Source organism: Delphinus delphis, chromosome 2 (genome assembly GCF_949987515.2).
Source record: "Delphinus delphis chromosome 2, mDelDel1.2, whole genome shotgun sequence".
Classification (NCBI taxonomy): domain Eukaryota; kingdom Metazoa; phylum Chordata; class Mammalia; order Artiodactyla; family Delphinidae; genus Delphinus; species Delphinus delphis.
Genome location: NC_082684.1, coordinates 171,969,865 through 172,114,043, shown reverse-complemented (window position 1 = coordinate 172,114,043; position 144,179 = coordinate 171,969,865). Strand labels below are relative to the sequence as shown.

At 37.7% G+C, this 144,179-nt stretch overlaps 1 protein-coding gene across 3 annotated transcripts; it reads left to right on the top strand.

The window, feature by feature from the left end:
• The first annotated feature begins 37,661 nt into the window (after positions 1 to 37,661).
• Positions 37,662 to 132,476, top strand: MINDY3 (MINDY lysine 48 deubiquitinase 3). Of its 3 annotated transcripts, XM_060006298.1 has the most exons (15): positions 37,662 to 37,960; positions 49,340 to 49,419; positions 53,246 to 53,306; positions 54,988 to 55,161; positions 58,409 to 58,460; positions 59,341 to 59,455; positions 62,031 to 62,104; positions 63,002 to 63,081; positions 74,495 to 74,565; positions 79,681 to 79,761; positions 107,682 to 107,754; positions 122,534 to 122,606; positions 125,230 to 125,317; positions 127,901 to 127,972; positions 131,521 to 132,476. In XM_060006298.1, exons 1-15 carry the CDS (start codon positions 37,867 to 37,869, stop codon positions 131,668 to 131,670), a joined length of 1,338 nt encoding a protein of 445 aa, XP_059862281.1. In that variant the 5' UTR covers positions 37,662 to 37,866; the 3' UTR covers positions 131,671 to 132,476. The 3 variants fall into 3 exon arrangements, with proteins under 3 accessions (XP_059862281.1, XP_059862282.1, XP_059862283.1); XM_060006299.1 differs by lacking the exon at positions 79,681 to 79,761; XM_060006300.1 differs by lacking the exon at positions 49,340 to 49,419 and having other exon boundaries at positions 37,906 to 37,960.
• Positions 132,477 to 144,179: the final 11,703 nt, after the last annotated feature.

The following is a 144,179-nucleotide window of genomic DNA, read 5'->3' as shown; positions in this document are numbered from 1 at the left end:
TCTCCTTTGGAAGTATGTTGACAAAATCGGGAAGGGGATGCTTTTTCATTTAACATATGAATGAAGTTTACGTTGTGTATTGCCAGCTAACAAACAAAGGGCGGAAAAGGATAGAAAGATGTGAGATTTAAATGCAGTGCTCTTTGAAATCACATGTGAACGGTCCGCTGTGCGCTGCTGGAAGACATCCCTATGAAGTTCAAAGAGCTGAGTGTTCTAGCACCTGTTTCTGAGCTATAACCTGTTTACACGTTTCATAATAAGATGAAACCCAGTGTTTTCAGAAAGCCAGTACATGAGAGTTCTAAACATATCCTGTTGGAATTAAATCTTTGGTCCTAAAAATAAAGCTTGCAGTGCTCAGATGAAAGAAAATTAAAACGCTTTATTTAAAAAAACATGACACTGAAAATCATAATCCAAAGGAACTGTACCAGTGTTAATAGGAACATCTTTTCTACCTACAGGAGGCATATACTACAGTCAAGATCAGATTTAAATTTACAGGTTATAGAGACGCTTTGGCTCAAAAAGTATTAGTAACAGATTTTTGTCATATATAAAGAGACTGGATTCCAGAGAAAACTAATAATAAGACCATATGCTCATCATTTTATAACTTGACATTGAATCTGCCTTAAATAACAAAGGCGACCCACAGAAGTCCACTAGGTGACATGTCTAATGGCTCATTCTGTATCTCTTACTCTGATCAAAACATGGAGAATAAGCATCACATTTACTGCCACTGCAACAGAAAAGCACTGTTGCATGACATGTTTTCACCAGGTTACAAGTTCTTACAAATCAGAATTCTGCTTTGTTGTCATTGAAAGGGAAAATCATAAGAGGAGGAATGGAAACACTTAGAATAGGATCTAGTCAGTAATGAGATGGGAAACCTATCTTTTCCCCAGACATAGTAACCTCATCTAGTCAACAAATACATAGTGAGCTTTAACCACTTGCCACACACTGTGTTAGAAGCTGAGAATACAAAGAATAAAAGGAACATGGTACTTCTCAAAGGCCATATATTGTAGTGGAAATTGACCAGCAAAAGCTACGTAGGTGGGGCAAAATATATCCCAAAGCTACACAGAGATAGATCAAGAAGTCAAGGTTTTAATATTAGTACTTTTCTTTAGAGGTACAGGGTCATCAGTTACATAATCTGTTAATTCTATGGTCTGAATGTTTATGTGCCCTCCCTCCAAAATTCATATGTTGAAATCCTAACCCCCAAAGGTGATGGTATCAGGTAGGACTTTTGGGGACGTGATTAGGTCCTTCACTGGACAATATCAGTGACTCGATATCAACCTCTGACTTAAAGGACTCTCCTTCATTTTTTATTGAGCATCTACTGTATATCCGGCACACTGCTAAGCTGTGGAGATGCAAAAGTTGATAAGAAACAGTCCCCACCTCTAAGGAGCTCAGATGCGTAAGCCGTGTGGCAAATATGATGATAAGTAAGAGAGAAAGAATTATAAAAACTCAGCCTAGGATACAAGTGAAAGCTTCCTGCAGGAAGAGGGATTTTTTTGTTTTTTGAACATGGAAGAAATTGAACTCTTTTATGGCCTGGAAGAAAGGAGCAACAATCCTGGAGGAAACGTCAGAGTGCTGAATTAAAAGTAAGAAAGAAATTAAGAGTAAGAAAAAAAATAAGGTGTCATAAGCTAATTACATAGCTTTTTAAAAAAAAAAAGAAATACTTAAGAGATACCTTTTGTTTACTTGGATGATGAAGAGTACTCTGAATTATTAAAGTCAGTTCAAGTGCTGCAATCCAGAAGGACTGTATCTCAGCCTGAGGATTTATTATCACTCAGCCATCTGCGACCAATAGTCCCTACAGAACTGTTCCAAATTTATTCTCCAAAGTTAAATGTATGATAGAAAACAAAAAACTGGCACTCTTTCAGTAGGTGAACATCTGGATTCATTTTGAACAGGTAAGAACCAGATACCTGATATTTTAAATTTTTAATGACCGTAAGGAACAATGTGGAAATAAATTATTCTATTGCAACAGCAGAAAAAAATTAATTAAATACATTGGAAGAATGCTGAAAGTGGTTGGAATACCAAAAGGTCTACAAAATTGCTGAATACAATTTGGAAGATTTATTTGTAAAACAGCAGGCTGGGAGCGGGGGGCAGAAATTGTTCAATTTAGGATTCCCAGTCCCCAATTTTAAATTGAAAGACTAGTAATTTTAAAGTTTCTCATGAAAATGCATTTCAAATTTTTCAAATTTATTTATTTGTTTTTGACTGCGTTGGGTCTCCATTGCTATGCTCAGGCTTTCTCTAGTTGCGGCGAGCAGGCTTTGTTGCGGTGCGCAGGCTTCTCACTACAGTGGCTTCTCTTCTTGCGGAGCTCGGGCTCTAGGCGTGCAGGCTTCAGTAGTTGTGGCTTGCAGGCTCTAGAGCACAGGCTCAGTAGTTGTGGCGCATGGGCATAGTTGCTCCGCAGCACGTGGTATCTTCCCGGACCAGGGCTCGAACCTGTGTCTCCTTCATTGGCAAGTGGATTCTTAACCACTGCATCACCAGGGAAGCCCGCATTTCAAATTTGAATGTCTACAAATTACACAGTATGCATATGATATGGTTGACAAAGGGGTGGAGTGGACCTTATTCTCAGAGAAAAATATAATTATGGAAAAGACTTCAATTACAGCCTCCCTTAGATCAGGGAACTAGGAGTGTAAGAATTGTCAGAGGCACCGAGTTGAATCTACTGCCATCCGTCCTGAACACTGGGAAAATCTACCCGGATGTCCACTTTTCCACAAGCCCTTTGTGCTTCCTCCAGTCCACTGTAGGGGTCAGTACAGATGGACATGTAGTTCCTAATCTTGACACCTCCAGTCTGTCTCAGTTGTCACCCTGAAAAGGGATGGAGGAAAGCATCCCTCTGCCCAGGCCACAAGAATAGAAGCAAAGTCGGCCTCTATGCCACTCCCTCCCCAGTGCACTAGAGACTGAATATTGGTGTCCACCCAGAAGTCACATGTTGAAACCTAATCCTCAATGTGATGGCATTTGGAGGCAGGGCATTTGGGAGGTGATTAGGTCATGAAGGTGGAACCCACATGAATAGGATCATGCCCTTTTAAGAAGAGATTCCATAGAGACTTCCCTAGAGGTCCAGTGGTTAAGACTCCGCACTTCTACTGCAGGGGGCGCAAGTTCAGTCCCTGGTCAGGGAACTAAGATCCCACACGAGACACGCCCCCCCCCCCCCCCCCCCGTCCCCCAGAAAAGAAGAGTCTCTAGACTTCATGGATCTCCCTCACCCATTCTACCATGTGAGGACACAGTGAGAAGATGTCATCTACGAAAAAGAGGGCCCTCACCAGACACAGAATCTGCAGGTGCCTTGGCCTCAGCCTTACAGCCTCCAGAACTGTGGAAAATAAGTGTGTCTTGTTTATAGCCACCCAGGAGTGCTATGACCCCCATAATGTCATCCACACAGGAGGGCTGAGGATTAAGATACAAGGGAAGGGGGGCAGGGGGAGTAGATCTCAATGGGAGGCAACAGCAGGGGCCGGAAATGAAGAATCCCATGTGAAAAGGCATACCTTGGTCCCATATTGCCTGTTGACCAAGAGCAGAAGAGGCCAGTAAGGGGGCTCCGAGAGTGACTTCCGGCCCCGTCATCAAGAACCGTGAACACCCCTTCCTTCCTCAAAACGTAATGGGATTATCTGCACATTGGCCTTTGTATGATTTTCTGTATACCTTCTTAGCAAGAATTTATAAAGGGCTCTTACTAGGTAAAGTGTAGAATTTTTTAAGGTCTGTAATATACAAGTAATATACAAGTAATATACAATATACAAGTATGTATATATACAAGTAATATACAAGTAAATATTGTAATATTTTTAAGGTCTGTAATATACAAGTAATATACAAGTAATATACAATATACAAGTATGTATGTATACAAGTAATATACAAGTAAATATTGTAATATTTTTAAGGTCTGTAATATACAAGTAATATACAAGTAATATACAATATATAAGTGTATATATATATATATATATATATATATATATATACACAAGTAATATACAAGTAATATACTGTAATAACCAAGATCCTTCCTAGAGAGAGTGTACCAGTTCTCACACCCACCAACAGTCTATAAGTATTGCCAATAGTGAGCAGTATCTTTTTTTTTTCATTGTAGCTAATAGGTGAAGAATTTTATCACATTGTTATTATAAATTATATTTGTTACTAATGAGATTTAAATTGTTTTCACCTTTCTGTCGCTTGTGAGTGTGTGTGTGTGTCTGTGTGTGTGTGTGAATCAATTGTTTTAGACTACTATGCTTTTAAATTGGCTGTATCAGTATAATTTCATCTCTCTACATACTAATGTCATTTCACACTGAGTATAATGGAACTTGGTCATAAGATTTTCCAACATATGCCTTTCAACTGTTTAAAGGAGGTTTTAAAAACTATACAGTGTTTACATTTTGATAGAGAAAAATTATGAATGTTTGCTCTATCTTTTCTAGGTTAGTAAGTCAAAAAGCTTAAGAAATTGGTAGAGAAATACCCTAGGTTTGGTTTAAGGCAACCAGTCTTATAGATATTTAAGATTAAGTACACAGAATTTCTTTCTTTAAACAAAGTAGTTCTTATACAACACTTTTTCTGTCCTTTTCAAAGGCAAAGTACAATGAGTAGCATAGGTACCGTCTTTGTATAACTTATTTCTTGATTCAACACAGTGCATCTTTTGCAATACACTTTTTTTCCTTGAAAGAAATCCATAATCATTCTGCAAGAGAAGTTTCTTAACCACATAATGTTTCTTAACCACTGAAAGAGTTATTTTAAGACACTTGAATATCTTTCAAATGTTCCCTCCAATTTTCATTTTTAAATCCTTAAGTTTCTAATTAGCACAGAGTTCTTTCTTACAACTATTTTCTTTTTTGGAATGACTAAAAATTCACTGTCAACCCATTAGTGCAATACTGATGTAGATAATTTATTACTGTGTTTAAAAGTAGTAATCCTTTGTATTGTAATAATTTAACCACATATTACATTTTGACCATTTCATTGATTTAACAACCACTATGAGTTGACAAGGCAAAAACTCTGCAATCAAAGTGCTTATGATTCAGGTTTCGAGATACCGTGTAATACAAGTTGAGAGGTGGGAGATCAGAGAAGGATTCATTAAAGAGTTGTTTCTGAATTAGGTCTCAAGCAAACAAGTCAAATTTAGACAAATGATAACCATTTCTGTTCCAGAAAAGGGGGAAAGCCTACATAAATGTGGATGGGAAAGAAAGGGCCAAAAATATTCTGGTAATGTAGTCCATTTTGACTAGCAAAGGAGTTCATACTGGGAGATACGTAAAAAGGAACATAAACAATGTATGTACAAGACCCAAGTTATAAATTATGAAGGATATACCACATTTCACTTCTAGGATATTTATTATAAATTCTAGGGTATAATAGTTCAGTAATATACTATAGGTTGGTGTTGGTATTTCTGCCTGGAAAAAAAGATGACTATTTATAGCAAGAGTTATAGCTCTCTCTACTGGTCAAAACTAGAAAATCCTCAGTTGATTTCAGAAATAAATGTAATGGGTTAGAACAAAGACTGGACATTTCATTATAAACTGCCTGGTAATGATAGCAATATCTTGGAATATATTCTTTTAAGCTAAACATACGTTTTCTTTTTTTCTGTATACCACAATTCAGAAACTTGTTAGTAAGAGAAAAGACTCAAAAAGTCAGGGGAAGCATTTAAAGCCATTAATTGGAAAATGTCAAAGTGGTTAAATGAAGCTCACCAAAGTTCTTTCTTCCACACCACCCTTGCCTTTTCTGCCTAATCCCACAGAAAGTCACAGCAAACACTAAATCTGTTACTAGATTCATTTTCTAACTACCTAGAAGAGAGTTATGTATAAACGACTCACTCTGAGAGCTTATAAAAACCCTGTTTTTATCTCAAATCCACTAAAACACCAGCACTAGAAGAGGGACTTGCCAATGTGCGCTTTTCACAATTGTCCCCGAGGGATTCTTCTCAGACCAGTTTGGGAAACACTTCTCCAGTGCAAATCTTCTTTAATAAACTAAAACTCTTCAGCTACTCACTTGCTGCTAAAGCAAGCGGCTCCCTATTGTCTATTAGATCAACTCTAAAACCTCCCCCCGGCAGGAATTCAGGCTCTCCACCAGCTGGTCTCATCACATTTGCTCACATCCCCATCCAAAGCCCCGATGCCAGCTGGGCTTCTCTTTCATTGGTCCCCACTCTGCCATGCATCTCCCCGCAGAACAATTACCCCTGCAGGAAAATGTTACTTCTCCACTTCTTCTGATGTCTACCTCAAGTCTCAACACCTCCTGTACTGACTTTTATGACTTACCACGGTCTTAACTCTCTGAATCCTGTATGTTCTTCATGTTTCAGTCTTGTTCCCAAATGCCGTAGAGTATTTACTGGTTTCTTATCAATTTATGGGCCAACGTGTATGCGCGCACCCCTGGCAGGCTAACGATTTGGCAGCCTTCTAAATCATACTAGTTAAAAATTAGTTCAACCATTTTGTAAAGGAGAGACTGATGTGTTACAGGGGAAGAATACAGGAGGACCACAGAGCCCAGCCACTGTTCTACTCTTCCCAAAACTGTCCTACTCCGCTCCCCAAAACACAAGCCCTGCAGTATGGCATGCCCTCTAGGGATCTCACTCCTGTTCTCACCATCAAGGAGTTACTCAAAAATATTTATTCCAACCACACACAGTGCATATTCTTAGAAAAGTCGTTGTAATAAGATCTTCTCAGTCTTAGAAATTTTCTGCTGCTGCTCAGCACACCCTACAGATGTAAGAGTGCAGTTGTAGGGCCAGCCTACCTCATGGCCAGTGCTATGTGTGTTAGAGGTAGGTCTTGGCTACCCAGCTGAAATGTCCAGGTATTTTAGCTTCTGTGTACACCATGGGACCTATCATGATTTAGTGTACTCTAAATCTCTGTGATAAATACTGGAGGAGTTTACCACAGTCACGAGTGATCATCATCTGTTGCCTACTATTTCTAGTCCAAAGATATTAAAGGGACTATAAATTCAGCATTTTGATAATATCATATGAGTGTTTTCAGGCTGCTAGGGTACAGTGCATATATATATATGGCTTCAATAGAAGCATACTTTACTTAACTTAACATAAAGTCACTTCTTCACCAATTCTAAACCTAAAGAATTCATTAATACTTTCATTCCTAGCTATACAACTAACCAGTTAACCTGAAAATACCAACACTAAAGCATTATAAGTGCTATGTAAAAATTAGTAAATATCCTTTTGGATGTATCAAAGACAGCATTTTAAAAAATAACCTCCCATGTACCCATCACTTAGTCCAGCAATCATCAACCTATAGCCAACCCATGGCCTTATCCAAACTGCCATCCACTTCCCTCCAGCCAGTATTATTTGAAAGCAAATCCCTTATATCATCTATATGTATTTACATATGAATTTCTAAAAGGAATGACTTTTAACAAAACCAAATACAATATTACATCTAAAACATTCCTTAATATTATTAAATATCCAGTATTCGAATTTCCAATTATCTCATAATCGTCATAAATGGAGTTTTTTTGTTTGTTTTTTTAGTATTAGAAACATTTAGGTCTATTTCTTAAAAATAAGAGAAGATATTTTCCAAAAATTTTAAATGTCGGGCGTATTTGACACAGAACCGAACAGAACTTCAGTAATTATAAAACAAATGTACTTGCTACAGCAGAAGCCCCCTGAATATTCAAACGTAAAGGCTATCGTGTTGACTTCGACATCAAATGTTTGTCTGCAGTGATGTCCCTGCTATTGTGAGCTAGAACACCAAGCTGTTCTGACTCGGAACATTATACTCAGAACTGAATTTCAGCCAGAACCCCACCTAGTGCATGAAATGTGGAGTATATTTGGTAACAGTTTGTTACTTTATTTTGAATGACCAAACTGCCTTGGACTAAGCATTGTTACCTAGTTAACCAGTATAAACTGGATGTGGGTACACCTATTTTCCATTAATTAAATTAATAAACCAAAACAGAGGAGAATATATGTATCTAATTTGTCTGATGAGGTTGCACACTAGCTCTACTCGTTTTCTGTTGCTGCAAAGCAAATTACTACAAACTTACTGGCTTTCGACAGTACCCATTGTTTATCTCCTGGTTGGGTAGGTCAGAAGTCTGGAACGACGTGACTGGATTGTGTACTTAGGTTCTCACAAGGCTGAAATCCAGGTATCAGCGGGCTGGTCCATTATCTGAAGGATCGAGGAGAATCCACTTCCCCGTTCATTCAGGTTGTTGGCAGAATCCAGTTCCTTTGTGGGTGTAAGACTGAGGTCCCCGTTTCCTGGCTGGCTGTCAGCTGGGAGCCACCATTAGCTCCCCAAGGTCACCAGCATTCCTTGGCATGGGGTCCCCTCCATCTTCAAAACCAATAATGATGCATCCAATGTCCCTCAAACTTGGGATCTCTGACTTCCTTTTCTCCCACCAGTCAGTTGACACTCTGCTTTTAAAGAGCTTGTGAAATTAGATTAGGCCCAACCAGATCATCTCCCTTCTGCCATGTAACATAATCATGATAATATAATCATGGGAGTGGTATCTCATGACATGCAGAGGTGTGACCACATTTAAAGGGGAGGGGAGTACACAAAGGTGAGGATTACTAGGGTCCTTCTTAGAGTCTGCCTACCTCATATGTCAAATTATGCTTTTTTTTTTAAAGACTGAGAATAAATTTATTAACTCAACAAACATTTATGACACTCCAACTCTGTTCTGGGTGCTGTTGATACAAAGATTAGTAAACCATAGCTCCTTCCCTCAGGGAGATTAACTTCTGAATAAGTATTTACTGTGATGAATGCAGTAACAGCGACTCTAAAGGTACAACAGTGGAATAAAGAAGGGAGACATGGATCTGAATCTTGATGTAGGAGCTGGGTGAGTAGTAGAATGAGGTGATAAGATCTAAGCAACATACCAGACCCCAGGGGGCTTTGCATGTCAATGCTTCAGAATTTTTATTCTGTAGCTGAAACAGAGTCATTGGTAGTTACTAAACAAAAGAATGATATGAGATTTTTCCAAACACTTGACACCCAGTTTATGAAATTATCACTAGCAATAAATAGTATAACACCAGCTACACCATACGCGAACTGACTATTATCATTGCTGCATTTGGGAGAAGTGAATTCTAATAACCTAGGGACCAAAAATGTTAGTGCAGTTTTAAAAGGAGCCTAATTTATAACCAGATCATTGCCCAAGCACTGGGAAAATCTGACTCAGCCTGGCATCTACTCCATCAGTATTCTTTGACAAATTTCTAATTTGCCATAATCTACCATGTGATACTTCCAAAATTCCATGACTTTCCGCCCCACCCTCTGCCAGGCTTTCAACTACCCACCAGAAAATGTTTTCTTTTATAGACTGGAATTAAAGCTTTACACACATTAAAAAAAAAAATCTGCACATTTTATACCTGCTGTTGCTTCCTGAGAAAAGGTTACAGGAACCTCAAGTAAATTTTAATGAGTGAGATTCTTAGGTCTTAGAACTGATTTATGTGAGGAAGTGTTTGAGAGTTTGTAGTAAGGGCATGGTTGACATGAATTATTGTGTAGGTGTACACCATTCCACATACATCGTCCTTTTATTTTAAAGAGTAGCCAAGTTACAGAAACAGAATCATTTTTAAATGTCACCATTGGATCTCTGCTAACTATAAAGAACTAAGTATTTAAAAAATCAAATTCCTGCTTCCTGAAATTGACTCATCATTAAGTTTCTTCTTGTCGGTGAAATATATTGTTCAAAAACATAAAAGTGGGGAAGGAACAACTACCTCCTGATTAAGAGGAGAAGAAAATAAAGTAAGCAACTCCCTCCCCATTATCTTCTGTACTGGTACATCTCTCCTTGTCTCCCTCCTGTTAGCAGACATGTGTATGACTCATGAGATTCTATTTGAAGTTTAAGCTCAACTATTCTTTCCCCAGAATGGAGTTTATCGTCAAAATCCATGAGGTAGAGAAATAAAGGAGCCTGAGCATTCAAGCTTCCTGACTTACAAAAAGATAGGTGAACATTTTTAAATAGGAAAGATCAAAAATCAAAGTATTAGTAAAAATTTAAAGAAGCATAATGTCATCTTCCCTGTAGATATAATTTCAGAAATTCATATTGCTATAAGGTAATGGGAAAATTTAGAGCTTCTAAAAATTACCTTCTGAAATATCTAAATTTCTCAAAAAAAATTTTATTTTATTCAACCAAAAATATTTTCTGAGGACCTACTGTGTGACAGTATTATACTAGGCATGGGAAATACAATAGAGAACAAGCCACCTTGTCAGATTCTGTTTTGGAATAGAGTGTTAGGAGTTCTAGTCAACCTTCAGATGCCAGCCCACCATGGGAAGCTTTTTAAAAATATATTTTTTTGCTTTTTCATTTTGTTTCAGCTTTATTGAGACATAGCTGGCATACAGTATTGTGTAAATGTAAAGTGTACAACGTGTTGATGTGATACACTTACATATTGCAAAATGATTACCACCATGGTGTTAGGTAACACCTCCATCACATCACATAATTGTTTTGTTTTATGGTGAAAACATTTAAGATTTATTCTCTTACCAACTTTCACACATATAAAAAATTATTATTAACTATAGTCACCATGCTGTACTTTAGACCCCCAGAACTTATTCATCTTATAACTGGAAGTTTGTATTCTTTAACCAACATGTCCCATTTCCCACACCCCCAGCCCCTAGTAACCACCATTCTACTCTCTCTTCCTATGATTTCAGCTTTTTTTTTTTTTTTTTGCTGTACGCGGGCCTCTCACTGCTGTGGCCTCCCCCGTCGCGGAGCACAGGCTCCGGACGCGCAGGCCCAGCAGCCATGGCCCACGGGCCCAGCCGCTCCGCGGCACGCGGGATCCCCCCGGACCGGGGCACGAACCCGCGCCCCCTGCATCGGCAGGCGGACTCCCAACCACTGCGCCACCAGGGAAGCCCGATTTCAGCTTTTTTATTGAAATCATACAATATTTGTCCTGCTCTGTCTGACTTATTTCACTTAGTATAATACCTCCAAGGTCCACCCATGTAGTTGAAAGTATTTCCTTCTTTCTCACGGCTAAATAATTTTCCATTGTGTACATGTTTATACCACATCTTCTTTATCTTCGTCGGTTGAGGTTGTTTCCATATCTTGGCTCTTGTGAATGAAACGATCTTCCCAACCACATACTATATCTTCCTCTTCTGAAGAATCTGATTGATTTTTGCCTTTCTTAGAGCGCTTAGCCCCTTCTTTTTTGTATTCAAATTATTTATGTAATTGTCCTTTTAATCACCAACACAGTTCAGGACACCCTTCCCCTCTTCAAGAGTAAAATTCAATTCATTTAAGCTACCAACAAGGTCCAAATTCACAAAAGTTTAGTGCAGACTAGAACACCTATCTTTTAGTTGGAGGTCTGCTGTCTGGCAGATAGCTTCTACTCTTGCTACCAAGAGCAATGGAAGATGGTTTATGAGTGATTTTCTTGGTGTTGAGTGCCTAATCTTACATTTTGCATGCAATATAGACATATTGAAAATAATGATATCATGCCTATACTGAGTCGGTTCTACCGTTCTAAGATCCACTCCTTGAAATCAGATAGAAGCCTTGTTCTATCAGCAAATGTTTTAAGAATGTCCTCTTTTAACTGAATTCCCTTAATATTAATCATTATTCATATTTTGGAAGAAACTATGCCAGAACACTCTTAGCCTAAGCCTTTGTTCATCAATGCCTGGCAAGAGGAGGCTTCCAAGAGGTGTCTTCTCTTGGAAAGAAGGGCAGGATGTTTTACAAGGATCTAGGGGGAGAACATCACCAAAGTCAGCTAGTGCTGGGAGTGAAGGAATTGTTCCTGCATGTTAGCAGCCATTGTTCACACAGCTTGATTCTATCAGGAGGAATGGAGAGGAATAGTTACTGGTTAAAGTCAAATAAAACAGAAGGGGGAGGGACAGCTGCCAGGGACAAAGACAGGTGGATGCCCCAGTGGAAAATTCCCAAGTCTCAAATCCATTTTGGGTTGATTTTTGCATATGGTGTAAGATAAGGGTCCAGCTTCATTCCAAGATTTCTCACAATGTTAAAAAGTATATTGAAAGTAAAGTCCTAAAACAAACTACAAAACTCAATTTTTAACAACATGTAACAACAGAACTTCACAGTAAGTGGATAGCTTCTAGCTTGGTACATTATATTATTTCTAATAGTGGATTTTGTTAAACTCTTATCCAACTCCAGCTGAGTATAGGATAATAATTTTTGACAACATTTTGCAAAATGATGGGGTTACTTCTTGGTAGAAATCAATTTTATATAAGGGTTACATTAGGTCTTTTTGTGACTTAAAGCAATGTTAGCCCTGGTTACATGATTTCTATAGGTATTTCTGTTTTGACTGCCATGTAAACTATAGGATTAAGTTTTATTTTATGCATTTGTGTATTTACTTGTTCATTTTTAAAATGATTATTTATTAAACCACTCTTATAAGTAAGGAGTTTTGCTAGGTATTTGATTTGAACACTTTGATCTGCTTGGGATAAAATAGAGATGAAATTAAAATAGGTTAGCAATATTAATGAGAATCATTGGCACAAGATAAGTATCTATGTTTATTTTCCATACATGGATTTTAATTTATTTTACAACTAATGCATACTTATCATTTTAAGAAAGTAGAAAAACAGATAAGAAAAATAAAATGCATTTTTTAATTATCCATAATTTCACATTCTAGTGATAAACAGTAGTAAGGCTTTATTTTATATCTTTCCATTTTTTCCCCTACATATGTGGCAGGGAAAAAATAAAACATCAGTAGTTTTGTGCTGGCTCAGAATGTGTCAGAGGAACTCCTTGGTGCAGGGTACAGTCGTAGGAGACAGGAGACGTGAAGGAAGCAAGATGGTAATATCACTTACCTCTTGTCTCCTTTTATTTCTTGTGCTTTTGGTATCATATTCAAAAAATCATTGCCTTAGACCAATATCACGAAGCTTTTCCCCTATGTTTTTTTCCAGGAGTTTTATAGATTCAGGTCATACATTTAATCTTTAAACCATTTTGAATTGTTTCTGTATATGGTGTAAGGGCCCAGTTTCATTCTTTTGCAAGTGGATGTTCAGTTTCCCCAACATTATTTGTTCAGGAGACTCTCCTTTTCCAATTGTATTCTTGGTACCTTGTGGAAAATCAGTTGACAGTATATGCATTCTATTCTATTGGCTGATAAGTCTATTTTTATTCCAGTACCATACTGTTTTAGTTACTGTATCTTTCTAATGTATTTTGAAATCAGGAAATATGATCCCTCCAGGTTTGTTCTTTTTCAAGATTGTTTTGTGTATTCAGTGCCTTTTGTGGTTCCATATAAATTTTAGAATTTTGCTGGGTTTTTTTTTCTGTTTCTGTAAAAAATGCCATTGAGATTTTGATAGTGATTGTATTGAATCTATAGATCTCTCTGGTTAGTATGGACATTTTAACAATATTAAGTGTTCTAATCCACAACCATGGGATATCTTTCCATTTATTAGCCAGTCACAGAAGGAGAAATATTGCATGATTCCACTTACATGAGGTATCTGAAATAGTCAAACTCAGTAACAAAGAGTAGAATGGCGGTAGCCAGGGGCTGCAGGGAAAAGATAATGAGGTGTTGCCGTTTAATGGGTATAAAATTTCAGTTGCACAAGATGAATAAGTTCTAGAGATCTGCTGTACAACACCATACCCATAATGAACAATACTACATTGTGCACCTAAACATTTGAGGTGTTGAGAGTAGATCTAGTGTCGTGTTCTTACCACAATTTTTTTAAAAAAGAAGCAAGACTGATTTGAATGCTTTACATCAGAAAGGGCATTGAAAGAGAATGAAATAGATCTGGGATATGGAAGGAAAAGAAAAAGAAGATTGTATATAGAGAGAATTTAGATGGTCTGGAAAGAGGAAGGATAAAGTTTTTAGTATCAGGTGTGGGGTGTATGTATGGTGGGGGTAACTTTAAGAAACGTGTGCTGAGTATGTCACTATAAACTTTAAAATGTATTTTCAAATTGTTGGAGAATTTTATACTGCCATTTATTTGAATGAAGACCAATAGGTGATTCAGCTTTTTATTAATAATACATCTACATATTTTATGATACCTCCCGTGGGTTTTCTGCCCACCCATAATCATTCCCCTTTTTCAAGTGATGACATCAACTTTCTAAACCTAGTGGGTTCCTGGCAGCCACATTTGTCTGACACAATTTTATTCCTCTGGCCATACTTAATACACTAAGGAATGCCATCATATATTCATGTATTCTTAGACCAAAATCTCTCTAGGAATTTGGAGCTGGAATTTACAGAACACCAGGCAGTTTCTAGGTATAGCTGGACATTAATATATAAAATAGGGAGTTCTAGGATAAACAAATTCATCACATGGATCATGGAGTAAGCACATAGGTATAGAGAAACAGAGATGAGAGATGAAGAATGTTTGTAAGTTTTTAATATGTGGTTTAGCCTTTTCCTAAGAAGTTTCTCCTAAAAATTAGCTTTGTTATCTTGGAGACATCTCTTTATTTATGATAAATTCCCTTTCTTTTGCTTTAGCTAGCTCAACTTGGTTTCTTCCCTATGCAGATATATGTACACACACATATGCACACACACATTTAATAACCTACCCTTTATCTTTCAGTAATACCAAGAATATCTTTATATTAATAAATATACTTTTACTTCATCTACATTAGTTACTGTATAGTTTTGTGTTAATAAATGCTCCATAATTTATTCAACCAATTCCTATTTTTGTACAGTTTTTGCCCTCAAAAAATCCTCACATATATATTTTTGCACACTAGATAATTATCAATTATTTTATAATTTCCTTAGGATAATTTATAGTAGCACACATGCTGGATCAAAACGTAGGTACTTCTTGTAAGACTTTTGAGGCATGTTGACAAATTGTCCAAAGAAATGTGTAACAGTTCATCAAAATAGCTATAAAGATTTAAAATTATTGCCAGTAGGAAGGAAGACAGTATCTTATTTTATGGTGTAGTCCTTTGATCTCTAGAGCAGTAGAGTATTTGTTCACATGAGGGTCATTTTATTCCTTCCTTAGTTACTAAGTTTTTCAGTGCCTTCCCAAGATCTGTCCCACCTCCTCTCAGGTGTCCAGGCCTATAACAAGGATAAGTCACAATATAACACAGTCAGGAACGTGCTGGGTCTGATAAAGGAAGAAAAGGCCTGTGCTTTGAATGAGCTGCAAGATACAGCTTGAATCTACTAGAAAGATCCAGGCCTATTTGGAGATGGGGCCTCTTAGGAGGTAGCTGTTCCTGGGACTTCCCTGGTGGTGCAGTGGTTAAGAATCCACCTGCCAATGCAGGAGACACAGGTTTGAGCCCTGAAGATCCCACATGCCGTGGAGTAAATAAGCCCGCGCTTATTTACTCCACAACTACTGAGCCTGCGCTCTAGAGCCCTCGAGCCACAACTACTGAACCCACATGCCACAACTACTGAAGCCTGTGCGCCTAGAGCCCGTGCTCTGCAACAAGAGATGCCACCGCAACGAGAAGCCCGCGCACCGCAACAAAGAGTAGCGCCCGCTCATCGCAACGAGAGAAAGCCCACACGCAGCAACAAAGACCCAACATAGCCAAAAATAAATAAATAAATAAATTTATTTAAAAAAAAAGAAGAGCTAGCTGTTCCTGAAATCACTGAAGAGAATCACAAGGAACCTCAAAGTAATCTCTCTGTCAGTGAGTCCCAACGCCTTATTACCACCTTCTGTGATCATGCTGTGACTTTGACAAGCACCCTTGAGGAAATAACTTTGCCAGTTTACATAGTGAACCAAAGGCAGAACACGGAAAGGGATAAAGCCTTTCATTCTCTTTATGCCAGTGCATATGGGGTTGACCATTCCATTCCAAGCTGACCCTGCATGACTTGCTGCAACATGAAGGAATCTTCCCAGTGGTGTTATTTCTGGGAACACTTAACTAGAAACAGATCTTTTGACAGAGCTGTGACCAATGTAATATTTGAAAGCATCATTAAAAAAACATACACACACAAATAGGCATTGGGTATTGACTTGCTTTTCTCAGTATAAAAAAAATGAAGAGTTTTTTGTTACAAATACAAAGGAGTATTTTAAATATTATAAAATTATCTGTGACTTTGTCATATATGGCCTTTTATGTTGAAATATGTTCCTTCTATGCCTAATTTAAGAGTTTTTATCATGAATCGATGTTGAATTTTGTCACATGCTTTTTCTGTGCCTATTGAGATGATCATATGATTCTTTTTTTTTATTCTATTAATGTGATGGATCACATTGATTGATTTGTGTATGTTGAACCATCCTTGCATCCCAGGGATAAATCTCACTTGCTCACGGTGAATGATTCTTTTAATGTGCTTCTGAATTCTGTTGGCTAGTATTTTATTGAGTGTTTTTACATCTATATTCATCAGGGATATTGGCCTGTAGTTTTCTTTATAAAATGAGAACTTGTGATAATCTAAAATTAGAAAGCATTCATTGGTCCTGTAGATATCAGAATGCATAGCTATTATTTTTGGTTATTAATTGCTTTGTAAACAAAATAACACACATACGTCCTGTAATTTCTAGAAGTATAATATATATTAGAAGAATCCAGCCAAGATTATTCCACAAGATAATTTTAACAATATAAATTTTTTTTAAAGAAACCATAAAATCAAAGTTCTTAAGGTACAAAAGCAATGACAGAAGCCTCTAGAAAAGGGGAGATACTCATAGGTGCAACTAATCCAAAAGGGTTTCCCCCGCCCCCCCCCCACAAAATTCAAACTATAGTACAGTGGCACCACCTGTTGGTGGAATGGCAGAATTGAAATCCTAAAATTACAAACAACGCAATATCAACTATTTATTGGACGTAAAAATCAAGTTATAGAACGTACATCACTGATCAGTGATTAGATGACATCTATCAGTGAGAGGGTTAGGTGGCAACTGATTTGCTTACATCAATTGTTCTTTGACTTTCTGGCATTCTGTGATATGGCACAGCATTTCTTCAAGAGCTGATCATTTCTTGATCATAAGACAATATATAACTACCAAATGTAAAATAGATAGCGAGTGGGAAGCAGCCGCATAGCACAGGGAGATCAGCTCGGTGCTTTGTGACCACCTAGAGGGATGGGACAGGGAGGGTGGGAGGGAGGCTCAAGAGGGAGGAGATATGGGGAATGTATGTATATGTATAACTGATTCACTTTGTTATAAAGCAGAAACTAACACACCATTGTAAAACAATTATACTCCAATAAAGATGTTAAAAATAAATTAATTTAATTTAAAAAAGAAAATATATAATTAAAATCAGTTTTCAATATTTTTAAACTGAAGTATAGTTGATTCACAATGTTGTGTTAAGTTCTGTTTTATAGCAAAGTAATTCAGTTATACATACACATATATATATTCTTTTTAATATATTATTTTGCATTATGGTTTATCATGGGATATTGAATATAGTTCTCTATGCCATACAGTAGGACCTTGTTGTTTATCCATCCTATATATACAAGTTTACATCTGCTCACCCCAACCTCCCACTCCATCCTTCCCCCAACCCCCTCCCCCTTGGCAACCACCAGTCTGTTATTATGTTTTTGTTTCATAGGTAGGTTCATTGTGTCATATCTAAGTGATATCATATGATATTTGTCTTTCTCATTCTGACTTACTTCACTTAGTATGATAATCTCTAGTTGCATCCATGTTGCTGCAAATGGCTGTATTTCATATTTTATGGCTGAGTAGTATTCCATTGTATATATGTACCACATCTTCTTTATCCATTCATCTGCTGATGGACATTTAGGTTGTTTCCATGTCTTGGCTATTGTGAGTAGTGCTGCTATGAACATAGGGGTGCATGTATCTTTTTGAGTCATAGTTTTGTCTGGATATATGTCCAGGAGTAGGGTTGCTGGATCATATGGTAATTCTAGTTTAGTTTTCAGAGGAACCTCCATACTGTTTCTCAGAATGTAAGTTGTTACACCAACTTACATTCCCACCAACAGCGTAGGAGGGTTCCCTTTTTGCCACACCCTCTCCAGAGTTTGTTATTTGTAGACTTTTTAATGATAGCCCTTCTGACCGGTATGAGGTGGTACCATGCTGTAACTTTAATTTGCATTTCTCTTATAATTAGCGATGTTGAGCATCGTTTCATGTGTCTGTTGGCCATGTGTATTTCTTCCTTGGAGAAATGTCTATTTAGGTCTTCTGCCCATTTTTTGATTAGGTTGTTTATTTTTTTGTTGTTGAGTTGTATGAGCTGTTCATCTATTTTGGAAATTAAGCCCTTGTCAGTTGCATCATTTGCAAATATTTTTTCCCATTCTGTAGGTTGGCTTTTTGTTTTGTTTATGGTTTCCTTTGCTGTGCAAAAGCTTATAAGTTTGATTGGGTCTCATTTGTTTATTTTTGTTTTTATTTGTATTGCCTTGGGAAACTGACCTAAGAAAACATTGGTACGATTTATGTCAGAGAATGTTTTGCCTACGATCTCTTCTAGGAGTTTTATGGTTTCATGTCTTATGTTTAGGTCTTTAAGCCATATTGAGTTTATTTTTGAGTATGGTGAGAGGGTGTGTTCTAACTTCATTGATTTACATACAGCTGTCCAACTTTCCCAACACCACTTGCTGAAGGGACTGCCTATTTCCCATGGTATATTCTGTTGCCTCCTGTGTTGAAGATTAATTGGCCATAGGTGTGTGTGTGTGTATTTATGGACTCTCATTCTGTTCCATTGATTTGTATGTCTGTTTTTGTGCCAGCACCATGCTGTTTTGATTACTGTAGCTTTGCAGTATTGTCTGAAGTCTGGTAGAGTTATGCCTCCTGACTTGTTCTTTTTCTTCAGGATTTCTTTGGCAATTCTCAGTCTTTTATGGTTCCACATGGATTTTAGGATTATTTGTTCTAGTTCTGTGAAAAATGTCTTAGGTAATTTGATAAGGATTGCGTTAAATCTGTAGATGACTTTGGGTAGTATGGCCATTTTAACAGTATTAATTCTTACAATGCAAGAGCATGGAATATCTTTCCATTTCTTTGAATCATCTTCCAATTCCTTTATTAATGTTTTATAATTGTCAGTGTATAAGTTTTTCACCTCCTTGGTCAGGTTTATTCCTAAGTATTTTATTTCTGGGGGTGCAATTTTAAAAGGTATTGTTTTTTTACATTCCATTTCTGATATTTCATTTTTGGTGTAAAAAAATGCAACCAATTTCTGTATGCTAATCTTGTATCCTGCTAACTTGCTGAAATCATTTATCAGTTCTAGTAGTTTTTGTGTGGAGTCTTTAGGGCTTTCTATATATAGTATCATATCATTTGCATATAATGAAAATTTTACTTCTTCCTTTCCAATTTGGATACCATTTATTTCTTTTTCTTGTCTGATTGCTGTGGCTAGGACTTCCAATACTATGTTGAATAGAAGAGGTGAGAGTGGGCATCCTCATCTTGTTGCAGATTTTAGTGGGAAGGCCTTCAGCTTTTCACCACTGAGTATTATATTGGATGTGGGTTTGTCATAAATAGCTTTTATTATATTGAGATATGTTCCTTCTACATCCACTTTGGTAAGAATTTTTAATCATGAATTGGTGTTCAATTTTGTCAGATGCTTTTTCTGCATTTATTGAAATGATCATGTAGTTTTTATCTTTTCTTTTGTTTATGTGGTGCATCACATTGATTCATGTGCATATGTTGAAGCAACCTTGTGAACCTGGGATAAATCCTACTTTGTTGTGATGTAAGATTAGTTTTCTATTCTTTTTTATAGATCTTTATTGGAGTATAATTGCTTCACAATACTGTGTTAGTTTCTGTTGTACAACAAAGTAAATCAGCCATATGCATACATCTATTCCCATATCCCCTCCCTCTTGCATCTCCCTCCCACCCTCCCTACCCCACCCCTCTAGGTTGTCACAAAACATCGAATTGATTTCCCTGTGCTATGCTGCTGCTTCACACTAGCTAACTGTTTTACATTTGGTAGTGTCTATTTGTCGCTTCTACTCTCACTTCGCCCCAGCTTCCACCTCCCCCACCCCACGTCCTCAATCCATTCTCTATGTCTACGTCTTTATTCCTGCCCTGCCAGTAGGTTCATCAGTACCATTTTTTTTTTTTTTTTTAGATTCCATATATATGTGTTAGCATATGGTATTTGTTTTTTTCTTTCTGACTTCACTCTGTATGACAGAGTCTAGGTGCATCAACGTCACTACAAATAACTCAAGATTAGTTTCCTTACATAAATTTTAAAGCAAATTTTAGAAGAAAAATACTGTAAGGTTGATTTTTTTATATAACACATAGTGACATTGGATTGAACATTCGGAATCTGCAGAATGTTTAAAAATAACTTTATAAAACATACTCTCAGCAGCACACTAGTACTTGCAAGAAAATAAGAGATAACCCCATGGACCAAACCTAAAGAAGAGCTCCGAAAAAAGACCAATAATCCAATGAGTTGGATATTCTCCAGCTGTCCTGGAAGAAGACATGTGTGTGTTAGGGGTTGGGGTTTGCTTTCAAAATTCTTGGGTTTTCATAATTCAGAAAGAGTCATGTACCACAGTGTTCATTGCCGCACTATTTACAATAGCCAGGTCATGGAAGCAACCTAAGTGTCCATCGACAGATGTGGCACATATATACAATGGAATATTACTCGGCCATAAAAGGAACAAAACTGAATTATTTGTAATGAGGTGGATGGACCTAGAGTCTGTCATACAGAGTGAAGTAAGTCAGAAAGAGAAAAACAAATACAGTATGCTAACACACATATATGGAATCTTAAAAAACGGTACTGATGAACCTGGTGGCAGGGCAGGAATAAAGACACAGACATAGAGAACGGACTTGAAAACACGGTGGGAAGGGGAAGCAGGGACGAAGTGAAAGAGTAGCATGGACATATATACACTACCAAATGTAAAATGGATGGCTAGTGGGAAGCTGCTGCATAGCACAGGGAAATCAGTTCGATGCTTTGTGACGACCTTGTGGGGTGGGATAGGGAGGGTGGGAGGGAGGCTCAAGAGCGAGGGGATACAGGGGATACAGTATACATATAGCTGATTTGCTTTGTTGTACAGCAGAAACTAACACAGCATTGTAAAGTAATTATACTCCAATAAAGATATAAAAACAAAATTCTTGGGTTTTTAAGGCATCAAATCAAAAGGTGATAAGTTGGACTTGTGTGATGTCACTAATTGAAACTGAGACTTTCAAATGGCTGTACCTTTAGTGAAAGCATAGAATAAAAAGAAAATATGCCCAACGCTCAAAAAACAAATAAGTAAGCTTGTCTGTCTTGACACAGAATCTAGATGGATCAATAAAAAGTCAGATTTGAGAATTTGTGATAAGAGGTTTTCCTCACATAGGATGAAGTTCTTATTTCCACTATCTATGTTGTCCAGGAATATTTCAGCTCAGAAAGTAACTTAAAATTGGTCTATGGCTGCACAATACTCCAAATTCAAAATCTCTTTGGGGGACAAATACTCGATCTAGATAATACAGCCATACAAGGTTCCCACAAATAAAACTTAATTGAAAATAAGCTTGGGAGTTCCCTGGTGGCCTAGTGGTTAGGATTCTGGGCTTTCACTGCTGTGGCCTGGGGTCAATACCTGGTCAAGGACCTGAGATACCATAAGCCACACAGCGTGGTCAAAAGAAAAAGTCCTCATAATCCAAATCATAAAACTAACAAGAAAACATTTCCTCATAAGTGAATCAGAAAATACTATTATAAAAGTTCTGGAAGATCTGGAAAACAATCAAAGGTTTTGATTTGTATAAATAAAAATAAAATAATTGATTTAAAATTCAATTAAGCTGGCTAAAAGCAGGAAAGACAGAGGTAAGCAGAGATTAATAAATAGAAGACTTTATTTCACAAAATTATATATAATTTTGTGAGAAAAATAAACAGTAAATACAGAAGACAAGTTGAGACATAGAAGATGGAATGACTAAACCCAACGTATGTCTCTTCAGATTTCCAGAGAGGGACAATAATGACTGAGAGAGGGACTTGCCTGGTGGCGCAGTGGTTAAGAATCCACCTGCCAATGCAGGGGACACGGGTTTGATCCCCGGTCCGGGAAGATCCCACATGCTGCGGAGCAACTAAGCCTATGCGCCACAACTACTGAGCCCACGTGCCCCAACTACTGAAGCTCACATGCCTACAGCCCTTGCTCTGCAACAAGCCGCCGCAACGAAGAGTAGTCCCCGCTCGCCACTACTAGAGAAAGCCCGTGCGCAGCAACAAAGACCCAACACAGCCAAAAATAAATAAATTTTTAAAATAAATAAATAAATAATGACTGAGAGAAAATATTAAAAATTAAATGGCTGGAACCTTTCCCAAATTGATGAAAGACCTGAATTTCCCATTTGAAAATGTACAACACCAAGCAGGATAAATAGAAGTGAACCATGCTGAGATAACACAATAGAAAACCAAAGATAAAGACGTGTTCTCAAATGCAAACAGAGAGACAAGACAGATTTCCTAAAAATAAATGACCATTAGATAAACTAAAGACTTCTCAAAAGTAACAATAAACTACAGACAACTGTAGAATGTTATCTTTAAGGAGTAAGAGAAAACAACTCCCACCTTATTCACTCTTTAGGACCTTACAAATGTTAACCCATTTAACGGACATAATTTAAGCCTCATAAGCCCATAATGTAGGTACAATTTTAAACTGTCATTTCACTGATAAGAAAATTGAGGAACATCGAAGTAAAGTAGTATTCTCAAAGTCATATAGCAAGGAAGAACCTGAACTTGTATTTTGTACCTAATGAAATTATCACTGAAAAAGAAGACATTTTTACAAACAAATATATAGTGACTACAAAAAGCTTCTCATTAAAAGAATTCAGAAAATATATGCTTTAGGAAGTAAGAAGTTAAATCCTAAAGGAAGGGATGGTAAACAAAAATAAACCTTAAGTATAAAAAAGAGAAACATAATTTATAGATGACTTAAACAAGGGAAAACTAAGTATTGGACACCACCACTACTTATTCAGTTCATTGCTTACAGATAAAAGGATAATTTTCCAGATAGACATAACAATTCCAGATGTGTAAACACCTAATATATAATATAGGAATATATATAAAGCAATGCTTGGTATAAGAAAAAATACTGAGAAATCTATATTAACCATGGGAGAGCTAACATTCTCCTCCCCAGATGACTAATGAACTAGATTTTTTTTAAGTTTTAAGGCTGTGGATGTATAAAACAATGAACTGACATTTTAATTTACTAGTAATACACAGAAGCTTGTACCAAAAAATCAGAGAGCAGATATTCTTCTCAATCATGCACAAAACTTTTATAAAAATTCACCATGAACTAAGCCTGAAAGCAAGTCTCACCAAATACCAGAGTATCAGGATCACAGAAATGTGTGTCTGCTGAACAGAATATAATTAAACTAGAAATTAATAATAAATAGATTCCTCTAAGAAATATTTGAAGATTTAAAATTTACTTGGAAATAACGAGTTAAGAAAGAAAAATCATGGGAATCATTAAATATTTGAACTGAATGATAATTATGAACATGCTATATATCAAAACCTGTATAATTCTTAGATAGTAATTTTGTAGCACTAAATGCTACATTAAAAAGATTGAAAAATAATGAACTAACCATTCATCTCAAGAAGTTAGGAAAAAGAACAACAAAAAACCAGAACATGATCATTTTGCAACTCCTAATGAATTAATTGACTCACGCAAGGATTTCAGTGGATGCTTAACCATTAGATAAAAGGTTGACAGAAAATTGAATGGACACAGAGCTAAAGTAAAGACTACAGATTACCCACTGGTGACACCTTACTCAAGTGATCAATTTTAACAACAATAATTAGACACCCATTCCTTTGATGTGATACAATGAGAAATACATAGCTTTATTCTTAAAGTATTCTTACAAAGAAGTGTTTTGCCATCGAATTAATTTATTCAAATTAATCAACTAAAATTTTTACCCCTAAACTTTCAATTTACAGGAAGTACCAAAATGTATAGTAAGGTACAAGTCAAATAATCCCCACAAGGAAACAATCATACACATTTAAAAAAAATCAGATATTCTAAAGTAAAATTGATCCAGTCTCTTCAAAACATTAATGTAATGGAAAAAGGAGAGAGAAGAGGAATATTCTATATTAACATATTCTTTAGAGAAATGCCATATATTGTCATTGATTGAACCATGGTCCGAAGCAACTAGTTTTAAAGAGCATTGTATGAACTAATGGAGACATGTGAGTAATGTGAAATAATATTATTTTAGGGAACTATTATTAATTTTGTTAGGAGTGATGATGCTGTTATGATTATGTAGAAAAGTATCTTAAATTTAGAGATGCATACTGAAATAATTACAGGTATCTTGTTACGATGTCTGTAATTTATATTCAAAAATTTACCAAAAATAGATGAAACAAATGACTTCATTGTTAAATCTAGGAGAGAGATATTTATAATCCTCTTCTTTTTTTTTTTTTTTTGTATGTTTAAAATTTTTTTTATAGTAACAAGTTTCACAAGTGAAAACCAAAGGAAATAGAAGCAGCCTTGGGGCTCTACTGTTGTTCGCTTTAGAAGGGGTTAATGTGAACCAGACCTCTGTCTGTCTAGACTCCAGTCTCACCTATGGCTGCCTCCCAATGTTGCAGAACGTGTAGCACCAAATGATTCAGGAGAAGACGTCGTTCATCCTTCAGCGAGTGTGGCATTCTGCCTGAGCAGAAGCCCTGCTCGTCATCCTGACACTAAATGAACCAGAGAGTTGATGATCATACACCTTTTCCTCCTCTGGTTTTGTACACAGCATTCCAATGTCAACTCTGAGTCAAGCAGACTTGGTCAGCTCCCACTGAAGATATCCAGAAAAACTGCAGAGACAGTCCAGGATAAAATTAAAAGCAGCTTCAACTTAGGGAACCAATCTTCCTATCCAGTTTTACCACTGCTGACTTCATTTAAAACCAGTAGCATGTTCTTTTCTGGCTGTCCCGTTCCATCCAGTTTCTGAGCTTTACCCAACAGAAATTACCATTCTTCTTCCAGAATATAGATGAAGAATTAGATATTAGACTGGCAAAAATTAAGCAGCTCAATTCCATATTCATTTATTACAGTCTCAACCTGCCCAAAGGGGATTCAGTAAATGCTGTGAGGAACTCAGACAAGCCCTAGAAGAAATTACTAGTAACAGCAAGAAAGAAAGGTCTTGAGCATTAAAGGCAAACTGTGCTATAGAACTCCAGAAAAAAGCGCTATCTGTAGAATAAAACATGAGGCAGGCTATGAATAACGATAGTTTTGTTTCCACTTTATCAATCCTTTCATTTCTTTTTCTTGCCTTGCTGACTAGGACCTCCTTTTTGCGTTGAACGAAAGTGATGATAGTAGGCACCTGTAATTTGTTGCCAGTCTGAAAGGGGAAATGTTCTAGTTCCTCCACTAAGTATGATGTTGCCAAAGGCTTTTTTGTTTTTGGTACCTGTAACGGATGCTATTAGACCCTACCTAGGTTCCTTTCATTGAACCGGTCAGTGTAGTCATTCCCCAGCTACTGGAAATTATTGTCAGTTAAAGTTGACAGTTGCCCCTTTCTACAAAGAATTACCCTTGACCCAACTGGAACCCCTGGGGCAACCAGTGTCGAATGACTGACACACACGGGATTGCAAAGACTGAACACTTTGTAAATACCAATGAGACACTGAAGAACATGTAGGCTCATGTCCATTAATCAGCAATCTAAGACAAAGTATGCGACTCAAAAATTCTCCTAGGCAGCATTTAAAAAAAAAAACCCAAAAACTCATTTTCTGCAATGAGGGAACAAACAAACCTGAAGGCCAGATATACAATTTATTTGTGAGAGTAGCTGAACTTCAGAGAAGGCCAAATTCTCCTTGCCCAAGTCAGGGCCCTGATCATAAAAAAGTGGGATTCAGAGATTTGGGAAGGACGTATCTAGCCTCAGTTCCTCAATATGTGTGCCTGTTCACAGACAGCTTGAGTATCCTCACATCATGGCAGTTGGCTTCCCACAAAGTGGACTGTCTAAGAGGTCAGGCAGAACTGCAGTACCTTTCATGACTGAGTTTTAGAAATCACGTATCATTACTTCCACAATACTGTGTGGGTCACACAGTTCAGCCCCATTCAGTGTAGGATGGGACTACTCAAGGGCAGGGATCACTGGTTGCCATCTTGGAGGTCCCACAGACCACCCTTTGTCCTCTAATAGTAAGTCTCTCCTACAGGTAACATCTATTTATTCCCTGCCTAAAGGCCCTAAGAGTCTCATACCATTATGGCATCAGCTTGAACTCCATGAACCTTATCTAAATTAGGTGGGTATGAGCTTCCTCGCCTGTAGTTTCTGAAGACTTGGGAGCTGAGACAAGTTGCCTGGTCCATACACCCGTCACAATGGTGGGGCAGGATAGGATAATCACAATAATCTCTTCCATCCAAAACTGGTAAAAAAGGAGGTATTCAGGAGTTATGGGTCCCTAACATTTCTGAAATATAGAAGGACACAATGGGACATCTGTTGATAGTTCCTTGATTAAGGACTTAAGTCCTGGGGATGGTTCGCTGTAGTTTTGGGTCTGCTCTCTGAGCTCTTGGTTTTTTTTGTCACCCTTCCTTTTACCATGAAAGGTATCTCATGTTTACAGCTAGGTAGTTTTCTCAGCCTTCTTCCTATATAAATTTAAGGGTTCAAAGTCCAACTTTTATTTTTATTGTCTCTATTCCTTCCTGTCTAAACTGGTGCTGTTTCTATAAGTATGATTATCTTTTAAACTTTGTGGGTCTCCTGTGAATCTTATCAGAGTTTAATCTATTGGAAAATAGTCAGCCTAGCCAGACTATGGCTCTCTTGGAGATAAGCCTTTTTCTAATTGGATTCCCAGTGAGGCAGCTGAAGCATAACATACTTAAGACTCTTAGAAGCCCTTCTGTTTAAAGTAGAAGATCCATGAGACACACACCCTTAAAATCTTCAGAGGGTCTTTTGCTTGCTTGATTTTTCTAAGGTTTTTACAGTCACATTCTTCTTTTCGTCTTTAGATCATGTGTTTTTACATTTCCCTGTATTTAATCTTCACCTGGAAGCCGTTTCTTAACTTTTACATCATTTGTCATATGGAAAGTCTAGGGATTCTCCAAATCAGCAAGGCCTAGCTCTTTTATGCTTAACCGTTATTTCCGGACCGTATTGCTCTCCTCTTGCATTTTACTACAGGTGACGAGAAGAAGCCAACTGGCACATTCAACACGGTGCCTGGAAATCTTCTAAGCTAGATCACCTGGTTCACTAAGGAAATTTTCTACTTTCCGCATTACTGCAGGAGATAGCATGTTACACAGGGATCCCTTTCTCTGTAGTTTCCAATATTTTTCTCACTTTCCTCACTGTTGGTCTCCTTGGAACCACCAGGCTTCCACTAACAGTCTCTTTGCTACCATTTAGGCTTTCACTAACATTCCTTTTAAAGGCCTTCTATGTGGCACATATATACAATGGAATATTACTCAGCCATAAAAAGAAATGAAGTTGAGTTATTTGTAGTGAGATGGATGGACCTAGAATCTGTCATACGGAGTGAAGTAAGTCAGAAAGAGAAAAACAAATACTGTATGCTAATGCATATATATGGAATTTTTAAAAGCGGTACTGATGAACCTAGTGGCAAGGCAGGAAATAAGACGCAGACATAGAGAACGGCATTGAGGGCACGGGGGGAAGCTGGGATGAAGTGAGAGTAGCATTGACGTATACACACTACCAAATGTAAAATGGATGGCTAGCGGGAAGCAGCAGCATAGCACAGGGAGATCAGCTCGGTGCTTTGTGACCACCTAGAGGGGTGGGATAGGGAGAGTGGGAGGGAGACGCAAGCGGGAAGAGATATGTGGTTATATGGGGATATGTATATGTATACATAGAGCTGATACACACTGTTGTACAGCAGAAACTAACACGACGTTGCAAAGCATTTATACTCCAATAAAGATGTGAAAAAAAAAATTAAAAAGGCCTTCTGGGGCTTCCCTGGTGGCTCAGTGGTTGAGTCCGCCTGCTGATGCAGGGGACACGGGTTCGTGTCCCGGTCCAGGAAGATCCCACATGCCGCGGAGCGGCTAGGTCCGTGAACCATGGCTGCTGAGCCTGGGCATCTGGAGCCTGTGCTCCGCAACGGGAGAGGCCACAACAGCGAGAGGCCCGCGTACCGCAAAAAAAAAAAAAAAAAAAAAAAAAAAAAAAGGCCTTCTGCTTTTCCCCACTGCCTAGACTCAAAGCAATTCCTATATTTTTTAGAATTTTAGAGTAGCACCATACTCCCAGTATCAAAACCTGTACTAATTATCTATTGCCACATAACCAATTACCTTCAGATTTCATGATTTAGAATAAAAATAAACACATATCACGTCCTAGCTTCTTTAGGCAGGAATTTGGGTGCAGCTTGCCTGGGCAATTCTGGCTGAGCGGTTCTCATGAGGTTCAGTCAGATGTCAGCTGAGGCTGCAGTGATCTCAGGACAGGAGTGGGACTGGGACATCCACGTCAAGGTGACTCACTCACACGGCTGCCGAGGTGTTTGGCTGCTGGGGGAACGTTTTAGTTCTTCTCTATGTGAGCCTTTCCACTGGACTATCCTCATGCTCATGACACAGTAGCTGGCTTCTCCCTGAGGTGGGGGGAACCTAAAGAACAAACGCGGAAACTGCAGTCCCCTTTATGACTTAGCTGCAGAAATCGCACAGTGTCACTTGTGCAATATCTTATTGGTCAGTTCTTGGAAGGGACTACGTAGGACATGAACAGCAAGAGGTAAGGGTCACTGGGAGCCCTCTTGGAGGCTGGCCGCCCCAGACATACTTGACATTCATCAGACTTTTTATATTTGGGTTTCTATTCACAGAATAAGAGTAGGAAAGGTCAAGTGGAAGCCCCTGAGACTTCTCCAGCTGAGACAGAACATCAAGTACAATATGGCATCCTAGGGGAATGTCAAAGATGAGTGCCACACTAGAAGACTTAAAGGATGCTGGGGTAATGGTGGCCAGCATGTTCTCCATTTCATTCACCAGTCTGGCCCCTCCCGAAACTGGGTGGATAAAGGTGGATGTCAGCGGATTACTACAAACTTAGCTAAAGAGTGGCCCTGATTGCAGCTGCTGCACAGGCTGTGGTATCTTTACCACAGTTGATTTAAACGACTTTGGGTACATGGAAAATGGCTATTGACGTGATGAATGTGTCTTGTCATTACCTATCTGGAAGGAGGATCGGAGAGAGTTCACATTCACACAGGACGGACCACAGTACATATGCACTGTCTGGCCCCAAATTTGTATTTATTTTGCTGCTGTCTGTTACTGTATACCCCAAGAGATTGGGACTATCTAGAAATTGCACAGAACAGCACATGGATACAGTATATCGAAGGTGCATTATCTGTTGCTGCGTAACAAAGGATCCCGAAGCTTAGTGACTTAAAATGACAATAAATATTTATTATCTCAGGTAGTTTCTGTTGGTCAGGAATCTGGGAGCACCTTAGCTCAGAGGTTGTGGCTCAGGGTCTCTGATGAGTTTACATTCAAGGTGTTGGTCAGGACGGCAGTCATCTGATGCCTTGCCTGGTGGTAGAGGTCCCACTTTCACCTAGGCTCACACACATGACTGGTGAGTGGGTGCTAGCTATAGACAGAAAACCTCAGTTCCTCATCACATGGATCTCTCCTAAGGGCTACTTGAGTGTCTTTGTAACATAGCAGCTCGCATCCCCTAAGAAAGTAAGGAAGAAACTTTCATGACCTTGACTTGGGAATGATAGCTCTATTCATTGTGAAGAGGGAATACACACATGCAGGAGTAGCGGAAAGAGAGAACCACTGGGGACATCCTTGGAGGCTAGCTACTGCACAGGACATCCTGTTAACTGGACCTGTTAACTAAGAAGTGGCAAGTACTCTGGATGCCTGAAGAGGTTAAGAGATAAACTCTACAAAGATTCAAGGGCCTACCAAATCGGTGAAATCTTAATGGGTTCCACTGTCTGGGCATTTCAAGACATCCCTCCAAAATAAAGGACAAGTTATTGTACCTTACACCTCCTGCCACTGAGGAAGAACAATGCTGAGTAGCTTGCTTTATGCTTCAGAAGCAATACATTCCATACTTGAGTATAATGTTCAGTCTCATTCATCATGTGAAACAGAAGTTTTGAGTGGAGCCTAGAGCAAGAAGATACCTTGCTGCAAGGTCAGGCTACAGTTAAAGCAACTCTGCCCCTTCCTCCATATAATCTTACAGCCCTTGTGGTTCCCAAGATAACATATCTGTGGGGAAGAAAAAAGCTGGGTGGACCCGCAATGCACCCCAGTAGGAAATTTGCAACACAGAACAAAGGTCAGTTCCTCACTTGTCCTCAACGTCAGGATTCTCCTTGCAGCTTTGCCAACTGTCCTGGCAAACTCTCGATTTTTCTTTGCACTTGCTGAAATACTCCTTCCTCACACATCTTGGCTCACGCTTACACGCCTGCTTACACACCACTTTATTGTGAGTCAGGAATGGGCTCTATTTAATATTGCAGTCCTCTACTCCTCACCCAACACTCTATTCTTCTTTCTCTGCTTTGTTTTTTCCTAGAGAATTTAACGTAACACACTATATACTTCATTTATCTGTTTTTCTCCATGTCATTTGCATTAGAGCGTAAATTCAATGAGGGCAAGTATATTTTTCCATTTTTTTACACTGCTTGATCCTATATATATATATATATATATATAGTTATTGGGTGAATGACCCCAGATTTTAATTGCCTAATGAATATCTTCATCTCATTGCTTCCAAGACACTGATCAGTCATTATCTCCCATGCCCTGCGATAGGCAGAGGCGTGCACCCTTCCAAAGATGCTCATGTCCTAATCCCTGCAATTTGGGGGTATAACCTATGTAATTGGGGAATCAGCCTTCAGATAAAAATTAAGATTGCTGATTAGCTGACCTTAAAATAAGGAGATTATCCCAGGGTAGCTGGACGGGCTCAATGTAATCATGAGTCCTTAAAGGTGGAAGACTAACAAGAGGAGGAGCTCAGAGTGACATGATGGGATAGCAGAAGGACTCAACAACTGGGTTTCCGGCAGCTTTCAAGATGGAGGAAGGGGTGACAAGGCTTGGAATGCAGGCAGCCCCTACAAGCTGGAAGAGGCGAGGAGATGAACCCTTCCCCAAACCTACAGAAAGGAGAACAACCCTGCTAATGCTTTGACTTTAGGCTGCTGAGACCCATTTCAGACTTCTGACCTGCAGAACTAAGGTAATACATTTGTGTTGTTTAAGCTACTAAATTTTGTGGTAGGTTGTTAGACTGCACAGAAAACTGACACACTTCCTCCCCATTCTCCTCAGATCTGCCTGTTCTCCTCTACACTCTTTATTACCAGGGACACACTTTTAGTCAGAGGTCGTAGCTTCCTTTAATGGGCAACGTTGTTCCCTCCCTCAACTCCAGTTTTCATGTACTGGCTTCAGTCAACTTCAGCCTTCAGAAGTCAACTTCCTGCTCATCTAATCCTATTCCCACACCTGGAAACTCCAGCTTTAATCCCCATTCATGTTTCTATTATGTTTCTGGTCAACAGAAATGCTAATTTTGTATTGACACCTAGTTGTGTTTTATTAACTTTTTAATAGCACCGTCTTTTCTTAGTCAATCACCAGGTTTTATCTGTTGTGCTTCTAAAATGTCCAGGGAATTTGCCCCTCCTTGAAATCTCCATGGACTGCTCTAGTTCAAGTGCTAAGCATCTCTTCATGATTGCATTTATTCCAATAACTTCCTTCCTAACTGGTTTAGATGTTTCCAGGCTTTCTCATCTCACTGCCTTCTTCCAGGTATCATTATAAAATTGAAAGATGATGTTATCACTCCCCTATTAAAAAATCTTAACTAGCTCCTGTTATATTTAGAATAAATTTGTTTATCAAGAACCGAGGCCGTAGGCCCTGGAATCAAATCGCCTGTGTTCTGAACCTTGTTTCAGCACAGATTCTAGGTCAGAGAAACCTAGGTTTGCCTCCTGGTTTTTCCATTTACTGCATGATTCAGGGCAAAGTCCTTATGCTTCTAGGAGATCATTGTAGTACTTCACTGCGTTTTGAGGGGTGTGTACTGTAATACATGTAAGGAGCTTACTACAGGAACTGGAAGTTTGTGCTCAGTCAATACTTGCTTCTATAATTGCGTAAGATAGTATTCAACATTCTTAAGATTCTGGCTCTCGATATTATTCTATTCAGACTGCCCTAACAAAATGCCAGAAATTGAGTGGTCTAAACAATAGATATTAATGTTCTCGCAGTTCTGGAAGCTGCAAGTACAAGACCAAGGTGCTGTCAGCATTGATTAATGGTAAAGCCTCTCTTCCTGGCTTAGAGAATGCTGCCTTTTTACTGTGCCCTCACATGGCTTTTTCTCTGTGTACATATGGAGACAGAGAGAGAGAGAGAGAGAGACAGACAGACAGAAAAGTAGAGAGAGGGAGAGACCTGGTGTTTCTTCCTCTTATTAGGACACCAGTTCTATCGGATTAGGGCCCTATTTTTATGACCTCATTTAACCTTAATTACCTCTTTAAAGGCGCGATCTCCAAACTCAGTCACACTGAGGTGAGGACTTCAGCATATGAATTCAGAAGAGACACAATTCAGTCTACGGCACCCTCCTCAACCTGATATTCTTAACTCATCTCTCTCTAGTGACACAAATACCAGGCTCCTGCCACAATGGGTTATTTAATGCCTAAATGTACATCCTCCCTTTCTTCTCTAGTCAAAATTCTATCCAGTTCAAACTTCTCTGACGCCTTCTCCAGCTCAAATGCAGGAATAATTCATCTTCCACCTTTCCTCCGATGCTTCCTTGTTCAAACCATTAATATAGCTAATATAAGAATAGGATTTTTCATCGTGCATATATCTTTTACGTACTCTGTTAAATCCCATAATCACTGTACAATGTAATTCTTATTAATAAGCTTATTTTATATATGTGGCAACTGAGGCTCAAAGAAGTTATTTATTGGTACCATTAAAAAATGTGCTTTTGCTGCATCGCACGGGGAGATCAGCTCGGTGCTTTGTGACCACCTAGAGGGGTGGGATAGGGAGGGTGGGAGGGAGTCGCAAGAGGGAGAGGATATGGAGATATATGTATATGTATAGCTGATTCACTTTGTTATATAGCAGAAACTAACACACCACTGTAAAACAATTATACTCCAATAAAGATGTTTTTTAAAATGTGCTTTTTTATGGATAATGGCACCATTCACTGATTATGAAACATTGAAAGGGGAGCAGGTTTTATGGGGAAAGATGTTTGATTTGGCACATACTGAGTTTGAAGCACCTATGACACATCCAAGTGTGCATATATTATGTACTCATCTAATATAGCTGGTTCTGGATTAATTCGCAAGTTTGGATTGGATCTTAAGTTAAAATGTTAGCACAAGTAAGTGATCAGTGGCAAATTAACTTCTTTTATTCTATGTGTTAGTGAAGAATAATGTTAAATTATTTGTTTACTCTTTATGCTTGCTCAACATTCTTTTCCTTCTCACTCCTTCCATATATTTAAACTTCTAAACAGCCAATTTTTTAAATCATAGAAGTTGAGCAGTATCTAAAGTAAATGGGATATTGAGATGATCAGTTAGTCCTCTCTATAGATGAAGAAAGCACAGTATGGCGAGTTAAGTGACTCATCCAAGGTCACAGTACCCAAATAAAAACTAACATTCAGTTTTCTAATTCCTATCAAAAGTCTATTCCATTATATCAGTGATTCCCAAACAGTATTCTGCAGAACATAAACTATGAGAAGCTCAGTGAACAAAATGATTCAAATGTGTCCTTTTTTTTTAATTGGAGTATAATTGCTTTACAATGGTTAGTTTCTGCTTTATAACAAAGTGAATCAGTTATACATATACATATGTTCCCATATCTCTTCCCTCTTGCGTCTCCCTCCCTCCCACCCTCCCTATCCCACCCCTCCAGGCGGTCACAAAGCACCGAGCTGATCTCCCTGTGCTATGCGGCTGCTTCCCACTAGCTATCTACCTTACGTTTGGTACTGTATATATGTCCATGCCGCTCTCTCGCTTTGTCACAGCTTACCCTTCCCCCTCCCCATATCCTCAAGTCCATTCTCTAGTAGGTCTGTGTCTTTATTCCTGTCTTACCCCTAGGTTCTTCAGGACATTTTTTTTTCTTAAATTCCATATATATGTGTTAGCATACGGTATTTGTCTTTCTCTTTCTGACTTACTTCACTCTGTAGGACAGACTCTAGGTCTATCCACCTCATTACAAATAGCTCAATTTCGTTTCTTTTTATGGCTGGTAATATTCCATTGTATATATGTGCCACATCTTCTTTATCCATTCATCCGATAATGGACACTTAGGTGTCTTTTAACCCTGAATATAATCCCATCTCTTGTTTAACTTTATTTAACCCCGCATTTAATGATAGAACCCCTTTTCCACCAGGTATTAATGTTCGTAGGCAATGCTTTGGGAAATGACACACTGTGTTATACTTGAGTATGAAAATGGTGGGTTTAAAAGGAACTTGGTATGCTTGATAGGAAAATTATCCTGCTGAGATGAGGTTAGGGTCATGCAAAGGAAAGAGTTTCATTTGCTTGATAGATTTACACTGTTATTGGAAGACATAGGGCATATAAATTAAATAGTTTTATTAATAAATGAGTAGGGGATTGTCTTAGCAACCTGCCTAGAACTTATTAATCTTATTGAAGGGCAGGTTTTTTGAAAGATTGATTTCTCCTAAATAAGTGGTAGTGCAAATACACTAAATTAGGAGTCAAGGGCTTCTAGTTAGAGAATTGTTCTTTTCATGATACTTGCTAAGAACCTGGTAATGAAGCTGTTTTGCTTTTAGTTGACAGGCAAATTTGGGGAAAGACAAAAAGATAATTAAGCACAGAGTTAGTGTTTGATAATGAGTAATTAATACTGCTTCTGTGAAGTAGTAAAGATGGCTAAAGAGAATTAATTATTATGGAAATCTAAGCCCAGTTTTATGGAAGTGCCCTGACTTGAATTTGAAAGAAAGAGAAATACCACAAATAAAACTTAATGTGTGAACAGGAAACTCTGTTTTAGGATTAAAGATCTTTTATGCAACCTATGTGCATCTTAATGAGACACATCAATTTAATCAAAACCATAGATGGTCCTAAGGAAAAAAAATAATAGTATGCTAAAGTATGGAGTAAGATAAATACTCCGAAGGAAATTTACATAATTTTCAAGTCATTATAAAAAAAGAAAAAGGCTTTATTGTCCTGTACCAGAAATATATGCAACAAACTTGACTGTTTGCAATTTTTATTTTTCTAGGTAATTACTGAATAAGAACATTTTAAAAGGCGATTAATTTGCATTTTTACTCTAATTTAAGCAAGTTCACGATTTAAATGCAGTAAGTAATGAATAAGGAACATAAATAATTTAACATTAATCAAATATTCCTACTTAAAAATATGTCCTGCTAATTAAAAAATGCAGAACACTGCAAATAAAGACTACAATCTAAAGGTGGAAAGAACATACATATCAATGTCTACCCAAGATTTTGCCAGCTTCCCCATAGCCCGAAACTAAGAAAAATCACAGATCAAGAAATAATTCATTTTCAAAAATCTTTTGAAAGTATAGCTTTTTCTTTCTATCTATGGACAGTCAAATCTATAACTACTATCTGTATATTAATGGAAGGAAACCAAATGTGGCAAACACCTCAACTTAAGAGTTCTGCCACTTACAGGATCTATCAACATTGACCCTTCTCTGTCTTTCAGGAAGTGAAATAATTATGCAAATTGTAAATCACCCATGCAAATATTAAATATTTAATTGGACCAGTCAATGGTACTTCCCCTGGTTCCCTCACTTACTGAAAGATAGTGAATTCTTAAGTTCCAATAAAGACAAGTTTCATTCTGTCATCTAACAGGTACTGAGACCCAGGTATATTCAAGGCTCTGTATCAGGTGCCATGAATAAGACAGCTCCTTGGCTTCCATAAACATATACCGCATGAGAAGAGTAAATAATTCTTTGCAAATATAAGCAAGTTATAGATAAGGTAGAATGAAATTTCAGAAGCTACAATTTTTCCTTTAGGTTTTAATAACTGGAGAAAGCTTTACTACAAAGTGCCAACTTATACTACGTCCTGAAGAATGGGTGAGATTTGGTTTGAAAAAATAGTAAGATAAAGGATATTCCGAAGGGAATAACAATTAGGAGGAAGGCTATGGGTATGGTTCAGGCACTTTGAACAGTTCCTTTTAACTACAGCAAGGGTTGCCTAAGTCGGAAATAAAGTATAAATTAGCACACCCTCTTACTTGCTACCTGAAAGAAACCCATCAGAGTTTGCCTTTTCGTTGTAAATTCAAAGCTCAGCCAGAATAAATTCCCTTCTTTTGAAGCAGCACAGAGAAGTTTTCACCCAAACTAAATTTAACTGAATGCTTGTCAATGATTTATAACCTGGTCTTTAGCCCACACACCCTACAGTCTAGAAAGCTGTAGATGAAATTGCACTACCATTTACAAACAGGCCGCTTTGAATCTGTTTTCCTCTAAGTAGCTTTGTAATTCTGCGTTAGACACCTGGGAGAGGCATTTCCAGTGCCCATTACGCGACATTTTTCGGTTCTGTTAATAGTTGGTTTGACTTTATATGACTGAGCAAGAGGCTGACAGCCTTCAATTTATTGGCGGCTCCTCGACACAGACACAGATGTTTCCTCCCGGAGATTCAACCATCGTCTCAAAGCTCTGGTTTGGCAGAATTAATATTACACATTTTAAGGTATAGGCCATGTTTCTGGGCCCTAGGGCTTGGGCCTCAGACACCCCAGCTAAGGCCAAAGCAGCGCGGACAGGAAGGGGGTACTCCAGGTGTAGGAATGTGCCAGCGCCCACGGGACGCGATGCTTCTCCCAACACAAAAGACGCCATCGCACCACCGGGCCCTGGGACTGAGCTCAGAAATTGCCAGGTACTCGCCAAGCCGCCCTCGGCTCTTCCCAACACCGCCCCCCCACTTCCGCTTCCGGGGAGGCGCCGCCTGGCCCTCCGGCCTTGGGGGCGGTAGTGAAAGAGAAGCCGGAAGTGGCCCCAGTACTTCCGGTGCGGGAAACTCCTCTCTGCGGCTCCGAGGGGGCTTGACAGGCTCGGTCCCTGCAAGTAGGTCTCTCTCCTGTTGCCTTCCTTGCGTCTAACCTTCCAGCTTGTTTGCCGCTGCCGTCCCGCCACGTCGGTCTCCGAAGCCGCCCCTTCCCCATGTGCCGGGGCAGGAGTCCGGAAAGCCAAGACCCGCTCGCCGGTACCCCATCATGTCCGAACTGACTAAAGAGCTGATGGAGCTGGTGTGGGGCGCCAAGAGCAGCCCCGGTCTCTCTGACACCATCTTCTGCCGCTGGACGCAAGGTACCCTGGCTGGACTCTGGCTTCCGGCCGCCGCTCCCTTTAGCCCCGCGAGAGTCGAGCCGTGACGCCGCTCGCGTGTCCCGGTTCCCCTGCTCAGCCCAGAAACGGGACTTCTAGAAAAGCCCTCCCTGCCTTGAGGGTTAGAGGCTAAGTAGGGGAACGGTGCCAGCGGGCCGCCAAAGACCGGAGGCGCCCCTGCCACTCCCTGGGCTGCCTTTGGGTTGGAGAGGAGGAGGGGGCGGCTGCCGGGCTGCAGCGGGTGACACTGAAGGTGTGCCCTGTGCCCCGGCGTCCGTTCCTCCAGCAGGGCTCCGGCCGCCTGGATCTTTACCCGCTAACGAGTCTGGTCGTTTGGTCTCATTTTGGAGAGAGGGAAGTCCACGTGAAAGTCGCAGTGGTTAATTCCAGAAAGCGATTGTGTTGCTTGTATTTCAGTTAGGCGGGGTTAGGCGTGGTACTCGGTGCAGAAATGTAATGTTGCGGCTGCAGAGTGTTTGTTCCCTTGACCCGAAGTGTCCCCGGTTTTGAGGTGGTGTGGGATCTGTTCCAGTTCAAAGGAATATGGTCCATAGGACTTCCTGGGCCGATCTAATTACCCAGACAGGCTTTTGAGTTATATAAGAAGTTTTGTTAATACTGCGAGTAATTGTGAAATGAAAAAACACCATCTATTTATATTTATTAGTGATCATCCCTAACTCGTAAGTTTCAGTATTAAAACACAACGAGCATATTACTTTCAGGTGACTTAAAAGGGACAATGGTGAGGTTGAGGTTAAGAGCATAGTGTTTGGAGTCAGGAGGATGAGTAATGGACGTATGTAAAACATCCCAAGCACACAAATAATAGCTAGTTAGTACTATTACTAAAACATTTTGTTATTAAAATATTTATTTAGAAAATACCGATTCTCAGAGGGTTTGGGGGAAGTTTAGCATAGTAAATCTAAGTCCTTACTTCGTAATGTGTATTTAGTAACAAAAGTTCAGGGTTTAAGTAATCCCTTCCTTCCTCCCAGATACTGGTAAAAGCTGGTAAAATTAGAATCGTAATATATTACAGCCAGGTAGGTTATTTAGTTCATTACTCTTGTTCTGAAGATGAGAAAAATGAGTTGTGAAGGGTTAAATGACCAGGCCAAAGATGCACAAATTGATAGAACTGGGAACGAATTCCAACTCTCCCATTTCCTAGTTCAGCTGCCTTTGTTGTTTTCCTTTGTGTGGCTCAACCAGGCATGTAATTAGTTTGGCTTTTTTTTTTTTTTACAGATTTAATTATGTCGCTTAACTAATATTTTCTGAAATGTTGGACATCCACATTTGCAGATTTTAAAATTTATTTTCCAGTTTGTCTTACTTATCCTAATAGTGAACAGCCCTAAAGTACGCAAGACTGTGAAGGATTGAGAAAAGTTTTCCTTCCTGTTAACTAATTAGTAATACAACACAGAATAAGGTGATATTCAGCCTCATTTATTTTAGTACTGTGATGCAGAGGCAAGGAGAATTCAGAGAGGCAGTTCTAATAATGGTCAAGAACAGGCTTTGGAATAGGCATACTTGGGTTCTAGGTTCAAGGTTTTTAGCTTACTTAAGCCTCAGTTTCCTTCTCTGTAGAGTGCAGATAATAGTAGTGCCAATCTTACAGGGTTGTTGTGAGGATTAAAGGCAGGTGAATTCGTTTAGGCACTTAGCACAATATAAGACATGGAGTAAATGCTCAGAAAAGGGTAGCTTGATTTAAAAAGTGTTTAATTGCAAACCAAGCCGAAGATCGCTCTCTGGCCATGCCCTGACAGTTGCAAGAAGTTATTGTTAATTTGATGGATAATCACTAAAAGAGAACTTCGTAATGACATATGAGAATGCTCTGCCACCTTGTAGTCATACAGAAGTTCCTTTACAAGATTTGTTCAATCAATACCATTTCAAAATAAAGGATTATTGCTCTACAGAGAGTGCGGTTATATTGTGGCCGTGTAATTCTTCAAGGTCTTAAAGTGATCATGATTTTTAAGGCAACCAAATATGTACTTTTAAGTTGTCACCTCTGACTCAGAGGGATGTTGTCATCGATCTTGCTGTGTTAACTTTGTATTCATTTATCCATTCTTAGAGGAGGCAGAGACCATTGCTGACGATTGCTGTGGCCATGACTTGGGATTGTGGGAACGGGCACAGGACACTGCTTTGGTGCGCTTGCCTTACTGCGTTCGTACTGTGACATCAGCTTTGTCTTTATTTCATCATCTATCTGTGCTTTGAATTGACAGCTGTAATCTCATTAGTCTTTTGGAAGCAAGTTATAGGTGTGAGGTGTTTGGGGTAAAGAGACATAGAACTGTGTCCAGGGATATTCCATTTACTGATTGGTCATGTTAAATGGTCATGTTAATTGGTCGTGTTAAATTCCTTTGATATGTTAAACAGCTGCAGCAGTTGGGATTTTTGTTTGTTTGTTTTTCTCTTTTAATGCAACGGCAGTTTTAGATAATAGGTTAAAGTAGTAAGTGCAAGAGTGGCACATAATATTTTTTTGTTTGTTTAAAATTCATTTGACAGTTTTAGATCATTCTCTTCTGCAAATACTTTTTCTTAAGAGAAGAAAAAAATAGGGTTTTGGTTTTGGTTTTTTTTTTTTTTAACAGTTTTTAGTTTAAAGGCAATAAGTCACATTATTTAAAGCTTTGAAGTTGTTTTGTTTTTTAACTTGGAAATTTACTCCCTACTCCTGCCTGCTTCCCTCCTGCTCAATTGCCTATAATACTTTTTAAAGAAAAGCGTATATTTTCTACCTCCTTATTTGTAAGCACATTTATCGTTCTTTCCCTTCTCCCACAAACTGACCAGTGTTCCAGACCTAGACTTGATAGGGTGGGAGGGAAGACAAATGATAAACATAATATAGCATAAGTTAAGCATATATACTAGAAGGGAGAGAAATAAGGAATTACAGGGTGAAGTAGCCTGGACGGGCCTCATTTTAAGGTGAGATTTGAGCAGACTATTGAAGTAACTGAGTTAGTCATGCAGGTATCTGAAGAGTGTTCCAGGCAGTGAGGATGGCCATCGTAAAAGACTTAATGACTTATGCAGAATACGTCTGGCTTTTTGTTCAAGGAACAGGAAGGAGGTTAGTTTGGCTGGAGAGGGAATGAGGGAACGGGACAGTGATAAAGATGGTGTAAGAAATAATATGGCCCAAATCACTAAGATTTTATAGGCCGTTGTAAGAACTTTGGTTTTTCTTCTAAATGAGATGAGAGGTCATTGGAAGGTTTGGAGCAGAGGAGAGACACGACAGGACAGGTTTTTAAAGGGCTGATCTGACTGCTAAGTTTGAGGATAGACAGTAGTGTATTGAGTGAGACAGCAAGACCAAATGAGAGACAGTTGCAGTAATCCAAGGGTAAAAGACCGTGGCTTAGACCAGGATAGTAGGAAATGGTCACATTGACATCATCCCAGCAGAAGCAAAATAAGAGTCATCTAGATCTAACAAAAGTTAAGTGTTAATCTTATTACAAAGGCAAACATTTTGACTTATTGAGAATTTGTTTTCTTTTCAGTACTGATTGTCTAGCCAGTGTTTGGCAAATGTTTTCTTTAAAGGGCCAGTGCCTCTATGGTCTCTGTCTCATCTCTGCCATTGCAGCACAAGCAGCCCTGGATGATAAGGGCGTGGCTGTGTTCCAAAACTGCATTTAAAAAACAGGCCAACCCTGGTCTAAATTATAAACTCTGAGAACCCATTTCTTCCTTTTCTTGGCCCCCTTCCTTCAAGTTTTAAGTTACTTCGTTGTTTCACCTAAAGATTAGCTAGAAGAGAAGCTCAATTTGTCAGTTTATAGCAGGTCAGTGGTGTTTTGGGGTGGAGATGGGGAGGGAGCTGTAGTGGATTGAAATTAGAGTTTTGGACTTTCCGGTATAGGACAATTTTTGTTATGTAATATGGAAAAAAAAGATTCTAAGTAACTTTGGAAAAGTGAGGGATCAGTTAAAATATAAGCATAAATTGTATGCAGGAGTTAAAGCATTTGGATTAAAGTCCAAAAGTATGATGTCTATTATCATGTGATTTAACATTTTACCAAAGTACTAAAATGATACGCCAGTATCGTTAATTTGTCTTCCAAAGTGAAGGTAAATTAATATTGTGGGTCATATCATTTCAGAGATTTTGTTGTTGATGGAATCCTTTTATTTCAAATATAGGTTTTACTTTCTCCCACCTACCTACATCATATGTCACCTAAAAACCAATTTTTTTTAAACTCACAATTTGGAAGCTTATGTGACAAAGTTAATTTCTTGGTACTTTTGAGTACATAATGTGTTTTTCAGCTCAACGCATCTATCATAATACCTTACGTCTGTATTAGGCTTTACAGGTTTTGAAAATCTTACAGCAACCCCAAGAGGTAGCAAAAGATAAATGTATCAATAGTTATCCTCCTTTTGTAGATGAGGAAACTAAGGCTCAGTTCAGATTCCACTCAACCAGTATTATCTGACATATAGTGACAAGTGAAGTCTTTCTGTGGCCTTTTGTTAACATGGAAGGCTAGAACTATAGAGGCAGTAGTTGTCAAACTGGTTTGAATAATTTAAGTCAGTCATATGAAAATAAAAGACTGGGAAATTGCAAAGAGGTTCATGACTCAGGTTTAAATTAGTTATGAGCTGTAGAACTGAGAAAGACTTCTATGTCTGTAGTGCTGTGGAATGTGATACAAAATCGTATATTTAAGATCAGATGCTTTAGATGGCCTATTTCAGATCTAATTAGGAAGACAGCCATTTTGTGATAAGTTAATTCCTCTTAAAACTAGGAAATAAGATGAATATGAGAACACTTGACAAGAAAAATAACTCTGTATCCTAAAAAATTCAAACTCAAGTGAAACCTTATTATAAAAGAGGGTGCCTACTTAGCATTATCCTGTTTTAGGATAGAATAATTGCCATTTGTCTAACTTTATTTCATTTTTAAGCTCTAAGAGCCTTTGTTCATTATCAAATAACACACTCAAGTATATATACTGTAATTAAACGGAATTTGGCATAAAGCAGATGTGCCTAGAATTCTCTCCCTGGGGTTTTTATCTCTAAAGTACAAAAGCAACCTATCAGAATGCATTTCCATCTAAAAGCCCCACCCATGGATCTTGAAAATTGAGTTACATTATTAGTCATTTTAAGGAAGGCAAGAATCCATTACTGAGACCTGTTTATCACATAACGCTGGAAGTTTGAAAGAGCCTAGTTTCACCTCTGCACTTAGGCCCAACACCAATGACCCTTTCTTCCCAGTAGAAGAGGTAGACGAAGAGCAGAGGCCCCTTGGCTTCACCTCTTGTTTCTAGATTGGCTCTCAGATTTGATTGTCTTGCTGTGATAACCAGCACCCTCAGTTCTCATTTGTCCTTATTAAATTTGCCCCATCCACCATACCTATTTCTTATCCTGCATTTTTCTTATCCTCTATTCTGTTTCTCCCAAGGTGGTGGTGTGTGTTGCTGGGGAAAATTGTGGTCAGCATCAATACACATGTAGGAATTAAACCTTAGCTGAGCCCTCAGTATTTCTCTTAGTTCTTTATCCTGTCTGCTTTTCTTATGTGTTTTGGAATTAACATTCTCCTCAATTTTCTATGCCCTCATGCCCCCCACTCGCCAGCAGCAGCATCTCTTCCCTTCCTCTTTGCCTGCATGTCTAACTTGGAAGCCTGCTAAGATTTCCTGTTTCTCAAGTTTGTTAAACTCAGGGCCCTGTTACATTCTTAAAAACTATTACAGGCTTCAATATGAAAAATAAAAAAAAATAATGAGGCCTGTGGCATTATTTTACATTTTAAAAAATCTCTTCAGTGTCTAGCTCATAGGAAGACAGGTGGATTCTCCCACTTGCTTCTCCGTTCTGTCTTAACAATCTGTTACAATATGTTGTTTCAATATGTTACAATATATGTTGTTTTGGTTGAAGTATCTGCGGAAAATCCAGCTTCACACAGATATGCAGTTGGTAATATAGGAGTCTTGTAATAGTCTTTTCAGATAATTGTGGATATTCTTCTTTGATACTACACCAAAACTCAACAAGTGGTAGTTTCTTAGCAGTTACTTGAAATACAGAATCTGAAGCCACATCAGTGAACTTTTCGTCCTCTGTTAAATTGAAATTCATTGGTTTGTCTTGTACTTTGACTGGATCTTTTACCCATGCGTTAATTTGTAACAGCGTGCATTGGTCATTTGGAAGTTATCGGTCTGCTGGTTTATGCAGATCTTCTAAATGTTAACACATATAGTTATACCATATCAAAAGTCACATTATTTCTGATCTTGTCAGAAAAATCTCTGAGTATTGAGAAGCTGTCAAGCTACAGTGCTGGACGTGAGTTTTCCAGAAGTTTAGTTGTTACTTGAAAGCTTGAGGTTTTATCACTGGCAGAAATACTGTCAAGTTATTTTCCTTGAAGTATCAGGCTCACTTCATTCACTTCTGAGAAAAAGTCTAAATAATCATAATTTGTTAGTAGCTCTTCAAAGTAAAAACAGCATTCCACAGAAAAGCTGTTAGCTCAGCTCACAGTTCAAAAAAATTACACATGTGCTTTGAGAATCTGTCAATCATCGCTCAAGGTATGTAGCAGAGGTGCTTTATGGGTAGTTCCCATTTTGTCACACAGACTATTTTTTTAAAGTACATTGTATTCAAAGTCAAGATTTAATAAGATTAGCATTAGTAAGGGCTTTTTAAAGTTAAATTGGCTTTTTTGTGTGTTTGAGAGCATATTGTGGTGTTTCCTAGTACAGTGACTGCTGGTACAGCTTAATGTCACTTAATGTGGGCTAAGGCACCAGTAATGTAACCTGCTGTTCATTTTGTACCATCGCTGTGAATATCAACACAGTGAAAAGGGCAAATATGTTAGTATTATAATAAAAATGATTTTCACCTCTAGCAGGTCCCCTAAAGGGTCTCAGGAACTTCCCGGGGTCTGTAGGCCACACCTTGAGAACCTATCTTTATTCAGTCCACGACCACCACCACCACACCGCACTGTCTCAGTTCTTTCAGGACTTGGAGTCCTTAAACTCTCTCTTTCCCATTTAATCACTCTTTTCCTTCTTTTAAACTCATGCCCTTCCCTCTGTAAAATAATAATGCTTTATCCAACTACCCTTCAAGCCATCATCCTTTTCCCCTTCACTTGTTTAACAAATAGTTTGCCTTTTCTCTTTCTCCTTGTATTCTGAATCACGCCTCAGCCCTTTAAAATTTGGCTGCTCTTCCCAGCATTCTAAATTTCTTTTTTTAGTATTCCCAGTGACATGCTTAATCCAGTATTTTCATTTAATGTTTTTATTCCACTCGGCATTTGTAACAGGTGACTGCTGATTTTTCCCTTCTAGGACCTCAGTGTGTTTTTTCTCTTACCTTTCAAGTCTTTGTCAATCTCCTTTGCTGCTTCAGTGTCTGCTCACTTTTTTTTTTTTTAATGTTAACCGGCTTCATTATCTGTGTTCTACATGTTTTCATTCACTTTAACTGCCATGTTTAAGGTGATTCAACTTGCTATCTCTAATCCTAAACCCTGCCCTGGGCTCCAGACCCATGTTTCCCCAACCAAATTGTTGTTTCACATTTTAGAGACTGAATTTAGAAACAAACATCCCCATTATCTCCACTCCGAAAACTTCAGCAAGCATTTATTATTAACTGTATAACATACTAGGAAAACAGTTAATAGAGCAGGCAAGATACTTGTAAGGCAAGACAAACAATAAACAAGTGAACAATCATATAATTACAGATGGTGATAAGTACTGGTTGTGCTGAGGGATGGTGGGAAAGATCTACTTAGATAGGCCTATCAGGGAATATCTCTCTGAGGAGTTAATACCTAAACTGGGTCTTTAAGGATGAGAAGGATTCAGCTATTTGACAAGAGAAGGAAAAAGAGCATTTCGTGCAGAGGGAACAGCAAGCATCAAGACCCCAGGTAAAGACCTTGGGATGTTCTGAGGGCCTAAGATCACTGTAGATGATGAAGGTAAGAGTGAACTGAGGGAAGGTGGGGTTGATAGATCGTACAGTGTCTCTTAGGCCATGAAAAGGAGTTTTATTGCAATTGCAATGAGAAGCCATTGCAGGCTGTGACAAAACCTGATGTCTGTTTCTAAAATATTTCTCTGGTAACTATGGTGAATAAATAAGGGGTGGGGTGGGAGTGGGAATGTGGGCAGAATGGGGGGACCTGGTTGGAAACTCTTAACAGTGTTCTAAGTGAAAGATGATGGTGGTTTGAACCTGAAGGTGGACTAGAAATGGGGTAGAGATATGTTTTGGGTCCTTGAACCAAGAGGACCTTACCTTAAGGTGAAGCCTTAAAGATAAGTTCGATTTTTTCAGAGAAAGTGTTAGCAAGTGTTTCATGCGGAGGGAACAACATGTTCAAAGTATAAGAAACCAGAGAGAAAATGGACATTTGAGGGCCTGGAAGAAGTTCAGCATGCCTAGAGCCTAAAGAAGGAGAGTGGCAAAGGATGAGGGAGGAGGTATAGGCAGAAGCCGGACCATGCAAGACCATGTTGAGGAATTTGGATTCTGTCTGTGTCTGGAGTTCTCATCTGAGCTCTATTGGGATTATCACCCATAACGGAAACCTTGTGAGTAGATGAGTTACACAGGGAGAATGCAAAGAAAAAAGATTCTAAAGCCAAGACCTGAGGAACATTAGCATTTAGAAGGAATTGATCACCGCTCATACTGAGAAGAAACAGAAAAGGAAAATTTGGAACAAGATGTACCACTAGAGCCAAGGGCCAAAAGATTTTCAGAAGTCAGTGGTCAGCATTTCAGATGATTCTCTGGGAGATTCATCTGAAATAAGAAAGACTTGAGAAATAGCCTGTCTGGTCATTGATGAATTTGGTGAGAATGAGTTTGGTGCAGTCACAGGTTGAAAACCAAATTATTGTGGGTTGGGTAAATGAGGAGGTAAGGAAATTGAGACAGTGCATGTAGACAATTAGGTGGGCTTTGAGAGAGTGGTGTGTGGAGTTTTGGGTGGAAGGTGGTGGTGGTTGTTTCTATGGTCAAATGATTTTTTAAATTAAGACTTTACTTTTTAGAACAATCTTAGGTTCACAGCAAAACTGTGGGCAAGATACAGAGATTTCCCACATACCTCCTGCTCCCTCAACATGCACAGCCCCCCACCCCACTGTCAGTGTCCCCCACCAGAGTAGTACGTTGGTTATTACAGTGTTGAACCTGCGTGGACTGATATCACCCAAAGTCCACAGTTTTCATTCTTGGTGTGGCACATCCTGTGGGTCGAGACAAATGTGTAATGGAATGTATCCATCATCATAAGATCAGAGTATTTTCACTGCCCTAAAAATCCTCTGTGCCTTGTCTGTTCAACCCTTCACCCACTCCCCTCCTCTTGGCAGCCACCGATCTTTTTACTGTCTGCATAGTTTTGCCTTTTTCAGACTGTCATATGGTTAGAATCATATGGTATGTAGCCTTTTCAGATTGGTTTCTTTCACTTAGTAATATGTAATTAAGGTTCCTCCATGTCTTTTCACAACTTGCAAGCTAATATTTTTTAAATGCTGAATAATATGTACTATTTATCCATTCACCTACTGAAGGACATCTTGGCTGCTTGCAAGTTTTGGCAATTAGGAATAAAGGTGCAGTAAACAATGTGTGCACGTTTTTGTGTGTGGACATAAGTTTTCAACTCCTTTGGGTAAATACCAAGGACCTTTTGGTAGAATCTTGAAGAGAATTTTTTTTTGTTTTTAAATATGTGAGATACATTTAAATACTGTTTGAAAGAGAGATTGAAGGGTAAAGAGAGAGGAGGTGGGATGGAATGGGAAGCTTCATACTGTTTCTTATCTGTCCTGCTATCTAGTGTCTCAAGCTAGAAACGTCAGTCAGTTCTAATTTCTTATGTCCCAAGCCTTTCCCCACTTGCACATATTCATCAAATATTAATTTTTACCTTAGAAATACTGTTTGGATATAGTGTCTTCCCTCCACACTTAAGTTTCTTTTATTAGTTTGGCACTGTATAGGTGTGTTGAAACGGCCTCTTCCCCATTCTGGTCCTTTAAAAAAGAAAAAAATACCAGTATGATTGTATTACTCCTTTAATTAGTACTTGTCATGGTGTGGCCCTTCCCAGTATTAACATCCTGTCAGCTCTCCCTCCTCCCCTTTCCCATCTCTCCCGTGTGCCTCCATACTGCCCTTTGGCTGCATTAATGTTCCCTCTGATCCATAAACTTGTCCTGCTCTTACGAAACCTCTTTCCTTTAATAAAGGTATTTTCTTTACCTGAAAGTCATTCTGCCGCCCTTGCCTCTCTGATAAATTTCTGTTCAAGGTCAGCCTTAAAGTTAGCTGGCATGACTTGACTCAGATCAAGTCACTACTTTGTGTATCCTCAACACTTCCTACTTCTCTTATAACATTCGTTTATCCCTTCATCTTAGTAATTATTTGTTCAGATGTCTGTCTTCACCTGGACTGTTGGCTTCTCCAGACTAGGGACTTTGTCGTTCACGTCATTTATATATCGTAGATGCTTGGTATAGTATCTCAGGGTCATTAAATGTTTGTTAAATAAATGTAAGAATTATGACCATTAGTGAAATTTCACACATTCCTAGCATGTTGGAATTGGAAGTGATCATTTTAAAGCTAAGTATGAGGCCTAGGGAGGTGAAATGATTTCCTGAAGCTTATACAGATAGTAACTCACTTCTCCTGACTTCCGGCCCCAAGCTCTCTGCAGTGTGCCGGTGCTCTCTGCAGGAACTTGTACTAGATACTCAGTCAGTGCTAGTTGGGTAGTGTTTAAATTAAGATAGAACCAATATGGCCACATGCACTGTGTATGATGTTCTTTAATTTTTAGCTTAGAGAATGTGACTCAAAGATTGAAACTAAAAAAGATACTTTCTGAAAAGGGTCCTAAAATATCTGTTTAAATTCAGTATGTAGACTGTCAAGTCTTCCTTTCAGTAAATTATTTAAAAATCAGATTTAGTGTCCTTTTACTGAAGGCCACACTTTATCTCTCTGGTCCACTTAGTGGGGTCCCTGGATGCAAAATTGTGTGTGTGTGTGTGTGTGTTTATGTGCATTTGGCAGGGAGCCTAGGTTCCATATCTTTTTTTCAAAGAGCTCCTTTATCCTCCAAAAGGTTAAGAACCACTGCACTTGACTGACTTGAGGATATTTTGCTGTTGTGATAAGTGATCTTTCTCAAAGCAAAGTACATTAAAAATTCTTTTAGCTACTACTTGAATTACATTTTTAATCTTTGCTACTTGCTTTCATTTTTAGGGTTTGTGTTTAGTGAATCAGAGGGATCTGCATTAGAACAGTTTGAAGGTGGCCCCTGTGCTGTTATTGCACCCGTTCAGGTAACATAGACTGCTACTTTACCAACTCCTTAGAGGGACGTGTTCAAACGTTTCATGCTTTACTTTCTGTTTTCTAATACCTGTACTCTGTAATCATGAGGCATGATCAGTTACCTCTTAACTTTTGTTCTTGTCAATTGCTTTAAATATCCAAAATAAAAATGATTTCAGAACATGAGTAGGTTACACAGCAATAGCCATTTGGCTCTCTTTATTTTCAAGAAAACATAGTAGGTGTTCTCTGACTTTCAGAAAATTTGGAGTTAATGATCATGGCATCTTTCTTTTTTTTTTTTTTTTATGGCATCTTTCTTATACAGTGATCTGTTGAGTAATAACATTTTATGCCAAAGATAGTGACACCGTAGCAGTGGTACTATTTACATTTGTTCTATCTTTAAAAAAGGTTTTTCTAAAAAGTTGAAGATGCATTAATATTTTCATGGCCTAAAACTTTATCAAATTTTAAAAGTTGACAGTATATACTGTTTTAGGCTCTAGCTTTGGTCTTTAAAATAAAATTAGTAGCAACGAATTTCAAACAGAATCCTCAAAATAAAAAAAAGGTTTTTTCTTTGGGCAAAAGGTAGAGTGAATCTCAATGTATGTATTTGATTTTGAATCTTTTTGTGTTGCATTGTTTGAAATTCAGAGGCTGATTTGCTATAAACCATTACGTTATTAAAATGGAGAATTGAATTTTCAGTTTGCTATAATATTTACAATGTCTGAACAGGAGTGTAACTTTAGAACTGTTATAAAAGAAGCTTGAATTTATTGTTTGTTTTAATCAGCACATTTTGAAAATACATATTTAATGTGGTATTTATTATTCATTGGGCATAAAGAATGCATTCCTGAACTGTTAGCTGCAAAGTAAATTTGTCTCTCAAACCTTATACTCCATACACTTACATTATTAAATTTAAAATGTATTTTCTGAAGGAGAAAAGAAGTTTTCCTTTATGGTTCATTCTAAAATATATCCTTTGTAGGTCGTTGTTTTATTTCTTTGAAGAGTAAAGTTGATACGTTTTTTTTCATTAGTAGATTTACAAAAAAAATTTAAGAAAAACTTGAATGTTTGAGCTTTACCTGGGGATTACAGAGTATAAAGAATAAAATTTAACTATAAATTAGTTATGAGGCTGTTATTTTGAGTAATTGAGACAGATTTTGGTTGCTAGTAGGAATCTTACCTGAATTTGAAGATTACTTGTCCTGTTCATATGCATGTTAGATTATATTAACATAGACCCTCTTGGACCATAATAATAATACCCTTAGGGTCTTTATTTCAAGTCTTTGAATACAGTTAAATCAAAGTAAACCACAGCAGTTTCATGTTTATAAAATTTAGTATATTCCAAAATGGTAGTTATTTTTACAAGGGGGGTTGCTATGTAACAAGGGTTAATTGTAATGTTCAAAACCGTGATGTATCTTTGAGGTAGTAATTTAGCTTCATAGTCATATAAATGTTTTCATTCATAGAAGAATTTTGTTTATATTAATATTTCAATGTAAAAGTCAAAACTAAATTACTAAGAGTGATGAAGGGAAATGTGCGAGTCCAGATATTAAAACTTTTTTAAACTATATAAACTAGAACATGACACTTTTGCTAGAAGAATAGGCATATTGTGGAACCCGATAGATAATACAGTAGTAGACCACATTACATATAATAATTTACCAAGAATTAATCACATACCATGATAAGAAGGAATATAAATCAGTGGTGAAATAAAATGTTTACTAAGTGTCACTGATAGGACTGGTTGATAATTTGAGGGGGAAAACTGAATTTAGGTCATTTGTAGCATATACCAAGTTTATTCTTGATATAATAAGCACAGAAAGCTGAAAATAATGCATTACCAACTAAGATAAAAGATGAGTTCCAGGCTCAGAAAAAAATGTGAGGTAATATTAGCAATAAATCAGTGTCTTTCTTATACAGAGAACTACAAATTGGTTAGAAAAACACTAAAACTTCAGAGGTGGAACGGGCAAGTGTATGCAGTCATGACAGGTGGTATGATGCTGGACAACCAAGGAATCGAGATGTCCAACCTCGCTAGGAATCCAAGAAAGTACAAATAAAACTTTAACTAGATTCTATGCTTACTCTTTCTAATCTTTATGAAATAATTGGCAGTGCATTTAAGGGTAGGGTGATGCTGGCATACTCAGATACCTCTATGTAGTACAAATTGGTACTTTGACCTAGAGAAGGAATTTTACGTTATAATTGGAACCATGATAATGCAGATTCTTTGATGAGAATAATTGTACTTCTGTGGATCTTTCCTAAAGAAATAATCCTTAATATGGAAAAGGTTGTATTCAAGAAGAAGCTTTTTTTAGAGCAAGTCCAGATATATTTTATATATATTTATATATATATAAAACATATATTTATATATATATTATATATTTTATAGTATAAAAAAATTGCAAACAACGTAATGCACAGTAATGTAGTTTAAACATGGACTAATGTTTAAATAAATTTTAATAGCTTGAATAGACATGTAGAGATTAAGAGTTAAAGTTATGAATTGTGTGGGAAAACAGAAAAGTGGAAAACAATCACGTACCCATTATGCTTCTCACTTAAAATAAAATTTAAAACAGGTATGAAAGGAAGACTGGAAGGAAGTATATCAAAATGCTAATGGTGGTTCTATTAGTGTTGAAATAATGGTTGTCCCATTCACCATTCCAAAGTTTTCAAGTGTAGTTATATTAGTTTTATGGCTTTTGTTATTGGGTGGGGGGGGGGGATCAGAAGCACTTGGTTGTAGTATTTGTAGATTTTATTTCAACGTGAATAGTACAGAACGTTACTTATTTTTTTTTAAAATACTTTGAATTGATTGCTTATTAGGTACCAGGTACTGTGCTAAGTGTATTAATAGTTTATCTCATAATCCTCACTACAACCTTTTAAAGTTTGTGCTATTATTATTTTTAATTAGTAAAGTAATGAAACCACGATTCAAATCTAGGTCTGTCTGACTATAAGCAGTCCTCTTGTCTGAATACTACTGTTTTCAAACACCTGTGAGTAAGAATCACCATAGTAACCTCTTTTTTCTTGAATCTGCCCCCTAGAGATAAAATAGGTGGAGTGTCAGAATCTGCCTTTTAAATAAACAAGTCAGGTGGCTAGGATGCAAATAGTCCTTGAGCTACACTTTGAGAAGGAAACACTGTTACACACTGAACTGTTATCTATCAAATCACCAATGTAACATAGTTGGCTCACTTAAGGAAAGGTTAGAAATGAGTTTGTTTTTTCTTTGGACTCTTAAAGCTTTATGAGTTAAACCAGGAAGTTAGGACTCCTTATAACAAAGTGATGACCCACACCTTGGTCATCTTGTGTCATAAATCAGAGCTAGGAGAGCAGAACCACTTTTGCATTTAGATTTCTTTTCCTCTAAGGAATCAAAGAGAAATACAGATTTTTTCCTGGTCTAAAGGGCCTTCACTCTGTGAATGGAGCAGTAAATTTCTTTAATTTTCCAGTTATGTGGTTATTATTTTGAGTCAATTTTTCTCTTTGACAGAAAATATGTATTATAAAGGAGGAAGAATTGTATGCATGTAGAATCAAGCTTATAGTAGTATATTCTGAGTAAGTAATTATGCTCAGTTACTGTTGAACGTGAAGGGAAGCCATTTGAAATTTTTATAGCACTATTCAAAAGATCAGAAAGGAGGTGCAAATTAGTTTTATTTTCCATTTTAAAATAAAAGAATGATGTAAGGTATGCTTATAATACATTCTAATAATTATTGCTTTAATTGTATAAAGGCATTTCTTTTGAAGAAGCTCCTGTTTTCTTCTGAGAAGTCTTCTTGGAGGGATTGCCAAGGTATGATAGCTGTCTTTTATCAACTTTTACTCCATCTTCTATTTTATAGATGATCCATGCAGTATTCATTGGCAGTAATTTAGTTGAAATTATCTGTCTTAAAAAGTAAACTATGAGTGGGTTACTTTTTCCTGAGATTTACTTTTTAAATGTCTCAGAAAGTTTCATGGATGACTTCAAATTTTAAAATGTATATTTCCAAATTTGTCTTTCCTAAGAGGTATAAGACAGGATATTACACTAAGGGAAAAATCCTTTGGGGCATTTCCCTGAACTGTTAAATGATAGCATACTATAAGGACAGTCATTTATGTTTGTTTTGTCTTATTTAGCTTTGAGCAAAAAGTCAGAATTATCTTTGTATTCCTGCATCTTTTAGTATAACGCCTTACACAATTCAGATAATACCTCAAGTAATTCTGAATTAAATTGCAAATGAAGCTTTCATGGCTTCTGCAATATGATTAAGTCAGAGAACTGTATGTGCTACCTGATAAGAACAGACATTTGCATCCTGCTTGGCAGTTTACAAAGATATTTCCTTCACTTGCACAGTTTTATGTGAACTCACAGTAACCGCTGAAAGAAGGTGGGATATATTATAATTGCGGTTTTGTATATAAGGGCAAAACAGCTTCCATTCCAAACCATGCAGGTAGACTCTACTAGTGGTTGTGAACTTGAGTTAAAAGTGTCACTGTCATGTATTTTTAATTAATTAATAGCCAAAATGCAAAATAAATTTGAGGAGAGAAGAAACTATTCAAAAAATACTATTATTAACATGAAGATTTTATTAATAAAATTTATAATATTCCTTGCACAGAAATATATTCATATGGATAAAAAAATTTATGTAGCATTGTCATAAATGTCGTAAACGCTCTGGTGGCTAGAGGGTGAATGGCACAGTTCCTGTCTTTAAAGAACTTTTAATTAGGAGAGCGAGAAAGCTTGTTCCGGCATAAAATTTTACATAGGATGTGTATACATCTTATCCCCTTTGTTTGAAAGTTTCAGAAAATGGTACTACTTCTGGAGATTAATACTGCTTGAAAGGGGGAGGGTGGCTAAGGTTCAGGAAGAAATTGTGCATTTGTGCTATTTTCTGTAAATGTCTAATGCTCAAATCACTGCAATACAGTATCGGTGGTTTCTGTATTATGCAGCATAACCGCTGTGGCCTCTGCTAATGTAACGGATGGTGGTATTGTGTGTGCTGACGGTGTGTTATCTTATTATCCTTACCCCTGTGGGACTGGGAGATTAAAGACGTTAGACTAATTCAGAAATGGGGAAAAACAGAGGTCTCAGCAGGCCCATACGCTGGCCTGGTTCTACAATAAAGGAATCCGCATGGCTGAAAGGCTCCATTTGCAGCCTAAGAAAGGGGCGTTCAGTATCAGGTTATTCCACGTAGCATATTCTTTCTTCTTATGTTTAATTCTGCATTTTCCAGGATTCTTTTTCTCATTAATGGAAATATTTAACAGAGGTGACATTTTAACCCTCAAGCACATTTTTCTGAACTGTAGTTTAAGATCGGTGGTTTATGGATTTTTCCTCCACTAAAAATGCTTGATTTTCACCATTAAATTAATGCATTCTTAATATTGTTATTTATGACAGGATTTTTTTCCCTACAGACAACCATTATAACTTACCCTTTGGTTATTTTTAGAGGGAGAGCGGAAGGAACTCCTTTGTCACACCTTATGTGCTATTTTAGAAACTGCTTGTTGTAGCGACTCTGGCCCGTACTGCTTGGCTTCATGGTTAAGAGGAAAGACGGCTGAGGAGACTGCTGGTCTTCCTGGGAGTCCTGCACAGTCTAGTTGCCAAATGGACCATTCTTGTAAGATACACTTTGATTTCCTGAAGTAATTTCTTGTATGTTTGTTTAAATAAAACTATTGAAAATTTTAAAGGAAAAAAGCTTTAAACATTTTATAAGGTCTCTTTTTTAGCCTAAGCTTAATTCATGAGCTTTGTTAGTATTTTTCATTTCCCTTTTGATTATTTTAAATTAACTAGAGGATGTTACATTGTTTATTTTTTCTTTCATTTTTGAAAAAACAGGAAATGCATCTCTAAAAATAAACTTAGGTAAAATTTCTAGTTGACTTCTGCTTGATGACAATCTCTTTTGAGCTTTGGAACTCTCGTTTAGAAAGCTTAAATAACATGTTTCTATATTCTTTCATTTCAAATACCTTAATGTTTTCTCTGGTATTGGGGAAAAATGAGATTTTTTTTTTTTTAACATTGGAAAATGTCTTAAATATCTTTAGTTGTTTCCTAAAGTAAAGAAGGGGACGTTTTTCTTCACTACGTGTTGTTTCTTTTCCTCCTGAACTTCTTGGACATGGTTACTATGGATGAATTATTTTAAGATAGTTTTAATTATGAGTTTTAATTTTGCATTCATTTAAGTTTTTCATACTTTGAAGATTTCTCTTTAAGATAAATTAAATAACAGCTGTTCTCATTCACAAGAATTCTATGGTCTTTAGTATTTGAAAATTCTGACATAGTTGACCTAAAAACTGCCAAAATGAGCTAGTAAAATGGAGACTTCTGATGGTACAGAAACTAGATAAAAAGAGTTGCTTTTCTGGTTTTCTTTGCAGGAATTAACTTGCCAGTAGGTTGCTTTTGATAATTGGTAGTTCCAGGTGCTTATATTGAATAAGTGACTTAATCTACCTGTGGTGCAATCCATTAACTATCATCTCTGCGGAACTTGTTTTTAGAGAAACTAGACACCCAGTTTCTAGAAAGTAGATTTCAGTTGCTTGAGACGCACACCTGGCTTTCCTGGTGGGATTGTGAGGCACATTGCCTCCTTGAGCTGAACCATCTCTGTGATGTCAGCGCCTTCTCTCTCTCACCTTTGCAGTTACAGTGGCAGATTCTACTAATAGTGCATTTGCAAGGAAGAATTTTTAAAATTTAAACAGTTGAATGGCATTTCCTTTTCAGGCCTTTCAAACATAGCCTTTCAAAGAGAATTTAATATATTTTTACAGTTGATAATGACAATTGAAGAAAACAAGTATTCACAAGGTTGATAGTCAAAAAATGTGTCATTGACACTGGTTTTAAAACACTTTCCAGGTTTTACTGGCTTGCATGTAAGCATGGTTAAAAGTGTTGTTTAAGATACTAAAATTTTAATAGGAATGATTGAACTAGTTAGAAGTGGTTTTAAAGAATATGCGCTTAAAACTGGTCTGCGTATTAATTTGTAAGAAAATAGTGAGATCTTTTCTTGTAACATTTTTCATTAGTATCCTAGTATACTGTGTGCTCCCTGGGATGTGCTGTACATTTCTGTGTTGATAGGTTAAAAAGCTTTAGGTTAAATGGCCTCATGCTTCATTAACTTCGGCACTTCAGTGATTCATTTAAGTGGGCATGAATTCCCCTCCAAAAAACATAGTTTAGTAATTTTCCAGTTTACTTTGTCTCATTTTAAAAATGGACATGAAATGAAGCTATATTTGATATTCGTTTTTAATGTGGTATAAATTTGAAAAGTTTCGGTAACTGAAAATTTGAAAATTCACCTTAGATGTTGACAATGAAATGAACTTATATTAAAATTTTTATTCCATATAACAATATGTTTTACCTGTTCCTTTCTTTATTCCCAGCTATTTTCTTTTTCTTGTGTTATATTTTTCCACCATCCTGCCTGCTAAGCTTTTTATTTTGCTTGCCTCTTTTCTCTAAATTACTATCTTGATGTCAACTTTCATAGTATATACCCAGTAAAATGATTCAGATAATCAGGCACTGCAGAACAATTACAGTTTGGAAAAGATTAGGTAGAATTTTTATTTTATCCTGAAATTTTAAACATGAACTGTTTTCCTCCTTGTCAGTATTACATTCTGTACAAACGTTAATTTCATTGGCTTGTGTGGTGTGTAGTTTTGGCTTTTGGTAATGCACACTTGTTTGCAGTAGTGAATATTCAGGTTCAATTTCAGTTTGTTTCCCACACACAAATCAAAAGATTATTTAAATTAATCCTTTTGGACTTTTAAAGATTTAAAAAAGTAATTTGAAACATTTGAAAATTAAAACTGGACTTTGGAAGGCTAGAATAATGTGACATTTTACATTGTAAATCAAAATTTTAATTTTGATTTCATAACGAATCAATTCAGTTCTCTAGTGAGAATTAATATTTGAAAGTACTAAGATTTACTGTATAAAATATATATGAAATTGTTCATTGTGATAAATGAGAGTAGGCATTTTGATCCGTGTAGGATATCTTTAAAGACTTCATCTTTGGGCAGCTGAGACTATCTGGGTTCGGATCTCAGCTCTGCTGTTTATTGCTTTGGGCTCTTGGGAGGATTCTTCTCTGGGCTTCAGGTTCCTCCTCTGTAAAATGGGGTAATAGGGTTGTTTGAGGATTAAATAAGGTTAAGGCCCGTAGAGCATTTGGAAAGGGGCCTGGCACTTAGAAAAGTGTTAAGTAAACTTTACCTTTGATTTCTTAAAAACTTACAATTGTACTGTATTAATAAACGTAATCTAAATAAGTTACTGAAAACTTCCCAACAGTTATACAAATAAATGCGGAAACAAACTTATAGCTGTCGTTGAACCTGTGTACTTTCAAAGTGCTCTGCCTTTTTATATACATCTGTTTAATAATTAAGCGTCAAGCCTAAAGATTTTATATTATGTAGGAGGAAGGTTAGCTATGAGGATTTTACTTGGCGCTATGAATTGAAAGATTATTTAAAGCGCAGAACACATTACAACTATGTGTGAAGCACTGTGATTGTCAATAATTTCTCATATTTTAACGATTTCAGCACAACTGAATTAAAAAAGAAATGTTTATTATTTAATCACCCTTCTCCATCCTCAGTATTAAATCCATTTTAGTTATAATCATGGTAACTAAGATGTTGAAATATAAATTTATGTTACAGTAAGGTTGAAAATAAACTGAGAACTTTAAGGGAGTAAGGAAAGAGGGAAACTTTTAATTGCTTGAAAGTATTTACAGCCTGCTGTGTGTATCTTGTGTCATTTATTTGCCATGTGTAGTGCTGAAAAGTGTCTTTTATGTATAGCTGCCTTGGCTGTCGAAGAGCTTGGCTTTGAGCGATTTCATGCATTAATTCAGTAAGTAACGTTGGAACATTTAAAATACTTACCTTCTGGACACATTGCCATTTTAAGTCTGTTTGTACTGTGGAAAGGTAGTTAGATTTGTATGCTTGAGGATTAATTTGTTTTCCGATTTCAAAAAAAGAATAATTTGTAAATGTGTACTTAAAATATTCTGATTCCCAAATTAACTATGGAAATATACTCTTTCATAACATTAAAAGCTTTTTCATCATTATAATGAAAAAATCATTTTAGCTTAATGTTTCTGTCTGACTGAATATAAAGATTTCTAGTGTGATAAATACTTGATTCTTATTTATTGTTTGCCAAAATACGCTTTCTATAATTTTCATTAAAAGCGCCATATTTTCATCAGAGTGTTTAAATTTTTTGTTATAAAATAAAAGGTAAGGGATAGCTATGTTGATAGAATTACAGGTGGCATTTGATTTGAAATATAACATTATGTTAAAAGAAGCCACAAATGTACACCTTATCCTTGGTGTTCAGATATTTGTTAAATAATTTTCAGGCTTTAAAAAGTCAAGTTTTCTTTGTTCTTAACCATATCCTAGAAGACGGCCACCTCATTCCTTAAATAACTGTATGATCATTGAAGAAGTTGTTGCCAGACAGTTCGCCTGAGAGATGAAGAGGTCCCTACTACGTAGGCATTCTATTTTAATGGTATCTATTATAGATAGTGACAGTTGTCAGCAGTAGCTTTTGCCTTTAATGGCTAAATTTGTATTTGAAAATTTGATACACTTAAAAAAATCTCCTATTTGTATGTATGCATTTTAATGTAGAAGACAATTAAAAATTTTTCCTATTTATGAATGTAGTCAGTCTCATCATGTTGTTAATACTTAATTCTTTTCCCCCTCCCCAGAAAAAGATCATTCAGAAGTTTATCAGAATTAAAAGATGCTGTCTTGGACCAGTATTCAGTGTGGGGAAACAAATTTGGAGTATTGCTTTTTCTGTATTCTGTGTTACTGACAAAGGTTTGTTGAAGAAGATACTTCTTCTGTTTTTTATTAGTTTGAGTTTAGTATTTTTCCTGAGGTGAAGAGAAATTTTATTCTTCATGTTGTTTCTAAATCTCAGAATTAAAATCTCTTATGCTGATAATGAGGAATTGCCTTCTCTTTCTTCACTCATCTGTTACTTAACCACTTTCCAGCTTTCACCCATGATCTTCTGGACTGCGGAGGTTATCAGTAATGTTCTAATTATGAAGAACAGTCAGTTCTTTGGAATTTTATTTTCTTTGATATTAGCAGTTTCTGGCACTTGGCCCCTTAACCCCTTCTGGAAGCTCTTTCTAAACCCCACTCCCTTCTTAACTTACCGGATACATCACTAGTTCTCTTTCTGTAATGCCTCATAATTACATTTTTGCTTATAGCTTCATTTCCATCTTTTCCTGTTGTTTACCTCTTTTATTCTCTCAGCTTACCTTTATGTGGTTAATTCCAACATGTACACTTCCAGTCCTACCCTTTTCCCCCAAATGCCAACCTCACATCTCTAGCAGCCTGTTAAGTCTCAGTTATCCTGCTAGATTTGCTGTATCTGAAATCAGACTTCATTCATTTGACAGATGTTTATTGGGCATTGACTCTGTGCTAGGAACTAAACTTACAATATGGGATACAGTTTTTTTAAATCATTCCTCTTCAGTGTTGTAAACAGACAAAAAACGTGGACACGTTAACAGTTACTTCCATCATGGCAGTGTGTTTTGGTGTTTGTTTGTTGCATGCACAAAGCATGGTGGGAAATAGGTGAAGGGGTGCCAGCGTTCATTTGGTGAGGTCAAGGGCAGACCTTGTATTGTAGGGATCATTTGCTGGATGAGGAGAAGTTTTCTGGACGGAATAGCTGTGGGAGGATATTCCAGGCTGTGGGAACTGCAAGTCTAAAGGCGCACGATTATGCCTTTATAATTGGGGATATAACACACATTTGGGAAACTCTAAGTAGTTCAGTATTAGTGTAGCGCAATGTACCAGAAAGGCAGTTGTGGAAGATGAGACTGGGCATTTACGTAGAAAAGACTCAGAATATGAAGATCCTTGGATACTGTGCAGAAATACTTAAGATTTCCTTTCATGTGGCCAAACTTAGAACAAAACAAAAATTGTGAACAATGGGGTAACGAGATCTTTTTGTTGATAAAAGATTCTTTGAATTGGTATCAGAGTTGTACTGGAGGGGGTTGGTGTGTGGAGTACCAGACTAGAGTCAGGAAAAAATGGAAAAGTAGTTACTGAAATAGGTGAACCTAAGCCAGAGCAGTGACCATGGAAAAGAAAAGGAGCGTGTTTTAAACTTAGAAATTTTAACACATTTAGGAGAATATTTAAGAGAAAGAACTTGAAGTACTTGGTAGTTCATTAGCAGTTGGGGAATGGTAGTCATGGAGGTATCTAAGATGACTGGTTTCTTATGAGTTCATCGTGACCGTTCAGTATTCTCCCAATTTTTTATGCTCAGAAATTTTGATGCCTCCTCTGTCCCTTGTCCTTTACAGCCAATAAAACCATCATGTCTAGTTGTTCTCCTTGAGCTGGTCTTTAAAATGATGAGCCCTTTCTCCCCAGTGATTATGTCATTTGTTCATATTATTCATCATGGCTGTATCATAGTCTGTTTTGTGTAGTTGTTTACAAAGAAGGCCAGTGCAAGATCTCACACTTGTTTGTATCCTTCTGTAATATTTACACAATCATTACTATTTTGATTATTGATTATCATCTCTTTAATTCTTAGAAATGGCCTGTTATCAGATAGAACCAAAGGTTGAAGTTAGGTGAATAGCACAGTGAATGGCAGTTTATCTTTGTCATTTTGGAATTGATGGAGTTAAAATGCCTAGCTCTTCTTGTACTTATCCAGTATCTAGACTTCAGGGATTTGGATGCTCTTTGGGGGGGTTAAAAATATCTGAAAATTGGCTTTCAGGAAAAATAGGAAGCTTCCTGCCCCCCTAGTCTACATTTTATTTTGTCAGTGCACGTTTGAATTACCAATATGTAAGAACACACAATCAGAAGCAAACCTTCCATTTTCTTATGTACCAGATATACCTTTTGTGTATTTAAATTCATATCTTTATTAGCATTCATGTGTGTATGTATTTAGTGCCAATAAGTTTTTTTAATGATCTAAGAAAATACATCAGACGCCTTAGCAGGTATATTAGGTTTGAATACAGTTTCACCTGAAGTTAAGTGAGTGTTAACTTTCGAATACAATAATTTTCTCCTCCCTCCTCTTGAAGCTTAAACATTCTTTTTCTCTCTCTACCCCTTTAACCCACATACCAACATTGGATCTGTTACCTGTTCTTATGTAGGGCCCATGGAAGAAAATAAAAGATTCTTAGACTGACTACTACTCACCATTATCATCTCAAATGCACCCCCCATTTCAAATCTGGGTAATTCTTTGGGAGAAAAGTTAATTAAGTAATTGTGTTTTATTAATTTATAGTATAAATTGATCAGTTTTTAAACTACCATAATTTTCATTTTTAGTTTTTAAAATAAGCCAATGAATTCTTGGTTTCTTTAGGGCATTGAAAACATAAAAAATGAAATTGAAGATTCAAGTGAACCTTTGATAGATCCTGTGTATGGACATGGCAGGTAATTAACTAAAATCTATTATTTCCTCATAGGGACTTCGGTTTTTAGGGACTTGACCTAAGATGAAACACTACTGGGTCAGATGATTTTGTCTGTCAGTGCTAGCAGCATAAAGCCTAGGAACTTGAGCAGTCTTATGCTTTATGCAGTGTTTGCTTTAGGTATGAAGCGTTAATTTCCACTTTAGGTTTATGTGTGCATTGGATTTATTATAGGAAATATTTTGTTTTAAGATGACACTGGGGATATTTTAACAAATTCTGCTTAATATTCTGTTCATGAAATTTTCTAATAGATGAAATTTACTCATTTCGACTTAGAAATAAGTATACCCTTATTTGTAAATGCTTTCCTGCTTGGGTGAAAAAAGATTTTTATTTATTTTTCTCTGAGAATACCCTCCCTCTCAAGCTCTTTATAGCTATTTGTAGTAAAATTAATAACACAGTGATCGATTGTTAACTCACTCTAAAACATAAGTCCTTTTCTTGAGATCTTTCTGCCTCAGAGGTTAAAATTCACGTATCTTCCATCAAACACAAATTTTACAATTACATCTGTATTTTTTAAGGCGATTATAAATATTAAGTAAAGTGTTAGTCTAAGTATCATTTTTTTTCATCCATTTAAATGTGATGTCTTGGATAAAGTTGTTAAGTTTATATGCACATGTAGAACAATAGATACGATTGCGGTGATACAGCAGGTGACACATTTAGCAAGGTGGTTGTTCAGCAAAGTACATAAAATGAGAACTATAAGGTTTCTCTCTAACTTGGTTTTCTAAACAATATAATTTAATGTAAAAAGTCATTATTTTATGCCTTACCTTAGGAATCATTTGTTTTGAATATTAGTGTATTCATATTTTAATTACTTTTTAATTTTTATTAATAGCCAAAGTTTAATTAACCTCCTTCTAACGGGACACGCAGTTTCTAACGTATGGGACGGTGATAGAGAATGCTCAGGAATGAGTAAGTATGTTCTTCATTGTGTTTATCTCGTTTATGATTAATAGTTCACTAGAATACAGTTGATGGTTAATTAATCTGTTTAGTGGCTCTGCATTACTTAGAGGTTAAGATAAATGCTTTGTTATAGGAGAATCCCTTACAGTTTTCAAGGTGCTGTAACGTGAAGAGCATAGACTTTGGAGGCAGACAAACTTGGGTTCAAATCCCAAGTGTATGACCTGAGTCAAGTTACTTCTCAAGCCTTTAGTTTTCTCTAGTATAAAACTAGGATTGTAGGACTTCTTTAGAAAAAGTAATAAATAGTCCTCTTAGTATACGTAGAGTTAGTACATATTTATCCAGTGGTATCTGTGAGTCTGGAACACTATTGCATTTTGCTTGAAATTGAGAATTACAAGTATTGTGATTTGAAATATTTGCTTTAAGAGACTAGTGGGTTTTTTCCAGTATTACTTTTAATGTTCGTAATTTCCTTTAAAATGTGGGGCACACTTAAGGTTATCCGAGCATTTTAAACCACCATCGCCTCCATTTCTGGCCTTCATCATTTCTTGCCTGTAGCTTCATGTTGTTGCCAGGGATGTTGGCATGAAACCCCTTTGGCCAGGCCGTCCAGTAGGCAGGGCTGACACACAGCCCCGAAGAGATTCCCTTTGGTTTGTTCTTACTCAGTCAGCCTGCTTTCATTTCTACTGAATAACTGCCGTGTGCCTCCTCTTGAAGTATGTGGTACAGAACAGAAAGCATCATGGCTCCTGTGGTTCACAGGGAAATTTATTTTTTCTTCTATAGTTAGATAAAACTGTCACCAAATGACGGAAGCAAAGATTATGATTGAGAAAATAATAGTTACTGCTTTTTGCTCCCATTTAAATGAGTGAATCTTGATCTTAAATTTGAAGTGCTCTCAAATTTTAGAAAGACACATAGTTAACAGAAACATGAAAGAATACAATATTAAGGGAAAAAAATCAGTAAAAATTAATGAATTTCAAAATTAAAAAGCACCATAACACAATCCAGCCCTTCATTTTACTGTTTAAGAAATTTAAGAGCTACCCTTCTTTCCTACGTTAGATAATATATGCAAAATTATCTGAGTGATGAGGTTAGAATTAGAACCTAATTTAGGTGATTTCTGGTAAAATTCACTGACAGAAAAAGTAGCCAGGTTATCTTGCTCTATTTTTTTTTTTTTTTTGGTAATTGAGCCCATCGCCCATCCTATTCTTGAGCCCTCATTCTGATTGATAGCTGAAAGTATTTAATCCTGCTGGTTAGAGGCTCTTCTTCATGCTGTGTACTTCCTTTACAGGATATTGGTCAATTATTCCAGTTTAGGTTCTTGATGTGTACTAATTCATCCTTTTCTGTTTCTTGAAATATTAGCTTTCAAAGCTGTTGTCTTGCTGTGGATTTTTTTAAAAGTATAGTTTAAATATCAAAACTAAGCAATAACTTTGAAATAATTATCTTGGAAAAGAAAATAGGCAGGGTATATTTCTTGCATTTTCCCTTAATCGTTAGGAATGTTGACTTAAGGTTGAATCTGATTTCAGTCACCAAACTTAAAATAAAAATCCATACATTCATTCAGCATTTATTAGATACTTTTCTGTCTGACAACATGGGAGGAGGTTGTGATATATGTAATATACAAAGAAAAATTATAATTAAAGAGTTACTAGTTTTATAAATCTTTAGGCGAGCTGCTTTACTTCTCTTGGCTAATAGGGAGGTATATCTTCCTCAAAGGGTTGTTAGATTGTAAAGACTAAGATTAAATTTCTAAAATGCCTCAGCTGGCCCATGGGAAGAACTTGGCTTTCCCTCAAAAGAGGAAAACAGGAACATGCACACAAATAACTATAATGCGAGGTAAAACGAAGCATGTTGAAATAAAGTGTTACACAATTCAGGGGAAGGAGAAAACCTTTGGGATAGGTGGAGAGCCATAAAGTAAGAGTTACCCTTTTAATGGGGCCACGTGGAATGAGAGAGAGGGAAAATATAGGTTGTGTCTCTAGGAACAGGGAGACAGATGAGTCTGATTAGAGCAGTGTATCTTAATCCCGACCCTGTGTTATCACTTAGGGTGCCTAAGAGTAAGTCAGTGCTCAGGCCCCAGCTGAGAATAAATAAAGAAATTAGAATTTCTAGGTAGTGGGGTCTGGACGTGGATCATTTTAAAATTACCCCTAGATGAGTTTAATGTGCAGCCAGGTTTGAGGAGACAAGAGAATTGGCTTCTGTGAAGGAGACAGTGGGAGGGAAGATCGCAAACGTAGGGCTGGGTAAGAACCCAGAGGATCTTGATTTGAAGAAGTTTAAACATTAGCTGGCAGACGTTACGAAGAGAGCCATTGAAGATATTTAAACAGAGCAATAACGTAAGACACAAGGTAAGAACACTAATCTGTCAGCTTGTAGAATGCATTGGAATGGGATGGGATGACAAGTCGAAAGCTATAGCACATAGTCAAGACAGCTGGGAGGTAACGAGATGAAATAGGCATGGCAGAGGAAGAGAAACAGAGCCACTAGGATTTAGGTACTTTGTGCTAAGCAGTATGTTTTGAATATGTATCTTCTCAACCTCAGTATATACAGGTAAGAAAACTGAGGCTCAGATAATTTAGTAATCCGCCCAGTGTCCAACAGCAGGCATACACAGCTTTTGACCATAGCCAAGGCCTGCACTCAGTCCCGCGTAGTACATTCTCCTCCTGGACCACTCTTCCTCTGTGAAAGAGCCTACAGGAAAGTAGAATTTGTAGAATTCAGCCATGATTTAGACAGATGAGGGTAAGGTACAAATAACCAGTAGGTTTTCAAATAAAGTTTATGAATAAATGAACACGGGAAAGAAACATCATGGGAAGTCAGCTTTAAGTCACTGTGTATGTGTTGGTGACAGAAAACAATCCTTTTCCTCAAGTATTTCATTTTCTTTAAAGAGCAGTTACAACTGTTGACGATTGTTAAGAACGCCCATTATGCAGCAGTGACACACATTATCTTAACGCCAAGCTCTGTTCTTAGTATTTAATGACTGTCTCTTTTTTTTTCCATTTTCTCACTTCGTTCTTATAACTACTCTATGAAGGTCATAGAATAAAGGAAAGTAAGGCACCGAATTAAGTATCTTGCTTCATCCATACAGTTTAGTAAACAGCAGAGCTGGGATTTCAACCACAGTAGTCTGGTTCCCTGCAACCAGCATACTTAATCATCATGATATACAGCCTCTTAAACTATACTTAACAGAGTCTTCAGTGTGAAAATAAATATGTAGGATGATGTGGAAGAAGTTGTTTTATTAAGTTTCACAGTAGCCCTGAGAGATAGTTATTTGCCTCATTTATGGAGGGAAGCTGAGATTGAGAATTTAATCCAAAGATTTTTGTCCATGACACAGAGTTAGTGAATGAGCTGTGCTGTATCCCTCAATCAAGGCGAATGAGGGCTAGGGGGAGGCTATGAATTTAGCAATTAAAAGAGCAATTGAGATAGAGGCCATATCATAGGGAGTAAATATTTTAGCAATGTAAGCAAGGAAATTTTGCTGGTGAAAGGATGGAAACAGGAGTTCACTGCCTGGTCAAAATAAGGCCAAGAGATGGTATACACAGGTATAGTTTTAAGGGATAGAAGTCACCTAAATTGTTTGTTAGAAAGGGAACTGCTTTTAATAGGAGAGATAGTAAATGGAGTCAAGAGTAACAGTGACCTTGGAAAGATGCACAGTTCTTCTAAAACAGGAAGAAAGACTGTGTTGAGAAAAGAAAAAGGCATTTTGAAATATGCAAGATTTGAATTGGGAGAACTCTTGAGAGTTTGAAGTTGCTGAGAATGAGTGGACAGAAAGTTAGAGGCATATAAAGGAGAGAAAGAGTTTGAATCAACTGCTGTAAGAAGGAATATAAAGATGGATTATGAAAGAAGTTTTTAAATGTGCAATCAGAATTAAGAGCTGAGATGAGGTTACATAGAATTATTTAGAGTGGATCTAACCAGTAAAGCTTATAATTAGGCTTTTTCCTAGCAATAATCATCAATCTGGCAGTGGGAAAGAAAATGGACATTACGTGTTTATCCAGGAAAGGCCAAGAAGTTTCAATGAAAGATAAATGGGCAGTTTTCTCACCTTTATTTATACAGGGTATCAATGCTTGATCTGTCATATATGTAGTAAACATTTTTTCCCCAGTTTGTCTTTTGCCCCTAGTTTATTTTTTATGAACGTTTAGATGGTACTACCATTTTTGGCTGTTACAAACAATTCTGCAGTGAACGTTTTTGTATATATCTTTCTGTTCAAATTCAAGTATTCCTGTAGGATAGATTCCTAAAAGCAGAACGTATGTTAACAAAATTTAGGCTTCTGGGTGGTTTTTTTTTTTTTAACTAAGTGGATTTATTGAGATGTAATTCACATACCTTACACATCTCCCATTTAAAATGTACAAGTCACTGGTTTTAGTTATGTTCTTAAGAGCTGTGCAGCCATCACCACGTCAATTTTAGAATGTTTGTATCATCTCCGCAATACCCCTTGAACCCATTAGCAGTCACTTCCCCAAAACCCTTAGCAGCCATAAATCTGCTTCCTGTCTCTGTAGGTTTGCCTGTTCTGGACATTTCTGGTAACAGAATCATGTCTTTAATATCTGGTCTTCCGTACCAGCTTCTTTCACTTAGCATAATTTTCAAGCTTCATCCATGTTTTAGCATGTGCCAGCACTTCACTCCGTTTTATTGAACAATATTTCATTGTATGCTTTATACCACGTTTTCTTTTTTCGTTCATCAGTTGATGGACATTTGGCTTGTTTCCACTTGGTTGTGATGAGTAATGTGGTTAGGAACATTTATGTACAAATGTTTGTGAGAATATGTTTTTATTTTTCTTTAGCATCTTCCCAGGAGTGAAAATCCTGGGTCATATGATAATTCTGTGTTTATTTAACCTTTTAAGGAACGCTTGTTCAACTTTGATAGATAATGCCAGTTACCTTCTAAAATTTGCTTTACCAACTGGAGAAGTATGAACTTATGCTTCCAGCATGTAGGAGAGTTCCTGTTTTTCTGCATAGTGGCCAACACTCAGAGCTCTCCATCTTTAATATTTTGTCCATCAGTTTATTGACACCTGGTAGCTTGTTTTGATTCATGTTTCTCTGATTCCTAGTGAGGCTGCAGTTGACCATCTTTTCATAATGTTTCTCAACTTTCAGTGTTTCTTCTGGGAATTGTCTCTTTCTATTTTTTGGCATTTTTGGGGGAGAGGTTATTTATTTTCTTTTATTTACAATTTCTAGGGATGCTTTATAAATTCTTCGTTCTTTGTGTGTTAAATCTGTGTTGCAAATATTTTCTCTCAGCCTTTTCTGTCTCCTTTAACTTTGCCACTGGTATCTTTTATATACCAAAGCTTTTCATTTTTATGAGATTAAATCATTTGATCTCTTCTGTTATGGCGTTTGTTTTTAAATTTTTTCCTTGTATCTGTTTTATGTTTCTCCTACCCAAGATTAAAACTAATACTCTCTAGTATTTTCTTCAAATGCTTTTGTAGATGTTATTTTTCTTTTAATGTTCAGCTCGTTAATCCATCTGGTTATTTATTTATGAGTGGTATGAAGTAGGGATCTACCTTTTTACTTTTTCCCAAAGAATTTCCTAATTCCAGTCAGTTCTCCACAGATATGAAACACCTGCTTTATCAAATAACAGATTTTCCCATAGGTATGAGTCATTTTTTGGAGTCTTCTATTCCACCAATCTATTTGTGAGTTCTTATGCCAAAACTACACTGTTACATAGTTATATAATACACTTTGGTATTTATTAGCACGTTCCCTAATATTTTACTTTTTCAAATTTATCATGGTCTTTTCCATACTATCTATTCCAATTAAATGCTTTTCCAGCTTTTTAATTTCTAGTTTTAAGAAACCTCTAAACATTTTGCTTGAGCTTACAGTAAATTTGTGTATTATTTTAGAGAAGTGACATCTTTACAATATTAGGTCTTCCCATCTAGATAGTTTTTTATATCTTTAAATGAAAGTATATATTTTTGATCATATAGTTCTTGAATTCATGTACGTTATTCTACCTCAGTTATTAAAACTAGCTTTTGCTTCTGCCATAGAGTACAAATAAAACTGCAATAGAACTAATCACTGAATTCATTCTTGCCCACGCCTCAGTCCTTCGCAGTAACTAGCCTGGTATTTTAAACAGTAAATCAGATCATGATATTCTCTCACTTAAAACCATTCAATAGCTGGCTTCCCCATGCACTTAAAATAAAATCCAAACTTCTTAGCAGGGTCTTAAAATCCTTTTGTGGTCTGGCCCCTATTAACCTGCCAGAGATCTTCATTTTTACTGTTGCCTGTATTTTGAGCTGAGGTTTTCTTTGATTTTATTTTCCCATAGATCAGTCTTCCCATGGCCTCCTTTCTTTCATAAACGAATCCCATAGCGTTTGCGTACCCTCTCTTTTTGTATGTATTGTACATTTATTGCTTTCGTATGTTTATTTGATGATTATTTTTATTTTAATGTTTTCTTCATTTTATGGGATAGAAATAGAGTCAGGTCTTATAAATCAGAAACCCACATTCTTCGTTTCTTTTTTCTTTTGATATAAATCACTATGGCAGTCCTTCCAGGCATAGTTAATTGAAAGCTGATAGACTCAAGATACATAGACAGTACGAGAATCTAAACTCTGAAGATTAAGATCATTTTGAAATTTTCATATTTTTAAGTAGTTAATGTGAATTGCAGTTAGTGGCCAGGTGCTATACAAATTTGAAATGTATTTGGTTTATCAGAATTTATGTGAGGAAAGGTCAGAAGTGCTCCTTTTCTCCAAATTCTATTAGTTGTAAAAATATATTAAGTTAGCTGGAACTAAGTTGCCAGACAAAATGCAGGACTCCCATTTAAATTTGAATTTCAAATAAACAATCATTTTTAGTGTAAGTATGTCCCGTTCAGTATTTGGAATATACTTATACTGAAAAATTATATTTTGTATCTGAAATTTATATTTAACTGGGCATCTTTGTTTTTATTTGCTAGATCTGGCAACCCTGGCTAGACACCAATTCTCTAGCAACCTGACTTCTCAGCAATTCGACAGACAGCTAATAAGGGGGTTTTAAAAAGCTCCTCACTTCAAAAATAGATTTCACAAAGTTTATGGCTCAGATGGCATGTACCTTTACCTATAAGTGAGACAACCAAGCCTTTTTCTGTATTGTATTGCTTTTTGTTTTAGGTAATCTAACATCCTTCAAGTCCTTTTTTTCTTTTTTCCTCCATATTTTTAACTATAGATTCTTTACCTTACTTACTCAAGGACCCTACATAATCTCACCCCAGCTTAAGTTTTCAGCCATCATGAACCTGTGCTTGAACAGAATCATGCTACTTGCTTTCATTTCTTTGTTCATGCCGCTCCCTGTGCCTGAAGACCTGTATCCCTCGCGTCTGTGCCTGTCCAGTCCTTCAGCTCGCACTTCGTGTGCCCTCCCTTCCCCGGGGCACTCCCTGACTCCCACAGCTGCGGGTCATCCATCCTGCCTCTGAGCACTTTGCCCTCATGGCACTTACCACATTCTACTTTGGTTTTTTTGGAGGGGGCGGAGGGGTTGAATTTTTTTAACTGTAGTAAGAGCATTTAACGTGAGATCTATCCTGTAACGAATTTTTAAGTTTGGTATTAACTGTAGGTACAAGATTGTGTAGCAGATCTTTACGACTTATTCGTCTTACATCACGGAAAGTCTCTGTCTGTGGAACAGCAGTTCCCCACCCCATCTCCTCCTCCCAGCTCCTGGCAAAACCACCCTTGTACTCTCGGCTTCTAGGAGTTTGACTATTTTAGAAACCTCGTTTAAGTGGAATCATGCAGTATTTCTCCTTCTGTGACTGGCATATGTCGCTTAGCATAAGGTCCTCGAGGTTCATACATGTGCACATGTAAGAAGATTCCCTTCTTTTGTAAGCCTGAGTGATACTCCATTGTATGGATATTGCATCCATTCATTTGTTGCTAGACACTTAGGTTGTTTCAGTTTCTCAGCTATTGTGAACAGCGCTGCAGTGAGCATGGGAATGCAGATATCTCTTTGAGATCCTGATTTCATTCTTTTGGACTAAATACACCGAAGTGGAACTGTTGGATCATATGGTGGTTCTATTTTTAATTTTTTTGAGGAACCTCCATCCTGTTTTCCATTTTAGATCCCCACCAACAGTGTACAAGGATTCAGATTCTACACACCCTCCCCAGCATTTATCTTTTGTGTTCTTGAGAATGGTTAGCCTAACATTGAGGTTTCAGTTTGCACCTCTCTGATGATCAGTGATGTTCAGCATCTTTCCATATACCGTTGGCCATTTTATGTATTCTTTAGAGAAATGTCTAAGTCCTTTGCCCAGATTTTTTTGTTTTGGCGTCTTGTTTTGCTTTCTGGGTTATTTGGTCTTTTGCAGCTGAGTTGTAGGAGTTCCTTATATATTGTGGATATTAACCCCTCATCAGATACATGGTTTGCAGAGAGGCTCTTTGCTTCTTCATCTTCATATTCCCAGTGGTACCTTTGTATTCCTGCACTGTGCTTAGCATTGTTCTTTTTCATACTCGGCACCCAGAGCATGTTTGTTAAATAAATGTAGTGCAGTTATCTGCTTTCCAAGTCAGCGTCAAGTTTGAAAGGCCCAAGAAGGACTTCTGTAGACACCCTGACAGTAGTGAGAAGTGATAGTTGGGAGTGGAGGAGAAGGCTATAGAAAAGCAAACTCAGGAATACAAAACTTTGCATTTAGGTACAGTGCCACTGACTGAATGGAAAGGTTGGTAGACAATCACCCTGATTAGTCTTAAATGCTAGGCTAAGAAAACGAAGTTAGACAGAAAATTCTGAAATGTAATGACTTAATTATTAGAATTTTCTGCAAATGTAAGCAGACTTCTTTGAGACTTATGAAGTCTCTTATAACTAAATTCTTTAAGTTTTAATATGAGGGTAGTGTATCCTCACTATAATTACAACTTTGTACAATAAATATTCTTAATGATGCACTTTAGCTATCAAAAGAAGATAAAAATTATAAGTACATGTCCTGTTTAAGGAAATAGGAGTTAACACATTTTTAAAAAGCTACCATTCAAACAACATACCTAAACATGTGATTACTGACCTAATCTGAACAATTCATTATTCAAGAATTATGAACAGCTAATTTGCTATATTTAGTAGCATGATATTATAAATATACTATTCTAGACATTTGTTTACAATTCTAAGGAAATAGATGATGTAGTTTCAAGTTGTAACACTAGGTGGTGATAACTGATTTTAGAAATTGAAGTGTGAAAATGTTTCTTAACATGTATCCTTTGAACTTGAAAACATTTAGTGCTGCTTACATTTTGGAAGGAAGAGGAGGAAAAAATTCGAAAGGCTGTGGAGGACCATCGCTGCCTGTTCGGGCTGCTCTTTTTCCTTTGAAGGCTGTAATTCAACAATTCTCAGAATTTTTGGTCTCATGACCTTTACACTATTAAATATAGTGAGGATCCCAAAAAGCTCTCGCTTATTTGGTTTATAGGAAAATAATAATCACTGGGTTTTTTGTTAAAAATTAAGACTGAGAAATTTTAAAAGATGTATTCATTTTAAAATTACTTTAAATATAAATATTTTTAATTTAACTATCTTCCCAAATAAGAAAAAAATTTCGTAAGAAGAGTGACATTGCTTTAAAATTTTGCAAGTCTCTTTAATGTCTAGTTTATTAGCAGACAGCTGGATTCTCATATCTGTTTATAGATTCAATCTGTTGGGAAATAACGTATCAGTTAGCCTCTGGAAAACCCCACTATACACTCATGAGAGTGTAAGAGTGAAAAAGACAATTAACGTCTTTTCATGTAAATCATTTCGGTTTCATGTAGTCTCTAAAAGGGACTTAGGCATCCCTAAGGATCATAACCAAAATTTGGGAACTATCACTATGTCTTCTCTGCCTGTAAGAAGTTTGTGAAAAAATACAAACTCTATGTATACGTGCCTTCTATTAATTTTGAATTTACAAAGCGTAAAGCTTAAGCAACAAGTTCCTGGTTTATACCATCTGGATGTTGTACTTCAGGACACACAGTAAACTATTTACAACAAAAGCAAATACGTTGATATTATTACATTAATTGATAAGAAAAACATAATATCCTAATAGGAAAATGGATGATATATAACCAGATGGTAAAAAGGATGTAGAGTTATATATACATTGTGTTTACAGTGGACATAATTTTTAACCAGAAAAAAACATGCTTTTTAGAAATATGTGTGGACCCAAATTACTATTATAGTGGTACTTGATGTACTTTAGCTGAAAGCTGTAGTCTGAAAAGACTTTATTACCATCACAGTTACATCTCTGATGTGGAATAATCTGTCTTTTCATTTTCTGTGCTTTTTCTATTCTTTCTTACCCATTTCCATGATGTCAACTCTCATCTCTATGCAGGTGATTCCCCAGACTTTACATCCAACCCTAATTTCTCTTCCGTGTTCCTGAGCCTTACTTCTAGTTTTGTATCCATCTCTAGCTAGAAGTCCTAATGGCGCCTCAATCCTAGCTTGTCTAAAACCAAACTCATATTCTCTCTTCACGCCCCTTTAGAACCTACTTCTTCTTAATTCTTTCCCTTAGTTAATCACCATTTATCAAGTTCCCCAGTCTAGAAACCTTTAAGGAAGCTTTGACAAATTCTTCACCCCTTAGATACATTGATTTATCATAGTTCTTTACCATTTCCTCTGCTTCTTGGCCTGGAAAATTCCTACATATGCTACAAGATTCAATTCAGATGTTACCACTTGTGTACGCCTTCCCTAACACAGTAAGCAGATGCTTTAATACAACTATAAGATGTGTGTGTTCATATAAACAGAGAGCACAAGTTTTTCATCTGCCTCCTTTGATAAGCTCTTAGCCTTTGTAAAGCAGTTACTGTGTTCTATTCATCCTTATTTCCCCAGTCTTAAGCATGCTGCTTGTGTTTGTTTATGGGAGAGAGGAATGGTATCAAATGTCCATCAAAAGTTAACATTGAATATAAAGTTTTATAAATACATTTAATGTACATCTGAAGGATCACATTACCCACTACCTAATTTAATGGTATTTTATAATGAGTAGTAGTGTCACGATGACTTGATGTGCACTCCTAACAATAAATATATGCTGAGCTTTAAAGTATAGTTTTGGGTAAAAGTAAAAGTTCTGGTGTAGAGTATATATATATATGTTTACATATATATTTACATTGAAGTGCTTTTCAGATTTATATGCTAATGCAGTGCTAACTTTTTTGTTGCAGAACTTCTTGGTATACATGAACAAGCAGCTGTAGGATTCTTAACACTGATGGAAGCATTAAGGTACTGTAAGGTAAGTTGATTTTTAAGATACTTTGAATGGTTTTTATTCACATGTCCACTGTTGCAGAGAGCATTTTTCTCGTGGGACAACGTATTTTAGCTTACTACAGACAGTGTGTACTCTCAGTTCTTTTCTGGCCACCCTTCCTGAACTGACAGGCTTATCGAGGATGGAGTTAAGCTGGCTGATCATGCTGAGTCTCCTTATTTTTTGAGGCTTGTTCCTTTTTGAGGGTCGGGGGCAGAACCCAGCATGAAATAATTTATAAAAACAGATATCCGTTATCGAATATAAATACAGTTTTGGGGAAACTGAGGGGAAAGAATGCCCTGTTTGTGCCTCACTAACAGTATGCTTCGCTGAAAACACTGATAATACCTTATCAGGCAAAGAAAAAGAATCTGCTAAATGCCTGAAATTCTAACTTGTCTTTTTCATCTGAAAACTGATTTCACACTAGAAAGCAAAATCCAAGCACTTCACAGCATTAAACTCTTTAACACATGTGCTGGAATTAGGAACTGCCATGAAACTCTCATTTTTTGATATATATTTCATAGCTTTCCTGCACATTCTGAAATAACTATTGGATATTCCAAATAGTTTTAAATGGAGTTTAAATCGTTAATGATTTGCGCTTAATAAGATGTTCTGATTTGGGGGAAAGAAGGAAGTAGCTCTCATATTCTTTTCCATTTTAGAATGGTGGTTCCATAGCAGTGGTTGATTATTTTTAGTAACAATAACAGTGCCTTTCTTTCTTTTTTCCTTTCTTCCTTCCTTCCCTTCCTCCCCTCCCTTTCTTTTTTACCAGACAGCATTCCTCTTTCATGACAACAGTTGAACAGGGGTGACAGGGATATGATAATCAAATAGGTGTCATCCTGCCCTTATTCATTAGTAGTAATTGTACTGTCAAACAGTAGCAACTCTTATATTTTCAGTGACTTTAATTACACAAGGTAAAGCTATTCTGAGGAAGCCTAGCGACTGGAGAATCAAACTGCGTCTCCTCCCCAGCACACCCGCAGACGCTCATATTCCTAAAAGTGTGTGTGCACGTAAAAAATGGTGACCACACAGAAGCGGTGGATATGTTACTTAGCTTGATTGTGGTGATCTTTTTACGGTGTGTACATATATCCAGGTATCAAGTTGTACACCTTAAATACATACAATTTTTGTATGTCAAAGATACGTCAGTGAAGCTGTTTTCTAAAAACTGTGGTGTGTGTTTTGCAGACAGATAGGGTGTGAAGATGATATATTTTGAAATCTTCACCCTGTGGCCTTAAGGCCCTGATGGTCTGGATTCTGTCTGTCCTTCCAGAGTTGCGTTGCACTCTCTCCATTGCTGTGCTCCAGCCACGCTGGTCTCCTGTCAGTTTTTCATACACGCCAGGCCCTTTCCTACCTGGTGAGCCTTCGTACTTCCTTCATTTCTGCGTGGAATACTCCAGCTGTTAAATGGATGGCTCACTCTCTCCTTCAGACTCTACTTCAGACTGTGCCTCAGAGACCCTTTCCTGGACCATTCCCTCCGTGACTCTTTCACATTATTTCATAGGAATAATCACTTTGCAGTGATCTTTTTTATTGATTTGGTTATCTTTTTTCTACTCTTGAATTTGTTTTTCTGTTGTCCCTAATGGAATGTGAACTCTTTGAAGGCAGGCACATCGCCCTTCTGGGTACATAGTAGATGCTCAGTCAATACGTGTTGAATGAATGAGCAGACAATTTCGCCAGAATTGTAATTTTCTAAATATGTGCATTTGCTTTTCTTTAACTGTTAGATAGAACAGAGGAATGTCTGTTTTATCCCCAAGATCTTAGTGGGAAGTCATTAGCTGCTGTATATTCTCCTGTTACTCCAGTATTATTGCTCTAGTGCCAACCTAGTGTTACTGCTCTAGTGTTCTAGCGGTAACTGTGGTGTTTTCTAGGTTTAAAGATATTTTTAATGGTGGGATACAGCACGCTGATACTCAGATAGATGAAAGGCAGAACTCTGTGACCTACAGCTCCAAACAAGAGAATGCCAAGAAGAGAATTATACCTGGGGACAAGGCAACAGCAGGCTGCAGCCCTAGGGAGCAGCTTACGTGTGGAAATTGGGATGGAGTTAGCTGGGTTGCCTGGGCTCCCTGTGACCTGGCTGGTTTGAATAGTTTGGGTGAGCTCTGGGCTTGGGAGTTGTCCCTTGTTGTCTGGGGCCTGACTCCAGAGCGATTAGGGCCATGCAGAGTGGCCTGGGGTGAGGAGACATGTCAGGTGTCTGGGGTTTGGACTTAATGAGCTGTCTTTTTTAAGGGAATTGACCAGCCCCCAGTCAGGGCCTCAAAGCTGAGTTAAGACAGCATTAAAGAAACAAAACAAAAACCAAAAAACACTCTCTCTTACACTCTGGTGCTCATCTGTATATAACTGTAGATATCCGTCTGAAAATATATATACATTCACTTATCATCAAACATTTAGAGAAATGGCCTTAAGGGAATAATTGTGTTTGTATTAGTTTTGTGAATCTGAACATCTCCCTGTTCTTTGATAGTGCAGCAAATTGCCCTTTAGAATTGAAATTAACATTTTCATATAATTTTGCTCGTATGTGTTCATTAAGACAAATGAAACAGTCTCTCTCACGGGCTCTCTAGGTGTCTCTCTCTCTCTTTCCCTCTCCTGCCCCTGTATGCGTGCGTGCGCATACTCGCACGTGAGATAAAAGGTGACTCAGTGCTTTTGGCTGTGCACCTTTTAAAAAACTCATACATAACTCATGCATAAAATTCACCATTTTAAAGTGTGCTATTGAGTGGTTTTTCGTATATTCATAGGGCTGTGCCATTATGACCACTATCTAATACCAATATGTTTTCCTCTCTCCAAAAAGATCCTCTAAACCAGGGGTCCCCAAACCCCAGGCCTCACAGCAGGAAGTAAGCGGCGGGCGAGCGAGCAAGCGAGCGACGCTTCATCTGCCACTCCCCACTGCTCCCCATTGCTCGCATTACCGCCTGAGCCATCCGCCCCCGCCCCCATTCCCCCCACTCCCCTGCAACCCCGGTCCATGGAAAAATTGTCTTCCACGTAACCGGCCAAAAAGGTTGGGGACTCCTGCTCTAAACCCTTTAGCTGTCACCTCCTCGTTCCTCCCCAGCCCCTGGCAACTTTCTGTCTCTGCAGTTTTGCCTGTTTTGGACATTTCATTTAAATGGAATCCTACAGTATGTGGCCTTTAGTGTCTGGCTTCTTTTACTTAGCATAATGTTCTCAGTCTTCATTCATGTTTTAACATGTATTAGTACTTCATTCCTTTGTATGACCAAATAATATTCTATTGTGTGATATATCAGTTTATATCAGTTTCATTTTTCTATTTATCAGTTGATGGACATTTGGCTTGTTTCTGATTTTTGACTATTACGCATAATACTGCTATGAACATTAATATATAAGTCTTTAGTGAGCATGTTTTTATTTGTCTTGAGTGTATACCCAGGAGTGAAATTACTTGGTCATATGGTAGTTATATACGTAGCTTTTGGAGGAACTGTCAAACTGTTTTCCAAAGTGGTTGCTCCATTTATGCCTTCTTTTATTTATTTTTCTTATTACAAACACTTCGTGAGCTCAGCACTCATTTACCCTTTGATCCCACTGTTTGTAATTTTATCCTCATGTTTTACTTCTACCTTAAACGCACACACATATATATACACACACACTTTTTCTAAAGGAGAAGTTAAACAGCACCTGAACTTTTCACTGCAAGAGGCAGCGTGATGTAATAGAAAGCTGCCACATGAGGAATTATAAAACCTGAGCTTTAACCCCAGCTCTGTACTAGTTAGCTGTCTGAATTCCGGCGAAGCACGGGTCCTGTGGAGTTCGCAGCTTCCTTATGTAAAGTGGAAGGCCTTGCACTGAACACCTCTAAAATCCCTTCACTCTGAACTGTGACCAGAGCTTTTCCTGTTTCTTTGTCCTTGTGCTGTTAACACTTTTCTCTTGTCCTCAAACCATCCTTCCTCCTCTGCTGGTTCACCACTGCTGTTAGCACATCCGCTCATCCCTCCCTGTCCTCCTAGGTCAAAGATACTAGCTTTACGATCCCCGAATACAAAAGAGTACCCGCCTCTTTCCCATTTCCCTCCTAATGATAGCAGTCAGTTCCAAAGGGTGGTTGAAAGCCGGGCACCAGAGCAGGGCTTTTGGCTGCTTAGGGGCGAATGGTTGGCCCTGACTGCTGCGAGCAGCCACCTGGAATTTTCCAGTTCTAGGGAGTCTGTGTGAGAAAAGAAAATTCAGCACATGTGATTGGTAAGGCTAGTTGTCAGAGTCTTTGTCCATCTAAGAGTGTGGGTGATTCATGTGAACGTGATCCGAGTTCACAAGTCTGTTGAATTTTAAGCTTTTTTTTCTCGGTCACGCACAAAAAAATCATACTCTCAAATTTGGGGTACTGTCATTTTTATATTAAATATATAACCTCGAAGGCAGGCTATAAAGTATAACTTCTTACATATTTTAAAGAGACTTAATACTGTAAAACTTTGAATTTACTTCCTACCATGAAGAATCAAATGACAGGATTCTTTTATATTCTTAAATGTTTGGGAGTGTGTGTTTTGCTTTAGAGAGATTACTGTGTTGCCCCAGGTTCTTTGAAGACAGAATATTCTTAAGGTTTTTCCCCTTATTTATTCATATATCTACTCACTTGTTAATTTATAATTATTTTCCTGATAATTGTTGTCAAGGTTATAGTTTTAGGGTTTGAGGTACCAAGCTGAATTTCTAGAAGTGGTCATTTTATCTAGGATCTTTAGTGAAACCTGAGAATGATTCTTAGAGCTAAACTAATTCTTTTTAGCTGTGTTAAATCTGTATTATTCTTCTAGTGGAAAGGTGTAGTTAAAAACTTAGCCCTGACAGTCTTTATAACATTCCTTTTTTACACTTAGCATTTGACCATTATGGGTAAGGCATTCTGGCACAATCCATTATTCCCTTTCAATATGAATTAGACACTTCAGTTATGCTTCAAATATTCGTTGGCAGATATTTAACAGGCAGTATAAAATTTTCATTTGTGTATTTATTTTGCTACATTTGTTCTAGGTTGGTTCTTACTTGAAATCTCCAAAATTCCCTATTTGGATTGTTGGCAGTGAAACTCACCTCACCGTATTTTTTGCCAAGGTATGCTTATTGCAGGATTTTTTTTTTTTTTTTTTTGTAAGTATGACATCAGGCAAACAAGTAATATAAGTCCATGTTTAGTTTGGATCTTTGTACAGACTTCAGTGTATTCCCACTGTGAAGTGGATTGTTTCAAAATCTAAAAAGTTAATACTAAAGGGCGTACTGTTGTACTGCTTTGGTTTTGGAATCATTTCAGTAAAATCAGTCATGATTTACTTATAATTTCTTTATCTTTTCCAACTTTAGAACTTTGGCTCTTGATTTTTTTCAGAAATCACTTGTGTTATGGTGAAAATAATTGAAATTAAATGTTTTGGTTTACTCTTTTGCAGAGAGGATAAGAATCTAACTTACGTGATATAAAATAGTTTTATTTATAACATCTAGGAAAAAGCATTTTAAAATCTATTAATAGTTCAGTGGTATACAAGTCAGTTGCTCTTTCAGGATGGAATATTTCCTACAGTTTTAGTAGATACAATATTACAATATTGAACTAGATTAAATACATTTGAATATGTTTGTTATAAAGTTCTTGCAACAAAACTGTTGATAAATCCCAGCCTTTATAATATTTCTTTTTCCACAATTGAGTGGTTAAGAGCCTTGAAGTCAGACAGCCTTCGTTAGAATCCCAACCATGCCGCTTCCTAACATGGCTCAGCCTCTTCTCCCATGTCTTTAAAATAGGGTTTAATAATAGTGCCTTGCTCTTAGGATTGTTGTCAGGCTTAAATATTAAACAATTAGCAGTACCTAGTACAAGTTAAATGCCCAGTATATCTTAGCTGTTGTCATCATCATCATTGCCGTTTTCATTATTCTACATTTATTAAACATTTCTGGTATGCCTACATAGAGTTGCTAGATGTTGGACTAAAGGAAGAAAATATATAATTATATTTTTGATGTTTCTTAATTCTGTTGCACTTTCCTGATTACTCAACGTGCTTTTTCAGCTTGTACTTGTTAAAGTACTTTATTTGTTTCTGTAAGAAGTATGAATTGTATAAATTGTACCAAAGACTGAACTGACAGTGCTAAGTTTTGTGGATCTATTTCATTATTTATTACTGTATTCACTTTTATTGTGCTGGCAAACATCCAGCTAGTGGATTTAGTGAAAGAAACATACTTACCTTTCCTTAAACAGGGAAAGCTATAAAATACAACCGTAAGAGTACAGACCATACTGATTTGTTACATTTCGTCTGACGGCTTTTGCTATATATTTTCCTCCTGAAGTAGAGAGGAAGAAGTTAAAAGCAAATGTAAACTACAGAACCTAAACAACTAATTCCTGCCTGTGAGGATTTCATCATTTGACTCATTTTAGTGTCAAGTGTTATAAATTTCCAGAAAAGGAAATCAATTCCAATTCACATACAGAAATGTATTTTCAAGCCAATTATTATTTTTATCACCAACCCTATTCTTTAACATTAGGAAAACTAATAAATTCTATCAAACTATATGTGTCAAATATAAAAGATACTAAGATAAAAATATTTTAAACCTTAAATTTTATGATTGATATTTAAGAAATGATTTTGTTGTCAAAACAGCAGAAGAGGTTTCACGGGAGGTTAATAGAAGGAACAGTGTCACTTGCGCTATGTAAATATGCAGACATTTTGTTTTCAAACATCGAAATGTTAGGTATGTTGAGAGAGTCATGGGAGTGAATGATACCCACCTTTCTATGGAGTAGACACTCCTTACCTACCTGTTCTGGTATTCTTTGTTGTTCCCATAGCAGTGGGTCCATTGTGCTGTTGCATTTATCACATGATGCACCGTTGCTACTACCCGCGCCTTTCTTTGCATGGCCCGTGGTCAGCAGTGGGGCACGGACTCTCTCATTCATCTTCTTATCCGTAGGCCCCAGCCACTGCATTGAAAAGTGGAATTGAGCCATGAAGTACATAGGAAAACTTTAAAAACCCTGCCACACCAGTTGTGGACCTGACAAAACACACTCAGCGTACACCGTGGATGTCAGTCAGGGTTTTTAAATCTGTCTTCATGTATTTGCATCCTTGAAGCTGCTAATAATCCTGATAGGAAAGTGCACACACACATGAAGTAATTCTAGAAAAGCTTACGTTAAGATTTCAGGTTCTTCTACTGTTATAAATCATAAAGACCAGGTATTCCAAATACCTTATCTCTCTTTTAGAACTCTTAAATTTTGTACTGATTGTTTTGATACTTACCTTTGTGTTTTCCCCATCTGGTATATAGACTGGCACATACTGTAGAGAAATTCATTAGTTTAATGAATAAAGCCTTTGCACGAATTTCCTACAGTTGGGTTCCAGTGACGTTTATATCTTCTAAAAATATGTCCTCATGACTCACTCTGAAGCTTCTTAAAAGCACGGGTACTTCCTTTTCCGTGAATTTTAGCACAATTGAATTTGGATTGCTTGAACGTGTTATCTTTATAGAGTTACAGGTAAAAAAATTTTCCCTTTGAAATAAAGTATTCTAAAGCTGGAAGAACATGTAAATGGTAAATAACATTGATGATACTTGGTAGCATTTACTAGGTCCAATTTTAAGTTTTTTTAAATGAAGCAGTATTTATATAGTCTTTATCATATAGAAAATACTGTCAATTTTGCTTTTCTTTACGTTACAACAAGATCCATTACTTGGTCATTCTTTCTTGGATATTTATGTATTTGCACAAGTAATTTTAGCTATGGCTTTGTTTTTGTTATTCTGTTTGATTTTTGGTTTCTTTGTTTCTGGTAGGTAGGTTCACTTTATGTTCTTGGCCTGAAATGAACAACAGAGTTTTGTTCCCGGCCCCCCACCTGCCCCAGACCTTAATGTGAATGTTTATATCTTTTTCTGTAAAACTGGTGTGTGTGTTTGTCTGGAAATGTATTTTGTGTGCTGATTTCTTTGTCCTGATTACGATGAAGTAAAAAAGCATGTTTTAAGGTCACAGTTTTCAAGGCAGTCTGTAATTTGGCATTGTAAAATGCCTTTGAAAAGCAGTCACCTTCTTCATGTGACTTACACACTGGAGGTGGTAATAGTTGCAGTTCTCTGCCTTCACGTATATACCCATTTGTCAGATATTTACAGGGCATATAATATGTGCCTGATATTATGCAGGGTGCTGTGAATACATGGTAAGGGAAAGGATTAGGCACCTGTTTTTATGGAAGTGTGCATTTTAACGGGGGAGGCATTAATCAAAGAGTCACACTTATAAAATTACATCTGTGATGGATGCTAACAAAACACAGGTCTGTAAAGCTTTAAGGAAGATTAGGAACCTCTCCTTGAGGAATTGATGTTGAATGTGAGCCCTGAGGCATCAGTAAGATGAAACTACAGGGAGAGGGAAAAAAGAGCATTCCCTACTTAAAGAAACAGTTGGAGCAAGCAAACAGCCATAGAAGAAAGGACTGTGGTGTGAACAACGGAGAGGAGAGCAGGAGCGCTGAGAACTGGGGGCGGGACCGGGGGCGGGAGGAGGCTGCAAAGGTAGGCAGCCCATGCGACTCTCTTCTAAGAGTAAGGACCGCCACTAGACTTTAAAAATCGGTGGGAGTAGTTTGGGGGGGAGATATGAAGGAAGGGAGCAGGACTAAAAATGCACTTTGTAAAGATCACTCTGGCCAGTTGTGGAAGACAGACACTGAAGGATATCCTAGGAGTAGGTGAACAAGACTCCCGTAGTCTTCCTGGTGAGCAAAGTGTAGTTTGGTCCAGGGGAATGATGATAGAGATGGATAGAAGTACAGCTTGAACAACACCGGGTTTGAACTGAGCGGGTCCACTTACACACGGATTATTTTTCCATAGTAAATCCTACACACTTCCCAGTTGGTTGGATCCCCAGGTGGTTGAATCCGTGGATGCGGAACCACAGATACAGAGGAACCATGGATACATAGGACCGATTATAAGTTAAATGTGAGTTTTCGGTGGTGCTGAGTGAGGGTCAGCACCCCCAACCCCTGCATTGTTCAAGGATCAACTGTATATAAATTTGAGAGATTTATACCCGAGTTAAGCTGACAGGACTTGGTGATAGAGTGGCTCGGATAGACGAGGGGTGAGAAGCCTCATGAGATGTGTGTTTTTAATGATTAGATCTCAGCAGCTTTTCACTTGTTGAATGTACCCACTCATGATTAAAGCAATTTATTTTTCTTTGGCCAAATTGACCAGGTCAAGATACTGCAATGAAACGGCCCAACCAAATAATCTCACAGTGAGGTTTCCAAGTCCTGCCCACACAGACAGTGCTTTTTAGTTTTTCCACATATTAGCAGACCACCAAGGATCATCAGATATTTGAGGAATGCTAACGTGAAAAACAGAAATCAAGGACTTCCCTGGCATTCCAGTGGTTAGAACTCCACGCTCTCACTGCAGGGGGCACGGGTTCAGTCCCTGATTGGGGAACTAAGATACTGCAAGCCAAGTGGCTTGGCCAAAAAAAAAGAAAAACAGAAATAAGAGCAAATAAGGAAAAAGGAACCGAAAAGATCAGAGACAGTGAAGGCATGAAAGAAAAACTTCAAAAAACCAAAAACCGTAAGAGAAGTTATTATATCCATGAAACTATGGAGGCGATAAGGACAGAACATTTGAAGGACGAAAGAGAAACTGAAAACTTACTGAAAGAATTGAAAGACAAATTGGAGAATTCTCTTTCCTCCATCATTGCTCTAGCTTCCTAACTGATGACTAGACCATGCTGTTGCCCTTCATGGGTCTGTAGTAGCTTCTCAATTCAGGAGTAAAAGGAGCCCATTAAAATGTAAGTCACTTCACGTCATTGGCTCCCTTTTCACTAAGAGTAAAAGCCAAAGTCCTTAGAATGACCCCCTAGGCCCTTCCTTTGCTAATCAGATTCCCTGTTGCCCTCTAATCTCATTTCCTACTACTCTCCCCTCCTGTCTTGCTTGGCCACGGTGGCCTTCCCTCTGCCTCAAAAGTGAGGCAAGCCCTCTGCCCCTGCATCAGATGTCTGTATAAAGGATTCCTTCCTACCTTCAGGTCAGCATTCAAGTGTCACCTCCTTAGTGAGGCCTTCTCTAGCCACCTTTTCTAAAAGCTCAACCCCATCCTTTCCCCCTTTTCATTAAGATTCTCTCTCCCGCTCATTCTCGAAAATAGATTTATTTTTGGCGGGGGCCGTGCCGCACCACGCAGCTTGCGGGATTTTGGTTCCCTGTCCAGGGATTGAGCCCACACCATTGGCAGTGAAAGTGAGGAGTCCCGACCACTGTACCACCAGGGAATTCCCTCAAAAATAGATTTTTTAAAAAAATATTATTTATTTATTTTGGCCACACTGGGTGTTGGTTGCAGCCTGCGGGCTCTTAGTTGCAGCATGTAGACTTCTTACTTGCAGCATGTGGACTCTTAGTTGCAGCTAAGTGGTCTTTGTGGTTTGATTTACATTTTCCTCATGACTGATGATGTTGATCATCTTTTTATGTGCTTTTTGGCCATTTGTATATCTTCTTTGGAGAATTGTCTATTCAGGTCCCTTGTCTATTTTTGAATTAGGTTGTTTGTCTTTTTATTGAAATGAAAGGTTTTAATAAATCCTGGTTACTAGGCACATACTATATATCTTAGTTATTTGTTTTATGTATTACCTGCCTCACTAGTAAGCTTTATGACAGCAGGATTTTGGTCTGTTTTGTTTCTGTTTCCTAACACCAAGAACAGTGTCAGGCACAGTGTTCATGCTCTATAGATTGCTGTTAAAGAAATAAATTAGCAGAAAACACCGAAGATTTATTTCACATTGTGATATAAGCATGTTAGTACTTGATAAAGGGGGAAAAGGGGACGTAAGTGTGCCAAGTTGTCTTTGATTACAAGAATTCAGTAGATCCCGGTGGTCTGACACGGGCCCTACCCTAGAGGCTGCTGTGGGAGGATGGTCCCCCCCTGGCGCCTGGGTGCCCCTGAAGGCCCCTGCAGTCCGTGGAGCTGATCCCTGCCATGTGGCTGACAGGCTCTTCATGCTCCGGCCGGGTGTCAGGCCTGTGGCTCTGAGGTGGGAGAGCCGAGTTCAGGACATTGGTCCATCAGTGACCTCCCAGCTCCATGTAATATCAAACGGCAAAAGCTCTCCCAGAGATCTCCATCTCAACACTAAGACTCAGCTCCATTCAACGACCAGCAAGCTGTAGTGCTGGGCACCCTATGCCAAACAACTGAAAGACAGGAACACAACCCCACCCATTAGCAGAGAGGCTGCCTAAAATCATAATAAGGACATAGACACCTCAAAACACACCACTGGATGCAGTCCTGCCCACCAGAAAGACAAGATCCATCCTCATCTACCAGAACACGGGCACCAGTCCCCTCCACCAGGAAGCCTACACAACCCATTGAACCAACCTTACCCACTGGGGGCAGACACCAAAAACAATGGGAACTATGAACCTGCAAAAAGGAGACCCTAAACACAGTAAGTTAAGCAAAATGAGAAGGCAGAGAAACACACAGCAGATGAAGGAACAAGGTAAAAACCCACCAGACCAAACAAATGAAGAGGGAATAGGCAGTCTACCTGAAAAAGAATTCAGAGTAATGATAGTAAAGATGATCCAAAATCTTGGAAATAGAATGGAGAAAATATGAGAAATGTTTAACAAGGACCTAGAAGACCTAAAGAGCAAACAAACAATGATGAACAACATAATAAATGAAATTAAGAATTCTCTAGAAGAAATCAATAGCAGAATAACTGAGGCAGAAGAACAGATAAGTGACCTGGAAGATAAAATAGTGGAAATAATACCACAGAGAAGAATAGAGAAAAAAGAATGAAAAGAATCGAGGACAGTCTCAGAGACCTCTGGGAAAACATTAAATGCACCAACATTCAAATTATAGGGATCCCAGAAAAAGAAGAGAAAAATAAAGGGACTGAGAAAATATTTGAAGAGATTATTGAAAACTTCCCTAATATGGGAAAGGAAATAGTCAATCAAGGCTAGGAAGCGCAGAGAGTCCCACACAGGATAAATCCAAGGAGAAATATGCCAAGACACATATTAATCACAAAAATTAAATACAAAGAAAAAATATTAAAAGCAGCAAGGGAAAAACAACAAATAACATACAGGGGAATCCATATAAGGTTAACAGCTAATCTTTCAGCAGAAACTCTGCAAGCCAGAAGGGAGTGGCAGGACATATTTAAAGTGATGAAAGGGAAAAACCTACAACCAAGATTACTGTACGTAGCAAGGATCTCATTCAGATTCGAAGGAGAAATTAAAACCTTTACAGCGAGGCAAAAGCTAAGAGAATTCAGCACCAGCAAACCAGCTTTACAAAACATGCTAAAGGAACTTCTTTAGGCAGGAAACCACAAGAGAAGGAAAAGACCTACAATAACAAACCCAGAACAATTAAGAAAAGGGTAATAGGAACATATATATCAATAACTACCTTAAATGTAAGTGGATTAAATGCTCCAACCAAAAGACGTAGACTGGCTGAATGGACACAAAAATAAGACCCATATATCTGCTGTCTACAAGAGACCCACTTCAGACCCAGGGACACATACAGACTGAAAGTGAGGGGATGGAAAAAGATATTCCATGCAAATGGAAATCAAAAGAAAGCTGGAGTAGCAATTCTCCTATCAGACAAAATAGATTTTAAAATAAAGACTATTAGAAGAGACAAAGAAGGACACTACATAATGATCAAGGGATCAATCCAAGAAGAAGATATAACAATTGTAAATAAATATTTATGCACCCAACATAGGAGCACCTCAATACATAAGGCAAATACTAACAGCCATAAAAGGGGAAATCGACAGTAACACAGTCATAGTAGGGGACTTTAACACTGCACTTTCACCAATGGACAGATCATCCAAAATGAAAATAAGGAAACGCAAGCTTTAAATGATACATTAAACAAGATGGACTTAATTGATATTTATAGGACATTCCATCCGAAAACAGCAGAATACACTTTCTTCTCAAGTGCTCATGGAACATTCTCCAGGATAGATCATATTTGGGTCACAAATCAAGCCTTGGTAAATTTAAGAATATTGAAATCATATTAAGTATCTTTTGAGACCACAGTGCTGTGAGACTAGGTATCAATTACAAGAAAAAAACTGTAAAAACTACAAACACATGGTGGCTAAACAATATGCTACTAAATAACCAAGAGATCACTGAGGAAATCAAAGAGGAAATCAAAATATACCTAGAGACAAATGACAATGAAAACACAACCACCCAAAACTTATGGGATGCAGCAAAAGCAGTTCTAAGAGGAAGTCTATAGCAATACAGTCCTACGTCAAGAAACAAGAAAATCTCAAATAAACAACCTAACCATTCACCTAAAGCATTAAGAGAAAGAAAGAAAGAAAAAAAAAACCAAAATTAGCAGAAGGAAAGAAACCATAAAGATCACATCAGAAATAAATGAAAAATAAATGAAGGAAACAATAGCAAAGATCAATAAAACTAACAGCTGTTTCATTGAGAAGATAAACAAAATTGATAAACCATTAGCCAGACTCATCAGGATAAAAAGGAAGACTCAAATCAACAGAATTAGAAATGAAAAAGGAGAAGTAACAACTGACAATGCAGAAATACAAAGAATCATGAAAGATTACTACAGGCAACTATATGCCAATAAAATGGACGACCTGGAAGAAATGGACTAATTCTTAGGAAAGCACAATCTTCCAAGACTGAACCAGGAAGAAATAGAAAATATAAACAGACCAATCACAAGCACTGAAATTGAGACTGTAATTAAAAATCTTCCAACAAACAAAAGCTGAGGACCAGAGGGCTTCACAGGCAAATTCTATCAAACATTTAGAGAAGAACTAACACCTATCCTTCTCAAACTCTTCCAAAATATAGCAGAAGGAGGAACACTCCCAAACTCACTCTACGAGGCCACTGTCACCCTGTTACCGAAACCAAAGATGCCACAAAGAAAGAAAACTACAGGCCAATATCAGTGATGAATATACATGCAAAAATCCTCCACAAAATACTAGCAAACAGAATCCAACAGCACATTAATCCAAACAATCATACACCATGATCAAGTGGGGCTTATCCCAGGAATGCAAGGATTCTTCAATATACGCAAATCAATCAATGTGATACACCATATTAACAAACTGAAGGAGAAAAACCATATGATCATCTCAATAAATGCAGAAAAAGCTTTCGACAAAATTCAGCAGCAATTTTGATTAAAAAAACTCTCCAGAAAGTAGGCATACAAGGAAACTACCTCGACATAATAAAGGCCATATGTGACAAACCCACAGCCAACATCGTTCTCAGTGGTGAAAAACTGAAACCATTTCCTCTAACATCAGGAACAAGACAAGGTTGCCAGCCCTCACCACTATTATTCACCAAAGTTTTGGAAATTTTAGCCATGGCAATAAGAGAAGATAAAGGAATCCAAATCGGAAAAGAAGAAGTAAAATTGTCACTGTTTGCAAATGAGATGATACTACACATAGAGAATCCTAAAGATGCTACCAGAAAACTACTAGAGCTAATCAATGAATTTGGTAAAGTAGCAGGATACAAAATTAATGCACAGAACTCTCTTGCATTCCTATACACTAATGATGAAAAATCTGAAATAGAAATTAAGGAAACACTCCCATTTACCACTGCAACAAAAAGAATAAAATACCTAGGAATAAACCTACCTAAGGAGACAAAAGGTCTGTATGCAGAAAACTATAAGACACTGATGAAAGAAATTAAAGATGATACTAACAGATGGAGAGATATACTGTTATCTTGGTTGGAAGAATCAACATTGTGAAAATGACTATACTACCCAAAGCAATCTACAGATTCAGTCCAATCCCTGTCAAACTACCAATGGCATTTTTCACAGAACTAGAACAATAAGTTTCACAATTTGTATGGAGAAACAAAAGATCCCAACCAGCCAAAGCAATCTTGAGAAAGAAAAATGGAGCTGGAGGTATCAGGCTCCCAGACTTCAGACTATACTACAGAGCTACAGTAATCAAGACAGTATGGTACTGATACAAAAACAGAAATATATGTCAATGGATAGAAAGCCCAGAGATAAACCCATGCACCTATAGTCACCTTATTTTTGATAAAGGAGGCAAGAATATACAGTGGAGAAAAGACAGCCTCTTCAATCTGTGGTGCTGGGAAAACTGGACAGCTACATGTAAAAGAATGAAGTTAGGACACTCCCTAACACCAGACACAAAAATAAACTCAAAAGAGATTAAAGAGCTAAATGTAAGGCCAGACACTATTAAACTCTTAGAGAAAAACATAGGCAGAACACCTATGACAGAAATCACCGCAAGATCCTTTTTGACCCACCTCCTAGAGAAATGGAGATAAAAACAAAAATGAACAAATGGGACCTAATGAAACTTAAAAGCTTTTGCACAGCAAAGGAAACCATAAACAAGACCAAAAGAGAACCCTCAGAATGGGAGAAAATACTTGCAGTTGAAGCAACTGACAAAGGATTAATCTCCAAAATTTACAAGCAGTTCATGCAGCTGAATATCAAAAAAACAAACGACCCAATCCAAAAATGGGCAGAAGACCTAAATAGACATTTCTCCAAAGAAAATAAACAGATTGCCAACAAACACATAAAAGGATGCTCAACATCACTAATCATTAGAGAATGCAAATCAAAACTACAATGACAGGGCTTCCCTGGTGGCGCAGTGGTTGAGAGTCCGCCTGCCGATGCAGGGGACATGGGTTCGTGCCGCGGTCCGGGAAGATCCCACACGCCGCGGAGCGGCTGGGCCCGTGAGCCATGGCCGCGGAGCCTGCGCGTCCAGAGCCTGTTGCTCCGCAACGGGAGAGGCCACAACAGTGAGAGGCCCGCGTACCGGAAAAAAAAAAAACTACAATGAGGTATCACCTCACACCAGTGAGAATGGCCGTCATCAAAAAATTTACAAACAATAAATGCTGGAGAGGGTGTGGAGAAAAGGGAACCCTTTACACTGTTGGTGGGAATGTAAAGTGATACAGCCACTGTGGAGAACAGTATGGAGGTTCCTTAGAAAACTGCAAATAGAACTACCATATGACCTAGCAATCCCACTACTGGGCATACACCCCGAGAAAACCATAATTCAAAAAGAGTCATGTACCACAATGTTCATTGCAGCTCTGTTTACAATAGCCAGGACATGGAAGCAACCTAAGTGTCCATCGACAGATGAATGGATAAATAAGATGTGGCACATATATACCATGGAATATTAGTCAGCCATAAAAAGAAATGCAATTGAGTTATTTGTAGAGACGTGGATGGAACTAGAGTCTGTCATACAGAGTGAAGTAAGTCAGAAGGAGAAAAACAAATACCATATGCTAACACATATATATGGATTCTAAAAAAAAATGGTTCTGATGAAAGTAGGGCCAGGACAGGAATAAAGACGCAGACATAGAGAATGGACTTGAGGACACAGGGAGGGGGAAGGGTAAGTTGTGACAAAGTGAGAGAGTGGCATGGACATATATACACCACCAAATGTAAAATAGATAGCTAGTGGGAAGCAGCCACGTGCTTTGTGACCACCCTGAGTGATGGGATAGGGAGGGTGGGAGGGAGACGCAAGAGGGAGGAGATATGGGGATATATGTATATGTATAGCTGATTCATTTTGTTATAAAGCAGAAATTAACATACCATTGCAAAGCAATTATATATACTCCCATAAGGTTGTTAAAAAAAATATTCAGTAGATCTTAAGCTTATAAATCAAGAAATAACAGTTAATGCATGCAGTATCCTATATGGAGACAAAAACAGAATGACTTGCTTTTATTCTGCCTGATCAACTTAAATACACATAACATACACAGGTTCTTTCTCCAGATTAGTGAATAAAAACAATTTTGATGAGTATTTGTAAGTAAACATTGTCACATTATATACGCTATCATATTTAAAATTTGCCTTCATGGTTGAGGATGGGTAAGAAAATTGTTTCTATTCAGTGAAATAACTGTTTTGGTGTTTCTTTTCGAGATGAACAGCTTATCTTTAGGAGTCTAAGTGATTACAATTTTCAAAAAGAGTTATAAGTTTGTCATTTTAAATTCAGTGCCATCTGTTTACTTAATAAAATCACTTGATATTTGAGATGTCCAATGGCCCAGAACTTATTTTTATATCATTGGAACTGTCTTCTTGACCCATAGAGAATCACTGAACACATTTTGTAGGACTGGGAGAGATTTTTCACAATTGAGTTTTATTTATTTGAATGTCAATGTTGAAAATAAATTTTAATAACCTTTATGAATAGGTTGTAAAACTTCAGATAATTTATGACCATCTTCTCTATGTAATCTTTAAATTTTTAAATTGAACTCTGCCATGTTTTATTAAGTCATCTTTTCTATCCAGTGTAGACATGGTCATCTTTTTAATCTTAGCATCTGTGTGAAGCAGCAAACATGATATTGTACTCTGACGTGTTTTAGAGAACGTGGTTGGAAAAAATGTAGCTTGCTACCCTATGTAAATAGGAGTTTTCTAGTTAATATTGAGGGGGGAAAGCACAGAATCTAACTGCAGGGACCTTTTAGGAGCTCAGAGTCATCAAGCAGCAGGGGTTTCACAGAACCCGCCAATAGAAGGTTTCTTGGTGAAGAGAGGACAGTCCGATGACACAGTTGAGACGTTCTGCATCTCCAGATTTCTGGGAAGGACTTTTTTTGACACCAGCTCTGTAGGCTGGCAAGCGTCTTCTCCTTCAGTTTGCTCCTTTCTCTCCTGCACTTCCGAGAAACACCAGAGAAAAACTCTGCAGGGCGTGTTTTCCACTGTGAAGCAGACCCTCTGCCTTTAGGGGTCCCCTAGGCTTGCGCCTGGACTTGGACTAGACTCCTTGGAAAGTGGGCACCTGGAGAGCTGCCAGGGATGCAGCATGCACCCTTGCGGGCACAGGTTCACAAGACAGGTTTGGAATGAACCTGGGATGTAGATGGAGAAGGGAGGTCCTGTGAGCCATGGCCCAGAAGGGGACTGTACTTGAGTGTTGCTGTGACAATGGATGTGCCTGCAGAGACGGGAAGAGGAGGCACCCAAAGCACGGCCAGCAGTCTCCTCCTGCCCACTGAGCCGGGCAGGTTCAAAGCTCTGCCCTTGCCTTGGGCACAGCGGCAGTGCCTCTGTCCCTGGGACGTACCTGAGGGAGGGCCTCTAGAAAGGCTGCTGGTTTAGATGAAACCAGGAGGCTAAGTAAGGCTCAGGCTGTCCGCTGGAGACAGTGGCTGGGGGCTCCTGTCTCAGCCCCGCCAGCCCCACCTCAGCCCCCTGTATCCAGCCGGGCCAGTGGGAGAACTGGGAAGGGGCCTGCCCCCTCTTCACTGTGGCTTATGTTTGCTAGGCCAGTTATGGTGCACCAGTGATGCAGCGTTTTCCCTCTTCTGTTTCCCTCCCAGTGTCCCCTTTTCAGGGTTTTCTGGAGGATTTTGTTGTTGTTGTTTTTCTTCCTCTCTTCATTTGCGTTTGAGGATCGTGGTCAGTGGAGCCCCACCATCCCCTGGAGGGACCCTGTGGTTTCTGCGCGAAGAGGCACCTGCTCCCACTTTGATGAGGGTGAAGGGCAGCGGGTTGCCGTTTGTTATATTCATGCCCCTCCACCACCACGGGCGATGCTTTAAAGGTTCAACTCCTGTACAGAGAAGGAGTTGCTACGTTTGCAGTTGGGTGTCAGCATCAGGACCCATGGGTGTCTTCCCCACTCACGCGTCCCACCGGGCACCTTGACTCTTCGATCCAAAGTTCCTTAAAGGGGCACAGCCTGGCCTGGTCCGCAGCCTCAGGGGTCTGGGATCCCTGTGGCACTTCCTGAAGTCCAGGTTGGCAAGAGACTGTGGGGTCTGAGGCCAGCCGGAAGGGGGGCTCCTCCAGCAGCCCAGGTGGCAGCCGGTCCCTACCTGGGACCCTTCCCTCCCACCCAGCCAGGGGGCTGGGTTCCAAAGCGGTGAGCGAGCTCGTGGCCTGGCACGGGGCTGGAGTCTCCCGGCCCCGCCGGGCAGTGCGTCCAGGGTCATTCAGGTGCCAAGCATCAGGAAATCATTTTGTGCAACCACCTGAAGCAGAGATATTTTTAAAAAAGCATAAATTATTCTCAGTTGTGCTGTGATGATCCTGCCTTTTTCTTTTCCCCGTGACTTCGCATCAGTGATTCTTTCACATCAGGTAAATCTTGAGAAAGCCTTGCTGCCCCTCCCTCCCGGGCCCCACTCAGTACCCATGCGTGTGCACCCCCAGCCTTTCTCAGTAGTTAAGACGTTCTAGGCAATGCCATAGGCACAGCTGACTGTGTGTCTCTCTCTGAGTGCAAGAAACTCAAGTCATCTTAAAAAAATACCAAAAAAAAAAATTTACAAGAAAAGAAACACAAAAAAATCTTTTTAGGCCAGAGTTTTCTACAGGTACTAATGAATATTTTTCTTAATCCTTGGAAGTTTTATGTGTTTAATATTTCTTAGTACCAGTAGCATTAATTTATACTTTTGTAGCAACACAATATTTTTATAAACAGCCAGTGCATTGGCTCAACTCTCCACAAGGGGCTTATGCAGGGTTTTCTTGGGACCTGTGTACAATGTACTGTATTTAAAAAAACAAGTTACCTAGTGTCACCCTTGCTGTGTTAATTAACAGAAGACGTTGTTTCCGGTCTCCTGTGTCATTGGTGTGGACCCAGCAGTTCTCCAAGGAGTCACGTTGCCCGGGGGTTGAGTTGACGGTTCTTGTGATATGTAAACCCCCAAGACCAAACTTGAGGGTTTATTTAGGCTTTTTTTCTGTTTGTCCTTTGGATTTTTGGTTTCATTTCGTTTTGGTACCATTTGCCATTTACACCCAAATCAGTTTTGTGGTGTTTAAAACTTTTACTGATGTCAAATGGAGGAAAGGAACAGAAAAAAAAAAAAAAAAGATTTTTACAAGGTAATAAAATTTAAAACTGAGCTGTTTAAATGTTGCTCTTTTTACCTGTCTGTTCTTGTCCAAAAGTGGGACATTCCTAGGGAGAAGAGGAAAGTTCCACTTGGTTCCTTAAATCGCCAAAAGCCCCTGCCGGAAATTCAGCACCCCCTACACCCCGAATTCTTGCAACATTATTTCCCAGTTGGTTGATGCCAAGGCAAAAAGACATCGTTTTAATGGTTAGGGAGGATCAGTTGCTTAAATGATTTCATCTCAGTGTCGTATTTATGGTTTGACAATAAAACGACCTTGTGGGGGGGAAGGATGTGGGTGAGGTGAATTGTAGTACAGTGTACGTACATGGACCTCGTCAAAGAAGGAGACAGTTTCTGTTAAGCAAGGTAGAGAATGCTCCAAGAAGGCCTTCTGAACGATGGCAGAGTAAAACCTTTGGATCTGTACCTTGGGAGGGAGCGAGCCCTGTGTGCATGGGCAGGGTGTTCACATATACCATGGTACTCTTCATGAGTTAGTTGAAAACCTGCAGATCTCCTGAACAGGTAGAAGAAATGATTTTGAACAGTAGATGCTTAAGGAATTTAGAACTTTATTGTTAAAACAAGGTGGTGTAGCATTTGTTTTATAATATATTAAATCTTTTCTTCTTTTAGAAGCCAGGCCTTTTCGTACTGAGACATGTTAATATACTTTAAATGCCCAAATATTACCTGATAGAACATTTGGACATTTGTCCTGTTATGTTTTTCATCTCTCTAATCATCATTTTTCCCTTTGCCTCATTGACTTCCTTTTTTATATTTGGGGCCTAAGATTAAATTACTTGGGTCACTTTCATATTTTCCCCTTGAATTGGAACTAATTATGGACTTAATTTTCAATGCAAATTCAAGACAAGGGCTTTAAATTTGAAAATATGATACTTTAATATTATTAGAATTATATATATATAAAGTGTTAGACAAATAAATTTGGCATTTTTGGTTTTGTGCATTTGAATCTCTGGGATGACAGCTGCTGGTACAACATAAAAATAGTTGGAACCTACCTGTAACATGTAATTTCATCTTCAGAAGATCAGTGACTAATTTCCTTGGTAATCCATTTCAGACTTTCTTTTGAAGTTGGGAAGATGAGTTTTACATTCCTTTTTGTTCTCTCTTATGGTTATAAAAGGACTCTTTGTATGTGTATACAGAGTGTCACCTTTGACCTTTCCTATGATAAAGCAGTTTTCCTTTTAGATAAGAACACATGAAAACACACTTCTGTTTAAAGGCACAGTATATAGAGAAACTGAATTTAATGCAAAGGAGAAACAAAACATTTAACTGTTCCTGCATGAGCAGACTGTTCTTACAGTGGTATCTGTTCCTGGGAATCTAGATAGAATTCTTTCTACAGAGCAAGCTCCTTTGTGTATCACTCTTCAGTGTAACATTAACAAGACTACTGCAGTTACATGATAGAGCCCTTTTTGAGGGTGTTCAAAAGTTGGACAGTTCTACTTTACCATTAATACATTCCTCTACATGTATCCACAGTTTTAAGGAAATGAAGTAAAATGATGCTTTATAGATCTTATTATAAAGAATATTCACTTCTATGTATCTTGAATTACTGGGTAAAAGTCTTGGGAGTTGGAATATAATTAGATTCACAGTTGGGCATTTTGTAAAATAATAGGGTTTTCTTATGTATTAATGCGGTTTAGTCATCCCATCCGTTTATCCTAAGTATATTTTAGAGTTTGTGCATTTGTTTAAATTTCATGCCTTATCTGCTACAGAAAGGAAATGGATTTAAGAGCTAAAGTATTAATCTTTATAGTTTAAATCATAACTTGTCATGTTTCTGTATTGGTTTTTATGAATTTTTTTTCTCTTAGTTAATCATGTCAGTGATGTCACCCAGCTTACTGAAATTAGTTCCTCTTTCCATTTGAATTTGTTTCTTACAACTTTTTGTTACAGTAGAACCCAAATAATTGTCCAAGCAAGATAAAGTATCGCTGATATAAAGGCCTAAAGGCGTTCTGTTATGAGTGAAGTCCGTGAGTTTTCATTAGAATCAGCATTGATGAGTCCACATCTCTACCTGTCCGTCTAGAATTGATGAAAATAATTGTAGCAAATGGAGCGGGTAGCAGAAAAGGCCTTACAGCATATATTTAATGTATGATAGTGAGTATTAGCAGGTTTATGATTTTGTTTATTTTCCTGTGCTTCTGTTTATGTTATCATCTGCCCAGGTTGTGATCACAGTCCTGCTCAGCATTCATGGTCCAGCCTTGCTTGACAGCTTTCGTGATGTGATTGCTGATTCTCTCACTCCCTTATGCTCGTGGAATTTCTTTAAACTTCCTACCTCCTTGTGATCGGGTACTACCTGATTTAGCTGCTTTCCCCCAGTACCTAGTAGAGCAGACACTGGGCATGGTGCTAAGTACTGTTGAAATGCAAGGATTCATAATAACATTGTAGGGACTTCCCTGGCAGTCCAGTGGTTAAGACTCCACGCTTCCACTGCAGGGGGTGCGGGTTCAGTCCCTGGTCGGGGAACTAAGATCCCGAATGCCACGCCGTGAGGCCAAAAATAGTAATAATAATACATTATAATAGTTTACTAGGTAATTCTACTGAGTGCTTGCTCCGTATCAGGCACTGTGATAAGCATCTTACATGCATTTGTCATTCAATCCTCAATGCAACCCTGTGAAATACGTTCCGTTTTCATCTACATTTTATACTCTGGGGCCAGAGAAAACTAACACCTACTGGCTAAAGCAAGGATTCTGTCTCCCGAGCTTTTAGCTACTTCTGTCCCTTAGGAAAACAAGCAAATTTTTATTGTAGTGTGAAACAGAGATTGAAAGAGGGGAGGGGGGTGCAGAGGGCTGATACTTGAATTAAAGGACATGACGTATATTAGACTTACATGAAATGAATGTATTCTAGTCTTGGGAAAAGCGTAAGCAAAAAGGCAAGAGATGTGGGTTGGGAAACTTCGGGCTATATTTGGAGAATAGTAATTGGTTCAGTATGGCTGAACCATACTCGTTGTGCTAGGAGATTAAGATGGAAGCAAAAATTGGGATCAGGTACAGCACCAGCTGAAATAATCATTTCTCCCCAGACCATCTATACTATGTTTGTTTTGTTTTGTTTTGTTTTTGTTTTTGCGGTACACGGGCCTCTCACTGTTGTGGCCTCTCCCGTTGCGGAGCATAGGCTCCGGACGCGCAGGCTCAGCGGCCATGGCTCACGGGCCCAGCTACTCCGCGGCACGTGGGATCTTCCCGAACCGGGGCACGAACCCGTGTCCCCTGCATCGGCAGGCGGACTCTCAATGACTGCACCACCAGTGAAGCCCCCCATCTATACTATGTTTGCATGCTTATCTTGATATGAAAGGCTAAACATGAACATTCAAGTCATGAATGTAAAGCCTATTCATGGAAGTAGAACAGTTACTTAATGAACAGTAAGAACTTCTCTGTGAAGCTTGATAAAACTTAAGAGTATTAAAAATTGAGTATTTTCACTATTTTTCACAGTAAAACCCTGTTTAAAATAATAGAAAAGGAGGTAGGATTTGGGGGAATGTAGGGTCAGGGAGGTCCCTCACTTTGCATTTATACTAATCCAAGCCTACCAAGCTTAAATGACCAGTGTTGTGTGGACTACTATGTCAGTCATCTTTCTAGGCATCCATTTTCATACGAAACACAGGAAGTGTGTATATGTGGAGATTCTCCATATGCAGCTTGTATTGTTAAAATCAGTGTCAGTGGGTAGCATGGAGGAATAGAAGAGGAAAAAATAGGTCAAGTTTGAATGGGACGAGCAGATATTATACATGTGACATAAGCGAGCTGAAACCCCAGCCAGAATATTAGGGTTTAATTCTTTTTGCCAGCTTCCTGAAGTCACAAACAATCCTAAACTTTGAGTGATTTACGCAGTAGTAGTCAAGAAGTGGGGAGGGGAGGCAATGAGAGCAGTCCACCCCAGGTAGGTGGGATGTTTGACCACTGAAATTGTCTAGAACTGCCTGCATGGGATGATGATAAAGAGGAATTTGACAAAGTGAGTTTTATTACGTTTAAACTGCAAACAGTGCACCGTCTTTTTGCCTGTGCTGGGGCAAACTGTTCCCACCATAGCCCTCTCCCCCCACACACACACCGAAGCTTCTTTCTCTTAATTTGTATGCTGGCTGCACGTGTCCTCCAGGTGCCTCTCCCCTGCTGTGATCTGGACCGAGGAGTAGCCTCTGTCAGGAAGGGGCAGTTCTCCTGGCAGAGGGAGAAGAGGAAGACGCCTGGCCCAGCCACTGATGACACTTAAAGCTCTTCCAGGAGCTGGCAGAATGTCACTTCTGCTTGTATTTCTCTGGCCAAAAAAGGCACCTGGCTAATCCCTGATGTCAGTGCGGCTAGGAAGTAGACACCCACAAAGAGGTACTACGGGTCCCATAGCAAAAAGCAGCGATTGTACTCTTACAGGGAAGCGCAAGGAATTGAGAACAACGGTACCAAATCTACCACCATGGGTAACTGTGGGTCCACGTGATTTAACAGAGTTTAATTTAAAGGATATAAAGAGTCTTTGCCTAGAAATAAGGAGGAATTTTTGACTGTCAGATTGATTTTTGCCCAGGTGATTATATAGTATTAATTTCTACCATTTAAAAAAGTCAGATAATCATTTTTCTTGAATTTTGTAGGTGTCCATGTGCCTAGAGAGTAATGGCTGTGTTAGCTGTTTCTTTAATGACATACAGTAGTTAAATGGCAAAGAGCTTCTCTCGGTCCGGTTCTTCATAGTAAACGAGAGAACACAGAAAGTGATTCTAGATGCATAAGAGAGTGGACGCCTTGGGCCTGAGGGATGAATTCTCTGGCAGAAACCACTGGAGAAAGGCTAGAGGGGTCCCTACTGTGAGTTGTACAGTCGTGGCAATAGGGAGAAAAAGTCCAGTGGTTAATATTAATAATTGTAATGATCATGGCAGATCATATCTGTCGGAGACTTTCCTCCTACTACCTTATTTCACTTACACATTTAGAGTGTATGTTCCTGTGTAGAAAGAATCCCAAAGGGCTTTGCTTTATGTTTCCTACCCTGACTTCTCTGCTGACACAACACAAGTCAGCAGTGGGCTGTTTTGGAGTAGCTGGGCCTTTTGCGCATTGTTTGGGAAATCATGGAAGAGTAAGAAAAAGGACCACTGTCCTACCTACTTTCAATTAATGGCATTAACTGAATTCTGTTTCTGACACTGGCACTGAAGAACATTATATACTTGAGAGCATTTGACAACTGATTTACAATATGTTTCACACTGGTTCCCAAATTATTTTCCTAGGTAGGTAGTGAAGAGTCAATATGGAACATACAATAAAGTGATTTTTTTTTTTTTTTTTTTTTTTGCGGTACGCGGGCCTCTCACTGTTGTGGCCTCTCCCGTTGCGGAGCACAGGCTCCGGACGCGCAGGCTCAGCGGCCATGGCTCACGGGCCCAGCCGCTCCGCGGCATGTGGGATCTCCCTGGACCGGGGCACGAACCCGCGTCCCCTGCATCGGCAGGCGGACTCTCAACCACTGCGCCACCAGGGAAGCCCAATAAAGTGATTTTTAAAGCAAAATTTTACTTAAAGGCTAAAGGGAAATTATATACCAGTTAACTTTATTATTTTTTTGGAAGGATTCTTAGTAGCACTGTCAGATGTTGTCTGCAAGCTAGAATGTCATCTATGTGTGCATGATCATTCCTGAAGACAAGTTCTCAGAGGCTCCTTGATTACTCCTGACAGCAGATTGCTCCTGATAATGATGAAAGGTATAATAAGTAAGCTTTAAAGACCTTTCCAGTAATGAGCTACATACTTACACCTAGCTAACGAGCTGAACACGGGCCCTGCTTATATTTCTGTAGGTGTTTAGAAGGGTAGCTAATTTTACAACATTTTAAAAGGTTTATGGTGAACAGACAGTGCTACATGAAAAAGATATTTGTTTCATGACTCTAGGATATTAGATAGTCCCGTTACACCTTGGTGGTTTTTTGGTTTGTTTGTTGGCTTTTGGGGGTTTTTTCCCCCCTCTTCTCTTCTGTAGCACTTTGCCAGTTAAGGGAAGTTGGGTGAGGCTAGATAATTTTAAACGCTATATTGTTTAGCAATCCCTGTTGACCAGTAAATTGGTTGTTTGCCCTAACAGTCCTGTGATGAAAGCATCTGATTATATTTGACTAATGTAGAGAACTACTTTTAAAGTAAAAATAATGTTGATGATAAATCAGAGTTTAAAAGCATAGTGAATTAAAATATTATTTAAATATTAGACTCATGTTCAGAATCTCTTGCTAGTGGGAGTACCTTAAAGAGTTTCAGGTGCAGTACACAGTGAAGTGTTCTCCTAAGTGCTACAACTGGGGATGAAAAAAAAGAAAATGCTTACAAGTATCCTTGCTGACTTAGATAATTTGGAATTACATCATTGGAATCTCTACTTATTTATAACTCAACAGTTTTTTGAGGGTGGGGGATTAATGTATGTTTGAATGTTATTTGAGAAAGTAATTTTAAGATAATATTAATAATATTTGTGGAAACATAGGAACATATTTTTCTCTCTTCCATTAGATTGTGACATTAAATGTATAGACTAGGTCTTTTTGTCATCTAATAGGCTTGACAGCATCAAAACATTATGGCCGTGTGGATAGTTATATGGGAAAAATAAATATGTAATCTGAAAGCTATTGCCATATTAAGTCTTGGAAATGGAAAATCTGAGGGTAGAATCCTCTTCTTTGTATTATTATTCACACCTACACAGTCTTTACGTAAGAGTTCTATTTTACTTTATCCTTTCTAGTTAAATCATTTCATGTGCAATGAGAAAAATTTGGCAGTTGTATCTCACACAAGTTGTATATCTTAAGGTTGTAAAGGACTCTTTCTCAATTAATGGAATTCTATACTTGCTGTTCAAATTTGCTATGCAAATACGAAATATATATAATATTAATATATTACCAAAATTACTACATGGATCATTCTGCTCCAGGTCTTAAACCGGAAGCCTTGTTCAGAAGTGTTTAAGTTAAATAAATTGGTAAAAGTGAGTGTTGGAATTTGTTATTTTAAATCAAATTAGAAAGGTAAAAGGAGTTCAGGATGAAGCACTTTAATGGGAAGAGAAGGTGGTTTCGTAACTTGTCCTGATTTCATCTATAAACGTTTAAACATTATATAAATTTAAACAAGCTTTAACTAAGAGATCTTTTTCTATAATAATCTAAAAAGCATTGTAAACATTCAGAATAAGCAAGCAATAATAAATTTGGAAGATTGTACTGGTTTTGATTTGTGGATGAAAACTTTTGGAATGTTTTCATTAGAATTTACTGTAATCTTTTTTGTTTTGGCCTTTGTTTTTTTTCACCCCTCTTGTATAAACACATCTTAAAATAAGTGACATTATTAAGAATGGTTAATTCCTAAGGAGTTTAGCATATTAGCTATTAGTATATCACTGAGACCAAAGGAGCAAGCAAGATTTTTGTTTCTTAATCGTTCAAGACACAATTTGCGTTATTAGTCATGACAGTTAGAGTTGATGGTTTTATTATGTGGAACCTGACCACTACCACTGGGTTGTATTTTGAGAGGAAAAAAGGAATTTCTGTTTTGGTAGTTTACATCTGGAGGTTTTTTGTTGTTTCCTCACAGCGTTTTGAGATACTTGTTTCACACTTTTAAGCTTCAAGCAAGAACTTCTCTAAATTCCTTTTTGGAAATACTCTATTCTGACGTCTTTGAAGTAATCTGCGTTCACCTGTTTCCATGTCTTACCTGGCAGGCTCTCCAGCCTTGACCTCCTCTAGGGCCCATGGCCTCTTTCTCCTGGCGCATGAGAAGCCTACGATGGGCAGCCCTGGGTGATCGTAGTGTGCCGAGCATTAAGACAGCCACGTGCGTCACCTACAAACCCTGCACGTTCAGAGTCAGTTCGTTCTCCCATCAACACTGATTTCCCTGCCTAACTACTCCTTGCCTCTCACAGTTCTCAGTCCTCTTCAGCTCTGTCAGTTCCCCTTGTGCTACACTAATTCACATCTTTCTGCCTCTCATGATTCTGTTCCTGCCAGCTAGAACTTCCTACCCTCTTTTCTCTCTCAGATGAGACCCAAAATATCATCTTGGTAAAACCTAGTAAGGTGATTAAGATATCATTATATCTGCAGATGAGTCAAAAGAAGGCATGTTTACTCAGTGTTAGAGCATTTGGGGAAAAAATATAATATATTCTCTAAATCATGGGTCAGCAAACTATGGCCCACAGGCCAAATCAAGCCCTACCACCTATTTTGTAATTTATTGGAACACAGCCATGTGCATTTGTTTATATATCGTACCATCTTGCTGCCTATGCATTGTATTATCATGCTACCTTATGGCCTGCAAAGCCAAAAATATTTACTTTTTGGCCCATTACAGAAATCATGTGGCAGCCCTTACTCTAAACGAACACTTGTTAAACCAGAGTATGCCAGGAGTTTCCCCTAGGCTTCAACTGATCTTTCTATATCAGGCCAGGCCTATTCAAACAAGAGCTAAGAACACATTTTCTGAAGCCTAATTTTTTTATATGTTCATAACCAGAGGCAGATGATAAGCAGTGAACATTTCATTAAGTTTAATTTTTTTCTACATAAGCATAGTATATTTTTTATTTGTACCACTTGGAACTTAGAGATGAGGCATCAGGTAGTTCACGTTAAATTTTTTTTTTTTTTTTTTTTTTGCACTCCTGCATTTTCTGAAATCTTTAATGCCAGAGAATTTGATGCAGACCTTTTTCTCTGGCTAAAAATGGAATCTTCCTTGTTCCCCCAACTTTATAAATGGTAGTAATTTCCCAAAACTTCACTTTGTAGGAAGATTAAAATGATGCTTCATTTATATTCTCTGCCACCTCTTCCCCCAAAAGAGTGTTTGTTTTATTTTGACCAAGAAAAACAATATTCCCTTTCCTACTATTTAGATCATACTTTTAATTAATATTTAGAAATTTTGAAGTAATGTTTTAAAACTCATTTCAAACTTTGGCTCATCACTTACTAGTAATAAAGGTTGAAATGCAACAGATTGTGAATAGGAAGAATGACTATATCTTCATCTTGTGTCTCCAAATGTTCCCCCTTGCGTAAAATCTCATCTCCAGCTGTATACCTTCTCCTCCATGAGGATTTCAGTGGCAGCACTCATCCACAAATTCCAACAGCCATTCTAAAGGGAAGAATTGAAAAAAGAAAGGAGAGTTGGAAATAGTTCAGGGGGCTAAAGCTTATTCTGGAATCCACGTAGAAATGTTTGCAGTTAAGGTTTGGGAGTGGTAAAAGAAGCTAAGGAGTAATAATAACGATAGCCCTGTGCTAGTAATTGCTCCCTAAATCTGAGAGCTGACGCTGCAATCCTAGCCTTGATATAAAGGTGATGATAGAGCTAAGACTGTCCTGGTGATGTATTGGACACAGAAAAGCACTTTAAGAAATATTGTTAAAAATAGGTTAAGTGAACAAAGTTAACCCAAGAATCTGGCAGTATTCTACCAGAATTTTAAATGCCTTCTTTCTTTGGCCCAGCAATCCTACTCTGGAACTCTGTCCTACAGATACAACTGTTCATGTATGAAATTACATGTTCAAGTTTATTTGGTGCAGCATTGGTTATGGCAAAAGATTAGACACGATCCAAGTGTCCAGCAGTAAAGGACTGGATCATAAAATCAGAAAGGCACTGAAGGTTGAACCAGATGAAAGCATGTCCTTTGACATGTGTATTATCTACAAAATAACATTGAAAATGCACGAAAAGGAGACCCTAAAAGTTGCTAACACAGGATGGTAAAAGGGAAATAATTGTACATCACCAAATTTTACTATGTTATAAAATAACAGATTTTAAAAAGTACTTTATCATTTATTTTAACACATTAAAACTGTGTAGGAGCTTGTATATATTCCGTTGTTTTGATTCCCGTACCCATTTGATTTCTACTCCTATATGAACCGAACATACTATTGAGGAGGTGTTCAGGCATGGCCCAGTAAGAACTACTCTAGGGGCTTCCCTGGTGGCACAGTGGTTAAGAATCTGCCTGCCAATGCAGGTGACACGGGTTCAAGCCCTGGTCCAGGAAGATCCCACATGCTGCAGAGCAACTAAGCCCGTGTGCCACAACTACTGAGCCTGCGCTCTAGAGCCCGCGAGCCACAGCTACCGAGCCCACATGCCACAACTACTGAAGCCCACGAACCTAGAGCTCGTGCTCTGCAACAAGAGAAGCCACGAACAAGAGAAGCCCGCGCACCACAGGGAAGAGTAACCCCTGCTCACCACAACTAGAGAAAGCCCGCATGCAGCAATGAAGACCCAACGTAGCCAAAAATTAATTAATTAAGTTTTTAAAAATAACTACTCTAATTGACTCTTAGAGTTTATTCATCTTTGAGGTAAGGGCAGGATGATTAGGACAAAAGTTAATTAGTGCATTTCTTACAAAAATGTATTTCCACAGAGAAACAGCAATTTAAATTCTTTTTGACTTTTATACCCCACAACTTTTTTTTTTTTTTATTGAAGTATAGTTGATTTACAATGTTGAGTTAGTTTCTGGTGTACAGCAAAGCGATTCAGTTATACAAATATATATACTCTTTTTCATATTCTTTTCCATTATGGTTTATTATAGGATATTGAATATAGTTCTCCATGCTGTACAGAAGACCATGTTGTTTATCTATTTTATATATAGTTGTTTGTATCAGCTAATCCGAAACTCCGAATTTATCCCTCCCACACCCCCTTTCCCCTTTGGTAACCATAAGTTTGTTTTCTGTGTCTGTGAGTCTGTTTCTGTTTTGTAAATAAGTTCATTTGTATCGTATTTTAGATTGCACATATAAGTGATATCATACAGTATTTGACTTTCTGGCTTAATTTAGTATGATAATCTCTAGGTGCATCCATGTTACTGCAAATGGCATTATTTCATTCTTTTTTATGGCTAAGTAGTATTCCATTTGTGTGTGTGTGTGTGTGTGTGTGTGTGTGTGTGTGTGTGTGTGTGTGTATGTGTACAGCACATCTTTTTATCCATTCATCTGTGAATAGGCATTTAGGTTTCTTCCATGTCTTGGCTCCTATAAACAGTGCTGCTATGAACATGGGGGGGCATGTATCCTTTCAAACCATGGGTTTCCCCGGATATATGCCCAGGAGTGGGATTGCTGGGTCGTATGGTAGTTCTATTTTTAGTTTTTTAAGGAACCTCCACACTGTTCTCCATAGTGGCTGCACCAATTTACATTCCCACCAACAGTGCAGGAGGGTTCCCTTTTCTTCACACCCTCTCCAGCATTTATTATTTGTAGACATTATGTGGCCATTCTGACTTGTGCAAGGTTGTACCTCATTGTAGTTCTGAATCCATTTCTCTGATAATTAGCGATGAGCATGTTTCCATGTGCCTATTGGCCATCTGTATATCTTCTTTGGAGAAATGTCTATTTAGGTCTTCTGCCCATATTTTTTTTTTTTTTTTTTTTGCGGTACGCGGGCCTCTCACTGTTGTGGCCTCTCCCGTTGCGGAGCACAGGCTCCGGACGCGCAGGCTCAGCGGCCATGGCTCACGGGCCTAGCCGCTCGGCGGCATGTGGGATCTTCCCGGACCGGGGCACGAACCCGTGTCCCTTGCATCTGCAGGCGGACTCTCAACCACTGCGCCACCAGGGAAGCCCCTTCTGCCCATTTTTTGAGTGGGTTGTTTTTTTGTTATTGAGTTGTATGAGCTGTTTGTATATTTTGGAAATTGAGCTCTTGTCAGCTGCATCATTTGCAAATATTTTCTCCCATTCTGTAGGTTGTCTGTTTTTTTCTTTATGGTTTCCTTTGCTGTGCAAAAGCTTATAAGTTTGATTAGGTCCCATTTGTTTATTTTTGCTTTTATTTCTATTGCCTTGGGAGACTGACCTAAGAAAACATTGCTGTGGTTTATGTCAGTGTTTTGCCTGTGTTCTCTTCTAGGAGTTTTATAGTGTCATGTCTTATATTAAAGTCTTTAAGCCATTTTGAGTTTATTTTTGTGTATGGTGTTGAGGGAGTGTTCTAAGTTCATTAATTTATATGCGGGAAGGCTTTTAGCTTTTCACCATTGAGTATTATGTTGGCTGTGGATTTGTCGTAAATAGCTTTTATCATGTTGAGATATGTTCCCTTTATACCCACTTCTTAAAAAGGATTCAAGATGGTAAAAAGGGATGCTTGGAAACTTGTTCTCTGATGAGGTGTGTCTGAGTGAACACAATTACAGGCAGATGCTTGGACCAGATTTACGAATAGAGGAAAACAATTAGAACCTAGATTCTAGTTTCATGTCAGTCAAGTGTAGAGTTTCATAATGGTTGATATATGTGGAGTAAAGGTTTGTGAAGAGTCCAAGATAACAGTGAATTCTGTGCTTAGTTTTGGTAAATTGTAATATTGCTTACTTTGTAAAGAAACTAGTCATGATAGAGTTTTATGGGAAAAAGAAATCCGCCTTTTCGATATTTCCTTTAATAAAAGTTAAAATTCTGAACATGCAGAACTTGATTATTGATGTGCCTAGGTATTGATGTAACATACTTCCTAAAGTAGTAAATTTCAATTGCATTCCTATGTAATTGTTTGCTGTCATATCTCTGGATTTAATTTTTAAATATTTGAAAACTAGAGTATGCTTCCAGTTAGATTTTTTACTTGGACAATAATATAAAGCAAAACTATCAGTCATTATTTTCAATGCCATTATATTGTAGCTCGTTGATAGCATGCTTTTTTATGTTTTCAGGATATGGCTTTAGTTGCCCCTGAGGCTCCTTCAGAACAAGCCAGAAGAGTTTTTCAAACTTACGATCCAGAAGGTAAAAGATTTTATTTTTTATTAACATTGCCTCTGTTTTATATTTTCATATGTTTGAAATATATTGATACTTTCCTGAGTTTTATTTTTAAAGAGTTATGGGATTATTGAAAGAAATGTAGGCTTGCATTTCTTGAAATTTTTAAATAGGAAATGGTGAAAATGGGAACCAAAAAAAATAGGAAACTTCAGTGATCATCATATTCTCACATGGTATAAGGGTTTTGTGTTTCTTGTTGTACTAAAGTTATGGTTACTTGAATCTTGATCTCTGATGGTGTTAAATAGGGAAAAATACCACCTCTTGAATAACTTTTCAAAGAGCTTAAGTCATTTATTTATTTATTCAGATGAATAAATGTTTCAGAATATTTCTTTTTTTAATAATTGAGATATAATTGACATATAACATTCTGTAAGTTTAAGGTATACAACATGTTGCTTTGATATATTTATATATTGCAAAATGATTACTATTTTAGCATGAGGTATAACACCTCTATCACATCACATAATTACTTCTTTTTTGTGGTGAAAACAGTTAAGATCTGATCTGTTAACAATTTTGAAGTTCATAATACAGTATTGTTGACTATAATCACCATTGCTGTTCATTAGTTCTCCAGAACTTATTTATCTACTAGTTGCAAGTTTCTACCTTTAAACAACATCTCCCCAATTAACCTACCTCAAGCCCCTGGTAACCACCACTCTACTCTGTTTTTACAAATTCAGCTTTTCTAGATTCCACATATAAGTGATATCATACAGTATTTGTCTTTCTACGTCTGATTTACTTCACTTAGCATAATGTCCTCAGTGTTTATCCATGTTGTCACAAAAGGTAGGATTTCCCTCTTTGTCATGGCTAAATAATATCCCATTGTGTGTGTGTACACACGCATAAACACTGTAATCTTTATCCACTGACAAACACTTAGGCTGTTTCCACAGCTTGGCTGTTGTAAATAATATTGCAGTGATTGTGCAGATGTCTCTTTGAACTGCTGATTTCACTACCTTCAGATATATACCCAGGAGTGGAATTGCTGAATCATATGGTAGTTCTGTTTTTAATTGTTTGAAGAATCTCTGTACTGTTTTCTTTAATAGAGATACCATTTTATATTTTCACCAACAGTGCATAAGGTTTCCCCTTTCTTCACAAATTCACCAACATTTAATCTCGTCTTTTTTTTTTTTTTTTTTTTGGCCATGCCATGTGGCATGTGGATCTTCCCTGACCGGGGATCAAACCCGTGCCCCCTGCATTGGGAGCGCGTAGTCCTAACCACTGGACCACCAGGGAAATCCAGTCTCCTGTCTTTTTGATAAAGTTCATCCTAACAGGTGTGAGGTGATGCCTCATTATGATTTTGATTTGCATTTTCCTGATGATTAGTGATATTGAACATTTTTTCATATACCTATTGGCCATTTGTATGTCTTCTTTAGAAAAATGTCTATTCAGGTCCATTGCTAACTTTTTAATTGAATTATTTGTTTTTGCTCTTGAGGTCTTTATATGTTTTGCTTTATATATTTTGTGTATTAACCTATTATCAGATACATGGCTTGCAAGTATTTTCTTCCACTCTATAGGTTGCAATTTTATTATTTCCTTTGCTGTGCAGAACCTCTTTAGTTTAATGCAATCCCACTTGTTTATTTTAGTTTTGCTGGCTGTTCTTTTGCTGTCTTATCCAAGAAATCACTGCCAAGACCAATGGCAAGGACCTTTTTCCCTACATTTTCTTTTAGTAGCTTTACAGTTTGAAGTCTTACACTTAGGTGTTTGATCCATTTCAAATTGTTTTTTTTGGATACTGTAAGATAGGGGTCCAGTTTCATTCTTTTGCATGTGGATATCCATTTTTCCCAACACCATTTATTGAAGAGACTATCCTTTCCCAATTGTATGTTCGTGGCACTCTGATCAAAAATTAGCTGACCATAAAAAAAAAAAAAATTAGCTGACCATATATTCATGAATTTATGTCAGGGCTTACTATTCTGTTACACTGGGCTGTGTGCTTGTTTTTATGCCAGTAGCATATTCTTTTGATTATTAGAGCTTTGCAGTATAGCTTGAAATCAGGTAACATGATGCCTCTGGCTTTGTTCTTCTTTCTCAAGATGATGGCTTTGATGGTGCAGTATCTTTTGCGGTTCCAAATAAATTTTAGAATAGTTTTTTCTATTTCTGTGAAAAAATGTCACTGGAATATTGGTAAGGATTGCATTGACTGTGTAGATCACTTTGGGTAGTATGGACATTTTAACACTATTAATTCTTGATATAATCCATGAGCACAGTGTATCCTTCCATTTGTGTTTTCTTCAATCTCTTTCATCGGTGTCTTACAGTTTTCAGTGTCTTATACCTCTTTGGTTAAACGTGTGCCTGAGCGTTTCATTGTTTTTGATGCTATTGTAAATGCAATCGCTTTTTAAATTTCACTTTCAGATAGTTCTTGTTGGTGTATAGAAATGCAACTGATAACAGTATGTTGATTTTGTATCTTCCAAATTTACTGAAATCATTTTTCTAACAGTTTTTTAGTGGAGTCTTTAGGGTTTATATATAAGACCAAGTTATCCACAAACAGAGATCATTTTACTTTTACCTTTCCAATATGAATGCCTTTTATTTCCTTTTTGTTCCGAATTGCTATGGCTAGGACTTCCAATAATATGCTGAATAGAAATGGCAAAAGTGGGCAATCCTGTCTTTTTCCTGTTCTCATAGGAAAGGATTTTCACTTTTCACCACTGAGTATGATATTAGCTGTAGGTTTGTTGTTTATGACCTTTATTACACTGAGGAACATTCCTTCTGTACCATATTTTTTAGTGTTTTTATTATGAAAGGATTTTGTATTATATCAAGTGCCTTTTCTGCATACTGACATGATCATACAATTTTTTTCTTTTATAAATGTGGTATATCAGATCTGTTGATTTGCATATGTTGAACCATCCTTGCATCCCTGGAATAAATCCCACTTGATCATAGTGTATGGTCCTTTTAATCTGCTGTTGAATTCAGTTTGCTAATGTTTTGTATCTGTATTCATCAGGGATGAATTCATGTGTTTTCTTGTAGTGTCCGTATTTGGCTTTGGTATCAGAGTAATGCTGGTCTCAAAGTGAATTTGGAAGTATCCCCTCATCTTTACTTTTTTGGATGATTTGTAGAAGGATTGGCATTAATTCCTCTTTAGTTGTTTCATAGATTCACCAGTGAAACCATCTGTTCCTGGACTTTTCTTTGTTGGAAGGTTTTGGATTACATTGTCAGTCTCCTTTTTGTTACTGCTCTATTAAGATTTTCTTTGTCCTCATGAGTCAGTTTTAGTAGGTTTTATGTTTCTAGGAATTAATCAGTTTCTTCTCATTTGTCCAATTTGTTGGTGTGTTATTGTTCATAGCAGTCTCTTCTGACTCTGTGTTTCTGTGGTAACAGTTACAGTGTCTCTTCTTTAATTCTGTTTTGTTTATCTTGTCAGAAAATCAGCTGTTTTATTGCTTTTTTCTATATTTCTGTTCTCTATTTCATATATCTCTGTTGTAGTTTTTCTTCTTTCTTTAGTTCCTTAAGGTGTAACGTGAGGTTGTTTATTTGAGGTCTTTTTGTTTCTTAATGTAGGCATTTATCAGTATAAACTTCCTTCTTAAAACTGCTTTCGCAGCATCCCTAAGTTTTGATACATTGTGCTTCTGTTTTCATTTGTTTCAAGATATTTCTTGATTTCCCTTTTGATTTCTTCTTTGACCCATTGGTTGTTCAGGAGCATGTTGTTTAATCTACATATATTTTGCATTTTCTTCCTGTGGTTTTTTTCTAGTTTCCTGTCATTGTGGTAGGAAAAAATACTTGGTGTGATTTCAGTCCTTTTAAATTTGGTAAGACATGTTTTATGCCCTATCATGTGATCTATCCTGGAGAATCTTTTTCGTACACTTGAGAAGAAATGCATATTCTGCTGCTGGTATATGGAGTGTTCTGTATATGTCTGTTAGGTACATGCTGTCTAAAGTGTAATTCACATCCATTATTTCCTTACTGATTTTCTGTCTGCATGATCAAACTGTTGTTGAATGTGGGGTATTGAAGTTCCCTACTTTATTTCATTGCTCTCTGTTCTCCCTTCAGATTTGTTAATAATTATTTAGTACGTTTAGGAGCTACAATATATGGTACATATATGTTTATAGTTGTTATAGCCTCTTGATATATTCATCCCTTTATCATTACATAATGACCTTCTTTGTCTCTTGTTACAGTTTCTGATTAGAAGGTATTTTGTCTGACATAAGGATGGCTACCCCGGTTCTCTTTTGTTTTCCATTTGTATGCAATATCTTTTTCGTCTCATCACTTTCAGCCTATCCATGTCCTTGAAGCTTAAGTGAGTCTTTATAGACTCACATAGAGTTGGGTTTTGTTCTTTTATCCATTCAGCCACTCTATGTCTTTTGATTGGAGAAATGAAACCATTTACATTTACAGTAAATGTTGATAGGTAAGGAATTACTATTGCCACTTTGTTAATTAATTGTTTTGTAGTTCTGTAGTTTCTTTCTTCTTCTGTTGGTTTCTTTGTGACTTGATTTTTTTTATAGTAGTATGCTTTGATTCTCTTCTCTTTATGGTTTGTCTGTTATAGGTTTTTGCTCTTTGGTTATCATGAGGCTTTTGTAACACATCTTAGTCTTATAACTATTTTAAGCTAACAACAGCTTAACTTCAATTACATAAGAAAGTTCAATGCATTTACGTGACCTCCATAATTTATTTTGATGTCCCAGTATACATCTCTCTATATTGTGTATCCATTAACATAATATTGTAGATGTAGTTATTTTTAACCCTTGTCTCTTAGCCTGTATGATAGAGTTCAAAGTGATTTACACACCACCACCACAGGATTTTTATTTTTTAAGGTGTAACTGATGTTTAATATTATATTACTTTCATGTGCACAACATAATGATTTTATATTTTTATGTATTGCAAAATGATCCCTCAGTAGGCCTATTAACATTGATCACTATACATAATTACAAATTTTTTATGTGTGATGAGAACTTTTAAGATTTGTTCTCTTAGAGACTTTCAAATAAGCAGTACAGTATTATAAACTATAGTCACCATGCTGTACCTTACATCCCCATGACTCACTTATTTTATAACTGAAAGCTTGTACCTCTGAAACCTTTCACTCATTTCACCTACTCCCCCACTTTTGGTGTTAAATCCAAAAAATCATTGCCAAGAGTGATGTCATGGAGCTTACCACCTGTGTTTGCTACATGATAAGAATTTTAATGTTTCTGGTCTTACATTCAAGTCTTAACTCAAAATAGATCAAATTTTGTGTGTGGTGTAAGATAGTGGTCCAGTTTGCCCAGTACCACTTATTGAAGAGACTGGCCTTTCTCCATTGTATATCATGGCTCCTGTGTTGTAAATTAATTGACCATTTAAGCGTACGTTTATCTCTGGGCTCTCTGTTTTGTTCCTTTGATCTGTGTGACTGTTTTTAGGTCAATACCATACCGTTTTGATTACTATAGTTTGGTAATATAGTTTGAAATCAGGAGGTGTGCTACCTCCAGCTTTGTTCTTTTTTTCTCAAGATCGTTTTGGCTGTTCATTCGGGGTAACAGAGCCAGGGTCCTAGGATCCGGTGCGTACAGAACTACCACAGTAGTCCTGAGGTACAGGTGCACTTGCTGCAGGTATGGCACTGATGTCTGCGGTATACATACGTACAGCTCTTCCGTGGGCCTGGGACCTGAGTTTCAGGGGCTCCCCATAGTGGCTTACGGGTGTGGGGGTGTGTGACAGTGGCACAGGCCCTGGGATGACAAGCTGTGGTGGCGGCTTGGGCCCAGGCTGCAGTAGCAGCATAGACTGGGGATGGTGGGTCGGAGTCTCACTTCTGGCCCCACGCGGCAGTCACAAGGCAGTAGCAGCAGCACAACTGCAGTGCTGATCTGTTAAAGCTGAGCTTCAGCAGCCGAGCTCAGGGCAGTGCTGCCCAGTCTCAGCACTGATGTGTCAGAGCCTCAACCTGGGGGTGGGGGGGGTGGGCAGGGCTCAGTGATGGTAGCATCCTTGAGGATGATGGGTCAGAGCTATAACCTGGTATCCAGTAGGCGGGGCCCAGGGCAGCAGACACTGTGCTGGTAACGGTGGGGCAAAGCCACTGCCCTGAAACCAAGGCTGAGGCCCAGAGCTCGTCCTGTACATGGTGAGGTGCTGAGGCGCGCCTCATTCCAGAGAGAGACTGGGGTCCCTGAGGGCAGGTCTCCTGAGCGACAGCTCTAGCCTCTGGGAGTAGCTGCAGGGGCTGGGAAGCACTGTGGTCAGCTCCGTCAGCTGGGAGCAATGTTGGTAGGAGACCACTGCAGCAGAGGCTGCACACGTCTCCAGCGGAGAGGCCTGCAGGGTTCTCCTTTTCCCCGCGTGGTGAACTTCCTCTGAGGCCATCCCTCCTGGTGCCAGGCTGCTCTTGACAGGGTGATGGCTTGACTCGGGTAGTACACTTCCTGTACTGTCCTGTGCAGCTATCCTTGATTTATTTTGGAGCTCTGCAGGGCTTTTTGCTGCTTCCTTGTAGCCCAGTACTTTCCCTGGGGGGTTTTCTTCAGTTTGTGCTGTTTATTGTTTTTGTTGGCTTCTTGTGTGGGAGGCGTGAGTTGGGGTCTCCTAGCCCTCCATCTTGCTGACGTCACTCCCCAGAATAGTTCTGTGTAATTGATTGTGCCAGAGGAAAATACAGAAGAAGGATAAGAAAAATCATCTTTAGGATTCTCTTCTGAGCCTGAGCTTAGCTTCTCTGCCGCACTAACAAAGGTTGTCTTAGAAGTTCACATATATGTCACTGCAGTGTCAACTCTGTCATTGTTAGCTAGGTTATTTTAATCATCTTTGCATTTATGTACTTCGATAATGGTTATGACTAAAGTATGACAGCTGACTCACTGACTTTTCCAGTATAACTTTAAAACCGAGCCATGCCTTATGTTCCATTGTAAATTACCAGGAAGGAACCTGCGTTGTTGGGTTAATCCTTATCAACTCCTGAATGGACTCAGTTATCTTTATAAATACACTTTCTTCTGTCTTGAAATTTTTAACTCTTGGAGATCTACTCTTTCCATCTCTAAAAATTTCAGTCATAGAAATTCTAGGAATCTTAGTAACCATATAACTTTAGTTACTTTTCAGTCTATAAATCTGTTTTCTTATATATCAGATGATAATAACCACCTGTTTCTTGAGAGTCCTTATGAAGATTAAATGAATAGCATTGTAGAAATCACCTGCCCAGTCCTTAACACATAGTAGGTACTTCATAAATGTGAGTTCCTCTCTCTCTACACCTCAAGTTAATTGGTGCTGGTATTGGTGAGTTGACCTTCAGTTAGCTTCTTCCACTATGCCTTTTCCCTAACTTAGAAAAATAAATGTTGCTTTCTTCTTGGAATTAATAATCTTTTAAACTTCCAATAACATTTCATTCCAATAACATTTCATTCTAAGTCTTTAGAAGTAAAAGTAATTTACTTCTTTATATCTTCCCACCACTGAATGAAATTCGTCTTATAGTAAGTTAACAACTTCAGCTGGAATCATTGAGATATGTAGCACATTGAACTGTGTCATGGAGGGTGACAAATACAGTCATTCTCTTACCAATATGAATCCTCTGATGGAAAAGATAGAAAATAAATCATTTCTATTCCTAAATGCTTTTAATATATTTTGAGTTAGGATCAAACTTAATCAAGTACAGTTTTTGGAAACTGTAGCAAGTTAAAATGAAAATAAGATTGATATAAATAATATAAGATTAAAAGAAATGTGATCAAAGTGAACTGAGATTAGCTAGAGAGCTATCATGGAGACCTGAGGAGGTACGATCACGTTGGCAAATGGAAGCACAAAGAAGAGAAAATGATACCTATGAACACGAGGTAGGAGGTAGAAATTTATATACCAGGAATAGCCAGCAAAGTGTTTGACTTGAATGGAAAGACAGGACACAAGAAAAATAATTATGTAGCATGTACTAAAGAGAAGTGATGGTTATTGGAATAATCAAGGAAATTAACGGTCAAGGCTTGGATTTATATTTTTAAGAAATATATTTCAGAGAATGAGTCAAGCGATTTCCTGTGGCATACCCTCCTCTTAAGGATTTATTTAAAGTATTAGGGTTTTTTCCCCCTGCCTTCTCTCACCCCGCTTCTAGATGTTTGCCTTTTCTATACCTCACATCCCAGGGGAGAGTGGTCGTGAAGTGGTATACACATACATGTGTAAATGCCTGCTCTGTTTCAAGATACGTTAGGTGACATGTTTCTACCCATATTGATAGTAATTACTGTATGAGAGGAGGATTCCTTCTAGAGTGGAATACATTATAGGATGAAGTATGTAAGGTGGCATGGATAAACGGGGTGTCTTTCCGGAGTTTCCAGTCAGGTCTTTATAGTGCTGCTTAATTTTGACTTGAAATGATTGTCCAGATATCAAGCATACTCTTACCCCAGTGTAACCACTACAGACCCTTCTCAAACCAAACGTGTGGCTTTTCTGTAACCTGGCGTTTTGGATCCCTCTGCGTTAGTTCCTTTAGTGAGAATTTTAGAACTGAAATTGAAATTGGAAGTGAATGAGTTTCTTGAGAAAGGAAATGTACAAGGAGAGTATCAGAATGTCTTAGGAGATAATAACTGTGAAGGAACAAAGGCATAGAGAAACGCCTTCAGAGCAAGAAGGAGTGTTCACAGCCGTAGGAGACGTGGATTTGAAGAGCCTGATGTTATCTAGAAGGCCAGTTTGAAACAACTCTGTCAGGAATAAAGATACTAAAACTAAACTTTAGTGCCTTATAGTCACAAGTAGTAGATTTGTTTGCTTTTTGCAATCTCAGTTTTTTAAAATCATTAATGAGGTAGCAGCTCCATTTTGTCCACTAAATTACAAGGAAAATTGTCTTATTGGCAATATTAAACAATTTATGATCAGTGGCAGTTTTTCAGAATTGAGTCCTGAGAAACACATATGAAAATAAATTTGCTGTGTTTTTACTAGAGAGAGAAAATTATTGATTAAATAAATTAGTTTTCATCTATATAGTTTTATGTGTGACAACTTAGCAGGACTATAATCTGAATTGTTAAGAAGCAAACAAAACTTGTTCGGTCATCTTAGAAAAGCTCTCTCTTTCTGTCTATGACTTACATAGAAAATAAACTCCACTTTCTCATTTGAATATCCCTGTTTATGGTTTAGCTATTGACAGTCCACTCTAGGAAGCTGAAAGATTAAAAATAGAAAATTCTTCATTTTTAGTCACAAACTAATCAGCTAATTTACTGATTTGATCCCCCCTTCCCCCAACATAGCACAGTTATATTTCAGGATCTGAAACACTTACTATATTAACAGTACTTACAAGTTTCTGGGTAGTTCCAGTTTCCGTTTAGCAGAGGCTGGTGTGGTGACGGTTGCCGTTTGTCACCCTCTTTAGAATATTTGTAGAAAAACTGACCTAGAGGGAAGCTAAAGAGAAGAGAATCCAAGTTCTGGTACCCGTGAGTACTCTGGTGTCTGTCTCACCCTCCCCACCTCAGCCTCGCTCCTGCCCCGGGTGTCTGCACGTGCCTGTCAGGTAGGTAGACCTGTAATCAGCACTGTTAGCTCCTGCTTTAGGCATCTTATGAATTAAATGCAGTTGCAGGCTGATCACCATTTACAGCATTGCCTCCGTGAGACTGTATGTTCAGCGTTCTAAACAGGTGACTTATAAATCAGGTTTAGGTTTCAAAAGACCATCAGTAACTGAGGGCCTGTCTAAAAATAGTAATAATCATGATGGCTGGCCTTTGCATGAAACATCACAGCTTATAAAGCAGTTTACCTGCGTGGTCTCATTAAAACCTTACCATAAATCTAGGAGATAAGCAGGGATGACCAGCACCATTTTGTTCTTAAGAAAAACCAACCTTGTGAGGAGGGTTTAGTTCACTTCTTCAGAGCTGCATGCCTAGTTGTGAGAACTGAGACCAGATTCGAGGTGTTCTTCCGGAAGGTCGAGCAATCTTTCCCCCTCTCTCCACTACCAGTACCTTTTTAAAAGGCTGAGGTCATAAAGAGCTGTGTTTTAACCTCTTTGTCTACTTTTAACTATTTTTAATTTATTGAAATAAGGATATGATATTGACTGTCATTCCCACTGAGCAGTTAGTCTCTACTTCAGAGTCTTTAGGATCTAAGGAGCTCAATCATTATTTTGACGCCAAGCGTACATATAAAATAAGTTCAAAAATGTATTTTTAGCTGTTAGTTTCTCCTTTGTAATACTTCCAGAATTTTAATTTCAAGCAGGACCTTGACATACCATCTCTAATTACATGGTCCCTTTAATGAAGAATCCCAAATTCAGAAATGGAAATGAACACTAGTGTGTGTGCTCAGATCCTAAAGAGAATCAGGTACTGGTCCTATATAAAGTGTTACATATGGGCTTTAGAGAAAGTCCATAGTTTTGTTTCCTGGGGATTTGGGTTGGGGGGTGGCGTTTTTACGTTTTGTTTCGTTTCATTTTGGTTTTTACACCTCTTTTGTGGGGGAAAGTTTGGATATTTGGTTTGTATTCAGATACATATTTTATAGTAATTTTTAAAAACAAAAGAGTAGGGACAGAGGTAAATTGATCAATGTGATCAAAGATACTGGACAAGAGAGGAATTTTGGAATGCCTCCAGGTATCAGAAAATGGCTTTCTAAAATGCTAAAAGCATTCCAGTGGGTATCAGACAAGCTGGATTTAAATCCCACCTCTGTAAACTCGGCTGTGTGATGTTGGGCAAGTTCCTTAACCTCAGTTTCCTCAGCTGTAAGATGGCCTTTGTATCTACTTTACATCATTATTCAGGTACTCAATAAGTTGACCATACTGTTGTTTAAAAAAGAAAAAAATCCAAAACTGTGTAGCATAGAGCTTATTCAGTAATCTCCAAAGAACTGAATTCTACACAGATGGTATTTGAAATTTTTAGCATCACCCGTAATGGGGTTTGTTTTGTTTTCTTCTCTCTCTCTCCCTCTTATTCTTTCTTCACCCCGCCCCGTTGTAGACTTCATCAACCCTGTTTGGACAAGGGATATATATTTTAATTTTAAAGAGCCCTTGTATTCTTTGTAGGTTGCTAAAATATATTGATAGCATCTTTTGTCTGAATGATTTCAGTGTGGTACATTTTTTTCATCTTTAAGAATAATTTTACTTGTTGTAGATAGTTTAGTATTCACCCATCCTTAGACATTATCTAGAAGTTGCCTTTTGTTTAATTCTGTCTTTTCTCTTCCTTTTAAATCACGTTGTCTTCTCTCTACCTTTGCATCCCTTCCGTCACTTCCATTCACCTTGCTGTACCATTCTCATCACTGTTTCCTGCTGCCCCAGCCATAGTTTTTTCTTTATCCTGTGCACCTTGTTTAGTTTGGTTTGCAACTTTCCCATCACATAATTGAAGTGGTTCTGCAGGACAGGCCGTAAAGCAGCTACTCACTTCTTGGTAAACTTCCTAGGTACAATTCACAGAGCTGTTTTTGGTTGAACCATGGTGCCTGAACAGAGCAGTTTGTTTAAATCTGAAGTTAGGATTAGCTTGAATAATTGAATGTAACAAATGTTATTGAGCAGCTACTTGTGTTAAGCACCGCGCTCGGCCCCCTGGTCATGGCATCCCTGCTGTCCATGGCCTCTGTTTACAGGGCCAGAGGCGCGAAGCAGCAGGGAGACACAAGCCAGGAGACCAGGGCAAGCGCGACTACGAAAATGCCCTAACCTTGCCTCTGGGCAAAAGCCACATACTTTTTTTCACTAAGAGTTCTATTAAATTGTAGGGATATGTTATTAAAGCGTCAATAATAATAGCTAGGTAAAGTATGATACAACATTGAGTAAAAATAAAATAATTTGTTAATTTTTTACTAAAAACAACAGCACTTAAATTCTCAACTTGATCTTGATTGTCTCCTCTGTTCCTAAGAAACTGTACTTTCTCACCTACAGGGGTTTGAAAACGTTAACGGTCCCCAGTGCTGGGTCCCCATCTCCTCTCACGCTGTTTCTCGTCCCGCTGTGGCTTCCTGACACCTGCTCTCTCCTGCAGCTCTCCCTTCAGCTGGTGCCTCTGCTAGGAGGCCTGCCAAGCTCCCCACCATCTTTCCAAATGGGAATCAGGATGGGTCCTTCCTTCTCCTTCGAGGCCAGCTCGACTTCTTCACCATTCTGAACTGGTCCTCCTACCCAGCAAATTGCTAACTCACTTCACTGTTGTGCCCCTACCCAGCGCTGCTCTGCGCAGAGTTCCTCTTCCCGAGCTCTAGGAGCTGGGCGCTTCTTGCCGTCTGTTTACTGGGTTTTAAAGAAACAAAAAAACCCCTCTTTTTTAAATTTATAAACGAACAGCTTTTTTCCTCCTTTTCAAATGTCTTAAACACAATTTAACTGTATGTGAATGTTGGCACCGTAGCTGCGTACCGTCACAACCGCGGGCACTGCCCCCTTGCCCTCCCCGCCCATCCTCCCCGTTCTTCTGAGCTTGAAAGCCTGTACAAGGCCATTTTATATTCATGTGGTTAAATTACCGATGCATTTAAGTTCTGCTTTTTCCTTTGGTGCTTCTTAGGTCGGCTTGAGCAATCAACCAATTGTACGCTCAGATTTCCTCTGCTGTTGGTATTGAGGGCTTATCATTGTGTCTCTGTTTCCATATTCTCTGAGGAACCAGCTGACTAAATACTAGATGGAGTGAGTTTCGATCTGCTTAGACTTAAGGCTGCTTTTTCTAAAGAATTTGTCTTGACAGGTATGATTATTAAAGAATAAAGTAATTTCAAAATTAGTGTTTTAAAAAGTAATTCCAAATCTCCTCTTCTAATCTTGGGTGTATTAAACGTCTTTGAGGTATTGAAAAAAATGGTTCTGCAGTCTCCAGTTATAAAATACTGTATGTACAAAAACTAGCGTCACTGGCTTGGTGTAGTCACTGCTGTACTCCAGAATGGCCGAGTTTACACGTTGTAAATCTCTTAGGCCCCTTAAAAATGTGTTGGAATGTTTAAGCTTGAGGTTAATCACGTTTGAGTTAAGGAGGTCATTGTGTTGTTTTCCTAGTTGTTTGTGTCCGTATACAGCCCATTAGCCCTTTCTGGGGATGGGAGCTGAGTCTCGGGTTACAGTAAGAAGAGATAAGGCTGCCTGCCATTCAATGCTTCAGAAGAATATTGTAATACACACTGCTTCTGTCAAGTGGATATACATGACAGCCCATAAGCATGGAAACCTATCCGGATAACTGTTGCTGGCCGCCAGTAGCCGCATAAAGCCTGTTTTACATTCGGAAATGCTAAGCTTTTAGCTGTGACCTAACTAAGCAAAAGGAGTAATTTTCTGCCTTTCAGACTCATCAGCTGAGGCTTACAAAGCTTGAATGCTTTTCACAGGTGCCTTCAAACAAGTTTTTTATTCTCTATACCTTCAGTTATTGGTAACCTGACAAACTGGAATTATTCTAAATGTTCACTTTCTAAAATTATATTTAGGATAATTTTTAATTATCCTAAATGATTCTTAGCCTTTTAGTCAAAGCCAATCTGTCTTCACATGGGCAAGCATGTGCTTATGAGGTTTAAGAAAAGACTTAAAAAAATCTTAACTTCTTTATTTCCTTGCTGATAGAGTACCACTATGTGCAGAAAGAGTAACTCCACTGTATTCTATAGTTTAATTATAGAAGCAGGGCTTTTGGGCATCTTGTCCTCCAGGACAAGGTTGTTTTTGTTTTTTTCCCTTAATTATCCTAATCCCTGAAAAGGTTATTGTGTTGGAAGCTGATTTAAAGCTGAGACAGTCTTCAGGAAAGAATAAATGGGTAGAGGAATTGTACATTTAAGGGAATTGTACATTTAAGGGAATCAAGTTGCTTGTTTATAAGTACTGTGGTTTCAAACTGCCCTACAAGCTTTTTGTGTGTATCACGTCCTATTGCATCATCTGAGTTTGGGCCATTTACCAATGCTATTTCCTCATCGAGCCCAAGAAAAGGAACATTTTCCATAAACTACTCTGCATCAACATTTGATTCTACTCTGCGTTCCAACTTTGAATTTTTTTCGCTATTAAATCTATGGCTTTTATTTAAATCAGGTCTGTTGATTTAAGTCAAGAGATATCTTTTCTTGGTCGTATATTGTCAGAGATCTTTGATTTAAGTCAAGAGATATCTTTTCTTGATCGTATATTGTCAGAGATCTAAATAACAGTGGTTCGTGAACATTCTTGCAAGAAGCTAAAATAACATGGCGACAAAAAGAATTTACTGGTAAAGATTTATTTTAATTGGATAACTGCTAAAAACTTAAGTAGGAAAAAACTTGTCTCATTTAAATTTGTAAGCCTGTTTAAGAAGTAATTTGGCTTTCAGGTTTCCTTGGAGTTCTCAGGGAGAAGTCATGTGGTTCATTTTTGTATTAGAAAACTAACCTTGAAAATAAATCTTTACCTATGTGCCCAAGAAAACTAAGAGAGTACCTAATAATAATATTGTGCCCCAAATAAACTTAATATGCTGTTTCTTGATTCTTCGTATCCCTCTTCTGTGATTCTTCACTGGCATCTGGCTGAGCAGCAATAATAGCATTTCTTGAAGTAAACTTGATCCAAATTGCTTCTGTAATTCTTTTCCAGATAATGGATTCATACCTGATTCACTCCTAGAAGATGTGATGAAAGCATTGGACCTTGTTTCAGATCCTGAATAGTAAGCTACATACGAAGTATTACTTAACCAACTCTTGGTTCTGTTAAATGTAAAACGTTATACACACATTATTGCCTTTTTTAAAAAAATCTAAGCGTTTATGCATATATGAAGCATAGCACTTGATATTAAGCAACGATTTAGGAAGCAGTCAGACCAATCAGTATTATAGCAGAGACTTGACTTACTTAAAGTGAGCTTCCTTTTCCACTCTGCACTTATGGTCTAGTTTTTTCAAAAGGGTCCTAAAAATGTAAATGCCTTTTTCCTTATTTTTCTCACTGTGAAACTTCTTCCATGTTTTGAAATTTTGTGCATGTCTTTAGCACCTTCAGCAAAAGTAGTGACAGGTATGTAGAATGTCTGTATTGCTAGTCGTCCCGCTTAAATAACCCGCAGGCCTTTGACATTCAGTCTTAAAGACCCTGAACATTCTAAATGATCTGAAACCTTTGCAAGTGGCCCCAGTATGTTACAGAATATAATTTTCAGTATTGCCTAACATTAATATCAGTCGTTGTCTTCGTTAATAATGTACATTATTACATCTATAACTTCTTCCATAAATTTGGGATCTTTATTATCCATGGGAAAAGCTCTCTCTGGTAAAGTGGATAGATCTTTTGATCAAATATGGTAATCAAATATATAATATATTAATCAAATATAGGTGATTTAAAAATCACATTTGATCTACACTATGTTTTCCTTTTTCTGCACAGTTGTCTTTTGTTTTTTCCCCCTTCTGAAAATGTATCTGACAGTGAACAAACTTTAGCTTACAAACATTTAAGGAAAGGATTCAGCAAAAGCAGCATAAAACATATTGGTACACAGTTTTTAGAACTTGATCCTGTTCTGTTTTTAAATAGTTAGGGTGTATTTTCTTCAAAAGTATGAAATACATATAAACATTTGCAGACTAATCACATCTGAATTAATATGTCTCAATGTCAGTACCTAGCGCTGTGATGTTACCCTTACTTAGTAAGGGTAACTTAGACATAATTGTTGATTCCAACTTAAAGAGGAGAAATTCAGAGACAGTTGAACTAGTCCAATAAATGAGATCATAGTAACTACCGTACTTCTTAACTGATTTCCAAGTGGAAACCTTGTTTACATTGCTCTAATATGCAAAAGGGAATTGAACGGAGGTAATTTTGGTTACTAACGATTCTTAAGATGGGAAGGAGGAAAAAGGCAAAGTTGGTTTTTTGTTTCAGATTCTTACGTAGATGCCTATACGTCAGCTACTTAATTTTCCTTGTTTCATCAGAATACATAACATACCCTGCATTTTAAAGTTAGCACAGTAGAGTCAAATTGTTTTTCTAGAAGTAGCTGAAAGATTGCACTGAGTTATTTATTCGGTCCTTTGGTCTAGTCACGTTTATAATATGTGATGGCCCATTAACAGGGCCTTATTATCAAGGACTAGTAAATTATATTAAATATAATATGACCTTGCCTTTCTCTGTTTCATGTCATAACCTCCTGGCATTACTCAGACCCATTAAAGTGTCATATCCTTTGCATGTTGTACAGTTGACCCTCGAACAACACAGGGGTTAGGGGCACTGACCCCCGCACAGATGAAAATCCGTGTGTAACTTTTGACTCCCCCAAAACTTAACTACTAATAGCCTACTGTTAACTGGAAACCTTACCAGTAACATAAACAGTCTATTAACACATATTTTGTATGTTATATATATTATATTACTGTATTCTTAAAGTAAGCTAAAGAAAAGAAAATGTTATTAGGAAAATCATAAGGAAGAGAATTTATTTATGGTACATGTATGTATTTATTGAAAAACAAATCCACATATACGTGGACCTGTGCAGTTTAAACCCATGTTATTCAAGGGTCAACTGTATAATAAGTTGTATTTAACCTGACATTTATAGTTTGAAAGATAACATGGAGAATGAAAATTTTCTGCAAAGACCATTTTCATTTTTAAAACTCTCTTCAAACTGCAGTCCACTTTGCTCCGCCTTCTTTCTGGTCACACATAATACCTGTCAGCAGCCGCGGCTACACCTGATCGTTACACCTATACTTCAGCTCTTTGAGAATTATCTTACCTTTTTTAACCTTCAGTTTACACTGTAAGAATTTTAAGCCTCCACCTCATTTGGTTCTTGAAAGTAAGCTTTTTCGGAGATGTTTCTGTTTATCTGATGTACCACTGCTTTTGATGCTGTTTCTTTTTCTCTTTGGGCTTAAAAAAAAAAAAAGTTTATTTTAAGTTAAATGCCTCTTTTGATAGTTAAATTCAGGCATAGCCATGAAGCAAAGAGACTGTGCCTCTGGGAGGTTAAAAGCCTGTTTTCACAAGCCTGGGTTTTTAAGTTACTTTACCTAATAAGGAACAATATTCCAAAGTCATCATCATAATTTAAATTCTAAATAGTAACAGATTACTCTGGTTTAAAAATAACCAAGTTTTGGCAAATTAGATGTCATCCTGTGTATTTGTCATTAAGGGTTTAAAAAGAACAGCTGTCAGGATTTTTGGCAGTCAGATGTGTTATAGTAATTTAATCATGGAAGAAGAAAAATAAGCTTTTTTCCCATTGGTATCCACTGTTTTTCTTTTTTCTCTCCCCATAGTATAAATCTCATGAAGAATAAATTAGATCCAGAAGGATTAGGAATCATATTATTGGGTCCATTTCTTCAAGAATTTTTTCCTGATCAGGTAACATAGCTGAAGAAATATATTTATTGTTTTGTTCTGTTGGGAGGATCATATTATGATTGTTTCAGCATTTTTTTCTACTAGTTAAAAATGTTCTCACATGCAGATATTAGACTAATAAAGCACTATTATCATGTAAATACTTTCCCAACAGAGAGGTTAGACGAGTTGTGTGTTCCAATACAGCAACACAAAACTTTGGGGGACAGGGTTGGTGGAAGAGAGTATATACACCAATATAGACACATTGATATTGTTTTTCTAAAGGAAGATTCAAATTCAGAAGTTTGTGGAGTAAAAAGAGAAAGATTCTCTTAACCCACTCCCACCCCTGTTTTCCTTCTCTCGGGTGACTGTTGTTAATTGATTGGTATGTATCTTTTTAGAACTTTCTAAATACTAGCAAAGAAGGTAAAGGAGCCTGCATGTAGTGCGAACTGCTACCAGTGCTCTAAGTTCGAGGAGAATTTTAGTTGAGTAAAAGGAAAGCCTTTTACTGGAGTGGAGCTGTGCTGCTTCATGCTGGGACATGCCTTCCCCTGGCTGTGAAGGAGCTGAGTTAGAAGGATCTATCTATACCCGTCTCAGTATGCTCAGGTTATGTCTGTGTCATTGGCTAATTCTACAGCCTACACCTGGCTTGTCTTCCTATCTGAGTGCAGGGTTTTTACCACCCACCCAAATTATTTAGCCAGGTGTATTGTGATCATTTCATCAGATACCAGCATGGTTTACGGTAAGACTAGCAGGCGCAGCTACCATTTATTGAGCATGTACTATGCACCCAGGCACCGTGTGCCCTACAAATTAGGTATTATTTATTTTCCCCCCATTTTTGTCAATGAGGAAACAGAGGATTAGAGAACTTAAGAAAATGGTTTAACGTCATACTGCTAGCATGAGGCCAATTCAGGATCCAGTGTAGGTTATCCAAGCAAAGAGCCAAAGTACTTTAACCACTGTTTTACACTACCGTTCGTTGCTATTTATTTTATATCAGTTGTTAGTTACTAGAACTGGAGATATGTAAATTGTATTCAATTGTAGTAAAATATTTATTTTGTAGGTTAAAGTATATTAACTAACTCTGAAAATCAACAGCCAAATTATCTAAGCAACTAACTGCATTGACTCATGTATACAATTAAGATGATTGAATAAATTCTAGAGTTTTCTGTTTTGTAAAGCATTTGAAGGGGATACAAAAAATTATGAGAGCTTAGATTTTAGACATGAAAAGTTGAAAACAGTTAAAAATGTAAACAGTCTTTCAAAATAACAGCTGAAGAGATAACACAAAGTAGTATATGATTCATAAATTGAGACGATTGCTAGAAAGACCCCAAAGTAATAGGGAACCCAAATAGTGTATTCAAGGCCAACTTTACAAAGTAAGATTTGAACCAGATCTTGAAAAATGAGAAAAGACTTGCAGAGAGCCAACAACCAAAGGTCTCTTCATGGGAAGATGAAGAATATGCTTGTCTCAAACAGAATTCAGGAAGGTGAGTGGTTGGAGATAAGACTGGAAGGGTAGGTTAGGTCCTGTAGTTTAGGCTTCTCGGTTGCAAATCCCAGCCTGAACTGCCTGACGTGGGCCAGAAAGATAGGAATTGGGAGGAGTAGCTCAGAGCAACGGGAGGACAGAGGAAGCAGCGCCTGGAAGGTGGTGCCGGGAGCCTCTGGGGCTGGAAGGAGTCTCATCCCCACCTCATCCCTCCTCGTTGGACAGGAGCTCCTTCTCTTGCTTCCAACTGGAAAAAATTCCAAGGAGGGACACTGGACCAACTTTTGTCACAATCAGATATGACCAGGAAGATCCTTAAGGGGCATGGGCACGGGGCACTCAGCCGTAGGCACTAAAGGGAATCACTGGGAGTCAGGCACCTGCAGGGGCCCGACCGTTAACGGCCTTCAAGGCTACGTTTAGGGAGGTGAACTTGAGCTTTAGCGAACTGAGAACCAAAGAACAGTGGGAATGACATGATCACTTTCTCTGGAAGTTAGTATAATGATTTATTCAGTTTCCTTTCTCTATTGAATGTTGTTTAAATCTCTCAGCACTATGTTTCCTTTTCACAGTTAAGGTTCACAATATTCAGAAGATATCTGTGGGGATGGAAACCCCCAATTTGGTACGATGGACCGAATTGGAAGTATTGGTGCATATGTTTGGAATCTGAGTGAAAGTGGTATCACTGCCTTTCTGTATTTATTGAGAGGAACAAATTATAAGCAGAAAAAAAGCAGAGATACATTTTAGGAAATTTTTTTGCATTTTAAAACTGTGTCCTTTTTTAAAAAAAATTACAGTAATACATGCATTTATTTAAAAATATAAACTGTAGAAGAGCTTATAATAAAAATCAGCACTCCCCCAATTTCCAGTCTCTTCCCCAGAAGCAAATTTCAGCGTGTAGATTTTATGGTAGTTAACTGCATAAGTCTAAGTGTCTTGCTTTGTCAGATGATTCCATAATCAAAGGATGTGGAATTAAGAAACTTCCATTTTAATTTCAGTTGCTAATTAGAAATTGCCTGATACAGAGATTTAAAGTTTTAATTGTTCTTTGTTTATAACAGGGTTCCAGTGGTCCAGAGTCTTTTACTGTCTACCACTACAATGGACTGAAGCAATCAAATTACAATGAAAAGGTAAGATAACTCTCGTTGTAATTTGTCTTCACCTGGCTTGATAAAATATAGGCGTATATAACAGTGTTTGATTCCCATAAACTTGCCACCTCAGGAAGGAGATTATTCTAGGAGTCTCTTCACTATCAGAGCATATTTTAGACCTGGACTCAGTGAGATCTTCATTGGAATGTTGGAGCAGTAGTGTCACTGGGACAAGGTAACTCCATCTACATACATGTTGTTACCCTTGGGTGTTGTAGATATTACTAAATCAAGTTCAGTGTGCTGAAAGTTACTGATCTGTTTAAATGGAGGAGGAAGGGGTAAGAGTGAGATTTTTGATTTCGAAAAATATTTTAAAGGATTTAAATTAACATCCATAACACCTAGCATTTATTGAGCATTTACCTGGAATTGGCTTAAGCACTTTGTTTTATCTGAAGTTTAACACCATCCCATGAAGTAAGTATTGCCTGTATATCCCCCTTTTACAGTGGAGGAAACTGCCGCATGGGAGAGGTAAGCAGCTTGCCGCCGTCAGGCAGCCGGGAAACGGCGGAGCTGCGACGGGAGCCGAGGGCGTCCCCCTTAGAGCCCGCGGCTCACCCGCTGTGCTTTGCTCCACGGGCAAAGGCACATCAGTGCTTCACGTCCAGATATACGCACCGGCTTTAAATCAAAACTTTGGTCTCGCCCATTCACCCTCTTTGATTAATGAGCTTTGCCTACACCTAAGATATAGCTCCTATGTTTGCATTTATGCCAGTAACAGTCACAGTAGCTATAGCTAATATTAGAAGGTGTAAAGCCTAACGTGCCTTTTTTGTGTGTGTGTGTGGGAATACAGAAGTTATTCCTTTATTTTACTATAACTTTTAAATCTCAGAAAGCAGAAACCAAACCAAAAAACCAAGTATTTATACAAATAAAATAATAAACTATAAAACTGTACTAAGGGAGTAAAGGAAGACTTGAACAAATGATGACAGAAAGGGTGATAATTGAGCACGCTGTGTTTCAGAGAGCAGGGCGATTCCCGGCAGCGTCAACAGACTCACCCCTCACAGCTGGGAGCTCCCACTGGCTTTTGAGTTGGAAGGTGCCATAGAGACAGTTGGTGCTGAACCGCTGTTTACTGCCCTCACGAATGGCCTCCGGTGTCTTGAAATACTGTGGCAGGGGGTGTCTTCTTCCAGTGCCAGCAACTGGCCCCATTGTCCTGAAGCAAGTGGTTCCGTTTTTAATACCTTAAACGATTACCCTCTGTACTAGAGTATAATTGCTCTACAATGTGTGTCAGTTTCTGCTGTATAACAAAGTGAGTCAGCTATACACATACATATATCCCCATATCTCCTCCCTCTTGTGTCTCCCTCCCACCCTCGCTATCCCACCCCTCTAGGTGGTCACAAAGCACCGAGCTGATCTCCCTGTGCGGCTGCTTCCCACTAGCTATTTTACATTTGGTGGCTAACATGCCTTTTTAATTTGAAATACGCATGCTGGTTTCAGATGTATCTAAATGAGGATGGCTAGAGAAAATAGATCATAATGTATATTAGATGCATAATTTCAGTTAGAGCAAATCTAAACCTGTGACTAAAATTTATTTTCATAACAATATAAATTAGAACTTTTATTACATTAGGTTTGAAGATCTTTTTCATAGTCAAATGATTTACTGATATCTATAGCAAAATATAAATTGTCAGTAAGCCAACGTGTATGCTCTGTTCTAATACGTGTGAATGAGTGCTTCCTCTAGAGTTTGAAGTTTTATGTAGCCTTGTCATAGAAGGTACTTTACAGTCACTACTTAGTTCCTTGCCTCTACAATCCCTGCAAGGTAGGTCAGTCACATATTATCCATATTTTACAGATGAGGCCTCTGAGACAGGGAGATTAAGTGACTCAGCCAGGGTCACACAGCAAGTCATTGGCAGAGCAGGGATTGGAACTGAGTTCCTGATTCCCAATCGTGTCCTTGGTCTGCTTGACCACGCTACCTGTATATAGTAAGTTTTCAAGTTGTGCTCATGACAAGCGTCTGACAGACATACTAACAAAGAGGTCAGAAATCAAAGATGAACTATTAACATGACAGTAGTATGTAAGCACTCTTAACACGAAGCATGTATGCCATTAAGTTGCAGAGGTATACCATAAAGTTACTCAGGAGCTAGAAATCTGGTAGACCTCAGAGTAAGGTACTACTAAAAATAGCTGAGGAAACAGACAACAGAAGGCTGGCCAAGCAGAAGGGAATGTGGCCCACCAGGGGGCACAGGCCAGGGAGGTCACACAGGTAGGTCGGGGTACTCCACCCAAGCAGGTCTGCTCTAACACCATGAGCAAGGGATTTTCAGAGAAAAGTTTTGCTTTGGAGAGCTGAAAAGCATGACTTAACAGTTCTAATAGTAAATTTATTCCATCAAAACTAGAAAGTACTACAGCAACCAAAGTACAGATGCAAAAAAGTAAAAGTATTTGTTTCACATTAAAGTATGTCTTTAGAGCCTCCTAAAAAGAGATTTATGAAACCAAATTATCTGGCCTAGTAATAGAAAATATTCCCATATTTAATGTATTTTAAGGAGACTCCAACTTAAGGCTAATCAGGTTGTTGTTTCTCTTGGCTCCTTGGTCAAATAGTTTATAGCTTTTATCTTGGAAGAACGTAATTACAATCATGTGTATCAGCCACTGAGTGTAAAAATCATTACACATACTTTGGAAGAGGGTAGTCGTCTGTATCTGTTCCTTTTAAATTATGCAGTTAGAATTTCTCTTGGTACAAAGCGAAATTCATGACTGAATGCTTTAATGTATACGGTGGGCGCTTATAATGAGGTAGGGCTTTAGCTAGTATGTTACTTCACAAATGACTTCTAAAAGTTGTTTAAAGAAATCAGAATTAAACTTTTCTGATATCTATCCACCTGCCAGTGTATCTTTTTAATAGTCATTGCCATTACATATAGCGATTTTTGTTTCTGACCTGACGTCCTTTAATTTTTTTCTCCATGATTTTTCATGCAGAACAAAGTATATTCATGAATAGTATTTCAGAAGTATTTAGTACAATAATAGAAAATTTCATTGACAAACATCCAGTTTGCTTGCAGCTCTGGAAATTCAACATTTAGATTGAAAGAAGAAAGTAAGTCCTTCTCAGAATATATAGCTGAGTGCCTCCATATTAAAGCAATAGGAACTAAGTAAATGTTATATAAAGAAAATATATTACTGGAAGCATGATTTTTCTTTTATCAGAAATAGTATGTTCTTGGGATTTGCATACACTTCTTATAAATCATGATCTTACAATCTAAATTCAGCTAGTAGTTAAAATTGTTTCACCATCTCATTTCCAGATTTATTTTCACATTAATCAGGAAGCAGATATTCTAGCTTATAATTTCTATCAGAATAAAACTAGATATAAAGTTCCATATGAAACAGTACACAGTGCCCTGTTTGCCAGCCTATGAAAAGCTCTGGATCCCTCACAAGACGTCGCTAAGGATATTGATTGATTGACCTTGTGGCTTTATTTTGTTCAACAGGTAATGTATGTGGAAGGAACCGCAGTTGTTATGGGTTTTGAAGATCCCATGCTACAGACAGATGACACTCCTATTAAACGCTGTCTCCAAACCAAATGGCCATACATTGAATTACTCTGGACCACAGATCGGTCTCCTTCACTAAACTGATTTGCTGAAGTATTTATAAGGAAGATTGTAATAGCAGATGTTGAAAGAGGGATGAAAGACTGGCGATTGGCTCAATTAAGCTATACACTGGTATCATTGATTAACTGTAAATAACAATTGAAAACACATTTTCAGTGTTTAAGATATGTTTAAATTATTTGTTTTAAAGCTTTAAGTTAAAGGTTACCCTATTTAAACTCTTTATGTGAAATTTACTAGCAAAACTAAGCTGTAATCAAAGTTTTATCACTGTTGCAGTCAGATAATTTGGTCATTTATCAAGCATCATATTATAACATTTTTATATTGAGCATCGAAGTTACTATTTATAAACTTCTACTTTGGGGTTTTATTTCATTCAGGCACAGTTTATTGTTTAAATGATTCTGGCATGCAATATATCAGCCTCCACACTGAAATGCAAAAGAGTTTATCTTTGTTATTTTCTAAAATCTGGTTTCCATTAGAAACATTGATTGATTGATAAATAACAAATTGTCAACCTGGACCTTTGACAATTGGCTTAGCTCTGGCATGTTTATAAAAAGTAGAAGCTATAAGGGAACATTACCATTTATTCACAGACATATAGAGGAAAGAGAATCTGATAGTCTTAAGACTGTCAGCTTTCACTGTATTGCCAAATACACTTCTCCAAATTTGTCCTAACAGCCCCATAAGCCAGCTTTCTTGTATATTTTAAATGTGATAAATGCATGAGAACATCTGTTATTACATTAGTATATTGCATTATTTATTATGATCCTAGTGGATGGCCTAAATAAACACTTTTTTTTCTTCAACTATATCCTTGATTTTTCACATTCATGGCTCAAAATAAATACTTTTAAATGATTCTGCCCAGTAACCCTGAGAGCACAGCATAGAACAGACGCCTGCCGGATGCACACGACCCCTCGACAGGGACACCAAACCTTATGCTTACCTAGGACTTCTGTAACTCAGACAGCCAGGAGCACCAGAACCTGACGGGCAGCAGTCCGCATCAGTGGACAAAGTTGCAGAAGCCCCATCCTGTTCACTGAGAGAGATTTACTATATGTTGACAGGTTTGTTGCCCAGCAATTTGAGATGTGAATAGCCAGAAAATACTTTCTTTCCTTCACTTGAGAAGCCAACAAGATATCCTCTTAGGAATTTTAGAACTGAACTTTTACCTTCAACAGTATAGTTGAATATGTATTTCCTCTCTAAGTCTCTTGGGGGTTTTATTTATACTTTTATAGACATTAACAATTACAATGATTAGATTTTAGCATAGGAAAAAAGTAGCACAAAATTTTATATATAACAACTTTTGGTAGCACTGTGTTCAGGAGTGTGATACTAGCTACTATAGTTACAGCTGTAAAGTGTATTTTTGGTACATCTTGCCTATTACCAAATGGCTGTAAAACACATTATACTAGAATTAGTCTCTAACTCTGGTCCTAAATTCCATAAGGATTATGAAAAAGCATAGATCCTTCTCAAACATTGAGCCTACAGTGTAGTCATTTCTCCTTACAGTTGCTTCATAACAAACCATCCCAGAATTCCACAACATAATCATTTTACAAAGCCTGTGGCTCAGGAGTTTGAACAGAATACAGTGGGCATGGCTTATCTGCCTCTCAATCTGGAGGCCCAGCTGGGAAACTGTAGGTTTCTTAACTCATATGACTGGCATGACTGGGACCTTAGCTTGATCTAACTGACAGCTGTCAAACACATCAAACAAACAACTGCAGATACATTTTCTTTTCACGTCCAAGTGGGACACTTACCAAAACAGACTATATGCTGGACCATAAAACAAACTTAGAAAATCCCCAGAAGTCTGGAAATTAAGCAGCACACTTCTGAATAACCCAAGGGTCAAAGTGGAATTGCACTGGGAATTAGAACGTATTTTTTACTGAATGATAATGAAAATAGTACATAGTAAAAATTGTGGAATGTAAATAAAGCAGTGCTTAGAGGGAAATGTATAACTTTAAGTAAATATGGTAGAAAAATAGAAAGTTTGGAAATTAGAAAAATAAGCTTTCATCTCAAAAACAAAACTGAAAGTAAAGTAAATAATGAGATAAAAAGAGATACTGACATGCAAAACAAATTTGGACTTTACACACCATCTGTAAAAGTTAACTTAAAATGATCAGAGATCTAATTGTAAGAGCTAAAACTATAAAAGAAAAAACAATCCTCATCATCAAATCCATCTAATGGGTTAGACGGTGGTTTCTTAGAGTACCAAAAACAACAGCAGCAGCAAAGATAAATTGAACTTCATCAAAATTAAAACTTTTGTGTATCAAAGGACACCATCAAGAAGGTGAGATGACAGCCCACAGAATGGGAGAAAATACTTGAAAACCATACCTCATAAGGAATTTGTATCCAGAATATATAAAGAAATCTTATAAAATTAAAAATATTTTTAAATGGGCAAATGATTTGAAGAGAGATATCTCCAAAGATGATACACAAATGGCCAGTAAACACACGAAAACATGCTTAACAAAATTAGTCATTAGGGAAATTAAACTAAAAACCATGAGATACCACTTCACCTACCCTGGGATGTCTAAAATCAGAAAGCTAGATAGTAACGAGCGTTGGCAAAGATGTGGAGGAAATGGAAATCTTAAATTGTTGGTGGGGATATAAAATAGTGAAGTCACTTTAGAAAAACAGTAGTGCAGTTCTTCAGAAAGTTAAATCAAGGGTGAGCATATGACCCAGCATTTCCACTCCTAGGTATACACCCAAGAGAAGCAAAACATATATACACACAACATTTTTTCTTTAAAACATATACACACATTTTTTCTTTTTCTTAAACATTTAAACACACAACTACAAGCCATATATACACACAACATTTTTTCTTTATAGTGGTGTTATTCGTCCTAGCCAAAAATGGAAATGACCTAAATGTCCATTAACCAATGGGTGGATAAATAAATGTACTATATACATACAATGAAAAATTATTTGAAAATTAAGAAGAATTACTGATATGTGCAACCACACGGATGAACTTGGAACACAGGCTAAGAGAAAGAAGCCTGTTGCAAAAGACCACACATTATGATTCCATTTATGTGAAATGTCCAGAATAGGCAAACCATAGAGAGAGAAAAGGGATTAGCAGTCACAAGAGCCTAGGATGGGGACAGAGTGGGGGCACAGAATTGGGAAATGATTGCCAGTGTATAGGGGTTTCTTTTGGGGTGATAAGAATGTTCTAGAATAGATGTGATGGTTACACAACAGAATATACTAAAAAACACTGAATTGTAAGAATAAAAGATAAAACACAAAACCCATGAAATAGCAGATATGTAATACGAAAAACGTAACACCAGAAGTTAGTTCTCTGGGGGGAGGGGAGAGACTAATAAAAAAGGATAAAAACACCTAACAAAATTGATCAAGAACAAAATGAGAAATAAATTATTAACACCAAAAAAGAAAAGGGAAACATTGCTTTAAATTCTCCAGATATTAAAAAGACTGGAGTTAAGAGTACATTCAAACTTAAATTGTTATTATCTTAAAAGAGACATAAATTTAAACCTCATGGTAACAACAAAGCAAAAACCTGTAATAGATAGATACACAAAAGATAGAGAAAGGAATCTAGGCATATCACTACAGAAGATCATCACAACACATATGAAGATATCAAGAGAAGAAGAAAAAGACGAGGAATTACAAAACAGCCAGAAAACAATGAACAAAATGGCAGTAAGTACATACCTATCAATAATTACCTAAAGTGTAAATGGACTAAGTTCTCCAATCAGAATACATATCATGGCTGAATAGGTATAAAAACAAACAAAAAACAAGACCCATCTATGTGCTGCCTGCAACAGACTCACTTCAGTTGTAAGGACACACTCAAAAGTGAAGGGATGTAAAATGATACTCTGCACAAATGGAAAACAAGAAAAAGCCTGGGGTAACTAAATGTTAATCAGGTAAAACTGGCTCCCAGACAAAGACTGTAATAAGAGACAAAAGGTAATTATAAAATGATAAGTCAATCCAACAAGAGGATGTAACGTGTAAATTACACACAGCATAGGAGCACCTAAATATATAAAGCAAATATTAACAGCCCTAAAGGGAGAAGTAGACATCAGTATAACAATAGTAGGGGACTTTAATAATACACTTTAATAAATGGATACCACATCCAGACATAAAGTCAGAAAGGAAACACTGGACTTAAACTGCATGTTAGACCAGATGGACTTAACATATACAGAACATTCCATCCAAAAGCAACAGGATACACATTTTTCTCCAGCTAACATGAAACATTTTCCAGGATATATGATGTTAGGCCACAAAACAAGTCTTAACAAATTTAAGAAGACTGAAATCATATCGAACATTGTTTCTGACCACAGTGGTATGAAACTAGAAATTACAAGAAGAAAACTGGAAAATTCACAAATATGTGGATATTAAACAGCATGCTACTGAACAACTGATGGGTCAAAGAAGAATACAAAAGAGAAATCAAAAATTAAGTGAAAATGGAAATACAACATACAAAAACTTATGGGACACCAGAAGCAGTTCTAAGAGGGAAGTTCATACTGATAAATGCCTATGTAAAGAAACAAAGATCTCAAATAAACGACCTAACTTTACACCTCGAAGACACAAAAAAACAAATGAATCCCAAGTTTGTGGAAGGAAGGAAATAACAGATCAGGCAGAAATAAAATAGACTAAAAAGACAATTAAAAGATCATTGAAACTAAGCTAGTTTTTGAAGATACACAAAATTGACATTTGGCTAGACTCGCCAAGAAAAAGAGAACTCAAACATCAGAAATGAGAGCAGAAGCAAGAAGACCTATAGTCCTGCAGCCTGTGGAACAAAAACCACATTCACAGAAAGACAGGCAAGATGAAAAGGCAAAGGGCTATGTACCAGATGAAGGAACGAGATAAAACCCCAGAAAAACAACTATATCAAGTGGAGATAAGCAACCTTCCAGAAAAGGAATTCAGAATAATGATAGTGGCGATGATCCAGGACCTCGGAAAAAGAATGGAGGCAAAGATGGAGAAGATGCAAGAAATGTTTAATAAAGACCTAGAAGAATTAAAGAACAAACAAACAGAGATGAACAATACAGTAACTGAAATGAAAACTACACTAGAAGGAATCAATAGCAGAATAACTGAGGCAAAAGAACAGATAAGTGACCAGGAACACAGAATGGTGAAATTCACTGCTGCAGAACAGAATAAAGAAAAAAGAATGAAAAGAAATGAAGACAGCCTAAGAGACCTCTGGGACAATATTAAACGCAACAACATTCGCATTATAGGCGTCCCAGAAGGAAAGGAGAGAAAGGACCCGAGAAAATATTTGAAGATTATAGTTGAAAACTTCCCTAACATGGGAAAGGAAATAGCCACCCAAGTCCAGGAAGCACAGTGAATCCCATACAGGATAAACCCAAGGAGTAACACGCCAAGACACACAGTAATCAAATTGGCAAAAATTAAAGACAAAGAAAAATTATTGAAAGCAGCAAGGGAGAAACGACAAATAACATACAAGGGAACTCCCATAAGGTTAACAGCTGATTTCTCAGCAGAAACTACAAGCCAGAAGGGAGTGGCATGATATACTTAAAGAGATGAAAGTTAAGAACCTACAACCTAGATTACTCTACCCGGCAAGGATCTCATACAGATTTGATGGAGAAATCAAAAGCTTTACGGACAAGCAAAAGCTAAGGGAATTCAGCACCACCAAACTAGCTCTACAACAAATGCTAAAGGAACTTCTCTAAGTGGGAAACACAAGAGAAGAAAAGGACCTACAAAAACAAACCCAAAACAAGAAAATGGTTGTAGGAACTCACATATCAATAATTACCTTAAACGTGAATGGATTAAATGCTCCAACCAAAAGACACAGGCTTGCTGAACAGATACAAAAACAAGACCCATATATATGCTGTCTACAAGAGACCCACTTCAGACTAGGGACACATACAGACTGAAAATGAGGGGATGGAAAAAGATAATCCATGCAAACGGAAATAAAAAGAAAGCTGGAGTAGCAATCCTCATCTCAGATGAAATAGACTTTAAAATAAAGAATGTTACAAGAGACAAGGAAAGACACCACATAATTATCAAGGGATCAATCCAAGAAGAAGATATAACAATTATAAATATATATGCACCCAACATAGGAGCACCTCAATACACAAGGCAACTGCTAACAGCTGTAAAAGAGGAAATCGACAGTAATACACTAATAGTGGGAGACTTTAACACCTCACACCAATGGACAGATCATCCAAAATGAAAATAAATAAGGAAAGAGAAGCTTTAAATGACACAATAAACCAGATCGATTTTGATATTTATTGGACATTCCATCCACCAATAGCAGATTACACTTTCTTCTCAAGTGCGCATGGAACATTCTTCAGGATAGATCACATCTTGGGTCACAAATAAAGCCAGAGTAAATTTAAGAAAACTGAAATCGTATCAAGCACCTTTTCTGACAACAACGCTATGAGATTAGAAATGAATTACAGGGGAAGAAACGTAAAAAACACAAACGTGGAGGCTAAACACTACGTTACTAAATAACCAAGAGATCACTGAAGAATCAAAGAGGAAATCAAAAAATACCTAGAGACAAATGACAATGAAAACACTACAATCCAAAACCTATGGGATGCAGCAAAAGCAGTTCTAAGAGGGAAGTTTATAGCTATACAAGCCTACCTCAAGAAACAAGAAAAATCTCAAACAAATAATCTAACCTTACACCTAAAGGAACTAGAGAAAGAAGAACAAAACTCAAAGTTAGCAGAAGGAAAGAAATCATAAAGATCAGAGTAGAAATAAATAGAAACAAAGAAAACAATAGCAAAGATAAATAAAATTAAAAGCTGGTTCTTTGAGAAGATAAACAAAACTGATAAACCATTAGCCAGACTCATCAAGAAAAAAGAGGAAGAGGACTCAAATCAATAAAAGAAGAAATGAAAAAGTAGACAACAGACACCGCAGAAATACAAGGCATCCTAAGAGACTACTATAGGCAACTCTATGCCAATAAAATGGACAACCTGGAAGAAATGGACAAATTCTTAGAAAGGTATAACCTTCCAAGACTGAACCAGGAAGAAATAGAAAATATGAACAGCCCAATCACAAGTAATGAAGTTGAAACTGTGATTAAAAATCTTCCAACAAACAAAAGTCCAGGACCAGATGGCTTCACAGGTGAATTCTATCAAACATTTAGAGAAGAGCTAACACCCATCCTTCTCAAACTCTTCCAAAAAATTGCAGAGGAAGGAACACTCCCAAACTCATTCTATGAGGCCACCATCACCCTGATACCAAAACCAGACAAAGATACTACAAAAAAAGAAAATTACAGACCAATATCACTGATGAATATAGACGCAAGAATCCCCAACAAAATACTAGCAAACAGAATCCAACAACACATTAAAAGGATGATACACCACGATCAGGTGGGATTTATCCCAGGGATGCAAGGATTCTTCAATATACACAAATCAATCAATGTGATACACCATATTAACAAATTGAAGAATAAAAACCATATGATCATCTCAATAGATTCAGAAAAAGCTTTTAACAAAATTCAACACCCAGGGGCTTCCCTGGTGGCACAGTGGTTGAGAGTCCGCCTGCCGATGCAGGGGACGTGGGTTCGTGCCCCAGTCTGGGAAGATCCCACATGCCGCGGAGCGGCTGGGCCCGTGAGCCATGGCCGCTGGGCCTGTGCGTCCGGAGCCTGTGGTCCGCAACAGGAGAGGCCATGGCAGTGAGAGGCCCACGTACCGCAAAAAAAAAAAAAAAAAAAAAAATCAACACCCATTTATGATAAAAACTCTCCAGAAAGTGGGCATAGAGGGAACCTACCTCAACATAATAAAGGCCATATATGACAAACCCACAACAAACATCATTCTCAATGGTGAAAAACTGAAAGCATTTCCTTTAAGATCAGGAACAAGACAAGGATGTCCACTCTCACCACTATCATTCAACATAGTTTTGGAAGTCCTAGCTACAGCAATCAGAGAAGAAAAAGAAATAAAAGGAATACAAATTGGAAAAGAAGAAGTAAAACTGTCACTGTTTGCAGATGACATGATACTATACATAGAGAATCCTAAAAATGCCGCCAGAAAACTACTAGAGCTAATCAATGAATTTACTAAAGTTGCAGGATACAAAATTAACTCACAGAAATCTCTTGCATTCCTATACAATAATGATGAAAAATCTGAAAGAGAAATTAAGGAAACACTCCCATTTACCATTGCAACTAAAAGAATAAAATACCTAGGAATAAATCTACCTAGGGAGACAAAAGACCTGTATGTAGAAAACTATAAGACACTGATGAAAGAAATTAAAGATACCAACAGATGGAGTAATATACCATGTTCTTGGATTGGAAGAATCAATACTGTGAAAAGCACTATACTACCCAAAGCAATCTACAGATTCAATGCAATCCTTATCAAATTACCAATGGCATTTTTTACAGAACTAGAACGAAAAATCTTAAAATTTGTATGGAGACACAAAAGACCCCGAATAGCCAAAGCAGTCTTGAGGGAAAAAAATGAAGCTGGAGGAATCAGACTCCCTGACTTCAGACTATACTACAAAGCTACAGTAATCAAGACAGTATGGTACTGGCACAAAAACAGAAACATAGGTCAATGGAACAAGATAGAAAGCTCAGAGGTAAACCCATGCACCTATGGTCAACTAATCTATGACAAAGGAGGCAAGGATATACAATGGAGAAAAGACAGTCTCTTCAATAAAAGGTGCTGGGAAAACTGGACAGCTACATGTAAAAGAATGAAATCAGAACACTCCTTAACACCATACACAAAAATAAACTCAAAATGGATTAGAGACCTAAATGTAAGACCAGACATTATAAAACTCTTAGAGGAAAACATAGGAAGAACACTCTTTGAGATAAATCACAGCAAGATCTTTTCTGATCCACCTCCTAGAGTAATGGAAATAAAAACAAAAATAAACAAATGGGACCTAATGAAACTTAAAAGCCTTTGAAAAGCAAAGGAAAACATAAGCAAGACAAAAAGAGAACCCTCAGAATGGGAGAAAATGTTTGCGAACAAATCAATGGACAAAGGCTTAATCTCCAAAATATATAAACAGCTTGTGCAGCTCAATATTAAAAGAACAAACAACCCAATCCAAAAATGGGCAGAAGACCTAAATAGACATTTCTCCAAAGAAGACATACAGATGGCCAAGAAGCACATGAAAAGCTGCTCAACATCACTAATTATTAGAGAAATGCAAATCAAAATTACAATGAGATATCACCTCACACCAGTTAGAATGGGCTTCATCATAAAATCTACAAACAACAAATGCTGGAGAGGGCGTGGAGAAAAGGGAACCCTCTTGCACTGTTGGTGGGAATGTAACTGATACAGCCACTATGGAGAACAGTATGGAGGTTCCTTAAAAAACTAAAAATAGAATTACCATATGATCCAGCAATCCCACTACTGGGCATATACCCAGAGCAAACCAAAAAGACACATGCACCCCAATGTTCATTGCAGTACTGTTTACAATAGCCAGGTCATGGAAGCAACCTAAATGGCCCATCGACATATGAATGGATAAAGAAGTTGTGGTACATATATACAATGGAATATTACTCAGCCATAAAATGGAACGAAATTGGGTCAATTGTTGAGATGTGGATAGATCTAGAGACTCTCATACAGAGTGAAGTAAGTCAGAAAGAGAAAAACAAATATTGTATATTAATGCATATATGTGGAACCTAGAAAAATGGTACAGACGAACCGGTTTTCAGGGTAGAAATTGAGTCACAGGTGTAGAAAACAAACGTATGGACACCGGGGGGGAAGCAGCAGGGGGTGGCGGTGGGGGTGTGATGAATTGGGCGATTGGGATTGATGTGTATACACTGATGTGTATAAAATTGATGACTAAAAAAAAAAATCAGAAATGAAAGAGGAGACACAACTCTCCCGAGAAATACAAAGAATCATAAGAGGCTGCTATGAACAATGTATGCCAACAAATTGGATAACCTAGAAGAAATGGAAATTCCTAGAAAGATACAACCTATCAGGACTGAATCATGAAGAGAGAGAAAATCTGAACAGGCTCATTACTAGCAGGGAGATTGAAACAGTAATCAAAAATCAATAGAGGCAGAAAAAGTAAATGACAAAATTCAACATACATTTATGGTAAAAACTCTCAACAAACTGGGTATAGAGGGAACAACATGCCTCAATATAATAAAGGCCATACATGACAAGCCCACAGCTATTATCATACTCATTGGTAAAAAAAAAAAAACTAATTTCTTTTCCTCTAAGATCAGGAACAAGACAAGAATACCCACTCTTGCCACTTTTATTCAACATGGTAATGGAAGTCCTAGCCAGAGCAATCAGACAATAAATAAATAAATAAATGGCATCCAAACTGTAAAGGAAGTAGTAAAACTGTCACTATTTGCAGATGATATATATAGAAAACCCTACAGACTCCACCAAAAAATGGACAGAAGTAATAAATTCAGTAGAGCTGCAGGATACAAAATTGATATGCAAAAATCTGTTGCATTTTTATACACTAATAAACTACAGAAAGAGAAATTAAGAAAACAATCCCATTTACAATCACATCAGAAATAATAAAATACCCAGGAACAAATTTAACCAAGGAGGTGAAAGACTTGTACACTGAAAACTTTAAGACATTGATGACAGACATGGAAGACACAAATGAATGGAAAGATGTTCTAGGCTAACAAATTGTAACAATTAATAGCATTAAACATTTCATACTACACAAAGCAATCTACACTTCACGTAATTCCTATCAAAATTCCAATGGAAGTTTTCACAGAAATAGAAGAAACAATCCTCAAATGTATATGGAACCATACAAGACCCCAAATAGCCAAAGCAATCTTAAGAACAAAGCTGGAGGCGTCATGCTTCCTGGTTTCCGATTATATTACAAAGCTATAGTAATCAAAACAATACGGTATTTGCTTACAAACAGATACACAGATCAATGGAACAGAATAGAGAGCTCAGAAACAAATCTACACATATCTATGGTCAATTAATTACAACAAAGAGGCCAAGAATATACAATGGGGAAAGGACAGACTTGTCAGTAAAAGGTGCTGGGAACACTGGACAGCTCACATGCAAAAGAATGAAACTGGACCACTACGTTACACCAGACACAAAAATTAACTCAAAAATGGATTAAAGACTTGTACGTAAGACCTGAAACCGTAAAACTCCTAGAAGAAAATAGGTGGTAAGCTCCTTAACATCAGTCTTGGTGATGATATTTTGGATTTGACAGCAAAAGCAAGGGCAACAAAACCTAAAATAAACAAGGTGGGACTACATCAAACTAAAAAGCTTCTGTACAGAAAAGGAAACCATCAACAAAACGAAAAGGCAATGAGAGAAAATATTTGCAAACTGTATATCTGATAAGGGTTCAATCTATATAAATAGATAGATAGATAGATAGATAGATAGATAGATAGATAGATATAGATCTCATGCACCTAAAAAAAGTCTGATTAAAATATGGGCAGAGGATCTGAATAAACATTTTTCCAAGAGACATACAAATACCGTCAGGTACATGAAAAGGTGGTCAACATCACTAATCATCAGGGAAATGTAAATCAAAACTACAGTGAGGTATCACCTCACACCTGTTAGAATGGCTATTATCAAAAGACAACGAACAGCAAATGTTGCAGATGATATGGACAAAAGGAAACCCTTGGGCACTGTTGATGGGAATGTAAATTGATACAGCCACTATGGAAAACAGTATGGAGGTTCCACAAAATACTAAAAGTAGAACTACCTTATGATCCAGTAATTCTTCTTCTGGGTATGTATTCGAAGGAAATTTCATCCCTCTCTCAAAAGGTATCTGCATTCCCATGTTATTGCACCATTACTTACAAAAGCCAAGTCAGGGAAGCAACCTAAGTGTGCCCTAACAGATAAATGAATTGTTTAAATGTGGTATATACATAAAAGGATATTATCCCGCCATAAAAGAGAAGGAAATCTTGCCATCTGCAATAACATGCATGAACTTAGAGGACATTATGCTAAGAGAAATAAGTGACACCGAGAAAGACAAATACTGTATGATCTTCCTTATAAGCGGAATCTGGAGGTAAAAAAACCTCATAGATACAGAGAACAGATTGGTGGTTGCCAGAGGTAGGGAGTGGGTGAAATGGGTGAATGGGGTCAAAAGGTACAAACTTCTCATTAATAGATAAGTAAGTCCTGATGAGGTAACATACCGGATGATGACTATAGTTAATAATACTGTATTGTTTATTGGAAAGTTGCTAAGAGGTAAAC

Coding starts and splice junctions, on each gene's coding strand:
- MINDY3 (XM_060006298.1), top strand. CDS start 37,867: ATGTCCGAACTGACTAAAGAGCTGATGGAGCTGGTGTGGGGCGCCAAG. Junction 37,961..49,339: donor CTTCTGCCGCTGGACGCAAG/GTACCCTGGCTG, acceptor TTTCATTTTTAG/GGTTTGTGTTTAGTGAATCA. Junction 53,307..54,987: donor TTCTTGGAGGGATTGCCAAG/GTATGATAGCTG, acceptor GGTTATTTTTAG/AGGGAGAGCGGAAGGAACTC.